Here is a 144,179-nt window from a genome sequence, read left to right on the forward strand (position 1 = left end):
AATACAAGGATGGATAATGCTACAAAGAGTATTTACACCTGCCTGATGAATTCTAGTAAAATGTTTATTTTTAGTTTTCATATTTTGCATGCCTCACTACACATTATGAGTTTTTGATTAATGTGTTAGTTCAGATATTAAAGTTATACAGTTTCATAGATTTTGTTTTGGTTATGCTTAAGGAAACATGCATTATCTTCTACTTTGGTTATAAGCTGAAACCACCACTATTTCTGATGTTAATTGAATAAGAGAAATTAGTTTTCACTATGTGGATAAAAATACTCCTTTTTACAAGATGTCTACAATTTGTGACCAAATGACTAGTAAAACATAATATTATCTCCTGTAAACATTACCAGTGGACTTTCACAGACTATTTTAGTCTGCTGCTACAATGAAGCTTCCATAGGATACACAAACAAAAACAAAATTTAAAAGCTGAAAGAAATCAGAAATATTTGTCCTTTGTCACCTTTTTAGGAAATAAAAAGTGCTGTGACAAACCTGTGTAGGATTTAGACAGCTCTTGTCCAGGAGTATTTAAATTAATACCAGGCACACATTTAGTTTCATTTCTGGACATGTTTTAAACCCAGATTTCTGGAACTGGAAAGATCAACACATTATTCTCTCTGCTGCCTAATTTTTTTTTTTTGTTTCCAGCTCTTCTTGAGCTGTTCAAACACAACTTGAATAGGTTCTTTTCTGTGATAGAAAAACTAGACAGAAGTCAATATTGACTATCTGCTTCATTGTAAAACTCTATTGAAATGTTTTCTCTTTCTCTGACGATTTAAAGAGTATTTTTGCTCTCTCTGCTATCAATGACATATGTGAACATGGCTGAAATGATGCAATATTACTTGCTTATTTGTCAAAAACAATTTATTTGATTCGAGATTATGTCTAATTTGGGCACTTACAATGACTGCGGGGCAGGGATGCTGAACCTTTGGCTTTCTGGCAACCTGTCAGATTCTTTATTTATCTGAATGTCCTCTGGCATGGAGTCCCAGTTACCAGAAACATTATAGTAGGCTGCTATTACAGGATTCCTGGGCTGGAACCCAGAGTACAGGGCGGGCTCAGGTTCCCACTCCAACAACTCCCCATTTCAGTACTAGGAAGAGCCTGGTTTCGGTACATGGCTTTGTCCTACCCTGTACCACCGGGAGGGGTCACAGAGAAAGTAAAATTTGGTTTCCCCTCTTTTCCCTATGCTGGCCAATGATGAGAGTAGCACAACAAACAGTACCCTTGAGGGCTGCTGTGAGTCTCTGAGGCAAGTAATCTGCCTGAAAGCTCAGAATTCAATGAGGTTAAGGAGGAATTCTGTTACAATACAATTTTGTCTTTAGCATTGTCATGTTTTCATTTGTGCTTAACTTTCAGGGACTGCAGAATCATGCTTGGAAGATGGAATAAACAATTAATTGAAAATACTAAAGAAAAACTTTATTTTCTATCATAATTTTCAACCTCAATAAAGTATTTTTTATGGATATTATAAAATTTCCCATCATCAAAGTGTATATGAAGCTTTTTAACTACCTTGAATGGGCAAAATTGCTTTCCCTCTTAGATTACAAGGCTGCCTCCTATTTTATCTGTAAAAATTTCCTTTTCAAGATAAAATTTAATTCATATTTTACTCTTAAATGATTTACTTCTTAAGCAATAGGAACAACTTTATAATTAAATGTTTTGACAGGAAAAATCTCATCTGTTTTCCTGAAGAGACTTAGTGAAGATCAGCCAGCTATATATAAAAAAGATCTTATCATCCCAGTTACAGGAATATGAATGCAAAGAAGATTAGAAATACTAAAATAGTCTTTGGTTAATCAAGACAATGTTTTTATGTAATTTTGAAACATCAATGGGCAAGAGAATTTAATATTTCATTATTACATAGTCACAAAGCTGGGCAGCTTTGATCAGATAGCCATGAACAATACCACATACTCAGATTCCTGAAACAAAAGGAAGTTTAACAGAAGGGAATAAGCGGGGCCATTAGCTGAAGACTGTTGTAATTTTTCATTAACCGTTTTGCCTTATACCCACTGATACTTATGATCTACCTTTTGGTTAAAATAGTAAATAGTTGGGGCAAACTAAGCATCTCTAGATGGCGATAATGCCTTCTGATAGTAACTTGAATTTTAGCTCCAGACATCCTCTGAATCTCTTATCAAAATTCTGATGGCTTGCCTACAAGAGCATTGTGAAATATGCTTGGGTATGAATTTAAAGCACAATTGCTATTTTGTGCTAGCTCTCCATGTAGATATTCTTATTCTAAGCTCAAAGTGCTTTTTTGGAGGATTAGTTTAAATAATCCACTTCCAAAGCAGATTTAGCTAAACCACACAAAGGCACTGGTAGTGAGGAATAAGAACATCCACATGGAGAACTCTTCTTGAATATTTGTTTTGCACTATTTAATTTTGTATATAGACAATCCTGAAGTAAGGAAACCTCCCATTTATCCGTGTTAGGTTTTTCAATCAAAGCTTACTACCATGAACTCTCAGATCCTTGGATCTGGCTGATTTAGACTTATAATTGGTTTGTCCACTGGCATGTTAGAGAAGGTTCTTGCTGATATGACTTGTATTGACATGACCATCATAGTGAGATGGCAGACATAGATTGCCACAGCTTAAGGTGATACAAAAAACCATTACCAACATATCTCCTAAATCAGAGACCCGTGAGCAGGTGCCATAAAACCCTCCATGCCAGGGAAATCCTCAGCTGTGATATTGGAGAAGTTTTCTGCCCTCCTCCTCCCCCATCCATCCTCCTGCAGCAAATGGGCAGGAGAGGGAACAGAGGATCTGGCCTACTGAGTCTCTTTAGAAATAATTTTTTAATCTATAAAACTTTAATTGAAGGTAGATTCACATTGTGCTGCATTATCTGAAAGCTCACAAGGCTCTTTTAAGGCTCTTTTTTTTTTTACGTGGTATATTTCAAGTCTCAGGCCATGTTGGTTGTGCAGCAGAGTACAGTCAGCAACTAAAGGTGGGAGGAAACATTAGTGCAATGAAAAACCTGTCAGTGGACACCTAGTTGGCTTGACATTGGACTGTGATCTTCCTGGGTGCCCCATCAGTGCTGCCAAGGTCGCCTGTGAGGAACTTCGGGAAAGGATTATTCTAGGAAAGGACAGGTGAATGCATATGTTGCAGCTGATTTTTATAATTTAAAAGTGTAAGGAAAGGGGAAAATGGGAATTAAATATATTTAATGTTAAAGTGAAAATGCCTAGAGGGGCATTTTTTAATCTTCTAGCTTCTTTACCAATTTGCTGGTTGTCTACTGTTAAATGTTGCCTTTCTTTCTTATCATTCGAGCATCTGGAGATGCCTCATTGGAGGCTTTCCTGCTGTTGGTGCAAGAGGAGGTGCACTGAGTGAAGGTCTTGCAGCACAACTGTGAGGTTGTGGAACCATCACTACAGCATTGGCCTGCTTTGCTAGAACTATAATGAGTAGGAGCTATGCAAGGCTGAGACATTCTGGAGGTTGACTACACTTGTCTCCCTCTGGTTAAGGTAGTCTTGTGTTTTTGCAGCCTCCTTTAGTGCATTACCATAGATCCTCAAGAGCAAGATAGATATGAGAGGGTAAACTCATTCTACCTAATTTATTACCCACTCAGAACGGATTCAGTAGTTCATCCTTTGGATGGGTTTGTGGTACTGTTTAGGAGAGACTGGGGGAAGGGATAGAGGGAAAAATGAAAAATGTAGTATAGAAAGAAGAACACAGAGAGGTCAGATGGGACAAAGCAAAATGCTAGAAAAAGGACTCAGGGGAGGAAGAAGAGAAGTCCTAATAAAAAGGATAAACCCTACTCTTGCCAAGAATTTATACCCCAGTCTATAACTGTGTTGAGGGAGGAGAGGATCTACCCTTACTATATAGTCCATGCTTCCTTCTAGCCATGCTTCTTTTTATTACTTAAATAAACAAAAATAGATTTAAACTACAGGAGGAATAGTGATTTAATTCTCATGGATAAGTACATTAATGGGGGGAATAAATACTGAGTACTAAAGGGCTCTTGAATCTAGTGATGAAAAAGTATAACAAGAATGCCTGGCTCGATGGTACAGCCAATCAAACTCAAACTGCAAATAAATCAGAGATTTTTTAACAAGGGATGGTGATTAATAGCTGGAACAAACTACCAAAGGAAATGACGAATTCTCCATAAATGAAACTTTGGATGCCTTTCTGGAAGATAAGCTTTAGTCATATACAAGTTGCTAGGTGTAATACTAATTGGGTGAAATTCCATGACCTGTGTAATAAAGGAGGACAGACTACATGATCTAATGGTCCCTTCTGGTCTTAAAAAAATCTATGAATGTGTGTAAAGCTTTGCAAATTTAAATAGCTTTTTAAAATCAAAATATAGATTAGGAGACTCACAAAACAGCACAGTCAATGAGATTTGCAGATTATTAATGCAAAATAATATAGGACTTCATCATCCACGGTTTTGAATTACTTTAGGAAGCAAATTGATAGCCAGGGTATTCAGCAATATGCAATTGGCATGTGTTCTGAATGAAAAGTATTGTCAACTGAATAGACAGTAGAGTCTGCATTACCTGCATTACCTGAAGTTTCAAAGTGGAAGGCTCATTGCAAGCAAATTGCAGTAATCAAACCTGGAAAAGCAAAGTCATTGATAAACTTGAAGTTGTCTTGATGTAAGACCCCAAACCAGAAACGCTCTTAAACCCAAATAATCCTACTGGTTTCACTGCTCATTTGTGAAATATTTGGTATTCCTAACCAGCAATTATTTGAATAATCCAAAACAATGAATATTCTACCCCTATAAAGGATTATACACAGATTCTTAAATCTCATTTCATGTTGCTTACGTTTACCTATATAATGGGAAAAGGCAATGCAGTCTCATGCATAGGAAGGGGGGAAGAGTTAGTGTTGAAGAAACTGGAAAATCTACACAAGAAAGCACATGCTGGTGCTCCTGGCTTTGGAGCCTCAAGCTACAATTCCATGAATATGTTAACTTTTTTCTCTCCCTATTGGTAAGAAATAAAGATGGCTATTTGTAGCTCCCCAATGGAGGAGAATGGACACTATAGGAAATACTTTGTTTGGGACTATGTTTATAGCCCTACTGTCTGGCAAGGTATGATGGGAAATAGAACACCCTCTATAAAAAAAAGCATCTTTGCTAAACTACAAGGAGGAAATGGGAAGGCCATAAATTATCTGGATGGTTTCCGATGAAAGGCATGATCAAGCAAACTTATTTTATTTTCTCTCTATATAAAAAAGTTTTTCCTGCCAGATGACAGAATGATGTCATCATGCTCTCACGATCTCTGGTTGTGAAAGTGAAAACAGTCAGAGGGAGGGGGGGTTGGCGAGTGTAGTGCACACAGGACATAGCCTGCTAGTATTTTATAATATATGCAATAAATGCCTCCAAATATTTTCTGAAATATCCTGTGAAACTGTGTTAACCTGTACTTCCTTATGAGGCAGGCTAAATAAAGTGACCAGCCAAGGTGAGTTATCCATTCATGTGATCCAAGTATTTGTTATTTTGTTGAGTAACCAGCAACAAACTCCATAAAAGGAGAGAATCCATCAAAATATTCACAAATTACTTTTTGTATTACAGAACTTGCTTTCCCATTCACTGCAGATATGACATTCCCCAACTTCAATGGTCTGCCTTGCTATAACTGGAAAAAAGATGGGGCATATGGATTCTCAACTCCCCTGAGAAACAAACATTTTGATTGATCATAAAGTTTGGAGTGGGATAGACAGCCTCCCCTGAAGATTGGTGTTGAATCTGAGGAGGTCAGGTCATTGTGCTGTCCTTGACAAACCCAGTACCTCAAAGAAAGAACAATTCTGTGACTAGATTATAAAAGTTGATCTTCTGTTAAGGAGTTGTAGGGAGGAATAGAGTAAAAAAATAATAGAAAAAAGTCTAACCATTATAGGTGCCTGTATCTTGGCACTGGAAAAGGTTCAGAAAAGAGCAACAAAAATTATTAGGGGTTTGAAATGGGTACCATATGAAGAGAGATTAAAAAGACTAGGACTTTTCAGTTTAGTAAGAGGAGACTAAGGAGAGATATCATAGAAGTCAACAAAATCATGACAGGTATGGAGAAAGTAAATAAGGAAAAGTTATTTACTTGTTACCATAACATAATAACTAGGGGGTTACCAAATGAAATTAATAGGTAATATGTTTAAAACAAACAAAAGGAAGTTTTTCTTTACACGGTGTGCTGTCGACCTGTGGAACTCCTTTCAAGGACTTTAACAGGATTCAAAAAAGAACTAGATAAATTCAGGGAGGTTAGGTTAATCAATACATATTAGTCAGAATGGGTAGGAATGGTCAAAGGCTTGAAATGGATGATAAAAGAGGGATCACTTGATGATTATTTGTTCTGTCTTCCAGCAATGGCCAATGCCAGAGTGTTGTTGGAAGACAGAATACTGGTATAGATTGGTCTGATCCTGTATGGCTATTCTTATGTTCTTATGTAGAGAGGAAAAATAGGAGAACATATTGTAAAAGAGTGGAGGAAGTCTCATAAAACTGTGATACTTGTTTGTCCAAAAAAACAAAACAAATTACCCAGAGCCCTCACTTGAAAGTTAGGGTCCCCTGTGCACATAAAAATACAGTAAAAGCTCTGTTATCTGGCATGTTAGTGAAATGGGGGGAGGTTTATCTAACATTCTGGTTTACTGAGAGTTATACTTTACCAATGTAATACCAATTTTCAAAAAATTAGAATACAATAAAACAAATGAAGTATAAAATAGTCCACAGATACTCACCAATCCAGTAGTAGTACTGTACTGCAGAGTGATTCTTTGAAGCACTGATGTGTATACAGCTAAAGTTTATGGTCCTTTCTCTTCTAAAGGGAGATGAAGTGATCCTTGTAGGTGGTTTGTTGAGTTTTAGTAAAGTGTGGAAAAGATGAAGTGTGTGGAAGCTTGGTTTTGTATGATAGTTTCTAATGTTGAAAGCTCCTCCTTGATTTTCTTGTTTGTTGTATAGAATGCTGATAAGATGATTCCTGAGTTTCTTTGTGAGAGTGTGGTATAATCTCTGGCTGTAGTCTGTGGGATACGTAGACTGAGGTGGGTGTTTCACTCACAGTCCCTTAGGGTATGTCTACACTACCCCCCCTAGTTCGAACTAGGGGGGGTAGTGTAGACATACCCTTAGATATGATGTTCATATGTTTGCACTTGGGAAAGAAAATGATGTCTTGTTTGGATCTATGCAAGTCTCTTTGTGTAGCTGATGGATTTCCATTCCACACGGCTGAATGCAGTGCCTTGCATGTTCAAAAGCTTCAGGGGGGAAGCCGAGTTAGTCTGTAACAGGAAAAAACATAAACAACAACAATAGACTAGTATCACCTTAGGGTATGTCTAGACTACATGGCTCCATTGACGAAGACATATAAATGAGTTTACTAGACATAGGAAAATGAAGCAGCAATTTAAATAATCACTGCTTCATTTACATCAAAGTGGCCGCCACACTGTGCCGATCAGCTGTTTGGCAGCACAGCAGGGCAGGCTGGATGTGCCGCAATCGACAAGGAAAGCCTTTGTCGACCGCTCCGTTATCCCTCGTGAAATGCAGTTTACTGGAGCAGTCTACAAAGGCTTCCCTTGTCGACCGCGGTGCGTCCAGACTGCCCCGCTGTGCCGCCAAACAGCTGATTGGCACAGCGCAGTGGCCATTTTGATGTAAATGAAGCAGCGATTATTTAAATCACCACTTCATTTTCCTATGTCTAGTAAACTCATCTACATGGCTCCGTCAACGGAGCCATGTAGTCTAGACATACCCTTAAAGACTAACAAAACATATAAATGTCACCATGGACGTAGAAGCTCTTTACACCAACATTCCACATGAAGACGGATTATAGGCTATCAGGAACACCATCCCCGATGACAGCACTGCACACCTAGTTACAGAGCTCTGCGACTTTGTCCTTACCCACAACTACTTCCGATTCGAAGAAAATTTGTATTTTCAAGTCAGCAGCACAGCCATGGGCACCCTTACTCTACTTACATTACATCCATAACATCTTCATCATATGAACCCATGGGAAAGAGACTCATGAGGAATTTCAACAACTACCACCGCACCATCAACTTCAGCCTGGATCAGTCCACATGAGAGATCCACTTCCTTTACACTACAGTACAATTAAATAATGGACAAATTTCCACCACTCTATACCAGAAACCTACAGACAGCTACACTTACCTTCATGCCTCTAGTTTCCATCCCAGACACATTTCTCAATCTATTCTATTCAGCCAATCCCAAAAATACAACTGGATTTGCTCCAGTCCCAAAGACAGAGTCGAACCTCTACTGGATCTATATAGAGCATTCATATAACTGAAATATCCACCCAGAGAAGTGAAAAAACAGATTGATAGAGCCAAAAAAGTACCCAAACATGATCTATTTCAAGACAGGCCAAAAAGAGAAAACAACAGAATTCCACCTGTCATCACCTAGAGTGTGCCTAGACTACAGGTTTTTTCAAAAAAACTTCCCCTGCAACTAGACTTCTGCCGCATTCTTTCAAAAGTAAATCAAAAGAATGCAGCAGGTTTTTTTGATAGCAGAAAACCTCGTTTTACAAGGAAGAATGCCTTTTTTTGAAAGTGCTCTTGTAATGCAAACCATGCTTTTTCGAAAGAGAGCATCCAGACTGCGTGGGTGTTCTCTTTTAAAAAAGCGGCTTGCTTTTTCGAAAGTACTGGTTGTAGTCCAGATGCTCTTTTTCGAAAGAGGCTTTTTCGAAAGTATCTTTTGAAAAGCCTCTTTCAAAAGAAGCTTGCAGTCTAGACGTAGCCCTACAGTCCACAATTTAAACTTCTGCAACGCATTATCAACAACCTACAACCAGAAAATGACCCCTCACTCTCAGAGGCCTTGGGGAAACTCACTTACAGACAACCCCCAATCTCAAACAAATTCTTTCCAATTGCCACACAACACACCTTTATCATAATCATCTAGGAACACAACCCTGCAATCATCCCCAGTGCCAACTCTGCCCACACATCTACACGAGTGATTTCATTACTGGACCCAACCACATCAGCCACCAAATCAGAGGCTCATTTAACTGCACACCCACTAATGTGATCTATGCCATCATATGCCAACAACGCCCCACTGCCATATATATTGGCCAAACTGGACAGTCTCTGTGGGAAAGAATTAATGAACACAATCAGATATCTGAAAAGGCAATACACAAAAACCTGTTGGAGAAACTTTAAACTACGTGGAAACTCATTAATGGAGCTTTAAGTCACTGTTTTGTTTCAGTCAAATTCCACAAGCCAAATACACATTGAACGATTGGAAATTAACTTCATTTACAGGTTTAATTCTTACACGAATGGTATGAACAAAGATATCGGCTGGCTTGCACAGTACTTTCCACATTCTATGACTTAACCTACCAACCAAACAATGGAGGTGCTAAAGGTTCCTATCAGCCTCTTGTAACTATTTAGTCTTTAAGGTGCTGCTAGACTATTTGTTGTTTTTTAAATTTTTCCTGTTACAGACTAACTCAGCTACCCCTCTGAAGCTTATCTACTCATTGTCTCTCTTTTTAATTCCTCCCCTTCTGTTTTTTCTCCTTTTCTTTCTCTTTTTTTTCCTTTCCCCCCCTCCCTCCTTCCCTTATTTATTCTTGAATCTGGACTTCTAACATTCCAGTCATCTGAAGAAGTGGGCTGTGCCCATGAAAGCTCATGATACCATCTACATGTTTTGTTAGTATTTAAGGTGCTACTAGTCTATTGTTGTTCTTTAAGTTTTTCCTGTTACTGACTAACTCGGCTACCTCTCTGAAGCTTCTATACATTATGTTATCTTCTGACACTATGTATCACTATAGGCATGGAATGTTGTACACCCAGATCACTAAAAATACATTTATGGATATGTAAGCGGGGGCTGAACTGCTGCTTGCTATCAGCCAGCTAGAAGGAGGGGTGGGTGTGCCCACTACAATTGTTTAGCTCTGCAAGGTAATGAACTGTTAACTGTTGATATGTAAGTACAGCTCAGGAGAGAATCCGAGGTGTGGCTATGTAAATCCCATTCAGCCAGGGCTGATAGAGGGTCAGTGTTGGAACGGAATGTGGAGAATTGTAAATAATTTAGGACTGTTGTGGGGGTCACTAATCATGCTACCCCTAAATGTGGGAACTGTAAAACGTGCCACCAGTGCTTGCAGGAGAGACACCATCATCATGGTAAGAGGTCTCGGAGGAAAAAGCCTCCCCACTTCCAGAGTTGAGTGAGCTGAGCTGGGGGGGAAGGGTTAAAGGGCTGGAGTCAGCCTGCTTCACACCTGCCAGGTGCGAGCTGTAAGTCTGGCCCAATCTGCCCACCTTTCTGCCTTTGTTTTAAGGACAGACCTAAAGCAGACTCCCTGGGGAGACTTTTCTATTGCTAGTCTAGTGGAAGCTGGATTCCTTGGCCAGTCCAGCTAGAGGCTAAAGAGTTGAAATCACTGAGAGCTGAAATCACTGGTTTGGATAAGAGCCAGACTCATTACAGCCAGTGAAGTGGTGGCAACCAGCAGCATGGTGCAGAGTGGTGGCAGGCGAGGAGCGGCGAACAGTGGTGTGGTGCGGTGACCAGCAGCGTGGCGTGGAGTGCTGGCAGGCGAGGAGGGTGACCAGCGGCGGCAGCATGCAAGGAGTGGTGGCAGGCGACCAGTGGAGCGTCCGGTGGTGTAGGACGAGACTGCTGGTGGAGCGTGGCAGAGTGTCGTAAGGTGCCCCCTAACCATTCCCCCACCCCCATTTCTACCCAGGTTGGGAGGTGAAACCTAGAAGGTGAACTTTGGGACTCTGGGTGGCATGGACCAGGGACAGAAACTTTTGGGATGTCGGACTCTTTGGACTTCAGGTGATTCTTGGCTGCAGGGGGGGCTTAGTTCATGTTTGGGTTATGAACTCTGTTTGTGGTGTTTTCCCCAAGTTAATGCCGTATGACTTCTCTCTCTGTTTCATTAAATGTTTCTTTCCTACACTCAGACTCGGTGCTTGCAAGTGGGGAAGAATTGCCTCTCAGAGGCACCCAAGGGTGTGTGAATGTCCCAAATTACTGGGTGGGGGCTCGAGCCTGTTCTGTGTGAGATGGACCCCAAGATATTGAACCCAGCCCTGGTTACTGCCAGACCTACCTGGCAGAAGGGTTACACATATATGAGCAAATTGCTCAGAGCATAGGGATTTTCATGCCACATGAAAATCAAGAAGCTGCACTCATTCTATATTGAATATAATTTAATATTTCTTTGAAGATTCAGAAGGTACTTCAGGATCTTATTCTGCCTCTGGGTCACCATCAGCGTTCCCTCTAAGCTTCACAGCAGCACAGCTTCAAAGGTGATTAATCAGCTCCGCCTAGTCAGTGTGCTCCCTGCATGGAGCCCTGAGCCTCTGACTGGGCGGGGCTGATTGATCACCTGTTAAGATGTGCTGCCATGCAGTTTAGAGCGAACATCAATTCTCATAGTAAATGCAGAAGGTGCAGGAAATTGTGCTGAATCTGTAATGACCCTATGGCGCACCCAGAAAGCTACTTTTTTTAATAAATCCCTGATTTCAGCTTGTTACTTGTTTTATGCCTCTTTTGCATAAAGGTAGAGTGCAGAATATGCAATTTTGTAATGTACTGGGCAGTATACCAATCTCAGTTACTAGACTGATGGTTTGTATTTGAGGAAATGCCAGTTAATTGAGTTTCCTGTTAACTGAGTGCCAGATAACAGAGCTTTTATTGTACATAGGAACAGTTCAGGCCCCAAAGTTTAAATGTGGCATATGTTAAATTCTTTCTTGATCCTTGTAGAAACTGATTGGGCCAAAACTTCCTTGACCTCCTTTAAACATTCCCATTGCTTAGAGGAGAAATGGGAATTTGGATAAGAGAAATATAAAGCATGATTTTAGTAGTGTCTTTGATTAAATTGTAAGTTACTTTTGTAGTTATGGCACCCCAGAGCCAACTTTGCAATTCCCATTGGCCAGAATTGGCAAACTGGCAACTTGTAGCTGCAAGTGGTCGTGCCTGCAGATTGTCAATTTAACAAAGTGTCTGTAGTCTTGCCAGTGGCTAGCTCTGATGAACTGTGTCCAGTCTGCAGGCCTTAAGTTCTCCACCCCTGTCTTAAGAGTCTTAGGCTATGTCTAGACTGCAAAGTTTTTCTGGGATACCAGAGGTATCCAGGAAAACCTCAGCCACATCCAGGGAATGAATCTGCTTTTTTGGAAGTGTCTGAAAAAGCGGGCACATTCTTTCGGCATGCCTGTATTCCTCTCGGATGTTCCGAAAGAGGAAGTTTTTCCAAAATTTGAACCCATGTAGATGGACCAAATTTCAGACAAGCCTCTTCGCCACAAAAAGTTTAAAAATATATGCAAATTGCAGTTTAGACATAGCCTTATGTAACCCACACACCTAGGGTATGTCTACACTACAACGTTAATTCGACCTAACTTAGTTCGAATTAATTAATTCGAACTAAGCTAATTCGAACTAACAGATCTAGACTAAAACACTAGTTCGAATTAGCGTTTTGCTAATTCGAACTAGCATGTCCACATTAAGTGGACCCTGAACCGGGCTTAAGGATGGCCGGAAGCAGTGCCGGCAGAGCATCAGAGGAGGACTTAGAGCGTGGTGATGCTATCTCAGGCTAGCCGAGGGCTGTGCTTAAAGGGTCCCAACCCCCACCCCGGACAGACAGTTCTCAGGGGTGCCCCGCTTGCAAAGCAGTCCTGGCTTGGAGTGCCCGGAGTACCCACACTGGGCGCATCACACCACTCGGCCATCAGACCGGCTGCACTTGCCGCAGGCTGCCATCTGGGGAGAGCGGGCAATCGGGGGGCTGCAGGAGAGGTTCCACCCCAAAAACCCGCAGAGCCAGCCCAGTCCTCCCTCACCTCCTTCCACTTACCCTTCCCTAGCCCCTTTTCTTGATGTACAAAGTAAAGGACAATTGTGTTCAAAAATGGGGGAGACTGGGAAAAGGAGGTGGGAAAGGGGAAGAGAGAGGCTGGGAGAGGGGAGGGCAACTAAAATGATCAGGGGTTGGGAATAGGTCCCATATGAAGAGAGGCTAAAGAGACTGGGATTTTTCAGCTTAGAAAAGAGGAGACGGAGGGGGGACAGGATAGAGGTCTCTAAAAGCAGGAGTTGGGTGGAGAGGGTGCATACAGAAAAGTTCTTCATTAGTTCCCATAAAGAAGGACTAGAGGACACCAAAGGAAAGGAATGGGTAACAGGCTTCAAACTAGTAACAGAAAGTTGTTCTTCACAAAGCAAAGAGTCAACCTGTGGAACTCCTTGCTGCAGGAAGCTGTGAAGGCTACAACTAGAACAGAGTTTAAAAGGAAGTGAGATCAAGTCATGGAGGTTGGGTCCATGGAGTGCTATTAGCCAGGGGGTAGGAGTGGTGTCCTTGCCCAAGGTTTGTGGAAAGTTGCAGAGGGATGGCACGAGACAAATGGTCACTGTCTTTAGTCCATCCCCTCCAGGGTCCCTAGGGTTGGCCGCTGTCGGCAGACAGGCTACTGGGCTAGATGGACCTTTGGTCTGACCCATTACGGCCATTGTAAGCTCAGGGCTCAGGGTCGGGGGTCTCAGTGGACCACCTTGATTTTCATGCACACCTGGGTGGCCAGGCTGGCAGCTCTCCTGCCCTAGACAGCCACTTTCCTGTGCCTAGTGCGGAGATCGTGGACGAGGTCCACGATGTCCGCACTAGCCCAGGTGGGTGCCCGCCTCTTGCAGTCCCGGGCAAGCTCCCAGGAGCCGCCAGCCTGGTCCCGGGAAAATGGGGAGGGCTGGGGGGCATCGGGTGGGTTGGTCGATCCGTGCCAGGTGCAGGGTCTGCTGGCTGGGTGCTGGCAGGCTTGCACCTGGCACGGGCACCGTAGCCAGCCCATGCCGCTTTAAGGGGTCCGGGGCCGGGAGGGGGGCAATAGAGTTTCCCTGGTGTTGGCCAGAGTGGCCACCAGGGAAACCTGGGGAGGGCTAGCCTCCCACTAGTTCGAATTAAGGGGCTACACACCCCTTAATTCGAACCAGTAAGTTCGAACTAGGCTTAATCCTCGTGGAATGAGGATTACCTAGTTCGAATTAAGCGCTCCGTTAGTTCGAATTAAATTCAAACTAACGGAGCGCTAGTGTAGCGCCTATGAAAGTTAGTTTGAATTAACGTCCGTTAGTTCGAACTAACTTTGTAGTGTAGACATACCCCTAGTGTGGGTCACTGTCCCATGCAGTGATACCTAGACCACAGCAACACCTAAGATCAAGAGATCTCTACAGCATGGGCTGGGAGCCAGCTGGCTTTTAGCTCAGATGGTAGAGGCTCCTATACTAAGCTTCAAAGGTCCCAGGTTCAAATTTTCCTAGTGGTGGTTACACTTAGACTCTGTCTGTATGACAGAGTTAGCTCAACAAAAGGTATTTTGAACTAACTCTGTAGGCAACTATATTACAATATTATTTCTGCCAATATACCTCAGCCACTAAGTCAACTTAGTAACTCTACGACCATGATAGGTGTAGTGCTTAGTTGGACTTAGCTAAATCAACACAGTTGCAATGTGTAAACTGTGTAACTCCAGGATGTGTCCCTCAATGCTCCATCATGACTACTTTGATCACCATTTTGAACTTTGCAGCCTGATGACCAGGAACATTCCCTTTCCCCTTTAAAGTGCAGCAAATTTTAAATTGCAGCTGCTGTTTGCTCAGTGTGGAGAGGTCACCCAGTGACTGTCCAGCTGACCATGCCATCTCCATCCTGCAGATATGTTCCTGCCTTCCATACAAAGGAGTTGGTGTAACTCCTGGGTCTGCACATAGATGAAGATGTGTAAGTACAGTTCTGATCCAGCTGTAGAAAGGATGGCATACATGGACAAATTGCTCAGGCCAGAGGGGAAGAGGGACTCACAGTGATTCCACATGAAAATTAAGGAGCTGCATACCATCTTTTTGGTGACTCTCAGTACCAAGGATACCATGGGATTCTTCGGTGGAGCTGGAGACATAGCCCACACTAGTAAACCCTGTGGGCAAAGTGTTAGATGAAAAAGAAGAGGAGGATAACAGGAATCCAATGATGTTGCAAGTCAGGAACTCTGACTCCTGAGTAGCCATTCCCATAAATCCAGCATGGACAATGCAAGGGAAGAAACCTTTGGTAGGTATGCAGTTTGCTTTGATATTGCACGAACACATATGTTCATTTTCTCTTTTTTAATCTTGCTGCAAGGGGTTATGAACTAATCAATGTAGGCAAAGGTGCAATCTACTTTTCCACAGTTAGGGGGCCCTGCAGAACTGTATGTTTATGTGCACCAGGAAGGCCTGAACATTCTCATAGTGCTGTCCAAGAAGCTAGTCTGCAATCCTTTGCCAAAAATGTCTGGTGAGGGCTGCCTCATTTCTGCCACCATGGTAGGATGCTTGCCCACCCCAATCAGCAATTCCTTCAACAGGCATCATTGCAGAACACAAGCTAGAAGCATACAGGCTCAGTCTGTAGCTGGATGTATGCAGGACCTGTTTCCTTTTAGCTTCAATTACCCTCACAAGTAAGATGTCATTCAAAGCCATCACTGCCTGTGGAAAATGGTGCTATCACTCAGATGACTTGTCCTGTCAGCATATACTTTGCATATGCTTTGTGATCTTCCCTTCCCCCTGCTACACTCACAAGCTGGCCAGAGCCTGCCTATGGCACTCCAGCTCCTCCCTATCCCCAACCCTCTTCCAACCTCTTGCACTCCTTTCCCATGTAATCCCAACCCTCTATATCCCTGTTCCTGCACCCATACCCCCACCCAGCTATAGCACCCCCTTCTGTACTCCAATCTTCTGCCCTAATAGTAGGGAGTAAATGATCATGCCATCATCTTTGACCTTCAGATTCAACAGATTTGTGCTTGTCTCCCCCAGCAGCCTATAGAGAACTCCATGTCAGCACTTCCCTGGATTCCTGCCCCATATATCACATAGTGTCTGAGGCAAGTGCAATACCCCTCTCACTCCCCCTGGGATAGAGAACAGATAATCACAGCTTATATAAACTTACCTATGAAGGAAACAGTTAGTGTGTTTATGAAATTGAAGGAACTGTTCTTTCTCCTTCAGAGGTTCATTTCTCTATATTTATATGCTTTCATTAAATATGTCCATTTTAATGGATTTGGAATAAAATCTATTTATGGAAACTTAACTTATCTTTAAGAGTTCACAAGACATGTTGACATTCACAGGTGATAACACTAGGTGACTTTGTACTGTTATAATATCACACACATATCTCTCATTGCAATGTTCATAATGGCATGGGGAAAAAAGCCAGGCATAGCATACTGAAGCAGCATACATTGTTAAAATGGTCTTTCAAAATCTCCCCAAGCCACGAAGCCCCAAATCGCCCCTTAGAATTCTTCTTATAGTCCTGGTATCAGTTAGCTAAAATTCAACAGATAGTCAAACAGATGCCTTTCCCTCTTTGCAAAAACAGATGTTATGAAGTACACAGCAGGTCACTATGACCATTGGGATTTTTTTTTCACTGAAGTCTAACCTCATGAGCAACCAGCACCAGCAGCCTTGCAAGTGACCAAACACACATTAAACTGCAATTAATGGTCCTGCATGCTTGCATCAGAACAATACGCCTGGTGGATTTTATAACACCAAATTAATTCCCAAGTAATCAATAGCAGTCTGACATGTCAAGTTTCCACACAGTGATCACCACTCACTTCACAGTAAGTAAAGCTCTCAGTTTGGGTGAGCTCCACTTATAGTTGCAGGAATGTGACCTTCTGCATTTGCAAGTTTTGCTGCCACTACTTGTCATCTGTTACCTATTTAATAATGTTATCTCACCAATTAATTCTTGTTTTTCAGACCTAGAACCAGTAGTCCTTGTTTCTTAGTTCCAGCACCAGTAGTGCTCTTGTTCAGTAAATGCCAATAAGATTTTGGAATTGTTTCTTCCCATGGGACACAGCAAAGCATTTTTCAGAAAAAGTTGCATTCTGCTTTGTGGCTGTAGAAATACTTCAGAGAGATGCACATTGTATTTGTAATGCTCACCAAATACAGAAGAGAAGCACAAGGATCCATGTTTCTTGCAGAGTTGAGTATATGGGTTTGCAAAGCTTTTGAAGAAAGAGTCAGAAAATGCAATAGGTTGGAATGACAAGGTGGAGAAAACTGCATCATGAGACATTGAACCCATGTCAACCATGTGCCAATTGTTTGCCCCATGAGACACTGCAAAACCTTTCTAAAACTCCCTGTACACATGATGGCAAATCACACAGTAGGAGAGCTATCTACAATGCATTGCTCTCTCATAAACGCAATTGCTGCTAGTGAGGACACACACTATTGACACAAGGAGCATAATGTGTACTTGCAAAATCAACTAAATTCCTACAGAAGCTGCATAACATTGTAACTTAGATCAACTTAATTTTCTAGGGTCAACATGGCCTTAGGTCCATAGAGTTAATAGTCTAGCATTAAAGGTTACATATGCAGTTACACACACATGAGAAAGAACAGAATACCACATAGCAGTTCTAGCAAAAAGGAGCACTAACTTTGTTGTTAATTTTAAGCAGTCAGTTAATGGATTTTCAATGTTGAAATCATGAGATCACTAAAATATTTTGGCATATAGTATTGGGTTTATACTTAAATTATCACTGAAAATGAAAGAAAAATTATTTAAATGGTCAGCAGCTAAAATGATCATTAACACTTTAAATGAAAAACTGACTTTTGATATGCATATCAGATTTCCTTTTCCCCCCTTACTTCTAAACGTATACATTTTTAGTTATAGTCAAAGATTTATCACCCCATAAACATGCATTTCTCTTGAAAATGGAACATGCAGCAAAAACTCCTCTTAAAGTCTAGACTATTTATTCAATCAGGTCTATGAGCAAATTACCATTGCTAATGCTCTCATATTTGTTTTGATGGAATATTACTCTGTCAAGCAATGTATATTCTAACAGGAGACAGAGATAAATGCTAATATGAAAGCACCCATATTTATTGCTTTTGTTTATTAGGCTACTATAATTTTAATGAAAATACTAAGTGCAAGAAAATGTTCTTTTCTTTTGTATTCCAGATGATACATAACAAAGATTATAAATTATGATTTACTGTAAATAATTTAATTACATAAGATGTCATAAAATATTTTACTTTGTGGTTTTCTGGAATTATTTGATTGCTCAGGAATGTTTTCAAAAGTTTGAACAAACAATGCCTGGAGACGTTCAACAGTGACATGATGCAAACATAATTTTAATTGAGATCTTAGCAATTTTACTCCTAAGGTAAATGGGACTTAATGACACCACAGATGTGATGAACCTGGGCTTCCTATATGTAATGTTTTATGCATATAACAGATCCCAGGGCGCTTCAGAAATGTTATACTGTGAATAAACCACCACTGTAAGGTAGCCAATTCTGAGGTACAGGATTACAGCCAACCAGAACACTGAAACTGGGTTTAAATGCAAGGCACATACACGTGTGTGTATACCTTTTCCAGTATTTAATATATGGGCAAGCTGCTGAAGGAAATATGCAAATGATATATTGGAATGTACACAGAGTCAACTTGGCACCTACCTGTGTACATGCAAATACTTGATTTTCATATGCATTTAGACACTTGCATCCATATGTTAGGGTGCATATACATTTGTGTTTTCTAATTTTAAATATCTGGCCTTATCTGTCTTGGAACAAGCCATTTGTCTAAAATCTGATCCAAAGAGAAAGCAATAGAAGATTCATTTGACGGAGGGAGTGTTTTAAACAAAATATGGATCATACAAGCTCCTAAAGTAAAAGGGACAGAGAAAGCCAAAGAACAAAATGTAAACTGATTTTTGGATTAAAGTAGATATTCAGAGGTTTGCCGTGAAGAAGAATTAGTTGATCTTCCCCCTCTAAAAAATAAATCAAATCATGTGTAGGTACCTTTGCTTTTATTCACGTTCATTTAATAGTTATAAATAGCAAAGCTTAATGATCAAGGACAACTTCAACCACTGCATTGCACTGTGCATCAGCTACATTACAAATGTTGTATGAATTCTGGTAATGCAGCTTAACACAGCATGATAGTTTCTTGTGCTTGATGCCAAACCAATTTGATCAGTACAGCTCCCTAGAAATTTGACCTTGTGAAAAAGAATGTAACTTTAACTTTGTAAAAGAAATAAGATGTCACATGGCTGAGCAAATGCTGTGTGTGGTCTAGAAATAATCACTGAAATTAAAGAATTGAGCTATCAAGTGCAAACCATCATGTAATTTAATGTTAATTAGCATTCTACTCCCCCATCGCTTAAAAAGGACTTTTTTTTCTAAACTTGAGAAATATTTCAGAAGCTGTTTCTCATTTTAAAGAAAACAGACTTCTTGAGCTGCAAAAAAGAAAAGATGGGTTAGTAATATATTTTATTGGACCAATTTCTGTTTGTGAGAGAAAAAATATCAGTGTAGATTAAGAACACACAAACATTCCATCTCCCTTATGCTCCCCCAACCCCTTGTCTCCAACTCAGAATACAGTCTTTTGATTTGATGTTGAAGTTGGCAATAGTTTAACTTTTCTTCATTCTTTTCATTCTTGCCTGTCTTAGACCCTCGGGTACAGGGCTGGGAGTAGAAGTGAAAAATGACAAAACTCAGAGGCTGCGTCTAGACTGGTAAGTTTTTCCACAAAAGCAACTGCTTTTGCAGAAAAACTTGCCAGCTATCTACACTGGCCGCTTTGAATTTGTGCAAGAACACTGATGATCTCATGTAAGATTGTCAGTGTTCTTCCACAAATACAATGACTCTCCCATTCGGGAAAAAGCCCTCTTGCGCAAATGCTTTTGCACAAGAAGGCCAATGTAGACATCTGAGAACCGTTTTGCGCAAAAACGCCTCGATGGTGAAAATGGCAATCGGGGCTTTCTTGCGCAAAAGCATGTCTAGATTGGCATGGACGCTTTTCCGCAAAAAGTGCCAATCTAACTTTTCCGTTAAAAACATTTGCAGAAAATCATTCAAGTCTAGACGTAGCCAGAGAGTTTTCATGAAACTTCCAGCTCAAATTTGTGGACACCTAGGTTAGCTTCAGGTAAATGGGCAAGTATTAAGTTCATAGCTAAATCATCCAAAGCTTTTGAGGTCTACTGGGTTCATTATTATTTATTTGTATTGCAGTTGTACCTCAGAGCACCAGTCAAGGTTCAGGGCCATATTGTACTGTGAAGGCACATAAAAACAAACCCTGGCTCAAATGCTTCCCATTTAGGTTATAGAAAAATGCAACAGGTGGATGAGACAAACAAATGGATAAGTGGAAGATTAAGAGTAAAGCAGATATTATACATCAAACTTATATGTCTGCCTGCCAGCTGCCTAGCTTTGGTGGACTGGTAGTAGATATGTAAGCATTTCAAAAGAAGTAAGTTTTAAAGAAGCTGCAGTATTGGCTTTGCAAATCTTTGTCTTCCATTAGAATTAGAGTGATAAATAGTGATGAAGTAAACATCTATCTTTTACAGATGGAAACATGGAATGAAGTAAATAACTGGAACAGAATGTATATTAGAGCATAGTGAATGTCACAAAGCTTTTTGAACAAGGACTTGCTAACAGAATACAAGAACATAAGAATGGCTATAATGGGTCAGACCAAAGGTCCATCTAGCCCAGTATCCTGTCTTCCAACAGTGACCAATGCCAGATAACCCAGACGGAGTAAACAGAACAGGTAATCTTCAAGTGATCCCTCTCCTATCATTCATTTCCAGCATCTGACAAACAGGCTAGAGATACCATTCCTACCCATTTTGGCTAAGAAGTACTGATGGACATAACTTCCATGAATTTATCTAGTTCTTTTTTTAACCCCTTTAAAGTCTTGGTCTTCAGAACATCCTCTGACAAGGAGTTCCACAGATTGACTGTGAGATGCATAAAGAAAAACTTCCTTTTGTTTGTGTTAAACCTGCTATCTATTAATTTCATTTTGTGACCATTAGTTCTTAAATTATGGGAACAAGTAGATAACTTTTTCCACACCAGTCATGATTTTATAGTCCTCTATCATATCCCCCCCTTGGTGTCCTCTTTTCTAAGCTGAAAAGTTCCAGTTTTTTAATCTCTCTTCATATGACACACGTTCCAAACCCCTAATCATTTTTTTACCTTTTTCTGAACCTTTTCCAAAGCCAACATATCTTTTTTTAGATGAAGCAACCACATCTGTGTGCAGTACTCAAGATGTGGGCGTACCATGGATTTATATAGAGGCAATAAGATATTCACTGTTTTATTCTCTATCCCTTTTCAAATGATTCCTAATGTTCTATTCTGTTTGCTTTTTTGACCGCCACTGTCCAGTGACTGGATATATTCAGTGAACTATCCAAAATGACACCAAGATCGCTCTCCTGAGTGGCTATAGCTAAATTAGGCCTTATCATTTTTATGTGTACTTGGGATTATTTTTTCCAATGTGCATTATTTTACATTTATCAACCTTCCTTAAATTTCATTTGCCATTTTGTTGCCCAATCACCTAGTTCTGTGCGATCCTTTTGAAGCTCTTCACAGTCTGCTTTGCTCTTAACTATCTCGAGCAGTCTAGTATCATTTGCAAATTTTGGCACCGCAGAGTTTACCCCTTTCTCCAGATCATTTATAAATAGGTTAAATAAAAATGGTCCCAGAATGGACTCTTAGGGGACAGCAACTCTCCCCATTCTGAAAACTGACCATTTATTCTTACCCTTTGTTTCCTGTCTTTTAACCAGTTATCAATCCATGAGAGGACCTTCCCTATTATCCCATGGCAACTAATTTTACTTAAGAGCCTTTGGTTAAAGGCTCTCTGTAAATCCAAGTACACCATATCCATTGTATCCCCCTTGTCCATGTGCTTGTCGACCCACTCAAAGAACTCGAGTAGATTAGTAAAGCATAATTTCCTTTTTGAGAATCCATGTTGACCTTTTCCTAACAAATTATGTTCATCTATGTGTTTGACAATTCTATTCTTAACTCTAGTTTCAACTGATTTGTCCGGTACTGACATTAGATTTACTGCTCTGTGATTGCCAGGACCACCTCTAGAGCCCTTTCAAAATATTGGCATCGCATTAGCTATTTTCCAGTCATTAGGTACAGAAACTGATTTAAAGGCTATGTTACAAACCACAGTTAATATTCATTCAATTTCACATTTGAGTTCTTTCAGAACTCTTGAGTGAATGCCATCTGGTCCCCGTGACTTGTTACTGTTTATCAATTTGTTCCAAAATCTCCTCTAATGACACCTCAATCTGGGACAATTTCTCAGATTTGTCACCTAATAAGAATGTCTCAGGTTTGGGAATCTCCGTAACATCCTTAGCTGTGAAGCCTGAAGCAAAGAATTCATTTAATTTCTCCTCATTGACCTTATCACCTTTGAATGCTCCTTTAGCATCTCAGTCATCCAGTGGCTCCACTGGTTGTTTAGCTGGCTTTCTGCTTCTGATGCACTTAAAAACATTTTATGTTACTTTTTGAGTTTTTGGCTAGCTGTTCTTCACACTCCTTTTTGTCTTTACTTATTATGGGTTTGTACTTAATTTGACAGATACATCTGTATTTGATTTGTTATGTGCATGCCCCCTTTTTTTTCCTGTTCACATTTGAGATTGAATTGCACAAATGCTCCAAGCCAGAGATTTTTAAACTTTCATATTTAAAAACTACCCCAACTGACATTATTTGTGATGGGACTCTATTTGGCACCACAAGGGAACCAAATCCTTAAATCTCCTCACCTGAACCATGGCATCTGGAGCAGCTAAATGACCCAGACAAGGATTTAACTGCACTCTTCACAGATTGGACCTCACACACTTACATGAAATTACTGCGTGTGACTTAGACAAAAGAAAATTAAATATAAACTCTAGTCTGCACTCAGCCCAGAAATCTTACGGTAGCTTAACTTTTCTGGGAATCTAGACAGCCTCGGACATCGAGACAGAGTATGTGTAGTCCCAAAAGGAGGCCTAACCTTTTCCAGTTCCCTTTTGGGTACTTGTATGCATATGTCTTAATTTCATTGTATTATTCCAATTATACTCTGGTATCATCATAAATAATTCCTCTTCCTTCTTTGTGTTCAAAGCTACCTGTAGGGTAGATAGTTGTAATTCCTCTTGGAATTTTTTTACCAAGCTAGTATAAAACAGTTGTAATAGAAGCTGTTTTCAAAGTATTTTGCTTCAATGACTCTATAAATGCTACTTTTTGTATACCTATTCACAATTTTTGCAGGTTAATTCAGTCCAAACTTATAATTATACTGTATAGTTTTCTTGTCATTTCAAACTTATCTTTTTTGTCTATCTGTTGTTGTAATCTCTTGAACCTTTCTGGAGAGCTATTCTTACAAAAAGTGAAGTTGAATGCATTAGTTTTCCAAGTCCCCAATAGCAGGGTTCCAATAGAGTCCTAGCATTATCGTTTGTACCATTTTAGATGTCATGTGTGACATTTTGGCTAAGTTAATTTGATTATTATAACCTTGTCTGTATCAGAAACTCCTAGCCATGATATTTTATTGTTCTATTTTTGGAAAATAGCAACATTTAACTGTCAAGATGGCTTATTTAACATTTAACTCACTGAGCATGCCCGAGGTGTGTCCATCCCATGATTTCTTGTACTGCACAGGAAGACCACATATGAGTACATTGCAGCTTTTTCTTCTTTTTACGTCCAAAGAAAGGAAGGCTCTATTCACCATGATTGGGATCTCTAGGAGCTATGTAATGGAAATAAGTAACATGAATAAGGATGATAGACTCAGATCTTGAGGGGGAAGCATCTCCACTGGGCCTATACCCAGGTCCCTAACTGGCAAAATGGCTTGCTACCAGGTCAGTGTGGACTCCAGCAAAAATATGCTGATCTAACTCAGTTGGGCGGTACACCTCACACACTCTCCCTCAGTCACTTCCCTATGTACTTCCAGATGCTGTAGAACATTGAATATCAGAGTTTTCATGTTCCTCAATGTGAATGATTGCCTCTAGCTCTGTCAGCCGCATCTCTTTGCCCAGCTCTCAGGATCTCCAGTTCTGGCAGGCTAAAGCTATAATGGCTCTTCATCTGGGCCTCTGCACAACATCCTTCCTCTCTAGTGGCCAGCCTTGAATTAGCTGAGCTGCTCTCTTTTATATCTAGTATGGAGTATGCCCAGCAGGGCCTCCTTAACCCATAGAGTATTGTTAACCCTTGCAGTACTAGTGTGGGGCAAGTGTGCCTCATCACAATGTCCCTGGATCTCCAAGAGGTATTCTGAAACAGTGCTTCTGCTGGCACCATGTGCTTTTTGCTCTTTCACTTACTATGATTCGTGCCTGAAGACATATCTCTCTGAGTTTATTCCACTCCAAATGTAGTTATGTGTAGAACAGAGGTCAGCAGCCTTTGGTATGCAGCCCGTTAGGGTAATCCACAGGCAGGCCATGAGACATTTTCATACATTGATCACCCACAGACACAGCACCATGCAGTACCCAGGGGCTGCAATTCAACATGCTTCGCAGCCTGCCAGTGGATTATCCTGTTGGATTGTGTGCCTAAGTTTGCCGATCCTTGACCTAGAACATGTATATTTTAGAATGAAGACTATATTTTCTCCCTGGCTTGCAATGTAATAAAAATGTGTACATTATATACAAATCTTCATTTTATTATGTATATATTTGAAATGAGTTCTGTTTCCATATTTCAAAAAATCACTGGTTACTAGGGAACTGACTAATTTACAAATCAGAATTTATTATATAGTTTGGGTTTTTTAATGTGAGAAACATTCAGAGTCAAAACTACAATGATTTGAAATTACATTCTACCTATGTCTCCACTTTTGGCACATGCCCCACAGTTGTGAAGGCAGCAATTGGCTGAAGGTGATTTAATGGCATATATTTCAGTATGAATCCCACAAGGGCTCACAGTGTATGAAGCAATAAATGTCTCCTATAACTCTGATAAACAAGACATCTTGCTGAGCACACCGCAAACTGCCCTGAGATTCCTGCCACTTATACTGAAACCATCAGATGAAGCTTTAAAAAGAAAATTATTTCTTGGCTCAGGAAAAGTTGATTTTAGTGAGCCATTCTTATAAAGACATTAAAATTTTGTCATTTCAGTCTGAGAAAAATTGTCAGCAGCAATATATCAAAAACTAAATTCTGGCAAGTGTTTCAGCTACTGTGCTATGTAGATTCATGTGTGGTAGAGGTTTGTAAGTTGAGGTCTAAATTTTGGTTTGCAAACTGGAAGATAATGTCTGACATTTAAACCAGTGAGTTGAATAGTTATCCACACTCTTCTTTCAGTGATGAGAACATAATTAAATAGTAGAGTCAGCATTAATAATGATAGTATTTCAGAATATTTGCATCTAGAAAACAGTTTGCTGCCTTTCATTTCTTAATCTATGAATTATTTCTTGAAATCTGATTCATATGTTCATCATTCAAACTCCCTATTTGCCTTTTCCCTTGTGGAAGAAAAAGACACTGTAACACTCAGACTAATACAAGACTATTTTTGCGCCTCAGGCAGAACAGTTATATAATTTTTAGTCTATTTAGATTATTAAAAAGAGGTCAGTTTTCTTATTACATGTTATCTACACACATATATTTGTTTAAATTGATACAATTGGGAATACAACATGTTTTCTATTTGACCAAGCAGTCAAAAAGATAACCTAGAATCCCTTCCACTAAGGCGATAATATTAAGTTAAATACAAATGTCACGAAAACAAAACTTAGAGGGAAAAAACACTATTAAAATGGTGCTATATTGAACTTAGAGAAATAGAACTATCAGTCCAGCCATCAGTAGAAGTGGGGTGTACATGTTTTATTAGTCTTTAAGATGCTACTACACTGTTGGTTTTTTAAGTTTTTCCTTTTACAGACTAACTCAGCTACCCCTCTGAAGTATCAGAAAGTTGTTCAGATGTGAGGCAATATACCATGTTTATTGTGACTTCAGAATTCATTTACTGTCCCTAGCTACTAAAATTAGCCACCACACATGCACGTACTCATACACAAATTTCTACAGATGGGATATAATTACCTACCTCAGTTGCTCATGATAGTCCACAGACCAGGTGGTCTGGAGCCATACATGCAGCTGGTGCAGGAGCATGTCAAGCGGGGACCCTGGCTGAGAAACCAGCTGCACTGCTGGAAAGGAGATGCTTACCTGGGAGGCTCCAGGCCAGAGCAAGCCTATGACACTCCATACCCTCCCTCCCCCCAAACCTCTTCCATCCTTCTGCATCCTTAACCCATGTGACCCCTACCCTCTGTCCCCTGCTCCTGCACCCATACCCCTCCCGGATACAGCACCTCATCTTGCATCCCAGTCTCCTGCCCCAGGTTACAACCCCCTCCTTCAATCAAACTACCTCCCAGATCCCAAACCCCCTCCTGTATCCCAGTCTCTTACCCCAACTTCCTTGTGTACCCAACCTCCATCACAGACCCCACAGCTACTCCATTAATATCATGGAAGAGTGAGGTCCTTGACCACTTACCAAATTCTTGGAGTGGCCCCCCCATTAAAAAATATAGCCCACTCCTGCTTTAGTTACAATGTATTAACAGAAACAAAATATAGGACTATGTAGCACTTTAAGTCCTGTATTTTGTTTCAGCTACACCAGACTAACACAGCTACATTTCTATCTAAATGTATTAACAGTTTAGGGTTCAGTTACAATATGGGGTCACTTTAGTTACAGTATATGAAAAGGGAATTACTATAACCTATTATTCAACGGCAGTTCTTAAAAGGCTACAAACAAATTAATCCAAATGTCGTTAACACTGTTTAATTTATAAAATCTCATTCATAAAAGTTGGGCCGCAATTCATGAGATCACATAACGTCACGTTGTTAGATATAATTAACTAAAAAGGTGATTTCATTCTGAAGCCCTACATCTTTCCTCATGAATAGCTACAATTTACTTTAAAAAAGCAAACAAACAATCTTGGAAGTAGATGTGTGTGTCTGTGAAGAACCTTAAACATTACCCTGGAAATTAATTTGTGGTTAAACACACACACACACACACCACAAAATCAACCAACAATCAAACAATATGCCATGAATTTCTAGAAAAGCTTTCAAATTTTCTATGGATCCCCGAGAAGATAGGTGTTCTCAGGATTGCCCCACAGACAGAGTATCTGGTGTTTCACTTCAAGGCACCAATATCTTTGCCTTCATTTCTTTCCTTAACCCCAGCTTCCCTCATATTGGAAATTTGCAGCAGAGATATATGGACAGTGGTCTCAATAGAGCTGTGAAGTCTGTAGTTTAAGCCGTGACTTTGTAAGAGTGTAGCAATGTGAGCTTTATGCTCCTTAGGGCTTTGTAAATGTATTAATATTAGGAACCGCTTTTAATAAGTAAGAACCATATTCAAAGTCCTACTGAACACTCCATTAAATTTAATGGTGCTAGTCACAGAATAAGATGAGCCAGATTCGTTCCTCTGGTCCGCTCTGTATAGGAGGTGCAAAGGTTCTGTATAAAAGCCAAACTCAAAAGAGCGAACCATGCTAGTACTGATTCTCACTCATTTTTGGAAGGTGCTTAGATACTGCAATGGTGAATGTGATCGAAGAGCCTGAATAGGGTGGAATAGCAGAGAATTCCTCTGGTAGGAGACATTCTCAGCTGGCATAAAGTAAGAAAAATGGTCTCTTAGGGTATGTCTACACTACAGAGTTAGTTCGAACTAACAGATGTTAGTTCGAACTAACTTTCATAGGCGCTACACTAGCGCTCCGCTAGTTCGAACTTAATTCGAACTAGCGGAGCGCTAAGTTCGAACTAGAAAAACCTCATTTTACGAGGATTAAGCCTAGTTCGAACTAGCTAGTTCAAATTAAGGGGTGTGTAGCCCCTTAATTCAAACTAGTGGGAGGCTAGCCCTCCCCAGGTTTCCCTGGTGGCCACTCTGGCCAACACCAGGGAAACTCTATTGCCCCCCTCCTGGCCCCGGACCCCTTAAAGGGGCACGGGCTGGCTACGGTGCCCGTGCCAGGTGCAAGCCTGCCAGCACCCATCCAGCAGACCCTGCACCTGCCACGGCTCGAGCCAGCCACCCGATGCCCCCCAACTCTCCCCCTCTTCCTGGGACCAGGCTGGCGGCTCCCAGGAGCTTGCCCGGGACCGCAAGAGGTGGGCACCCGCCTGGGCTAGTGCGGACATTGTGGACCTCGTCCACGATCTCCGCACTAGGCACAGGAAAGTGGTCGGTTAGGGCAGGAGAGCTGCCAGCCTGGCCACCCAGGAGCAGGTGTGCATGAAAATCAAGGGGGTCCATTGAGACCCCCGACCCTGAGCCCTGAGCTTACAATGGCCGTCCTGGGTCAGACCAAAGGTCCATCTAGCCCAGTAGCCTGTCTGCCGACAGTGGCTAACCCTAGGGACCCTGGAGGGGATGGACCGAAGACAGTGACCAAGCCATTTGTCTCGTGCCATCCCTCTCCAGCCTTCCACAAACTTTGGGCAGGGACACCACTCCTACCCCCTGGCTAAGACTACTCCATGGACCCAACCTCCATGACTTGATCTCACGTCCCATTAAACTCTGTTCTAGTTGTAGCCTTCACAGCCTCCTGCAGCAAGAAGTTCCACAGGTTGACTCTTTGCTTTGTGAAGAACAACTTTCTGTTACTAGTTTGAAGCCTGCTACCCATTCCTTTCCTTTGGTGTCCTCTAGTCCTTCTATTATGGGAACTAATTAAGAACTTTTCTGTATGCACCCTCTCCACCCAACTCCTGCTTTTAGAGACCTCTATCCTGTCCCCCCTCCGTCTCCTCTTTTCTAAGCTGAAAAATCCCAGTCTCTTTAGCCTCTCTTTATATGGGACCTGTTCCCAACCCCTGATCATTGTAGTTGCCCTCCCCTCTCCCAGCCTCTCTCTTCCCCTCTCCCATCTCCTTTTCCCAGTCTCCCCCAGTTTTGTTCAATAAAGACAGATTCCATTTTTGAACACATTTGTCCTTTATTTTGTACATCAAGAAAAGGGGCTAGGGAAGGGTAAGTGGAAGGAGGTGAGGGATGAATGGGGCACGAGCCCCCGATGGGGAGGACTGAGCTGGCTCTGCGGGCTTCTGGGGGTGGAAGCTCTCCTGCAGCCCCCCAATTGGCCCCTCTCCCCAGATGGCAGCCGCGGCAAGTGCAGCCGGTCTGATGGCCGAGTGGTGTGATGTGCCCAGTGTGGGCACTCCGGGCACTCCAAGCCAGGACTGGTTTGCAAGTGGGGCACCCTGAGAACTGTCTGTCCGGGGTGGGGGTCGGGTCCCTTTAAGTGCAGCCCTTGGCTATCCTGAGACAGCATCTCCACGCTCTAAGTCCTCCTCTGATGCCCTGCCGGCACTGCTTCTGGCCATCCTTAAGCCCGGTTCAGGGTCCACTTAATGTGGACATGCTAGTTCGAATTAGCAAAATGCTAATTCAAACTAGTTTTTAGTTCTAGACGCGTTAGTTCGAATTAGCTTAGTTCGAAATAACTAATTCGAACTAAGTTAGTTCGAATTAACGTTGTAGTGTAGACTTACCTTCACTCTACCTTTTCCTAGTCCATGTGTTGGCAAAAAAAGTTTCAAAAGTAAAACACATAGTTATATTTTGCCTGCCATATCTGCCAATGCTTTTCCTAACTTGCCCCACAGTTTTCAGAAAATTTCTTCTGTGAGCTAAAATGATATATGAGAAACTGCAGGTACAGTCATTCATTCATTGACAAAAGCTGGGGCAGTGGTCAAAATTGAGGTTGTAGTAACAGAAACTTCAATCTCAGACTGTGATGGGCTCAAATCTTCATTGCATAAACCTTTTCTGAACACTTATACCTGTGCAAAGTGGGTCTGAGACCTTATCAATTAGCAACAGTGGCACTTGCACTCATTTTGCACTAGAGAATTTGGGTCTATTGTCTCTACATACTTTCTTGTTTAATCTGACTACTAAAATCATCTGGCCACATGGATTCCAAATGTAAAGGTAAGATCTTAGTGAAATGTTAATAAAATAATTGTACTAAATCAGCATATCAATTACACAAAAATCTAATCCAGTAGAGAAAAATACATGTACTTACCTCAATTTCCAGAAAGGCTTGGGAACAGATACACGACCCACATCCCATTTTGTTCAATTTCGGCTTCTTTTCCTTAGCACATAAACATTTCACTCTCTCACTGTATTATTAATCATTCTCATCTAAAATCATCACAATTAGTTTCACCCCCATTCAAAGCCTCAAAGATGCAAAATATGCTACTTTAGTACATCTAAGTGAAGAGACACACATGAAAGGGAAGTCACTTAAACACATGGCTACAGAGTGGGGACCTAGCTGCTCAGTGTTTTCCATCTCTGTATGAGTCAGACCTGCAGAACCAAAGTGCTTGCATTGCCTCTAGAAGTATTTGAAAAGCATTGTATTTGAAAGGCCAGAGAGAGCTAGAGACACTGTAATACTCTGTGATTTGATTTTTAGGCACACAAATGAAAGATCAGACTCCAGTTGCCATCTGACCCTTAATTGTCATCTGCACAATTCCATCAATGATTCTAAAAAGGAAAATAATTGTTCATCTTTAACCCTGATCATGCAATAATTTGAAACAAAGAAGAGTGAAAGAGCTACAATCTTTATTGTTTGGTATTTCTGGGAAAAAGCACATAAAATTAAGGCTTTGTCTACAATGGCAAGTAACAGCACAGTAAATCAGCTTCCAGTACTGTAACTTCCATGGTGTTCACACTGGCAAGGCTCTTAATGCACACTAAATCCACGATTGTTGTGCTCTAAGTAAACCACCTCAACGAGAGGCATAGAGCTTTCTGTGCAGTGGCTACAATGCTAGGATGCCAGTGTGGATGTCCTGAAGTGCTACATTGCTTTGACTGGCTTCTAGTACCAGTCCCACAACGCCTGTTCTCACCTCTTTGGTTATAAGTTTCAACTCTATTGCTCTGCCCTCAGGTGACCACACCCAAATGTTTGTTGGAGATTTTGAAAGTCCTCTTCCTGTTAACTCAGCAACATGTGGAGTGCTCTCAGTGAATCTTTCCAGGTGAACCTACTGCAGGAACCAGAAGATTCTTTATATGGAGCCATGCTGAGGTGCTGGACCTTATCAGCATTTGGCAAGAAGAGACTGTCCAGTCCCAGCTATATTCCAGCAGTAGAAATTACGATACCTATAGACAGATCTTAAGATGCATGACCAAAAGGAGTGATGATTAAGATGCACTGAGGTGCAGAATCACAGTGAAGGAACTATGAAATGCCTACTCACAAGGCACAGGGTGCAAACCACTACTCTAGTCCTGTGTCCATGACCTATTGATTCTAGAAAGAACTGGATAAAATAGCTGGAGGCGACCCCCATCTTCACTCCAAACATTCTGTGGATATTTCCGGGCCTCAGAGGCCATTCCAGAATGGACTGAACCAGGAGGAGAAATTGTAGACAAGAGTGCTGAGGGGGAGGAGGACCCTGAACCAGAGGATGATTCAGCATCCACAGATGCATGCAGTACAAAATTATTTTCTACCCTGGAAGAAGCTAGCCAGTCATAGCAGTCAGAGATTGGGAAAGCAAAACCATCAGAAGATGCCCCTATAATTGGCTTTGATTTTTGGAAGCACTAAAGCAAGTTATTGGGGGTTGCAAGGTTGTAAAAGCAGGGCTGGATCTGTGTAGTGCTAGTACCAGCACAGAGGAAGTCAGATGCAGAATAGGGTGTTGATGGATTCTCTCAATTCACAGTAATCGGCTTCCCAGATCTCATTGAAAGTGTCATGCAGATTCTGAGCAATCCACCTCTGCAGGTTCCTTGGTAGAGTTGCTGCTACTTTGATTTTTCCATTAAGAGTAGCATTTCCATGTCACTGTGATGTAAGGGACGGGGGACTATTGCTGTAGCCAGGAAAGCAGAAGCCCCTCCCTTCCTTCCCTGCTCACCCTCAGGAACAAAATATCTTCCAGAATTAACACAGACATGAAAAATGTGTGGGCATTATTGATTATAGGCCTCCCCTGAAGAATTGTCTCCCACATATGCCTAGACTACAGGGAGGGCCTGCACCAATGAATTCCCCTGCCTTGGTGATGAACTCACCATTTTGGGGGTTATGTGTCTTATGTATGCTCACGCTGGGACAACCGATGAGTGATTGGTATGTGAACTGCGCTTATGTTTAAAATGGTTCATGTGAGGTGTTGGTGCTCTATCTCAGGTTAACAGTGATCTCTCTTTAAAATGTTAGATTTTGGCTTCACAGATTTTACTTTGGGATCACAGCCTTCCTAGTTATCACAAGGTGAACCGCTGTGCAGGGCAAGGAATTAGCCTCAGAAAAGTAAAGAGGCGTGCTGCCGGTTGCTGCAGAAAGGAAGAACTGAAGGCGTGGAGAGACACTGAGAGGAGGGAATGAAAGGAGAATGCCGTGTGCCACAACAAAGCAATGAAGTGGCTCTTAAACATTATGGAACACAAGCTGACATGCTCCACGCACCACTAGTACTGAAAATGGAGCCACCATACTGTCTCCAGTGGACATCCACTGCATTCCACACCTCCCCCTTCACTGTCCAGCCCTGCAGATTCCCACTGGGACCCACTCAACCCACATGCAGATTAGCTCTGCTGAACTGCAGTGCCCATTGCACAGCACATCAGACATCAGGGCTATGTCTACACTTTGAAGTAGGAATAAGAGCCTCCGGAAAAGGGGGCTTTTTCCAGAGGATCGGGGCCAGTGTAGACGCTCTTTTCCGGCTTTTTTAAAAGCCGGAAAAAAGCGGCGGACATTTTTATTTAAATGCCGCGGGGGATATTTAAATCCCCCGCGGATTTCCCTACTACGATAGGTGAAATTAACATGCCCCTTCCGGAAAAGGGGCCAGTGTACACGAGCCCCAGGGCTGTAGATGATGCCTGGACATATAAACATCTGTAAATGTGCCAGGGTGTCATGGCTAATTCCTCACTCAGGCATGATGAATGCATTAGTGGGGGCCCACAAAAGCAACCCCAAAACCTTATCTTTCCAGGCTTTGGCATAAAACTTTCCCCCAAAATCCTAAAAACCTGGATTTTGGGGATAAAAATCTGCTGCCACCATCAAGTGCTTTTGATCCCACAAACAGGGGTGGACCCCAGGGCACCCCAAACTCTTCTCCCCAAAGAGCTTGAAAAAGAAAAAGAAAGTACCAATTGCAGTCTGTGATAATTGCCCTCTAGTCAAAGTCATGAAGATATCCATAGACAGATTTTCCAGGACACAGAACTGAAGCAATACCAGGTTAATAAAAAAGAGAGAACTTTTATTATCAAAACAATACTCCTGTTGCAAGCATAATGACTACATGGGAAAAGTCACCAGTTAATATACTCATGGGAACTCCCATGGGCTCAGGACTTAGTTACAAAGGGGAGTAAAACCCATTTCTAACAGCAGACATCAGATCCAAAGTTCCACAACACAAAATAATAAAACCTAAGGGTATGTCTACACTACCCCCCTAGTTCGAACTAGGGGGTAATGTATGCATACCGAACTTGCTAATGAAGCCCGGGATTTGAATTTCCCGGGCTTCATTAGCATAAAGCCGGCTCCGCCATTTTTAAAAGCCGGCTTGTTCGAACCCCGTGCCGCGCGGCTACACGCGGCACGGGCTAGATAGTTCGAACTATGTAGCCATTCCGATCTATCTGTACACCTCGATCAAGTTCGGTATGCATACATTACCCCCTAGTTCGAACTAGGGGGGTAGTGTAGACATACCCTAACAGACTTATCTAAAGTTTACCCTACTTACACATTTCGAAGAGTCTTTTTCTTGGAGAGAGACATGTCTTCTGTCTCCCTCAGTATCTATAGAGAAAACTGTCTCAGAGACAAAGGAGAGAAAAACCCCACAATTCCTTTGTCTCAGTTTCAAATCCCTATCTGCATTTCTATTGTCTTACTGCTACCTGGCTAGGTACAGTTAACACCTTAGGGTACGTCTACACTACAGCGCTAATTCAAACTAACTTAGTTCGAATTAGTTAATTCGAACTAAGCTAATTCGAACTAACGCATCTAGAACTAAAAACTAGTTCGAATTAGCGTTTTGCTAATTCGAACTAGCGCGTCCAAACTGATTGGACGCAGGGGCGCATTTAAGGGAGGTTGAAACCGGTTCTGGCAGGGCATCAGGTCAGTAGTTGCTTTGTGTGCCTGCTGTCTGAGGCTATCTGAGGCTCGTGCTTAAAGTGACCCCCCCGGACAGCCGGTTCTCGGCTTTTCCTGCTTGCTTGCCAACCTCGCCGAGGGACAGCAAAGCGTTGGTCTCTGCGCCCGTGTGTGTCGGTGCTTCCCTTCGGGGGGGCCGCCACAGGTGGCAACATGGAGCCACTGCTCGCCCTGCACCTTCTGGTGCACGTTCTGGACTTGCTGCTGCAAGCCTGCCAGCAATGGCTCGAGGCTGCCTGGCACCTCCTGGTGCACGTCAGCCCCCTGCCTCTCCACCTGGCCGCCCTGGGGGCCATGGAGGAGCCGCGGCAGCGCCCCGGCACCGGCGTGCCCCGCCGCATCTGGCGTCTGGACACCAGCAGCGACTGGTGGGACTGAATCATCCTGTAGCGCTGGGAAGACCGACAGTGGACCCAGAACTTCAGGATGAGGAGGGACATCTTCCTGGAGCTCTGCGAGTGGCTCGCCCCTGCTCTGCGCAGAAGGGACACTCGCATGAGGCCCGCCATCCCCCTCCAGAAGCGGGTGGCCATCGCCCTCTGGAAGCTCTCCACGCCGGACAGCTACTGATCCATCGGGAACCAGTTCGGCATGGGGAGATCCACCGTCGGAGCGGTGCTCATGCAGGTATGGCACTCGTCGGCCACTGCGACGGCCGTGTGTGACCACCGGGGACAGTTCACGGACATTAATGTGGGCTGGTCCGGCAAAGCATATGACGTCCCTGGTGTACCGCAACTTCTCTGTGTGCCAGCGGCTGCAGGACGGGACCTTCTTCCCCGACCGCCACATTAGGGTCGGGGACATGGACATGCCCGTGTTCCTGGTGGGGGATGCCACCTACCCACTGCAGCCGTGGCTGATGAATCCCTACACGGGACACCTCAATCCCTCCCGCCAGGCCTTCAATGCCAGGCTGACCAGGGCCCGCATCGTGGTGGAGGAGGCCTTCGGGCGACTGAAAAGCCCACTTTTGATGCCTCCTCACCCGTCTGGACCTGGCCGAGCACAACATCCCTCCCGTGGTGGCAGCATGTTGTGTGCTCCACAATTTATGTGAAAGAAAGGGGGAGGCTTTCCTGCCAGCCTGGATGGCTGAGGCTGACCGCATGGCTGGCCACTATGGTCAACCCCGCACCGTTGCCATCTGGGAAGCCCAGCGGGAGGCCGTCCGGATCCAGGAAGTCCTGCGGGAGAGCTTCCTGGTGGAGGAGGAGGACTGACCTCTGCCTGCATGCCCCACTGGGGCCTTTTTCCACCCTACCCCCTTCTGCTTTCCCCTCCCCACCTACTGTCAAATAAAGACACCCGTTTTTCAAACAAAAACGTCTTTTTATTTAACATAACTGGGGTGGGGGGAGGGAGGAAGGAGGCTGGGAGAGGGGAGGGGGTAACCTGGGACGAGGGAGCTGGAAGGGGAGGGAAGGAAGGAAGGGAAAGGAAAGCTCAGGGGTGGGGGTCCGGCTGCCTCTCCTTTCTCGCAACACTGCGGGTCCGGGGGCGTCGGTGGGGAATGGTTGTGGAGGGTGGGGCAGGAGGGACGGAGGAAGCAGGAGCGGGAGCAGGAGCAGGAGCAGGAGAATCAGGAGGGGGAGCAGGGAGAGCAGGAGGGGGAGCAGGGGGAGCTGGAGCAGGGGGAGCAGGAGGAATTGGGAAGCGGTCGAGCAGGCTCTGGAGGTGGCCTCGCAGGGCACGGCCCTGCTCCTCCAGTGCCTCCAAGCTCCTCTGGCGCAGCCTCAGGTCCTCCTGGACCCAGTGCTCCTGGATGCAGAGCTGTTGCTCCAGGAACCGGAGGTGCCACCTCTGGTACTCCTCCTGGTTCCTCGCTCTCCTGCTGGTCCGGGCGCGGGTGGCTGCTGCAGGCGGGGTGGTGCGCCCTGCAGTCCCAGGTGCTGCAGCTGTGGTGAAACAAGAACAGCGGTCAATTACCCCAGGGGCCCAGGTGTGTGAAACCCAGCTCCCCTCTGCAAGGCCGTGGTGGGCAAGGCCCAAGCGCACGGTCCCGGGGCTCCCTCTCGCCCCAGCCCCCTGTACACATAAGGGGAGCACGATGGTACTCACATGTGGATGCCTCCCCGGCCTCAGATGACACAGGCGGCTCTGTGGGGTGCCTTGGGGGTCCCGGGTCCTGGGCAGGCTGCTGGCAGGCTCCTGGCTCTCAGAGCCCTCCTCCTCCTCCTCCTTCTCCTCCTCCTCCGTCTCTGGGAGCGGTCCCTCTGCCCCGGGGTCTATCACGTCCCGGGGGGCAGGGATGGTATGAGCCCCCAGGAGGCGGTCCAGAGCCTGGAAGTGGGGGCAGGCCTCCGGGTCGGCCCCTGGAAGGCAGGCCCGGGAGTAGGACTGCCGCAGGTCTTTGACCTTGCAGCGCACCTGCTCCCGGCTGCGCTGGTGGCCCCTGACGGCCAGGCTGGCAGCCATGCAGCCGTAGACGGCCGCGTTCCTGTGGCTAGTGCGGAGATCATCGACATTGGAGGCTTCCCCCCAAACCTCGATGAGGTCCACGATCTCCGCACTAGACCACGCAGGCGCCCACCTCTTGCGGCCCCGGGCAGGGTCCTGGGAACCACCAGGCTGGTCCGGGGAAGAGGAGGAGGGCTGGGTGTCATTGGGTGGCTGGCTCATGGGGTGTCAGCTTCTGGGTGTGCTGGCACGGGTGCTGGCAGCCTTGCAACAGGCACAAACTGTGTAGCCAGCCCGTGGCCCTGTAAGGGCTCCGGGGCCGGGAGGGGGGCAGTAGAGTTTCCCTGGTGTTGGCCAGAGTGGCCACCAGGGCAAGCTGGGAAGGGCTAGCCTCCCACTAGTTCGAATTAAGGGTCTACACAGTCCTTAATTCGAACTAGCAAGTTCGAACTAGGCTTAATCCTCGTGGAATGAGGATTACCAAGTTCGAACTAAGCGCTCCGTTAGTTCGAATTAAATTCGAACTAACAGAGTGCTAGTGTAGCGCCTATGAAAGTTAGTTCGAACTTACATCCGTTAGTTCAAACTAACTTTGTAGTGTAGACATACCCTAAGTCCCCAGGCTTCTGCCCATCCCTCATGGTTATGACACAGGGTCTCACCTCCTCGCTTCTTCCCATCTCCCACAAAGTTCTGGTGTGTTATGCTGCATATATGTCCTATGTTTGTTATATTTTATAAATGAAATTCTGGGGTTTGAAAGCAATCTTTATTCCATTTCATGAAAGCAGGCAAGCACACCCACAACAAAGCGAAAGGCACTTTTCTAGTAAGTGAATCGTACTGACCAATCACAAGCATGGCAGTCATTTCACTCCCATGCCTGGCAACAAATATAGGCTTTCAGCATCACATTGATGCCTCAGGGCATCCTGATCCTTATGGCCCCATGCTGTGCTCCTCTAATAACCTTCGTCTCAAGCTGTTCAAAATCAGCTTCCAGGTGCTGAGTGAAGCTTTCACACCCCTCTTCAGAAATATTATGGTGTGTACAGCACATGGCTATGAATGTAAGAATGGTGTCATCGGCCAGGTCCAGCTTTCTGTACAGACATTGCCAACAGACTTTTAAATGGTCAAAAGCACACCCAAGAATTATTCAGCACTTGCTCAGTCTATGGTTGATCTGCTACTTGCTGAGGTAAAGGCTCCCAATGTATGGCTTCATAAGTGATGGAATTAATAGGTAGCAGGTTTAAACCAAACAAAAGGAAGTACTTCTTCACACAACACACAGTCAACCTGTGGAACTCCTTGCCAGGGGATGTTGTGAAGGCCAGGATTTTAACAAGGTTCAAAAAAGAGCTAGATAAATTCATGGAAGACAGATTTCTCAATGGCTATTATTCAGAATGGGTAGAAATGGTTTCCCTAGTCTCTGTTTGTCAGAAGCTGGGAATGGGTGACAGAGGTGGGATGACTTGATGATTACCTCTTCTGTTCATTCTCTCTGAGGGCACCCAACATCGGCCACTCTTGGAAGACAGGGTTAGATGGACCTTTGATCTGACTTAGCATGGCCGTTCTTATGTTCTTAAGTTCCGTTTAGGAGGCTGTTCATTCCTTCACAGAAGATGATTAGAACTATTGTTAAGGTAAGGTATTATACATAACAAGTTTCTGAGTATATTAAACTAGCTGGTATTTTTGTTTGTTTTGTTTAGTAACTTATATTGTTCTGTGTGCTATTACTTACAACCACTTAAATATGACCTTTTATACTGAATAAAATCATTATTGTTTATTAGTAAACACACTGTAAATAATTGTTACCTGGGGGGAGCAGGTAGCTGAGCACATCTCACTTTATATAAGGAAGAGGGCAAACACGAGTTTACCCTGTATAAAACCTTATACAGAGTAACATAGGTCTCATTGGGGTATACACTTAACTGAGTCTTCCCAGAGCTGAGCTAATCTCAGTGTCAGTGTTATACTACAGGGCTGTGATCCCATCTCTGTGTTAATACTGGAGAAGCTGGAGGGCCTAGCAAGACAAAGTGGGCTCCCAGAAAAGTATGAAGGTTTGCTCTGTGGTATTTCAGCACATCAAGTGACAGTCACAAGGGGATATCAGTGACTGAAGACATCACACTTTTTGTGCTAAGAACTATTATAAGCCGCTATATTTTTATTAACGTAGTTTATTAAAAAGCTAATTTCCTGAAGTACCGATCTGTTAAAGTTGTCTTTGCATTAGTCAGTCTTGCATAGTTAAATTCTTTTCTTGTTTTCTAATTAATGACAATTTGATATAAATCATTAAGTCTTGTTTAGTGACTTTAATTGGATCACTTTTTATTGTTCTGTGCCTAATCTGATCTCTCAGAAGAGTTATCTTTAAACCATAAAATTGGGATAATGAGAAGTTCAGAACAGAGTCTAGGGAAAGGGTCAGCTATTCTGGAGGCTAATGATAATCCAGATTTCATAAATCTTCTGCTAATTAGTGCTAATATTTTTCTGGCTAGATAGTATCTTCAATGGGAAGACTTGCCTTTCCTTTCCCCTGCTCCACACAAGGAACATGAAAATACACCAGTTTGAAGGATGATGAAGTATATTCCCCTCTTTCTGCTTAACTTCGCCATGTTGCTTTAATGCTCTTTCCACCACCTACTTGTTGAGCAAGACCTTGAATTTACAATTGTAGTTGGACCTCTTGCTTCTACTCTCTTCCACTGCCCTTCATCATAAATGTTCCTAAATGGCACAAGAGCCACTTGGGATGGTGGGGAAAGGAACCAAAGTAGAATAGTTTAGAAGTGGGTGATTTTTTTTTGGTGACTAGTTTATTTAATATGGGATATCCTGGCCGGGGCGGGGGGGGGGGGGGGGGAGGATAAAGTTGTCACAGCATCCAGGAGAGTGACATATCCATCAATCTATAGCAAAGGTGGGGAACCTCCAGTCTATGGGCCACACGTGGTTTATCAGGGTTAGCCACTGGCAGGCTGCCACTTTGTTTACCTGAACATCCTCAGGCACAACCCGAGTAGCTCCCAGGGGTGGCAGTTTCCTATTCCCAGGCCAACTCACTGCTTCCCACAGCTTCCATTGTCTGGGAAAGGTGAACCAGGGCCACTGGGAGCTGCAGGGCATTGTCTGGCAACAAACTGTCTGGCAGCATGCCATCAGCTAACCCTGACAAACTATATGAGGTGCCAAAGGTTCCCCACACCTGACCCATACATTCATTCTCTCTCTTTGGCCCAGTAATTCAAGTAGTTCATATACAAAGGGACAAAGGAGATAATGAGTGGGCCTCATACCACAAGATCCAATTCTGTGACTGGGACATGTTTCTATTATGTAGGAAACACAGGTCTCTTCCACAGCAGGCAGAGGAAAGAATTATGGCTAAGTTCCATCCCCACCCCCCCCCATCCTAACAGTTGAATAAGGTTTATAAATAAGGCTGTGATTTTACCAAGGAGATCACAGAAGTTACAGACTCTGTAACTTCCATAGACCTCCCCCATATCATCCTGTGGAGGGTTGGATCCCTCTGCTGCTCCCAGCTCCCAGGAGCTTTGGAGAACTCTGCCACCCACCTGTAACACTAAGCCTCTGGTCGTCGTCGTCCCCCCCCCCCAAGCTCTGAGCTGTGGGGATTACCATGGTGTTCCCAGGGGCTGCAGAGGTCCAAGCAGGGCTCTGCAACTGTACAGTCACTACATAGGATGTAAGGCTCCTGAAGCTGAGCTCCCCATTTTGTCAAGCATATTTTTAGTAAAAGTCACCAATACATCATGAAGTTATGAATTTTTCTTTACTGCCCCAGATCTGTCTGTGATATTTACTAAAAATATTAATGACAAAATCTTAGCCCGAGTTATAAGGAAGGCAGCACCAGGACTACCTCTTCTCCCTGGAGCCATTTGGTCAATCTAGCACATAATTTCTCTCCCCCCCTTTTATGTTTAAATGTGCCTAGAATTATTTTTTTTACTATTCTGATTTGCTGAAATATTTCAGAATTTGTAGTGAGAATTCATGTCCCTCTCTCCCCTCCAGTGAATGATAAAAATCAATTATTTCCCCAGCTCTAGAACGGCTACATATTTCATAAGAGGGCAGGGAAAAGGAGTGACCCCTCTTTTCTTCCTTCCCAACCTGGAAAAATTGCAGCAGTTGAGACACTGCACTAATCCCAGCTTTCCTCCTGTGAAAACTGTATAAGCTCTATACTTCCATTCTTCCTATTTTACTCCTCTCCTTGAAAATAGCTGGGCTCTATAGATTTTTAGGCCAGAAGAAAAAAAATCTGATATTCTAGTTTCTCTGACTACCTGGATAACACAATTCATGGAATTTAATGTTGGGCATAGAACCCAGGACTTTCAGTTAAGCTGGAACATAACTTTTAGATGGACAACCAGTCTTCATTAAAAACATTCAGGTGAAAAGGAATCCATCACGTCCCTTGGTAAGTTCAATGGTTAATTAGGCTATGTCTACACTAGCCCCCTAGTTTGAACTAGGGAGGCTAATGAGGGAGACTGAAATTGCAAATGAAGCACGGGATTTAAATATCCCGCACTTCAGTAGTATGTTCCCGGGTGGTCGCCATTTTGGAAATTGACTAGCCCGGAATAACTGCCTGCGTCTACACGTGGCAGTGAAACGGGAGTTCGAAGTAAAGTCCTTAATTTGAATTAGCTGCTAAGCCTCATTCCAGGAGGATTAACAGCTAATTCGAGTTAGGGCTTTACTAACATGCTAATGAAGCATGGGATATTTAAATCCCGTGCTTCATTTGCAATTTTGGTCGCCCTCATTAGCCTCCCTAGTTCGAACTAGGGGGCTGGTGTAGACATACCCACTCTCTCAGTTGAATCTTTCTCCAATCTGATTTTTGTCTAGCTTCACCTACCAAACATTGGATCCTATCATTCTTTTGTCTTTTCCTATGCCATTCAACTCCTTCCCCCTTAAGAGGCAAGGGAGTTCTAACACAAAACAGATTCTTTTGGTCAACGGCTATCTCGAGAAACAATGGACTAAACATCAGCCCATGCCAAACAATACAAAGTGCATGACAGGCAGCTTGCACTACTCCTAACCACACATGTTACATAGTCATGAGTCAGGATCCCATAAATCACGAGTTTATGTTTTTAAAAAGTGTTTTTTATTTGCCTTCCACTTCCTGAGCCTTAGGGTTCTCTTCGGTCACAATTACATGGTTTCTTCTGCATTTATCTGGGTTAGAAACCTATTTTTTATATTAAACCTGAGATTTCAGTATGCACACTTGAGTTCAGAAGCTGGGGCTTTAAGAAAAATACCAATTAGCACAGGACTTTAGAGAATTGACAGCACTGGGTTGTAGAGGTTATTTGGAAATGTGAGGTGATGTGCAGGTATTGCAGTCTCTGGCTGTTGACTGTGTTTGTGCTAGTATTTGGCTACTGAAAAGGCCCACTTGTCCTGGCTGTGTTTTCTTTGTTACTATTTGACATTGTTGAAGCTTCTCTCCTCTACAACCAGTTTTTGCTGAATCGCATGCCCTAAGGCTTTCAATAAACTCAGGTGGTAAAGGCAGTAATAAGTGACATTAACCTTTAACATAGAATGAAACTCACCCTAATAAAATGAAACAAGACACACACAGTTGGTGATGCAGTCTAATTTGCTAGAGTGTACAGTTCTATGGAAGTCCATGCCATGTTCTAATTAATAATAGCATCTCTTTATGTAATGCTACAATAACTTTTATACAATCAACGCATAATAGGTTTCATGGGCCTTAATTTTTTTTTTTACATTACACTTTAGCTTTAATAGTTTGCAAGACAGTGAAATCACCTTACTCTAGAAATAGTGCAGCTGACAATCTGTGTGAAATTTGAACCTGGCTTGATCCAATAGATTTCAGCTGTTCTTTAAATTAGTGTTTGAGAGCTACTGGGAAGCTTTTCAAGATTTGTGTCATATAATAGTTCTAATGACTAGAACAAAAGTTGGTTGAACAAGGATCACTTTGCAAAGGCTGTCAAATCCTCACTAACTTTTAATTATTATGTAAAAAGTTATAACCGTTTGAGGCTGCAAGTTAACTATCTGAGTGCTAAACACTGTGGCTACGTTTACACTGGCGACTTCTTGCACAAGAACTCTTTTGCGGAAGAGTTCTTGTGCAAAAAATCTTCCACAAGAGCACGTCCACACTGCCATGTGCTTTTGCACAAGAGATATGCTTTTGCGCAAGAGCATCCATGGTAGTGTGGACGCTCTCTTGCGGAAGAAAGCTCTGATGGCCATTTTAACCAGAGGGGCTTCTTGCGCAAGAAATTCATGTTGCCTGTCTATACTGGCCTCTTGTGGAAGAGCTCTTGTGAAAGAGGGCTTATTTCTTGTGGGGAGAGGAATCACTCTTCTGGAAGAAGCCCTGTTTTACAACACTATACTGTAAATTTACTTGCGCAAGAACACTCGTGCAATGTAGACAGCAGGCAAGTTTTTGCGCAAGAACAATTGTTCTTGCGCAAAAAGCTGCCAGTGTAGACATAGCCCATCTGTTTAAAGACTGAACTACTTAAGCAATGCTCCACTAAGTTAATAAATGCCATTTTCTCTGTTACATAGCCATTTATGATCAGCATTTTTTCCAATGCAATACTATGGCTATCCAGAGTACAAGGAATAGATTAACTAGGGTTATATTGCTTACTGTCTCCTCTAGATTTTTACATTATTTTGCTTTTTTTGCCTTTGTTGTGGTAGGAGACAGTCAGAACGGATCTCTACAATAATGTTTCGATATTTAAATACTTGAAAAAAATGCCAGCTGATGAGAGTGTGCTTACTAGAGTTTACTCTAGGACAAGTGATGATTTCTACCTCTCTATGTGCAGAAATGCTTCAGTGTAGCAGGAGTAGTTTGGTTGAAAAAAGGAGATATGAGTAACATGAGGAAGGTGTTAGTAATGCTTAGAGATGGCATCCTAGACATACAGACAAGGATATGAATGAAAATCTAGTTGCAGGTGAAAAAGGAATGTGTGAGGAGTAACCCTGTCATGATTTGAGTGGTGAATTCATGAATTAATATTTATTTCTCTCCATCCCATAGTTAGGGAAAAATATGAAATTATGGAGTTCACATACAATACATAGCTAAAAAGATATGCTTTTTGCTTGTGCACAGCAGTAATGAATGAAATTGTCCTGATTGACACTTACTTTGGGTCTTGCTTATCTCCCGGCAGTTTTGGATACAAATGCTGCCTCCCACTGAGTCCATGCTCTCCTGCTGAGAATGAAAGCCCCAGAAAAGCTGTTTTTATGGGATGCTTCCTTATTTTTTAAAAGATAGGTCATGTAAATTCTCATGATTTATTGAGATGTGAAAACTTGGACTCATTGGCAAAGATCTGTGAAGCATCTCATTGGCAAAGACAAACAAAAACAAATGACAACATGCATTGGATTTTGAATATGATGAATACCATTGAACCAGCTCTGTTAAAGCTATAACTTACTAATTAGTTACTTTTTTTGAAAGTGCAGGTAAGGAATGAAAGGAGCTTCCTATTAGTTAGTATGAATTTAGGACAAGAGAAGTGAGTAAAGGCACGAAAAATTTGAGATGTCTATTCTGAGTCACTATCCAGACTGGCTTTGAGATCCATTGAATGCTCAATTATGTCATAATACCAGCCCATTGCCTTTCTCGTCAGTAAGAGCACAGCAGCAATAAATAAAGTGCTGGGAGTAAGCTACTTCTTGCTTTATAGGTATTCTTGTTACTTATATGAATTGTGCACTTGATCCAGAAGAATCACTGGGCATAAGTGCTTGTGTCAAGATTTTGGCATATCATTTGTTAATTAACTGATTGTCTTTATTGGAGTCTATAGCAACAGAATGAAGAAATCATTTTAGGTCTGCTGGCTGAACCAATAATATACTATGTATTTTAAAGAGTTTGTCTGTCTGTGTGTCTGTGTGTGAGCCTGTCTGTCTGTGCATCTCTTTGTCTGTCTATCCATTTGTTCAAGAACTCCTCCTAAATGGTAAGTGCTAGGACCACCACATTCAGTATGCAACTTCCTCTTACTATAACTTAAACCAGGGCTACTCAACTTTGGAAGCCCTGGGGGCCACAATGATATTCACAGCACATGCCAAGGGCTGCTACTTAAGTGTGGTCGCATATATATGCAAATAGTTTCTCTCACACTGATGGGCATGAATACAAAACACATCCTACAATGCCCCTGAGCTCCTGACACCTCCTTTCCGGGAGCTAGAAATGCCAACACTCTGTAGCCATCTGTTGCAGCCAGCCTGTCTGCTTATGTCTTTCATTGATCACCCTGCCTGGGAGATGTCTTGCTGTTGTGGAGCCCAGTGGAGACCATGTTCAAAGGATCCCACCCGCAAGCCGCATGCTAAGCCCTGTGTAAACCCAAGCCGCACCACAGGCTGCAAACAAATGGGCCACGGGCTGAGTTGAGTAGCCCTGACTTAAGCCATGGTAAGGGGTTGGTTGAACCAGGAGTATGGAACTCTTCTCATAAAATCATACAGAAGAGACATACTGACTAGGGAGGTGGAAGGGACTGGCTGGGGGCACATCCCTCCCACGTCCTGGACTGCCCTAGCCCAAACCTGCCACCTCCACGCACCCTTTAGGGAGGGGATGGGGGAACTGAATCTCACTGCCGTCGCTGATTCATATGGGGACTTTGCTGGCATTCCCCTTTGTCAGGGAGCCAGGGAAAAGTACAGTTTGCTGCATTCCTCAGTCTGCCTGGGGAGTGCAGCGAGCAGACAATCCTGGACCTGCCCCAGCCAAGGGACATGCACCCCTCTCCTGGCTATGCCTGCTGGAGCTGAAGACAATTGGTTCACATAAAACCAAATAGAAAAGAGACAGAATCACCAAATCAAGTACAGTCCTCAAATTGACATTATTAAGTGAATGTTGAAGAAGGCTCATGACAGGTTCAAGGAGGACAGGGGCTCAGGATGGATGTGGCTCTGTTCTGGGCCAGTGGGGAGGTGCCTCACCCCCAGCTGTGACAACTCTGGGCTGGAACCATGGAGAGGGTTTCCCACCACCCAGCCATGACAGTTCTGTGCTGAGGGAAGGAGTGCCTCTCCCCAGTCCTACTACATCTGCTCCATGCTAGGACCAGAGGAGTGGGCAAGTTATGTCAGAAGTGTTGTCAGATGGGCTGGTACAACAGCAAGAGATGGAAGGTAGTGCTTGACAAATGCTCAATCGATGTCTGTTGAAAATGACAGAAAACACTATTTAAATACAAAAGAAATGCCTCTCCTGGGTAAATTGTTTCATTGTTTGTTTGTTTTATTTCGAAAAGGTGGCTGATTACCTTTTCATAGCTGCTTGCGGTATTTTTCTATCTAGTCAACAATATGGAAGAGAGGAATTTACTGATAACTGTTTGCTCCATAAAATAATGCATAACATTTACAGTATGGAGTTCATTGTTTGCTTAGACAAAAATGCATTTGTAGGAAGTTTAAAAGGTAACAGGAAGTTTATAAGATTAACAGCAAAGTGAGTACTGTGCTAGAGTAGGACATGCAACTGTCTCTTATCCTCTTTTTCTCCATTTCAACTGTTAAGCAAATATCAGGACTGTTAATAGGATAGAGAAAGGACCAATGTTACATACGTGGAAAAATGGGACATTAACAATATAAATGTGAGGTTCAAAATAAAGCAGACACAAAATGCTCTGGAGTAGTCTCAAAGGTCAGAGATCCAATCAAAATACAACAAAGTATTACATAACTAGTATTATTACAACTGCTGCTTTAGGGCTCAATGTGAAGCAAAGGTCTGCTTTTTCTTAATGGATACAGGGGGCTGCTATTTTCTATATTGTGATAACTTTGTTATAAATAATTTTGTGGCTTTTCCTTCTCAATGTTGGGTCAGGAGTTGTAAGATATGACAGATCTGTTTATGCTGGAATTTCAACAGGACAAACACACCTGATATAACGTTTTATTGTTTCATTGTGAATCTTAAAAGCACATATTTTATATGCAAATGTCAATAAATGTGGGGCGTTAACTATTGATGGGATGTGATTGATTATTGAACCTCATGTTAAAGTAGAAACTGACACAAATGAATCCATTCTTCTGCTATGGCACACACACAGCAGGGAAGGCTATGATATTCATCTGTCTTGTTCCAAAAAGCTCCTAGTGACAAGTACTTCAAAGCTAGAATTAATTTGTATTGTAACATTGCATCTTTTTAGGGAAATACATGTCCTATCTAACAGAGACTTTCTTACACATCTATAGACTTATCTCAGAAGAGGTGCAGGCTCTGAGATTTCTTTGGTTGGTGTCAGCCAATGGTCAGGGCAGGGTGTGTGCTATACCTGTCCCTTATGACTGGCTGAAGTTCTTTTAAATTGTGCTTGGTTCTGTTACAGCAACTGAAGGAGTCAGGTTAAAGCTTAAACAGTTACAGGTTTATTAAAGAAGCTTATAAATCATATGGTTACAATGGCTATTGCTCTATTTCTTAAATGCTAGCAAATATATAGAGAGAGATCTTAAAAATGGTTACAGGAAAAAGGTAAAGATAGAAAATAGAAATAATGGTACCAAGTGACAGCTTAATCTTTAAAGAGCTCTAAGTCTATGTGTACACTTAAGACAAAGGACACATACAGGTACAATTTTTACCCCTTTCTGTGCCTCTCGACTCCAGCATGTCAGGCCAGGGCCAGTCTCTTAATTCCTAGGAAAGACGAATACGAGGTGGGCGTCCCCTCTGGAACCTCGGGAGATCAAACACCTAACCCGACCAGCAGATAGATGGTAGATTGACACTCAGAGTAAATGTGCTGCTGGACCCATCTTTATACCCCTGGGGGCCCGTATCCTCTTTCTTATCTTAAGATGCCAAATTGTACTGGTCCGTTTTGTGGTGCCAGTTCTTACAAGCAAGTTTCAAGTTAATTTACACTTGCAAGAGAGATAACTAAATTGTGAGTACTAGACATTTTTTTACTGGGTGAGAGATTCCTCCCCCTGCGGACGGCTGTGTGTTCGTATCAATATGGGTTAAGTCAAGGGCACTCCTTGGCAGCCTCTTGGTCAGCAATTGGCATATCTCTGTTTACAGCCATTCACGGTCACACAGCCTGGGCCTTCTGCTCTGTGTGCCCTGTATGCTCCAGGCAAGCAAAAATGGATGTTACGGGGGGTTCCTGTCTGGCTACAGTTGGGCAGGACATGACTCAACACAAGCAATGACTCAATTTTTCTCTGAGGAAGGGAAAACAGCCAAAGTGAGGTGCTTAAGGCTATCTGTAAAAATATTCCCATCTTTGTCCTGAAGATGAAGGGTTCTCTCCTACCGAGTCCACACTAAGGCTCTTAGGGTATGTCTACACTACCCTCCTAATTCGAACTAGGAGGGTAATGTAGGCATACCGCACTTGCAAATGAAGCCTGGGATTTGAATTTCCCGGGCTTCATTTGCATAAGCCGGGCGCCGCCATTTTTAAATCCCGGCTAGTTCGAACCCCGTGCCGCGCGGCTACACGCAGCACAGAGTAGCTAGTTCGGATTAGGCTTCTAATCCGAACTAGCTGTACTCCTCATGGAAGCCTAATCCGAACTAGCTACTCCGTGCCGCGTGTAGCCGCGCGGCACGGGGTTCGAACTAGCCGGGATTTAAAAATGGCGGCGCCCGGCTTATGCAAATAAAGCCCGGGAAATTCAAATCCCGGGCTTCATTTGCAAGTGCGGTATGCCTACATTACCCTCCTAGTTCGAATTAGGAGGGTAGTGTAGACATACCCTTAGATTTGACATGTGACAGAAGATATGTAGGAACTTGGTGCCCAGGAACAAGACACCATCCTGGAACTGGCTTTGAACTGTCTCTGAGGAAGTCAACCTCAGAGAGATCAGAGAAAATATTGGAGTTCAAATTTAAAAAACCCCCTATTATTCCTGCAAAACCTCCCATGCTTCAGTCACTCCACAAAATGAGGGTCAGAATGCTGCAGGACTACATATCAAAAGATAAAAATGTACTTGTTGCTATTTAACCAGTTTGCATTTTTTGTCTTTTACTCAGAGACAAAGAGGTATTTAAATGGGAAAAGTGCCTGATGAAAACTTTTTAAGGAGGAATAGCCTGGAGTTAACAGGAAGCTTACAGAAGATAGCAGCCTGTCATGGCTTTTCCTGGATCAAAGTGTGTGTGCACATGAGGGAGGCTTATTTTGTGCTCAGTAGAGTTAGAATTACGTGTGACTGGAATATGTGAAGAGGTTTCCTCTCTAGCAGATCATACCTATTGCATCATCCCAGCATGCAAGATTTCTTTGCTGACATCTGAGCATAGTGGCATGGAGCAGATTTAGTAGTGTAACGTGTCTTTTCATGGCTCTTGGTCAAGGACATAAGAACTCCAAAATTACATTTGGGACAGGTGATAGAAAAATAAATCAGAACCTCATAAAAGGCCAATTTGACTTCAGCCAGTGTTGGTGTAATAATATCACATACATGTGACAAAACAGGGAACAATATGTCATTGTAACCAGATTTTTTTAATAAGGTAAAGTCAACTTGATAAAAGTGGTGTCACTTTCTACCTATTCCTGTCATTCTCACTGCCTGTGGTTTGAGTCCCCTTCTCTAATTCAATTGTTATTTAAATGTTACCTTACAGTGTTTTCCCTAATAATTAGTGTATCTGCCCCTGAAGGATGCTTTTGAAAATCTTAGCCAAAGTTGGTGTCCTCTGCAGTTTTACTCCTTTAACTCAGAAGCCCATGTGTTCATCACAGTTTACAGCAGCACTCCAGCCATAACAGCACACAATAATCTGAATTTCTAGAAGGATGAAAGGTTTTTTTTTATTTTTCAATTTTATTTTCTGGTCTTTAATAGTAAACTTAAAAAGGCAATTTTAGTCACAATGCGGATAAGTAAATCTTTCAGTTTGATATACCAAAATTGTCTTTATTTTATTTTCATGACATTTAACATTTACCCCTATTTAGAGGCACTGACTTCGGGATTTCCCTGGGGGTTTTGGATCCCTGTTCAAACCCAGGGCCTGCACCCAGTCCCACCCTTTCCCAAACCCTCACTCCCACCCTGTGTCTTTCTGTGTCTGCCTCATTCCTGCCCCACCTCTTCCTGCCCCTCTTCCACCACTTCTCCTGACTTCCTGCTCCTCCTCCCTCCCAAGCACCTCCTTCATGCCATTGAATAGCTGACCATGGTTGGTAGGAGGCACTGAGGGAGGAAGAGAGGGGGCATGTCTACACTACAATGCTATTTCAAATTAACTTAATTTGAAATAGTTAATTCAAATTAAGCTAATTCAAAATAATTCATCTATACACAAAAACTATTTCGAAATAGCATTTTGCTATTTCAAAATAGCACGTCCACACCAAGTGGACCCTGAACTGAAGTTAAGGCTGGCCGGAACCAGTGCCGGCAGAGCATCAGGTTAGGACTTAGTGTGTGGGGCTGCTTCCTGAGGCTAACTGAGCTCCGTGCTTAAAAGGACACTATCCCCACCTCGGACAGACGGTTCTCAGGGTTCCCCACTTGCTTGTCTACCTCGATGAGGGACAGCGAAGCAGTCCTGTCTTGGAGTGCCCTGAGTGCCCTCACTCGGGACACCACAGCATTCGGCCACATGGAGCCAGAACTGCCCCTGGGCACGCCAGTGCATCTCATGGGGTCATTGCCATCAGCCTGGCTGCACTTGCTTCAGGCTGCCATCCGGGGGGGGGGGTCCATCGGAGGGCTGTCAGGATCCAGGAGGCCCTGAGGGAGAGCGTCCACCCTGAGAAGCCCTCAGAGCCTCCCTGGTCCCCCCCATTGGGGGCTCATGCCCCATTCCCTCACATCCTTCCACTTACCCCTTCCTAGCCCCCCCTTCCTGACATCAAATAAAAGACACATATGTTCAAAAATAGAAACTGGGTTTATTGAACAAAACTGGGGGGGGGGGGATGAACCTCTGGGGAGACTAGGAAAAGGATATGGGAGAGGGAAGAGAGAGGGTGGAAGAGGGGAGGGGGAAACCTGGGAGGAGGGATTTGGAAGGAGGAAGCAAGGGAAAGAAGGGGGGGGGAAGCTCAGGGCTCAGGGTTGGGGGTCTCGCCGAACCAACTTGATTGTCATGCAAACCTGCTTCTGGGTTCGCATGCGGCCTTTGGTGGCCAGGCTGGTAGCTATCCTGCCATAGACGGCTGCATTCCTCTGTCTAGTGAGGAGTTCATGGATGTTGGGGACATCCCCCCCCCCAACCTGAATAAGGTCCATGATCTCCACCCTGGATTAGGAAGGCATCTGCCTTCTCTGGGCCCTGGCAGGCTCCTGGGAGCTGGCAGACTGCTCCTGGGGAGTGGTGCAGGGCTGGCTGCCAGTGGCTTGCTGGCTTATGTTTTGGGGTCACTGGGTAAGAGGTAGTGACTGCTGGCTCTGGGCTGGCAGGTTTGGAGCTGGCACAGGCACTGTGGCCAGAGTCAACCCCTTTAAGGGTTCCGGGGAATGGGGAGAGGGAGCTGTAAGCAGGAAGCAAGGGGAAGAAGTGGGAGGGGAAGCTCAGCACTCAGGGTTGGGGGTCTCGCTGGACCAATCCGACTTTCATGCAAACCTGCTCCTGGGTTTGCATGTGGCCTTTGGTGGCCAGGCTGGCAGCTATCCTGCCACAGTCAGCCGCATTCCTCCGTCTAGTGTGAAGATCATGGATGTTAGGGGCATCCCCTCCAAACCTGATTAAGGTCCATTATCTCCACCCTGGACTAGGAAGGTGCCCGCTTTCTCCAGCCCCTGTCAGGCTCCTGGGAACTGGCAGACTGCTCCTGGGGAGCAGTGGAGGGATGACTGCCAGTGGCTTCTTGGCTCATGTTTTGGGGCCACTGGGTCAGGGGCCCCGTTGCCCACTGCTGTCTCTGGGCTGGCAGGCTTCAAGCTGGCACAGGCACTGTGGCCAGGGTCTACCCTTTTAATGTCTCTGGGCTGGGAGAGAGGAGAGTAAGCTTTCCTGGTTGTGCCCAGAGTGGTCAACAGGGCTCCCTGGGAAGGGCTAGAGGCCCCCTATTTTGAATTAAGTGTATACACAGCACTTAATTCAAAATAGCTATTTCGAATTTGGCATTACTCCATGTCGAATGAGGTTTACCAAATTTGAAATAAGAGTTCCACTATTTCAAATGTATTTTGAACTAGCGGTTTGCCTGTGTAAATGCTATTAAAGTTAAATCGAAATAACTGCTGTTATTTCTAATTCACTTTGTAGTGTAGACATACCCAGAGAGAGGGAGGGGAAAAAAATTGATCAGAAGGTCTAGCGGCAGGTGGGAGGGCAATCTGCGGGGAATGGGGGGAACTGAAGTGCAGGGCTGCTGGTGGGAGCTGAGCACCCACTATATTTTTCCTGTGAGTGCTCCAGTCCCAGAGGACTCACAGAATCTTCAACTATGCCCCCATTATTTTCTGTCCTGCATTATAAATGAAAACTATCTAATAGAGAAGAGCAAATAAATGTGCTACTACTATTGCCCTAAGCATTAGTTAAAATGAAATGTGCCTGATATTACACCTGGATTATTTCCTTTTTCAAATTGCATGGAAGAAGCTAACCTATGTTAATAGGTGTAACCTGTCAGGGCAAATGGCCATAATCACTCACTAGTTTTCACCCTATTATATCCAGCTCTCTAACATTTGTATTATTTGCCTAGAAAAAAACATTAAATCTTCCCTGATATAGTTTGAAGATGAAATAAAAACTGGGAGTGAGGTATATAATGAAGATGATGAGTCACTGATAGAAAAAGATATGGATTATTTGTAAACAGGATGCAAATAAACAATATGCATTTTAATATGGCTAAATGTAGACACTGAAGAACAAAGAACATAGCTTGTACTTATACAGCCAGGAATTTTATCTTCTAGACTTTGAAAAAGAGTTGTTGGCCATAAGGGATAATCAGCTGAAAATGTGTCTCCAGAGCAACATTATAGCCAAAAGACTATCATGATCCTTAGGCATTTAAACAGGAGAATCTCTAGTAGAAGAGAGAGGTTATTTTATCTCTTTACTTGGCACTAGTGCAACCACTTCTGAAACACTGTGCCCAATTCTGTCCACAATTCAAAAATTATGTTGAAACATTTGAGAGAGTTCAGAGAAGAGCCACAAGAATGATTAAAGGAATAGAAAACATGTTTTATAGACTTAAGAAACTTAATTTTTTGTTTGTAACAAAGGAAATCTTAAAGGGTAACTAGATTGTGAACTAGCTTTACATGGAGAAAATACTTAATTTTCTCTTCAATCTAGCAGAGAGGTAGAATTAGCTTAAATTTTGAAATGACAAGAAACTTCAAAAGGAAAAGAGATTTACTGTATTTTGGGGTTGTCAAATTGCCCCATTTTAATAATGTTGGAATATTTATTTCCAAAGATTTTTTGGAAACGAGAAATTCATTAAAACTGACCCTTTCCCACTACATGATCATTTTCAATGAATCGGCATTTCTGGACAAATTGTTTTTGTCAAAAAAGCTCTGCTAGCAATATCTTAGTGAGGGGAAGTTACGGAGTGTTTTTAAATTTGAGGAAATCTGCCTCTTCTTCAAGAAATCAAATTTTGATTCTGGAATATTTTCTAACTACTCCCCTATCTAGGACCTTCCCTTTTTCAGAATGTAATTAAGAAGGTAGGAAGTATTGAATTTCAGTTTCATTTGGCTATTGTTTACAATCCAGATGAGTACCACACTAGGCTAAATCCTTCTTCTTAAATAACATTTTTTTTGTTTATTGTCAGTTTGTGGTCCTGAACCACTGGAAACCAAGGCAGTTTTTCCTACAGCTGACAATGACAAATTGCATTGGATGCTAGCTGTTATGTCTGGAAGTTCTGTGTAATGTTCAAGTCACTTCTAGAAGACAGGTATCAGTTTGTGCTATGAACAATGGTATATAACTATCCGTGGAATTTAAATATAGCATCTCTCATGATTCTGGTCTCTTTCCTGAGTCCTATAGTAAGCTATTCCATGATATTTTTTTTCTAAAAATGTGAGTGGAATAACTTCCTATACTGGTTATTCAAAACTGTATATCATGTCCTATGGATCATTGTAGTCTCTAGCCTCCTGTCCCTGTGGCCCTATGGTGTGTCCCTATGGTGTTCTTAGCTTCTGTTTGTCAGAAGCTGGGAATGGGTGACAGGGGTAGGATCACTTGTTGATTGTTCTGTTCATTCCTTCTTGGGCCACCTATCATCGGCCACTGTTGGAAGACAAGATACAGGACTAGATGAACAATATGTCTGTTCCTATGTTCTTATATCCTGCAACCCTACAATATGTTGCATAATATGTATTTAAACTGGCTTGCAGGGAACTTCATTACAAAGAGGGATTGTTTGTTTTTTTCTTTGTACATGCCACTGCTTGTTGAATATTCAGAAATACTAAAACTTCATTTAACTTTGGAACACTTTAGAGATTATTCAGAAATTTTCAAAAAACTTTACTTCCATGTAAGCTATTCTGTTATACTTTGAAATCTACTCACTGCATGAAATTCAGTGCTCCCAAAGTAAGGCAGAGAAGAAACATACTTTGTTGCATGCAGTCAAATATCCTGCTGATGATTCATTTTTAAATATTATTTCTAAAACTAGCAAAAAGTTTGGAATAATTAACATAGAAACTAATAAATGCAGGTTAAAGAGGTATGATCACATATAGAATCAGTGCTCACAATTTTAGAAAGATTTTTAATGCAGAAAAGGAACTTGATAACTTGATGCTGCAAAGGCTTTTGGTCAGGTTAATTGATGGGAGTTTTCAATGTTGGATATAGGACAAACTTATTTTTCAGTAGAATATATAACATAAATTAGAACCATATATAACCATTTTGAAGATTAAATTAGGGTTAATAACTATAACTCAAAATCTTTAGTATTATTATGAGATGAACTCTTAGGCTTACCCTCTGCATAAGATTTCAATATAACCACAAGCAGCCATTACCAGATATTGGGGGAGTTGAGGTAGGGGGAAGTGTGTGATTGAATTGTGTTGTTGAAGTTTGTCTAGCACCCCAAGTGCTTTGATAAAGAGAAATCCCTACAGATTAGATTATGTCACTATGTCTTTTCAGGGGAGAAGCCTCTTAATATTCTGCTCAGTCCTGCTTTGAGGCCCTGTCCATATTGAGATTCTGGCCACAGGGAGGGAACAAAGGTTGCTTTCCAATATTGTCCCTGGAGGTGTAAGTGGGAAGGAAGTTGAAGGATCCCTGACTGTCATTCTTATTCAGAGAGTAGTCTGCTGGGAACACAGGAGAGGTGTGGGAAGGAAGGGTAAAACCTGGCACATTAAAGAGGAGAAGTAATTCATCCTTACCTCTCCTTTGTCTTCTCATACCCATATAGCAAAGTGAAATTGTGACTCTCTGGTCTGCTATGGAAGCAATGCCAGTTTAACATTCCAGTCTATTTCTTTCCCTTCATTAAGCTCCAGCCTTCCTTGGAGAGGCAGGAGTTAACCTCAGGAATGGACACTGCTCTCAGCCATAAGTACCTTTGCCCAAGTAAAGACAACCTTAATCAATATTTGGGGTAAATACAGGAGGAGACCCCAATGGGAGTTACACATATGCCTCCCTAAGTACTAGTACAATTTTGCCCATCCCCAATGTCTGAATAAGAAGATTAATATGCTCTAACCCAACTAGGAGTCCATACTTCCTAACCTCCACTACCTCAGTCCAGGTACAAAGTGACTTGCTGCTCTTTTGTTTTGTGGTCTCTTTTTCTGAGGAATGATCTGAGCTCAGGGTGATTGATCTTTCTTCCTGATGAATAAGCTGGCTCAGGTCATTTTGGTGGTGGGTTGATCTCAGCTTCTTGGCTGCATCTCATGTCTTCTTGCGATGACACCTCAGCAGTAGCTCCAGGTGTGTTACTTTCTGAACTTTTGGGTAAACACCTCCGCTGCTGCTCCTAACCATGTTGTTCTCTGCTCCTTCTCTTGCATCACAGTACCTTCAGTAATTTGGATTAATAGATAAGACCAGAAGAGACCATTATGACTTCTAATCAGACCTCTTGCACAACAGAGGGCTACCCCAAATTCATTTCTGTTTGAACTAGAGCAGAGGTTCCCAAACTTTTCTTATTGCACACCCACGTCCAGATCTACCCAAATATCCCACTCTCCTCATTATGGCTGATACTTTTTGTGTCCTTCTTAACACTATCTGTCTTTAGCAATCTGTCCATATTGCACTGTTACATACAGATATAGCTATATTGTGACATAGATAACTGACAAAAATACCCTCAGGATCAGAGCTCAGTTAGACTGGACAGTTGCTTGGCAACTGAATCCATGCTGTATGATGATTGGAATGGAGGCTCCATATGGCAGTGTCTATGTTCTCATCGGTGCCTCCAGATGCAAGTTAACTACTGTATTTTATATAATACATTTCCACTGAGTTTTAAAGGTTCATCTGTGTAGCCTATTATAATAATGCAATAAAAATAATTAACAAATAAATCCGCCATTACACCACTTCTCCCACATAGCCTGTTCCTAGACAAAACTCAAGTTCTCCCATGGACCAGAATAGCAAAGTTTGGGAACTTCTGAACTAGAATATATAGTTAAGAAAGGCACCTAATTTTGATTTAAATATTACCAGTCATGTAGACTACATCACAGTCCTTGGTAGGTTGTCCAATGTTTACTTGCCTTCAGTGCTAAACATTTGCTTCTTATTCCAATCTGAATGTCTATCTTCACCTTCCAGACATAAGATATTATTGTATCTAGGGCTTAGAATCATAGGGGAGGAAGAGACCTCAAAAGGTCATCAAATCCAACCCCCTGCTTAAAGCAGGACCAATCCCAACTAAATCATCCCAGCTAGGGCTTTGTCAAGCCAGGACTTTAAAACTTCTAGGGATGGAGATTCCACCATCTCCCTAGATAACCCTTCTGTCTAGCTGCTAGCTGACTGCCACAGGCCTAGAGGCCTGTAGCCAATTCCAAATTATTGCTTTGGAATGACACCATTTCTTCCCAAACGGAGTCAGATCCCTGGTCATTTCTCTTATCTTTATTCTGGAGTGACATTCTTTGCCTCCAAGGGTGTAGGGATAACATATTAATGTATTGTAAATTATTCCCCCAAGTGGAAGTGACTCCCCATAATTTGTTCCCCACAACTTAAAGTGTTTAGATTTATTATTATTATTATTATTACTTGTTAAGATTGTTAAATGTTTAGATTTATAATTATTGACCCTCTAGAATATAATTTGTTAGGAATATAATATTAGGACTATGTAGCCAGAAATAGCTTCCCTCCCTCCTCTGTGTCCCAGGGCATGCTCAAGCTTGTGCAATGGGGCTGCTTGAAATTGACATTGCAGAGATACATTGTAACAATGCATTGTCAAGCCACTAACTCTGCTCTGGGAGCCAAGCCCTGTAATTGACTAAGGGCATTGTTACATAATTGACGCCTGTTCTCTTCAAAACATTGTAACTTTACTCAGCACTCAGAGAATGTTTTAAGCAATACCACCCAGAAACTTTTGTAACTACAACTCTTATATATGTAAAGTTATTATTATACAAAATACTGTATGGGAAACATTAATTAGGGAATGTATGTAAGAGATAGAGAGCTTGGACGATGAATGAATGGTTCTGAGAGGTGCCAGCCTGAGAATACAGAAACAAAGGGCTGAAGAAGGCGTCAGGTGCCAGTGCAACCAAAAGGTGTCAAGTGGAGAAAACCAAGTACTGGAGGTCCACCCGATTAGATCACTGACGAGCACCTGGCAGCCACCCTGAAGACATCAGCATGATGCAGCACTTTCCATAGACTGGCATAGGAAGAAATTCCTATAAGAACTTGACTAAAAGACTATGGAATCAGAGTCCAAGGTTCTGCTGCCAGCCCACCAGGAGCTTCAGATGCGCATCTGATCAGGCCTTCACTCCCCACTACCATCACTTGTGTACAGAGTACCTGGCCAGTATTCTGTCACAAGCAACTTCCAGGCTGGTAACTATACACAGAACCTGAATGAATGGATGAATGAATGTTTATATGTATAAGGGTTAAGTAGTGATAGGAATAAGTAGTTAAACAACATTGTTTACTTCTGTCTTTTCTTTATTTTTTTTTATTATTATCTTTACAATAAATGTGGCTTTTTGCCTTATACCCCTCATAAGATCTTGCTTGCTTTTATTGGTACAACAAGGGGATCTGGCAGGCAGTAACCATTCTTCCAAAAATTGAGAGGGAGTGATGATGGGCAATTTATGAAGATGATGTCTTACTCATGTTTAGCTAATTGAACTTGTGTGGGAAGCTCTATTCAGCACCACTATATGTTTAAAAATTATACTACACCCTCAACATTTTAATACTTTAACAAAAATAAGTGAACTAAGCTTTATTTCATGTACTGAAAGTATTGAAAAGATGACTTTAAGTCACTTTGCCTATGAAAGGATGCTGTGTATTAATGTTTCACCTTTCAGAGAAGATTTACAGACTTCTTTCAGACACAATAATCTAACTGATCATTGCCAAGGCTTTTATGTCTTTAACGATGATGGTTGCTATAATACAAAAACAAAATCAATTATTTAAAGATTTCAAGCCTGTTCTGAAGCAGCATGAATGTAGGTATTGAGAGAGACTGGAGTTCATTTTGTTTTGTTCATTTTTTAAATTGTAAAGTGAGGCTACAAAAATAGGTACAAAGTAGATCCAGTGGATAACTGTTCAATATTTTTGAGCTAGTGGCTTCTAGTATTATAATGATCAGGAATGCTGATCCATGATTAAACTGAAACTCAATCATCTTTTAGGTACAAAAATATGTACCACCTTCTGCTCTCATCTCTCATGATTTCTATGTAGTCACACTTTCCAAATTGTCAGTAACATGCACCAACTATGTCATGTTTTAAGCTACTTGTTAAAGGATAGGGAAATAATCATTCAGCAATACCTGACTAAGGAAACTCTTCTGGTGGATGTTGTTCAAATTCTCTCAAGTAAGGGCCTGTCTGCACTGGCAAGTTACTGCACTTTATCTTTAACTTTACCTCCTTGAGCGCAGCAAATTGCAGCTCTGTAAAGCACCAGTGTAGACAGTGCTACAACATTGGGAGTCACACTCCCAGTGCTGTAATCTACCTCTCCTTGTGGGGAGCTAGCTCTGGGAGTTTTCCTAGAGCTACGGTAGCACTTTAAATTTTCACATGCAGACAAAGCCTGTTAACACCAGGGATGGTCAATGACTTCCAGTGTGTAACTCTACTGTTTAGTATTAAAAAGCACTAGAAGGCAGTTTAGAAATCTGACGTGCATTTGACTATAAGCATGTAATTAATTAAGTGACTTCAGGAGCTAATTTTTTAATTTTTAAAAATCATGATCAAATTGTCAATGCAAAATGGACCACTCTGCACACAACTTTCAATTTTATTTGAATCTGAAAATGTGCTTGTGCTTGTTTGCTTTCCAAACACAACGTTGTGGTACATTTTTGAAAATGTAGTCCACAGTGTGTCATTTTGAGCAAGCAAGGCACTGTAAGGCCTTTCTGGAAAAGGGATGCTAATGAGACCAGTCGGAATTGCAAATGCCGTGGGGGATTTAAATATCCCCTGCGGCATTTGCATGAACATGGCTGCCGCTTTCAAGTAGGAATAAGGGATCTTCCGGAAAAGGGTTTATTTTCCGCAAGATCCCATCTAGACTGGCGCTTTTCTCCGGCAAAACCCCGAGCCAGAAAAAAGCGGCAGCCATGTTCATGCAAATTTAACCCCCCTGTGGCATTTGCAATTCCGAAGTGTCTCATTAGCATCCCTTTTACGGAAAAGAGTGCCAATGTAGACACAGCCTAAAAGTAACAAAGACCATGAGTAGCACTGACATCTCTTTCTCTCCCTCCTTCTTGCTCTTTCTCTTTTTCCTCTGATATCTACTAACAGTGCTGCTCAAAAAGAGGTACTTCCTCAAAACCTTTCCAACACCCGAGGGTTTCTTTCTGTACCATTGGGACTTTCTGATCTTCGATAGCCTGTGGATCATAATAAAGATAAGAGATCTTGAAATGAAATGAATTAATAAACAAACAAGTTTTAAAGAATTCAGGTCTTTGGTTCTTAGTCTGACAAAAACTGCTTGTTCCTAAATTTCCCCTTCACACAAATATCTCTTTTTTGTTGTTGTTGTTGTGGTTGTTGTTGTTTTTTGTTTTTGGCATTTTCCTTTGCTATAGGCCTCAGATCTAGAGAAATGTAAAGCTTTATGCTGATAAATTACTGCACTCAGTTCCTATAAGAAAACATATCTGTCTTCTGAACTTTATAATACCCCATGAAATCTGCAGAGGCTTTATATTTCTATTCTGCAGTGCCCTAGGGGAGTTGGCTGTTATCAATAACTATTTTTCCCGTTTACTTTTAATATTTCTCAGTTAAAAATACAGACATGTTTGGCACTTCTACTCCAGAGTTTCTAGCTAGCTTGTAAAACTGTCATTTAGTATTGTCTAGAAGTCAATGCCAATGAAGTGTCCAATACTCATAAAACCACATTTCCTATAAAATGACTTGGTAATAGATGGCTTGAGGATTTGTAGCTCTCTTGTGACTGTTGTTTGAGACCCTTCTCTAATAACCACTTTTACATAATCAGATGGACATTATGAAACCTCATTCAGGAAATGGACCGTGTGAATGTTTCTCTATTATTTCCTCCATTGCTCATAGACTATACAACAGTTGGTAGTCATTCTGTGCTGAAATAAATTACCATTCTAACAATAGAAATCTAAGTGGCCTTGGAATAAGTCATTTCAACATATAATGCAGCACAGATCTTTGGGAACACTGAATTTGCCTGTTAAACTGTCTGCTAACTCAGTTGGTCATTGGTTTCATTGGTTTGGGTAAAGAAAAAGGGGACATTTGTCTGGAAAAATAATCTGCTTTTGTATCTGCCTCCAAAAAGAATATATTTAATTAGTAGCCTGATACTTTGAAAAATAATTTAAAACAAGTTATAGAGGATAAAAAAAAATATCTGGTGAAGTTTTTTCAGTATGTTTGGGGAATTAAATATTATGACTTACCTGGCAAGTGTGTTACACAAAATATGACTATGCACTTGTCATTAAAAGATGTTTTGTTTTAATTATACATATTACAAGGTGATTGTAAAAGCAATGAGGATGTTTATGTTGAACTTTTCTAACAATGGTATGTTCATTTTGTCTAATGGATATGATTTTAAGATGATAGTTTTGTAAGAAGCCCGAATTAAATTTATGAAATTTATAGTCTTGTCTAATGTTAAACAGACAAGAGTTAATTTTATGCTTTCTGAGTCCCAATTTGTAATTTTAAGAACACTATCTTGCTATTTTGTTGTTTTGCCTGCACACTTTTAATACATGTAACAAGTTTTGATTTTTAATTGTTTGCTATGTGTGTAATGCTTCTCTTTATAATTAGTTGATTTTAGAGTAGTGATTTTATTTGATATGGTAGGCAGGAAGAGCTTATACTGCCCAGAGTGTTTAATAATGTTAGGTGGGAGCAAGACATGAATTACTGTTCAGGTATTAAAATATACATTCAGCTACCATGAGCATATGTAACCCACACACCTATCCTATGTCTACACTGGAGCGATCTTGCACTGGAGATATGCAAATGAGGAATATCGCCGAGCCTCATTTGCATATCTAATGAGCTGCCATTTTTGCAAAAGAGGCTTCTTCTGGCACAAGAGCCTCCTCCGCAAAATGGCGGCTCATTAGATATGCAAATGAGGCCCGGCGATATTCCACGCTTAGCCTCATTTGCATATCTCCGGCGCAAGATCACACCAGTGTAGACATAGCCCTAGTATGGTTCACTATCCCATATAAGACCAAGAGACCTCCATAGCATGGGCCTAGAAGGCAACTGGCTTTTAGCTTAAAGGCTAAACTCCAGAGATCGCAGGTTCAAATCTGCCTGGTGGTGGTTACAAGTGGGGGCACCTCCTGGATCTCAGCTGGCCTCTTTTTTTGAGGCATAAGGATCTTACACAAAACATTTTTTTGCGCAAAGTGGACCTGTCTACACTGCTTGTTTTTGCTCTAAAACCTCTTATGCAAAAAGGATTGGCAGAGAATATGCAAATGACAGTACAACAAATGCTAATAAGTGCTTCATTAGCATACTCTCTGCTGGCAAAAACCTGCAGTGTAGACATAGCCTGAACTCGGGATGTGCTTCCTCAGCTAGCGGAAATATGTAACCCATACACCTAGGGTACAGCTACACTAATGCGGGGGGAGGCAGTTCAGAAGAGGCATGAAAATAGCACTTTTATTTGCACATACCTTCATCCGTTTTTTTTCCCGGAAGGGGATTTTGCACCATTTGGCTCTGTACCATCTTTCAAAAGCCCCTGTAAACATCATTTTATGAGGAAGAAGTGGGCTTTCAAAGGGGGGGGGGGTTCTGACATTTGGCCCCATGTAGATGGGGCCAAATGGCAGAAGAGCCCCTTCCAGGGGAAAAAGAACAAAAGAAGGTATGCAAATGTGAGCACTTCTGAAAAAAACCCACAGTGTAGCCATACCCCTAGTGTGGTTCACTGTCCCATGCATTGGCACCTAGATCACAGCAACAGATAAGACCAAGAGACCTCTACAGCATGGGCTGAGCAGCACCTGGCTTTTAGCTCAAAGGGTTGAGGCTCCTACATTAAGTTCCTGAGGTCCCAATTTTAAATCCACCTGGTGGTGGTTACACATAAGCGAGGGTTTTCTTTCGGTATTTTCTGCCTAACAAAATATTAAGTTTCAGTACTAAATATTTCCTAAGCTTGCATAGAAGAGCAGCATGAGACCAGAGCCAGATAGTCTATATTAAATTTATGAAAGATTAGTCAGTGAGGTTTGTTCTGATATGAGAGTTCTGTCTTTTATATCCAATTTCAGAACTTTGTCAGTAGCAAGCTTATTAAATTTATGTGTAGATAATTATTTTTAAAGATTATATATATTAATATTGACATGCATTTAAGTGTTGACAATTACATTAAATTAATTTTCCCACATTGCTGTCTATCACGGGGAAAATGCTGATGATTTATGATGTTTGCATTTCATTTATTAAATTTCTTCTGTCTCTTGTTACTTACATTATGTAAAATTATAGTTCTATAAACTTATATAAATTATATCGCTTTAATATGCCAGATATTTAGACCAGTTCTCAGCAAGGTCAAAATTCAGCTCCTACTTTATACTTACCCTACTCTCACCATTATTACTAAAACAATGAAGACTACAAATGGGTGTAGAATCAATGTAGTTTATAGTCACTTATGGTTTGCTTCAAAGGACACTTAAGTCAAGGAGAATCTCTCCATTGACTTCTTCGGCCTTATTTCTTGCTTTTAGGTTTGACCCATTTACTACTTGTGGTACTGATCCAATAAGGCACATGATTTTCCCACAGAAGCAAATAGGACCACTTACTTTCTTACTGTAAAGCATGAAATTAAATGCTTTGATGAATAAGGGTCTTTTAAGGACATTACTCATAGTCAGAGCTATGGACATTCTTTCATCACTGTTAAAGGGGAAATAGTTGTCCTCCTGTCACTTTACCATTCCATTCAATCTCTTGGTGAAATGATACTACTGGGCGTCTTCTATGGTATGTGCCATTGAGACTGAATACCAAGAAGTGTAAGGAGTTGAGAGGGTTTTATGGAGGTATTTTCAGCTATACATTTAAACATGGACAAGAGAAAAGCATCTACTTCTTTTGTCATCATCCATTGTAAATAACCACAAAGAAACTTGTATACTGGGGAAAATGGATTCCAGCGTTAGAAATAAGAGTAACTTCAGAGTGATGAGTAAACTATTGGCTTATATGGCGAATTAACGAGAAACATGCTGTTCTCGAAACATTCATTTTGCAAATAGATACATGTGTCAAAATAGTCTTCTAATGTACACAGAGGTTGGAGGTGAATATTCAATTTAGCTAAATACATTTTCAGATTTTAGACAAGTAATAATGAATCAAATAACAACATGAGTCAAAAGACGCAAATATATTTCATACCTGAAAGGGTGTAACAATGTATAGACAACATCTTCTCTTATTTCACAATATTTTTTCTGATAATTTGTTCTCTTCAAACTTCTGTCAAGTCTTGGTTTACTCTTTCTGTTAATAATAATTAAAAATAAATTACAGTAAATATTATATATGGCAATAAAATGAAGCCTAGTAGGCGGAGAAAAGAAAATTAAGGTATCTTTCAAGGAAGAAGCAAAATATTTATTCCACAGTTTTGTTCAGATATATAATTCTATAAATATCATGCTTTGAAACAAAGGTTAATCACTGAGCATGGTAAATATATAGAACAAAAAATGAATGTCACTGGAAAGTGAATGAAACAAACAGCTTTGAAATTTAGTAAAAACTATATACATAAAAATATAGTAATGGCATAGATATTTTAAACCCATGAACAGTCAATCTGTTTGATGCCAGATTCCAGGAGTTGGTAGAATATGATAGGATAATACTTTAGGTATTCAAAAATCAAGATTCATATCAGAGATCAATTAAAAGTTTGATGATCAGTAAAAAGAGGAGCATTTATTTAACTTGTCATCCCATGTGAGTAGATCTGACAATTAATAATTAGACTTGGAAGGATTAAATCTCTGTTGGGAATTGTAAGTGTTGATTTCACCATACACAATCAATGAGGATTTCAATTGACAACAGAAATTTACAGAGAGGCGAAGTAAGAAAAATACTGGAGAAATAATACTTAAACCAAACGCTAATATTTAATGTGTATATTTTGACATGTTATGACAATTTATGATTTAATAGTTATAAAGTTTCAACTTCTTATTTTAATTTCAACATCTACTGTCATTACATAATTATTGTCTGATGCTGCCTGTAATTTCCCACATCTGTGGACATTTAAATTAATATAAACAAGAACAAAATGTTTAAAACCAAACAACGTTATCTGTCAAAATTATACAAAATTAAAATCTGTCATGCCAATTTATAGCAGTAGTCCAAAACACTACATTAAATATTTGATGTTAGCAATAGTACCATATTTTGGATTATTACTCATATGTTTTTATTAGTTAATTATTTGCAAAGGTAAAATTACTGAACACTTAACCATTATGGAGCAGATCATGGGGTTATAGGTTAGATCCTTAAGTCTGGCAAAAGTATGTTCAATGGAAGATTGGTATTAGGAAAACAAAAGTGATTTTATGGCCCCTGAAACCTGGAACTGGTTGGGATTAATCTTGTCCTTTGTATAATTTAGGACAGTTTTTGGGCTGCCTGAACCTGCTCTGTGTATCGGTGACCTCAAGAAAGCATAATGGAATCCCAGAGTTGAAGAGAACATGGATGGCCCCTGCCATGCATTCTTCTCCTAGAGAGATCCTTTTTGCCAAAGGCATGGAGGAGGTGGCATAAAAACTCAATACAGCTATGCTCCACTGAAAGATTTCTTCAAGAGAGCAAGATTTCTCAGAATCCTGGAGCCTGCTGGCTTTAAATTTTCTTTGCACTGTAGCAGTTCAAAACAGTGAGAGCTGAGTCTAGGATCCAGCCTATTCCAGGTTTAAATAGAGAAGCCTTAACATTGTATAGCCAGGAGGAGATATTTTGCTGCAAATATTCTATAACAACTTGTAGATATTTAAAGCAAATTCCTCACGGATGATTCAATCTTGTTCTTAATGTAAAGTAAACAGAAGATGTGCCAATAACCTTATCTATGTAATATTGTTTCCTTCGTACGAAATTGGATCACACATTTTCCTGCTGTTCTGATACAGGCTTTTTAGGCTTCTCACCTAAAGTCATATAAAGAAAAAAAAGGTGCTAAACAGTTGAAGTATTTGTAAATAGCCCGCATGTGTGAGGAGAGAAAGGAGTGAAGGTTGATTTAAAGCAGTAGCGGGGAACTTTTTTTGGGTGGAGGGCATTGACCCCCCAGAAAAATCAGTTGGGGGCTGCACATAAGTGAGAAGCAAAGTTAGAAACCCCTGATTGAGAAGGAAAAAGACACTCCTCACATTTCCCTTGCACACCAGAGCCTCGGAGGCCCAGGCTAGTAGATTTTGTGTGCTCCTGCCCTGTCAGCAGATGGGGGCTGGAGCACTAGCGTGGACCTCCCAATGTGGGGGATCCCTGAAAGTCAGGGGCTGAATGCGGCCCCTGGGCCTGATGTTCCCTACCCCGATATAAAGAAAGAAAAGTCAGGTGTGAAATTGCTCAGGGGATTGTGATTATTAAAGGTAGTTTTGCCTCAGTTGGATTCATGGGCAGTGTGTAGATGAGGCAATCAAATTTGCATAATAAATGCAGTTCTTACTGTAGCCATCACCACCCATTCTGTCATATATACACATGCAAACTGCTATGTGAAATCTAGTCTTCTCAAAATGAAGTTAAATGGGAGTTTAAACAGGGAGCAAATTCAGGCCCTATATCTATTTTAATTATAGAGTGGCACATTCATGATTATTCTTTCTTGTTATGGTCACAGGTATCAATAAAGGATCCAGTAAGACTAAATGAGTTATCCCTTCATCTTAATTTTTAAATAATGATAATTTGACACATGTCCCCTGTTTATCAGCTGTGAAATGTTTGCAACCCCAAACATGTACAGTGGACATTCTTAACAATGCATACTATTTTGAAATCTTCACCATTTTCAATGGAATTCCCCATGCATCTAATTAAAAAATGCAGCTGAAATGGTAATCTCCTTCAAAGTAGTAGGAATGTTTATGTATAGGCTATAGATTCTGCCTGAGGGCAAACTCATCTCACTTCACACACAGACTCATCATGCGTATTGTTGGCACCACATTTTGAAGTGTAGGTTCATTTCTGAAGGAGTACCATAAACAAAAGAGCTTTTGGAAAAATCTCTTGCCACAGCAGGATATGATAGAAAAGTAACTGATGCTGTAATTTAAAATTTCTAACTGAAGGACACAGCACATGTAAAAGATACAAAAGACCATTATTTTGATATTTAATAGGAGATAGTACATAGACGATGTAAATAAATTGTTAAAGTGAAAGGAACATATTTTGTGGAGCTCTGCTCTTAAACTTTTCATTCAAAGGACAGTGGATGAGACAAAATTTAAAGAGCTAATTAGCAAAGAACATTTTCAGGATTAGGCAACATAGCGCTAGTGTGTTTCATGAAGGGACTGGCAAGATTGTATGTTATATTAAAATATATTTATAAATTTGTATCACGTGATGTAATCTGGGAAGCCTGGAAGGTGAAGGAGAACCTAATAATCAGGAAAAAAAAAAAAAAACTTCAGGCCTTGGCTGGAGGAAAATAGCACATTAAAATGTACACAATTTTTTATTTACCATCCAGACAGCAGACACTCACATATACCTCACTTGTCTTCTGTCTCTAAAATAAGTGTGAAATGAGTTAATTTGGCAGAAGAATGACTGGTATGGTAAGGTTATTAATATACTTCTAAATTTTTAATGCCAAGATTCCAAACTATGCAGTCTTTGATAAAAGCTAGTTAAAAGTTGCTCAATATTTTTCTAAACATAGCTGTCTCTATAATGTTTTTGTGGACTTTTCTAGTAGGATTTGATATACTTTACCTTCTTAGATGTGATTTATTATCTGAATCCTGAATATTTCCTGAGAGAATGTGCACTTGTAATTATTTCAATGGTCAATACAAAAAATGGGAAAATATAATCAACAGCAAATTAGGTCAAGGTCCAAGAAAAATACATTATTTTACATACCGCCAATTCTCTGCCATGTGTAAGCCCCCGCCTCTGAGTTTCAGACCCTAAGGATAGTATCTTTTTTCTAATTCATACTCATCCACTCACTCATTACCTCTTTCATATAGTTATCCATTTAGGCTATCATTCTCTTTTGATCAGTCCCCCATATTCTATCGCTGCACTTATTTATTCAATCATTCACTATATTTTAGTCACAGACTCCAATCCAACCATTCAGTCAATCTCTGACACATACTCCTCTCACTCCTCCAAAATACATAGATATTCATTTATTCCCCTCCCATCAGCATTCATTCTCCACAGGCTTGAGAAGAAATCTGGAAGTTGGTTGAATCTAAGCTTGAAGACTTGATATAGGAAAAATCACTGGAGACGCAGGAGCTTGAGGGAGAAATTAGAGAAGTCATCAGAGGGGAGGGGGCAAAAAAGTTGAAAATCTACTCCAGGTTGGCTGTGGGCGATTATAGGAAGGGCAGTTGTGCGGGCAAATGGGAATTTACTTGTTTGAGAAGGAAAGGGATGAGTGGATGGATGGATGAGAGATGATGGTGATCTCAATAAGGGATGTTCTGGGGAGGCTGTCTTAGAAGGGGAATAAGTAGGCAAAGGGGCAATTGCAGCCACTGTGAAGAGATTAGATGGAAGGGATGGGGAGCCAATAAGGTGGGGATCTCAGAGTGGAAAAAGTGAGAACTATTAAAGAAAAGAGCCTAGGGTGCAGTGCTTGTGCGAGACAATCCAGGGAGAAAATCTAATGTGAAAGAAGACCCTAGAAAGTTGCTAAAGAGCTGGGGGAACAATAGCACAGCAGTACCAACCCTTACTAAGCCCAGAAGCAATAGTAGCATTCTGAAGAGAGCATACCAGAATAACTGTAAGTCCCTCATGTCAGAAAAAGAGAGGTGCTTATTGTTTTGGGGGTATTTTGGTGGTTTTTTAAATTAAGCCAGTTTAAGACACTGGAACATCACCAGAAACTGGGATTGTGTTAGTTAAGTAAGCTATGTGGTCATAAATGTAAAAAAATTTTGTCCGGAGCCCTGTCTCACATTAACTACCTTTTCTTTTAAGGATTTCAATTTAAAGGAATGATAGATATAGAACAGACAACCTCAATAATAGCATATGTATTTAGTTTTAGTTGCCCATCCATGATGTTGGCTCTCTTCTATGTAATGAATCATAGAATCATAGAATACTAGGACTAGAAGGGACTTTGAGAGGTCATCAAGTCCAGTCCCCTGCCCTCATGGCAGGACCAAATACTGTCTAGACCATCCCTGATAGACATTTATCTAACCTACTCTTAAATATCTCCAGAGATGGGGATTCCACAACCTCCCTGGGCAATTTATTCCAGTGTTTAACTACCCTGACAGTTAGAAACTAATGTCCAACCTAAACCTCCCTTGCTGCAGTTTAAGCCCATTGCTTCTTGTTCCATCCTCAGAGGCCATGATGAACAAGTTTTCTCCCTCCTCCTTCTGACACCCTTTTAGAAACCTGAAAACTGCTATCATTTCCCCTCTCAGTCTTCTCTTTTCTAAACTAAGCAAACCTAATTCTTTCAGCCTTCCTTCAAAGGTCATGTTCTCTAGACCTTTAATCATTCTTGTTGCTCTTCTCTGGACCCTCTCCAATTTCTCCACATCTTTCTTGAAATGCGGTGCCCCGAAATGGACACAATACTCCAATTGAGGCCTAACCAGTGCAGAGTAGAGCGGAAGAATGACTCTCGTGTCTTGCTCACAACATACCTGTTAATGCATCCCAGAATCATGTTTGCTTTTTTTGTAACAGCATCACACTGCTGACTCATATTCAGCTTGTGGTCCACTATAACCCCTAGATTCCTTTCTGCTGTACTTCTTCCTAGACAGTTGCTTCCCATTCTGTATGTGTGAAACTGATTATTTCTTCCTAAGTGGAGCACTTTACATTTGTCTTTATTAAATTTCATCCTGTTTACCTCAGACCATTTCTCCAATTTGTCCAGATCATTTTGAATTATGACCCTATCCTCCAGAGCAGTCGCAACCCCTCCCAGCTTGGTATCATCTACAAACTTAATAGGAGTACTTTCTATGCCAATATCTAAATTGTTGATGAAGATATTGAACAGAGCCAGTCCCAAAAAATACCCTTGTGGAATCCTACTTGTTATACCTTTCCATCAGGATTGTGTACCATTAATAAATACTCTCTGAGTACGGTTATCCAGCCAGTTATGCACCCACCTTGTAGTAACCCCATCTAAGTTGTACTTGCCTAGTTTATTGGTAAGAATATCGTGCGAGACCGTATCAAAAGTCTTACTAAAGTCTAGGTATACCACATCCACCGCTTCTCCCTTATCCAGAAGACTAGTTATCCTATCAATGAAAGCTATCAGATTTGTTTGACATGATTTATTCTTTACAAATCCATGCTGGCTGTTCCCTATCACCTTACCACCTTCTAATGGTGAAAGTTATACCACTCTCTTTCTTTGTGCAGACATTTGCTGATCTAGGCTACTTTGTTCTTTTCACTCTTTTTACTGTGCACATAGACTGGTATTATAATTCACATAACACTCTTTGTGTCTGAAGAAAATTCCTATTTTATATCTCTACTTTTGTTAATGTTGTCTATTCACTTTTTGTATTGTGACAATGCAAAAAGCTTCTTTGTACAGTGGGCAAACAAAAAGCAAAAAGAAAATCTTGGCCTTTAAGAGTTTATGGTTTAAGACTAGACAAAACAAATGTGGGTTTAACAAGCAATCAGAAAGAATGGAGGAATTTGAGGGAATCAGTAAGAACACTTATTTAAATAGGTCAGCACAACTACTTTACTACCCAAGCATTTTATATTGGAATTTTTTTGGGGGGAGGTGGGTAGAAAAGGATGTCAAGTAAGAATTTGAATGAGAAGATATTAGATTTATGGACTATTTCTGAGATGATGTATCAGGCATAAGGAGTAGAAATAAGAATGGAGGTAGGCAAAGTACACAAAGTGTAAATGGAGGATGGCAAAATCATATTATAAAGAAACCCAACCTTTCCTGTTAACAAAATTCTCTGTGAGTTGAATTCCTACTTATTTCTCTCTCTTTTTTGAGACTCTTGCCATATTTGTGATATCGTTTTTCACCACTTTAATTGCATTTACTTTGCTGCTGAATATACTGTTGAACATAAATCCTACAAGACTCATGCTGATTCATGTACCCAGTAATGTATTGTTTTCTTAGGCAAGAAACAAAGAGAGACTGGCACCAGCTAAGTGATTATTTGTCAGTCAGCCAAAATGACAATGTATTACCTAGTTTGGGGCATACTAGCAATGGATTTAAGAAAGCTAGATAAATGTGTTTTAATTTACAAGGATTTACCATTTTTTCAACTCTACTGTTCTGATTTACCTCATGATTTACTGGAAAAGTATTTCATGTCTGTCTCCCTTAGCAGTAACTTTTTCTAAAAACACTTACATTTTACACAGTTGTTTGATGAAGCTTATTTTATACTGAATTGTTTTACTTGTACGCTTGCTAAAAATGTTCAGTTATCATTTGTGTGTCCCTGTCAGGCTTAAGTTTTCTCTTTGGGCCTGACCCTGCAAACTACTAAGTGCTTTTGAGAGGTGTTAAGCCTTTCAAGGGGCAGATTCTGCCACACTTACTCACACTGAGCAGTTCTATTCTCTTGCAGCAGCTACATTCCTACGCTTCCTATTCCTACTCCTATTGTTCATAATGTGAACAATAGTTTCAGAATTTAGGCCAAACTCAGGGCCTTTAGCAACTCTGGAATGCACTCAGTACCTGCAGGTCTGGGACCTGCTATCTATATAAGTGGAACCCCAGTCTGGAAATGTCTGAGCACCTCAAGATAATTATGTATTTATCCTCACACCTTCCCTTGGAAGAAAGGCTATTATCTTTTTTTTTAGCTGATGGAGGAACTGACACACAGAATAAGCAATTTGCTATTTAGCTGGAAGTCTCTGGTAGAATAGGGAATTGAATGCAACTTGCCCCTGATTCAGACTAACACACTATCCATTGGACATGCTTTCTACTGAGTGGTCCATGGAGAGGAATGTCAGAGGGGAAGTAGAATGGCCACTTTCAAAGATCTAAAAGAATATAAAAGTATACAAGATAATACAGAAGCCATATCTGTGGATTGCGAGCTAACTCTAATTATTAAAGAGAATTAAATAGTGAAATAGAGGAACATGACTGCAAATTATGAACTACATTTTAACCCCTTTACTTTCCTTGAGTAGTATGTTAGGGCACGTCTAAATTACGGGGAAGATTGATGCTACTGCAGTGGATTTTCCAAGGTTCGATTTAGTGGATCTAGTAAAGACACACTAAACTGAATTCAGAGGGTGCTCCTTTGTCACCAGTGCTCCTGACCCTTGAGAGGTGTCAGCAAAGCTGATGGGACCATTTGCTCCCGTTGACCTCCCACTATGTGGGCAGGGATTTAAGATACTTCAATTCCAACTATGTAATTAACATAGCTAGATTTGCGTAACTTAGGTTGACCTTCCCATCCAATGTAGACTAAGCCTTATTGTGCAACTAATTCCATGGATGTCAAGAGAGTGCAGTCCCAAATAATCTGCTAAATGTCAAATGACTGTCAAAGATAAAGTTTGAAAGTTTCATTATAAGTGCATCAAGAGCAATGCAAGAATGTTATGAGAAATCACTGATAATCAAAACGTAAATTAAGACAGTCTTTATCTATTTAAATTAAATGGGAATAAATATCCTCTTTTCTTGTCTGTATCCATGCTGAATATATCATTTACAATTTCACTATATAAATTCCATTGATTTATTCTTGGGACAACTTTCTTTTTAAAGTGACTCAAATGTTTTGCAGTTAGCATAGTTTTAATTAAGTATTGTTAACAATTCTGGCTCCCTCTAAAATACACAGGAAACTATCAGCTTTCCTTTTCCCAGAAATTGAACATTTAATATTACAGACCTTGTATTTAAATCACTGCACATCAAAAGAAAATGCTGCTTAGAAAAAAGAGTGAGCTGCTAATCAACTGAACAGAAGGTAAGCCTGCAACATTTTGCACTCTTTTCTCTGTAGATAGTTAAAGTCTTTACCCTTTAGAGAAACTGTATGTTTACATTTATGTAATGTACAATGACAAGCATAAAGGACTAGATTGTGTCCCTAGCTTATAGCCACGTAAGATAAAAACTCTCAGAGGGGTAGCCATACTAGTCTGTAACTTTAAAAACAATGAGTCGTCCTGTGGCATCTTCGAAACTAACCAAAATATATAGAATCATGAGCTTTCATGGACAAAACCCACTTCATCAGGTGAATTGGCGTGGAAATAACAGAAATCAAGTCTTTGTCAATACTAAAAGGAAGATCATCACTACCACGATCAATTTTCTAGAATTCAATTTATCAAGTATAGTTAAGACTCACTATATTGAACTCAGAGAGCAGCCCTGCTGATGTCTGGTACTCCTCTGGAAATCCAAGTACATTACTGTATCCCCTTGTCCACATGCTTGTTAAATGCTATTTGGTCCCAGTGACTTGTTACTGTTAAGTTTAACAATTTGTTCCAAACCCTCCTCTAATGACACCTCAACCTGGGACAATTCCTCAGATTTATCACCTAAAAAGAATTGGGAATCTCCCCAATATCCTCAGCCATGAAAACTGAAGCAAAGAATTCATTTAGTTTCTCCCCGATGACTATATCATCCTTGAGTGTTCCTTTAACATCTCGATGGTTCAAGGGCCCCACTGGTTGTTTAGCTGACTTCCTGCTTCTGATGTACTTAAAAAACATTTTGCTATTCCTTTTAGCATTTTTGGCTAGCTATTCTTCAAACTCCTGTGTGGCTTCTCTTATTATATTTTTACACTTAATTTCACAGAGTTTATGCTCCTTTCTATTTTCTTCACTAGGATTTGACTTCCACTTTTTAAATGATGCCTTTTTATCTCTCTCTGCTTCTTTTACTTGGTTCTTAAGCCACTGTGGCACTTACTGTGTTTTTTAATTTGGGATATACATTTAAGTTGGGCCTCTATTATGATGTCTTTGATATGGTGTATGTCCTGCCTTCCCTCTCTAGTCCCTCCACATGTATGGTCCAGCTTTGTTGGCCACTGAATTCTGTGTCCCTCAAAGGGAAGTGGCAAGCTATTCTCTCCTCTCATACTATTAGGTATTCTTCAGTGGCATTCGAAATGTCTCCCAAATACTCCATTTGGGAGGTTGCATTTTACACTACCATCAGCTCTGATTTGTGACTAAATGTAACAATTTAGCAAAAGGAAAGTATTCTCAGATTTAATTAGCACAGACATAACACACCTGATATGCTAGTAGCATCCTTATTTTGCCACCCTTTCTCATGCTGGATAATACCTTAATTTGTGACTAAACCCACTTGTCGTGTAGCAGGTCCTTTTGACCACGGCCTCGCGCATATTGCCCATACTGCCACACAAAATCCCCTCACAAGAAACACAGGCCACTGAGGCAGATCCAGAGACAGAGCTTGAATTCCCTCAGGTGTGCAGCACAGTTCTCAGTAAATGGAACTGGACTTGGCAAGCACCCGGGCCAGGGGCCTTCAAGACCCAGTGCAGTCCCCAGTAAACGGAACTTGAACTTGTCAAGCACCTGGGCCAGGAAGATAAGAGTAGGGAAAAAAGTTAGGTTAACTAGCACTAAAAACAGGACAAGATAGGAATAAGGGAAATGAGCTGTCATAATACACCAGTTAACAAGCACCTGGAACAGGGAAAGAAAAAAACATAGCTAGCTTTCACGTGTGCCAGTCATGTCTGCATCAGACACTGACCACAATGCCTTGAGGCAGTCATATCAAACAGGAAGGAACCCTAATATGGTACTGGATATCAAATCATAGTATCAACTAAAGCTGAACCCTAATATGGCACCGGATTTCAAAATTATAGTATAAAGCACCCTGATCCCTAAGCTTGGGGAGGTTCCGTATCAACAATGAGAAGGCACGTATCGTCCAGCCTGGCTGAGGGGTTGATCACCCAAGGCCGCCTCCCACCCACCAAATCACGAAAGGGTGTATGAATCCGGAGTATTCTACGCATTGTTTTGTGTCTGTGCATCGTAATCGTTTCTGGCCTTGTGAGTATTGCTTTCTATATTGTATTAACCATTTCATATTTAGAGGTTGTTAAGTATATGTAGATTAATGACTAACTCCACCAGCTGTTCAAAGATAACCATAGAAGGATTGGCTACAGGAGGAGTTTTTATTATTGCTGTATTGGTTTTATTTGTTATATTCTTTTTTTGATGCTGGCTGTCTAAGACGAATCAGAGACAGTGATTTAATATAATCAAATTGTAGTTAATAAAGTTTGTAATTGGTTAAGTGCATTTAAGTCTTGGGCTTTTCCTCCTTCTCAGACCCAGTCCCTTGCCACAAAAAAACCACCCCTAGACAATCCTCGAACCTCTGGATCATCACCACTGAATTCAATGGGACTATCTATAGATAAGATACAGCACAACAGGAGCAAGAATTGCCAAATGTGACCCATAAGTTATGTCAAATTTATCCCTTGTATACATGTGTGGAATCTAGTTGATTTTCATTTAAATCTTTAGCTACTCTGCAAGGACAGAAAATCAACATTTCAGCCTCTCTGTCCTTTCTCAAGGTTAGGGGGAACTCTTGATACTCCATTACTATGGGTTCCCACGTGTAATTAAAACTCTCTTTTCAAGAAGATCAAGATTTAAGAGAGAATTATTTGAGTAATTACTTTTCTGATGAGTGCAAGCTGTGCTTTTTCATTGTTAGGAATGAATCGACTTTATAACAGTAGGGCAACCAGGACACCTGATGTGCAAGTAGCACCCAGAATTACATAACAACACATGACATTTTCAGAGACTATATTATGTTCTTTATAATCCTGGCTTTAAGGACTATGAAATAGTGAACTAGAACAGAGGTTCTCAAACAGTCATCTGCAAGCTCCTTTCAGGTTGTCCGTGTTTAGTTCCTTCTAAGGTGCACGCCTAAAATGCAGCCACACATAGGAGAATTAAGAACCACCCACCTAATTAGTGGAGCCACACAGGAAGAGCTCCGTTAATTAGGTGCCTGCATCCTGGAGAAGACACGCATTCAAGGTGAGGTGTTGGCCTTGTAGGGAACAGGACGTAGGCAAGGGGCAGTGTGGTAGGGCAAGGGAAGTAGGAGATGGGGGGCAGTACAGTGAGAAGAGTAGATGCAGGGAATCTGGTATGCATCTTCCAGAAAAAGAGTTGACTTTCCCCAGTTCCAGGTCTATGGCTCCTGGGGAGAGATGGTCTGACTTCCCAGCCTCAGCTCTGTGGCTACTGGAGGGCTGCTGTGACAGGAGAGAGAGGCAGAGATTCTCCCTCCTTCCCAGCCCAGCTCGGTGAGGTAATGGCAGGGGAGACACCCTCCCCTCATTCCCAACCTACCTAGTGGCTGCCAGGGTTGGAGGAAGGAGAGACATCCCCTTCTCCTTCCCAACCCCAACTTCCTTTAAGACAGCTCTCTAAAACTGAACAGAAATAACTTGTCCAGGCCAGTGATTTCCATTACATTTGGGAGGAGGCATGGAAACCATTAAGGGCTGATGTTTGTTATCTGGTATGGTTCTGTCTCTTCAAAGTTTTTCCATTGACTTTTAAGTAGCTCTAGGAGCACTAGGTTGGGTGAAGATTTTGTTGGATAAAGACTTTCTTCGCAAGTTACCCCACTCCATGCTATACATAAGAAAAGTAAGAATGCTAATATTAAAATACAAATTGTGTGCTTTTATTTGTAGAACAAAAAAATCATTATTATGAAGGGGTTTTATAGATATAGCACTTTTATCCACTGCACATTATAGCTGGCTAAGGGAACAAACATCTGAAAAGATCATTAATTGGTGTGACGAAACACTCAGCAATTTTCAAGTGGTGTGTGGAAAAAAAGTTTAAGAATCACTACAGTAGAAAAAATATTTAATTTACTTCATTTTCTAGAGCAAGGTTATTTTTACTCTACTGAAGTTTGAGGAGGAAAATGTCCTTCACACACCCTCTTTGCAGCCATTCAAAATATCCAGATATTGGGCTTACACACTTTGTGGAGCACTGAAGACATGTCCGGAAAATCTACACAAAGAGTAAATGGGTAGGAGGGAGCCATTGAGCCATATCCCTCTGGCTACGTCTAGACTACATCCCTTTTTCGTAAAAGGGACGTAAATTAGACATATCGCAATTGCTAATTTTAAGAGGGATAAGGGATCTTTCGGAAAAGGCTTTATTTTCCACAAGATCAGCATCTAGACTGGTGCTTTTCTCTGGCAGAGCTCCGTGCCGAAAAAAAGCGGCAGCCATTTTTATGCTAATGAAGTGGGGGAGATTTAAATCCCCGCTTCATTAGCAATTGCGATACATCCAATTTACATCCCTTTTACAAAAAAGGGATGTAGTCTAGACGTAGCCTCTGAGTACATGGCTGGGAATGCACAGAGAAGTAAGTTGCATGCAACAAGTTCTCTTTGTGCATGCAACAAGTTACTTTCCCACTTAGCTTTTCTAAGCAAGACAGGAGCCAAGAAAAAATTGTGGTTTTGTGAGTCATAATTCCCACCACAGCTGTTCCTGTAGTAATATACTATACATCCTCTGCTCAGACCTATGCCTGAGGGCACAGTTTAGTAACGTGTTCTGAATAGTAGTAATGAGTTACAAGAAATCAGGTACAATTCCCTCAGGAGCCCCTGAGAAAGTGGCTGTCATGCCATTCTGGAAGAGTTGGTGTGCTCATGTATATCTTGCCCTGGCCAAACAGAGGTGGACAACATCTCTTCCTTCCCACTCTGTCAGGTGTAATGCCAGCAACAGTGTTAGATTCTAATAGTATTTGTGTTCAGGAGTATGATTATGCCTGGCTATATGTTATATTCCTTGCATCCTTTCTCACTCTTTTTGCACATCAGTGCTTGGGCCAGACACAATTGATCCTGTAATGAATCCCATGATTATATTTCTCTGAATCCCCTTTAGTTATTTTCACTTTAACATCACTGCTTTTCCAAATGTATGAGATCCAGACAATGCCTCTTTTGGTCAGGGATAAAATAACACACATTTCTGACACCTACTGTCATCCTACATGTACTACCTGTACCAAAACCAAACAAGTTCAATGCTAATGAATAGCTTGAAGCATTAAAGCTAGAATCCAGCAAAATGTGTTTTAAAGTTCGAATGAGTACATGATAATTCTTCAAAAGCAGCTTTAGAAAATGGCACCCCTCCCACTGTGTTGCAGAATTCATGTTGGTCTCCCCTGCAGATCCTCTCTTTGGCATTCATGAACCATGTATCAGAGAAATTGAATAGCTGGTGGTACTAGACCATGCTAGTAGACTTATGCTCTAGCAGGGATCTGAGTGTCCCAGAGCCCAAAAATACAGTATAACATATCCTGCCTCTGAAACATTTTATTACTCAGGAAAAACATCTAAAAATGACATCATATTCTGGTGTAGCAAAAAAGAAAATAATGTCTTACCGACTCATGAGGGATCTTCAGGCTCCAGTAAAGTGTCTGTCAATAGCCTGTGATAGAAATGTAGCCGTGTTAGTCTGGGGTAGTTGAAGCAAAATGCAGGACAATGTAGCACTTTAAAGACTAACAGTTTCTTGCCATTTTAACCAGAAAGGACACTCTCTCAATGACTTAACCACCTGCATTCTGCTACAAAGACCTTTTACATCTGCACTTGATAGGGAATCCTCTGAACTGTCATTCATGTTAAAATTCGACACTTTCCAACAAGGACTTAACAAACATTTGAACTATCTCACCCATTACCAAGATAGTTTCCCCAATTATCACCTCTAATACCATTAACTCACAAACATCCCACTCTCCCTACCTCTAATATCATCAATTCACAGACGCTTACCTTCCTTCCTCCCCGCCCCCCCTGCATCCCCCTCCTGTTCTGCAATGTGATTTGTCCTTTTCATATTTGTTCATTTTTTTAATTGTATCCTTTGGTATATATGGTTGTGACTACTTTCTTCCATTATTTCATCTGAGGAAGTGGGTCTGGCCCACGAAAGCTCATCATCTAATAAACCATCTTGTTAGTCTTTAAAGTGCTACATTGTCCTGCATTTTGTGTCAATAGCCTGATACTGTTCTGATCGTCACTAATGCCTGATATCTTTATTGGATTTTTCAGCAAGGTTTTGATTATTTTCTTCCACCCTAATAAAGAAACCTTGACTGTTTCTGTGGCTATTGAAGACGATGAAAAGCCATTGTCTCTTCATTCTTCAACTTCAGATGAATCAGGGACATACAGCCTTAACTTAGTTTCCTGCTTTTGAGTGCTTATCTCTACAACTTCATTTCACTGCCTCAGGTTTTAGGAGCAGCTGGAATGGGATAGATTAAGAATTGGGGACCATGTGTAACCTATGAATGGAAAATATTCTCAATGAATGTATTCTTACAGTCGATAAATGTTTCCATGATTAGTTTCAGTGTTCGATTTAAAAAGTATTACAGAAAGCAAGTACGGAAGTGGAGCAATTGCTCAACTTTTCATTAACATCTTTAAAAATCACTGCATTCAGGAGAGATTCCTGAGGACTAAATGAAGAGTGTCAAAATCACTTCCTTGCTTCTTTTCACATTGTCAAAAGACAGAACAGGGAACTAGATCAATGAATTTATCAGCTGGGAGTGTGTGTGGGGGGGAGGGGATGGAAAATTATGGAACCTTTCATGTGAAGTGTGTGATGTGCTGGTAAAAGCAAAAATATTAGAGTCAGATTCAGGATAGCCAGCATAGATTCAGGCAGGAGAGATCATGCCTAACTAACCTGCTGGAGTTCTTTAAAGATATCACTACCATGATAGAAGAGGAAAATTCAGTGGATGGTAGTATATTTAATTTTGCAAAAAGAACTTAATAAATTACTACACAGCTGAGATTAATGTCTAACCTAAAGGTCGTGAAATAGGAGGTAAAATGGAAGACAGGGATACAAACTTTTTTTATTATTTTGGAAACAGAGGGAAGAAGGTTATTGCAGGGATCAGCTTTAAAATTACTTTTCATAAGATATATTTTCAGCAAATTATTTGGATGCTGCCACTGGGAACAAAATCTCCAGATATGTAGGTGAAGGTAAAATTGGAGACTGAACAAAAAAATGAAGAACAATGCAATGAGATTAAAAAGGATTTAGGTATTTTAAGCAATTAAAAGATTATAAGGATGCTTGGTTCTAATCGGACTAAACTATAATAAAGTTTGAAATGGAAAGTGGAGCTATTTATTAGGTTAGGATACAATTATTCATGAACATGAAACATGCTCAAGTTGTTATACTGAAAAATCTAATGACTTTACAGCTTGACCCTCTCTAGTCCCACACTCTCTGGTCCACCAACATCTGTGGTCTGGCATGCTTTTAGTTAGCTGGATGTCCACTTATGTGTGGCCAAGTTTCCCATGATCCCATAAGTTTCTTTACAGCCCCTGGTTCTGGCTCTCAGTGTTCCGTGCTTGTTTTAGCTTTAATTTACTCATAAATGTCTTCTAAGAGCCCAATAAGCAGTGTAAGTGTTGGTAATGCTGCTAGAAAATACTGCCCTCCCATGGTCTGGGAATCTCTCTGGTTTGGCACCAGTCAAGTCTCAAGGGTGCTGAACTAAAGAGATTCAACTTATATATTAAATTCTCTTCTTCTTGTATTATCCAGTTAAAATGACAAGTTGAGGTGGCCACATTTGATGTGGCAAGTTGAGAGCAGCAGTGAACATTAATGAGAGATGAGTTGACGACTAGCACACCTCAAGAAGGATGATGTGGTTTTACTTTTTCTTTAATCAAAGGGCTTTATTCTCCAATGCTCTGGACTAGTTAATTATATATGTACAATGTGAATGTATAATGTTACTATTTAGGTGCATGTCTACACTGTAGTCTAAGGTATTTTTCTGAATAAATAGACATACTTGCATTAGCTTTAACTACTAGCATGGCTAAAAATAGTAGCCTAGGTGCAGCAAGATGAGAATATACTAGGATCCCAAGCACATTTATAGAGCCCAAATTGAAGCCCATACATCTGCATTTTTATATTTAGCTGCACTGGAGCAGGTGATGTTAGCGTGGGTCTTTCTATTCATGTTATAGTCACATGTCAAAATGCTATGTAGACCTACTCTGAGTAGTAGTATTTTATTTAAAATTTGCACTACTGTAACTAAAGTACCTGAATGTAGTCAATCCTTGAAGATTAAATACACTTAGGTAGAAAAAAAACCCAACAGCTGAAAGTTAATAGTTCAATTTAAGAAATCAGCAGCCATGCATAACATTGAGAAAATTGATTCTCATCAATTCTTACATAAATTGGTGGCTCACTGAGATCTATATTTTTCTCATGTTGTTCAGCAGCTTTGTGTGCTAAACAGATGGATGAGTGGGATAGTGCAACTTAAAGATGCTTTTCAGCACAGATCACTTTGGTGGCAATCATTTAAGGTTATCAAATATGAAAAATGTTTTTGCGGTGTATACTGGTCAGAATGTAGAACATTGACCTTGCTTACATAATTGTAAATGACAGATTCAGTGTGCTACATTATAATCATGATACAAAAAAAATAAGTTGTTAGAATTCCTTATGACTGAATAAGCTGTTAGAATTGGAGAGTTTATAAAGACACTTTAGAGTTAGAAAAGTGTCTCTGGACCTTATTGAGCAGACAAATAAAGTATGTGTATGTGGGATCTTCATTTATGTCTGTATCATATGTCTTCAAGAGTGACATCTGAGTTCAGGAAGGCTGGTTTGACAAGTTGTCATGCTTCATTAAAGGTGAAATAAAATATTTTTAAATGAACTCTGTAATATTCCAGATTACTAACAGAACAAATGGGAAGACTTAATAATGAGGGTCTGTCTACACAGCAAAGTTATTTCAAAATAACAGCCGTTATTTTGAAATAACTTTCCTAGGGTCTACACAAGCCAACTGCTATTTCTAAATTAATTCAAAATAGCAGAGGCTTATTTCGAACTTGGTAAACCTCTTTCCACGAGGAATAGCGCCAATTTTGAAATTGCTATTTCGAAATAAGCACTGTGTAGATGCTTATTTCGAAAAAGGGGGCCTCCAGCCCTTCCCAGCGTGCCCTGCTGGTTGCCCTGGCCACAAGGTAACTTCTGATCTGACGCCCTGGCCTTAAATGTGATTCAGAGTCCAATCAGTGTGGATGCGTTATTTCAAAATAGCAAAAAGCTATTTTGAAATACATTTTGTGTGTAGACACATTATTTCAAAATAAGATACTTTGAAATAACTATTTCGAAATTAGATATTTCGAAATAACGCTGTAGTGTAGACATACCCTTACAAACACACCTATTTCAAATGGGAACTGGAAAGCATTTAATGAGTAAAGACCCAGTTTTAGACCCTCATGATATGTTTCCTCTGCAACTATTTGGCAACATGACCATGACCAAATGCATTCCTGTATCCACACCTGTCATGATTATGAGGGTTAGTCAGTAGCCTGGGGATTAAGGGGTTAACTACACCTAGCCAGGTGGAGTGGCCAATAAGAATGTAGGTAGAAATTTCAAACTGGGACAAAGGAATTTGGGTTTTTCCCTCCTTTGTCTGTCTGTGAGTTCCTCTGCAGCTACAGAGAGAGGCAGACAGACATGCCTCTCTCCCCAAGAAACAATTCTTCACTTTCTGTAAGTAGGGTAAAGTTTAAATAAATCCTTCAGGTTGTTTTGTTTTAAGGTTTGGGTATGGGATCTGCTGTCTGTGCACTATTTAGGAAATGTTTTGGCTTTTCTTTGTAACTATGTTCTAGTTTCTCCACGAGCAGGGCTCGACAAACAATACAATCTACTCGCCCGTGACGAGTAGATTTCAGCCGCATGCCCCATTTATTCGCGGCGCGCGCATGCGCATTGCAGCTCTGGCGTATGCACAGTACAGGGCTGGCGAGCAGTTTTTGCCGCCGTTCGTCAAGCCCTGTCCATGAGTATATTTTGTTAGTATTCTGTCTAGTCAAGATGCTTGCAACAGGGATATTGTGGTAATAATAAAAGTTTTCTCTTTTCTTTTTATTAACCTGGCATTGGTTAATGGTGGTATCCTGCTTTTTACTTGCGGGGTGAGAATTTGCCAAATGGTCTCTCCCCTGGTTTTCTTTATTAATTTGGGTGGTGGCAGCAGAAGTTTTATTCCCAAAATCTAGGTTTTAAGATTTTGGGTGGAAGTTTTATACCAAAGCCTGGTAGATAAGGTTTTGGGGTACACTTGCTGGTCCCCACTTCTGTATTTATTGTGCCAGAGTGATGAAGGAGCCATGACAATACTCTATGCAGTATTGTAATAATCTTTAAAAAAAACACCTTACAAGGTATCATTTGAAAATTATAACTCAGTGGTCAATAATAGCTTGGTGAAGTGTAATAATGACTTTGTGTGCGAAGCTATGAAATTCCTCCTGTGTAATCTTAAAGGCACTTATTCAAACTCACATAGACCTAATTAGACAAAACAGATCAAGCATGCCTTAAACAAAGGGATATACAGGTGTCTCAATCTGCAAAAACAGGGTCCTTAGACAGTGAGAGGGAAAAGAAAGGAGACAACATTACAATCGGTTCTAGTTCTACAGGATGGACCTCCCCGGGCCTCCCAGGTCCAGCACCTGGACCAGGGGGCTTTCCATATCAAAGTAAGTCTAGTTCCAGCCTCTCTCTAGGCTCCTCAGCCACCAGGATTCCTCTCCCCAGCCTCCTTGCCCTGCAAGCTATGATAGCCCTACTGGGAGTTGCTGGCAGCCCCACCAGCTTCGCAGCAGCCCTGCCATTCCGCCAGAGATCCTGGCAGCCCCTCTGACCTCACAGCAGCCCTGCCACCACATTGGAGCTCCCAGAAGCTCCACAGGCTATGAGCTCTACTGTTCTGCAAGCTCCAGACTCCCCCATAAGCTTTCCTACTCCACCAGTTTCCCTACTCCGCCTGCTGTGGTCTGGGGTGACCTGTGGGCTTTGCTGCCCCGCTGGCCCCACTAGCCAGTTTTGCTCTGAGCTGCCGGCAATCTGTGCTGCTGTGGCTCTCTTGTCCCACAACATCCATGGTCCTTTTAGACCATGGATGTTGCCAGAACAGAGAGTCCTGGACCACAGAGATACAACCTGTATTTATAAAAGACCAAAAAAGGAAATGTTGGTGAAAGCAGTGGAATGGGAGGGAGGAGCCATCCCCCCTACTTAAACCCTTGTTCTAGTGGAATGGTGGTAAGGTTTCAGCAAAACATTGGCTGGATGACCTCTATGGGAATATCAGAGATTGTAGAAGAAGGTGGGTTAGGCAGAAGCCCCCCCCCCCCAGGTAGCTATTGAATGAATATGGGGTTGACTGCACTGTACACTTTTATTTCCTGGGTAGTCCCAGGCATATAATAATACAGTTACAGCTGATTAAAACCATATCAAGTGTTTCCTGTTATTCTTTTGGCATAGCCAGAAAAATACTTTTTGATATGGGCTTGTGTGTCTCTTGTAAAAGTTATGAAGTTGACCATATGAAACTATGTACTCTGGTGTTGTTTGACAGAGGATCTTGTATTTTATGTTGATTTTCTGTCTTTTAACACACCGCTTTATTTTTCTCACCTCCCCAAAGACTAGGTCTCACATCTGAGACATAAGAACATAAGAACATAAGAACGGCCGTACTGGGTCAGACCAAAGGTCCATCTAGCCCAGTATCCTGTCTACCAACAGTGGCCAGCACCAGGTGCCCCAGAGAGGGTGGACCGAAGACAATGATCAAGCGATTTGTCTCCTGCCATTCCTCTCCAGCCTCTGACAGACAGAGGCTAAGGACACCATTTTATCCCCTGGCTAATAGCCTTTTATGGACCTAACCTCCATGAAATTATCTAGCTTCTCTTTAAACTCTATTATAGTCCTAGCCTTCACAGCCTCCTCTGGCAAGGAGTTCCACAGGTTGACTACACGCTGTGTGAAGAAGAACTTTCTTTTATTAGTTTTAAACCTGCTCCCCATTAATTTCATTTGGTGTCCTCTAGTTCTTCTATTTAGGGAACTAATAAATAACTTTTCTTTATCGTCCCTCTCCACACCACTCATGATTTTATAAACCTCTATCATATCCCCCCTCCGTCTCCTCTTTTCTAAACTGAAAAGTCCCAGTCACTTTAACCTCTCCTCATATGGGACCCGTTCCAAACCCCTAATCATTTTAGTTGCCCTTTTCTGAACCCTTTCCAGGCCAAAATATCTTTTTTGAGGTGAGGAGACCACATCTGTACACAGTATTCAAGATGTGGGCATACCATAGTTTTATACAGGGGGCAGTAAGATATTCTGGGTCTTATTTTCTATCCCTTTCCTAATAATTCCTAGCATCCTATTTGCCTTTTTGACCGCCGCTGCACACTGTGTGGAAGATTTCAGAGAACTGTCCACAATAACTCCAAGATCTCTTTCCTGATTTGTCGTAGCCAAATTAGCCCCATCATACTGTACATATAATTGGGGTTATTTTTTCTGATGTGCATTACTTTACACTTACCCACATTAAATTTCATTTGCCATTTTGTTGCCCAATCACTCAGTTTGGTGAGATCTTCTTGGAGTCCCTCACAGTCTGCTTCTGTCTTGACTATCCTAAACAGTTTTGTATCATCTGCAAACTTTACTACCTCACTGCTTACCCCTTTCTCCAGATCATTTATGAATAAGTTGAAAAGGATTGATCCCAGGACTGGCCCTTGGGGGACACCACTAGTTACCCCTCTCCATTCTGAAAATTTACCATTTATTCCTACCCTTTGTTTCCTGTCTTTTAACCAGTTCTCAATTCAAGAAAGGACCTTCCTTCTTATCCCATGGCCATGTAATTTACACAAGAGCCTTTGGTGAGGGACCTTGTCAAAGGCTTTCTGAAAATCTAAGTATACTATATCTACTGGATTCCACTTGCCCGCATGTTTGTTAACCACTTCAAAGAACTCTAACAGATTAGTAAGACAGGATTTCCCTTTACAGAAACCATGTTGACTTTTGTCCAACAAATTATGTTCTTCTACATGCTTCACAATTTTATTCTGTACTATTGTTTCGACTAATTTGCCCGGTACTGAAGTTAGACTTACCGGTCTGTAATTGCCAGGATCGCCTCTACAGCCCTTTTTAAATATTGGTGTCACGTTGGCTACCTTCCAGTCATTAGGTACGGAAGCCGATTTAAAGGATAGGTTACAAACCACAGATAATAGCTCAGCAATTTCCCATTTTAGTTCTTTTAGAACCCTTGGATGAATGCCATCCAGTCCCGGAGATTTGTTAACATTAAGTTTTTCTATTTGTTCCAAAACCTCCGCTAATGACACTTCAATCCGGGACAGTTCCTCAGATTCATCACCCACAAAGGACGGTGCAGATTCAGGAATCTCCCCAACGTCCTCAGCCGTGAAGACTGAAGCAAAGAAATCATTTAGTTTCTCTGCAATGGCTTTATCGTCCTTGATTGCTCCGTTTATAGCTCGATCATCTAGGAGACCCACAGGTTTTTTAGCAGGCTTCCTGCTTCTAATGTACTTAAAAAACATTTTGTTATTTCTTTTTGAGTTTTTGGCTAGCTGTTCCTCAAAATCTTTTTTTGCTTTTCTTATTACACTTTTACACTTGATTTGACAGTGTTTATGTTCTTTTCTATTTATCTCACTAGGATTGGACTTCCACTTCTTAAAAGATACCTTTTTGTCCCTCACTGCTTCTTTTACATGGTGGTTCAGCCACGATGACTCTTTTTTAGGTCTCTTGCTATGCTTTTTAATTTGGGGTATACATTTAAGTTGGGCCTCTATTATGGTGTCTTTAAAAAGTTTCCATGCAGCTTTCAGGGATTTGGCTCTACTCACTGTGCCTTTTAATTTCTGTTTAACAAACCTCCTCATTTTTGTGTAATTCCCCTTTTTGAAATTAAATGCCAGGGTGCTGGATTGCTGAGGAAACATCAATTTCCACCTTATTTACAGTTTACAGTGTGTATTTTATTGCCTATCCTGTTTATCTCTGCAATTACATTTATGCAATTTTTTGTGATTATATTTTTAAAAAGATATAACCTATACATGTTAAGCTGTAAAACATGTAAAGCTGTATGTAAAGCTGTAAAATAAACACTATTATTTTATTAGGTGAAAGGTCATTGCTTTTCAGAAGAACATCTGAGATGAGAGCCAGACGATTAATTTCTCAGTCTTCAAGAAGAATTCAAAGAGAGTTAGCCATATTATCATTTGTTCACTTTACGCACAAAAGTAGTTCCACTGAAAGAACATAGACTTTGGAGCATTACAACAGAGGCTTTTTATTTTATATGATCCTAATAATTAATGCTTTAAGGAAGAAATTGAATGCATATCACAAATTTCTCTTCAGAATAATATATCATTTATAACGTATATTGCAATAGCATTAAACATCATGGGTGCATCTAGACTGGCTAGATTTTGCACAAAAGCAGCCGCTTTTGCGCAAAAACTTGCCAGCTGTCTACACTGGCCGCTTGAATTTGCGCCAGAGCACTGACTTTGTAATGTAAAAAATCAGTGCTTCTTGCACAAATACTTTCACACTCCCGCTCAGGAAAAAGCTCTCTTGCGCAAGAATACTTGCTCAAGAGGGCCAGTGTAGACAGGGAAGAATTGTTTTGCGCAAAAAAGCCCCAATGGCTAAAATGGCGATCGGGGCTTTCTTGCGCAAAATCGCATCTAGACTGGCCAAGGATGCTTTTGCACAAAAGCACTTTTTGTGCAAAAGCATCCTTGCCAATCCAGATGCTCTTTTGTGGAAATACTTTTAACGGAAAAGCTTTTCCGTTAAAAGTATTTCCACAATATCATGCCAGTCTAGACATAGCCCATGTGTATTCGTTACTATAAACATGATTTTATTATTGCATGTAGCATCTAGGGTTGCCAACCCTCGAAGATTGGCCTAGAGTTTCCAGGAAATAATTATTAATCTTTAATTAAATATTATGTCATGCAATTATACCTCTAGGAATATGTCCATCCAAGACTGGCAATCCTAGTAGCATCATATTATAAGATATAAGGCTTGATCCAATAAAACACTTAGGGTTGTGTTTAACTTTAAGCTTATGAGCAGTCAATTGTACATTTTCACAAAGTAGTGAATTCAATGGGACTATTAATATGCTTGAATATAAGCATGTGCATACAGGCTTTGCTGAATTAGGGCCTAAATAAATATAGAGTCTGCATATAATAGACTTCCACTGAGGAAACAAAAAACTTTTTAGCTCATTTTTCATCTGCTCTGTGGAAGTTTATTTTTTATTTGATTACTGATTGATTTTTAATTAGGAATTCTGATTAAGAGGATACTTACTATAGAAGATTACTGGTATATTACCAACTTGTTTAATGACACCAGTCATTTTTCACTAATTTGTATCTGATATATCCTTTCAGAGCTTCAACATCATGCTAAAGCACAAAAAATGATTTATTTCAGGTCAGCAGTTGTTTTTACTCTACCTATGTAATAAATTGATGGGTAGAAAAGTTATTTTTCTACCTAACTGTAGACAGGCCATTAGTGTGTGATTCTGATTCACTGAGAGCAGATATTGCAGCTTGGCTATTGATCACAATTATAATTGTTTCCCTTTTATAATGAAATTTGGTCAATGTTATAAAATTACTGTTGCTAAAAAAAAGGGTGTATCTTTAAAGAAAATGAGAGAGGGTATGGAAAGACGATCTGACAAACAGCTCTGGCAGCTGTGGAGCTGAAGAAAGCAGTTATATTTAAATTGTATAAATATTTAAACATTAGCATCCCTTTACCATTTCTAAAAAGTCTCCAGAGATTAATAGACTGAAGGCACAAAAAGCACTCAGAGAAATGAAAGCATACTTTATTTTGGGCCAACACTATAGAAACATTATAAGGTAAACATCTTTCACAATATTGGCACTGACAGCAGACAGACAGTCTATTGCTGTTAATGGCTCTAACTTGAAGAGGACAGAATGAAAACCTAATTATATGACACACAGGATTTGTTGACTTTTACTGACTGGTTCCAAATTTAAAGCAGATAAATTTAACCAGTGAGCTGCCATTTTGTTCTGTTTACCTTTAAATCCTTTAACTACATTTGAGTAATCAGTTAAACTAGAAGCACTTGAATTTTACTGTTGATGACACGAAATGGCAATACTTTCCCTTGATGACATCTTTGGGAGTGGAAATATTTCCAATTATAAATGAAATTGGGTAATTTTGCCACCTCACCTGATGCAAGTTAATAAAATAATATGAAACATAGTGTTTTAGCAGATATGAATGAAATTGTGAATTCCCTCATTTTGAATTTTTTAAAAATTCCAGTTTATGGATGCATGTGCTTCAATTTCTGATTTCAGAAGTGCTTTTCTATAACTCCTGTAGATGTTTGGACATCAGTCAAAGGGTATGTCTAGACTACATGACTCTGTTATCAAAGCCATGTAGATTAGTTTACTAGACATACCCAAATGAAGCGGTGATTTAAATAATTGCCACTTCATTTAAATTGAAATGGCTGCCCCGCTGAGCGAATCAGCTGTTTGTCGGCTTAGCACGCTAGTCTGAACACTCCGCGGTAGACATCAAAGGCATTTGTCGACCACCCCGTTATGCCTTGTGGGATGAGGTTTACCGGGGTGGTCAACAAAAGCCTTTGATGTTGACCGTGGAGCATCCAGACTAGTGCGCTGAGCTGACAAACAGCTGATTGGCTCAGCGTGGCAGCCATTTTAATTTAAATGAAGCTGTGATTATTTAAATCACCGCTTCATTTGGGTATGTCTAGTAAACTAATCTACATGGCTCTGGCGACAGAGCCATGTAGTCTAGACATACCCAAAAGTTTCAAGTGTAGTAGCTAGACTAATGAAACTCATAGTTATAAAGAGAATGTCAGACAGATTGCTTAATTTAAAAGCATGGATAACAAACTAAGTGACAAGTAAATCAATTAACAAGTGAAGATCTGGCAGAAAAACAAATACATCAAATGCTGAGCTCCTTAGGGTTCCCATAGTAGTGCAGTTATATTAACACAGTTTATTAAATGATAAAAATGATAATTATTCAGCTTATGTTCTCTACCTTTTTTTTTCAGGGACAATGGGGTTTGTTTTAAATTTATCAGAAAAAAGCTGTGAAGACCTTATTTCATGATGTATCTTTAAATACCTCCTTTCAAGAGCAGAAATGAACAGTTACTTGTTACCAGTAATCTCATTTAACTATCAATATAAATATACATTAGGAACATATAATCAAAGAATTGTGTCCACGGTAAAATAGAATCAAGCACAATAAGTGGCCAGTACTCAAGTAATCAATTTCTACATGGAAATTTACAAATAGTTTTTATAAAAAGCAAATAAACCCATGGATTATGTTAGTATAAAGGTTACATAGTTTATCTCTGTGGGACTGACCCAATGTCCACTGACATTAATTTGCCTGTTAAATGTTTGCTCAAGCTAGGGTTAGCGTTCAGAGCTGCCAGATGGATCGTTTACCAGAGTATCCATAGGCGTGGCCTCTCATAGTTCTCAGTGGCTGCAATTTGCTGTTCCTGGCCAATGGGGATTGTGGGAAGACATGGCCCAGCTTGTGCTAATACCTGCAACTCCTATTGGCTGGGAACAGCAATGCACATCCAATGGGAGCTGCAATCACCTGCACATGTGGAGGCACAAATAAACAGTGGTGGCAGCCTGCGGAGGGCTAATCCTGGCAAATTGGAGCCAGCCATCCCTGATCTACTTATTATATTTTCACACAAGTCCCTTTTTGGCTTTTATCCTCTTTGAAACCCTTTCTTAAAACTCTCTTTTGCTGGAATGCCCACAAATATACCTGATGAGATTTAGGCCACTGATGTGCTAGTACCTTTGTCTATTATGCTGACTAATATTTTCTCATTATTTCCTATGTTCTATCATTTGTTTGTCTGTACTTATCTGTTATTTTTTGTCTTAGATTTAAAGCTGTTTGGGGAAGGTGATTTTGTGTTCTGTATTTGTACAACACATAGCAAAATGGAGTCCTGACAACAGCATCTTAACAATATTATAATACAAATATTGAATACTAAAATGGATCTTAAAAACACAAGGCTAATCAAAGGATTTCATTTTCTATGAGATTATGAATGATATTGCCACATTGGAAGCATTCATTTTATCTCAGTCCTTCCTCTCCTCCACCTCAGCACAGAAGTATACTTGTTATTTGTTAGAAGATAAGTGATTACATACATGCTGCAATGTGGAACAGCTTGCAGAAATGGGGGGCCAAAGATCACAAAGAAAAATATTGTGCTGTGGATTGCAAAAGCAATTTAACGCTGTGGTTAGCTCATTTAACTGAAGGAAAAACAATTCTGTACAAAAAAAAAAAAGGAAAATCATTTAGCATATATCTGCATTTTATATTCTTGTACAATTTAGGATATTTCCACCACTTAATGTGCTGCAGCTTCTGTGAAGGTCTTTTGACCATCTCTGTTGAAATCTGAGAGGAAGCAGTAATAATGATAATAAGCATCTTGAATAAATATAAGTGCAATTGTTGCAATAGTTTTTACAATCTTTATCATTCACATTCACTCTAGAATTTCATTTTTACTCTCATCTATTTTGCACGTGCCCATGAACATTTCAAATGTTTTTTATGTTGCTTTTTTATGCCGTTTATCATATTTTTTGGTGTAGCAGGCAAGCCTGAAAGTCAGAGATGAATTTGGGCAGCTCTGTTTTAATTCTGACAATTCAAACCTTGTGGAATGAAAGGGAGCTACATAATGTAAATCTAGATCCAGATTTCCCGTAAGCCCAGAGGTCCAGGCCCTGATTCTGGGCTGTGTTGTAGTACACTTTGGGTTTCTGCACTATTAAACATGAAATATCATCAAGAAAACAGATCATTTAAAAAAACCTTGTTTTAAGGTGCAATGATAATGTTCTTTATTTCTCTTAAAGGATTAAACCAACAGGGCTCTATAAAAATCACTCTGAACCTCATAGATTTCAAGATATAATTGTATCCTGTCTGTAGATTTTCAGATCCAGTGATGCAATATAACATTTTTATCAATTACCTGGAATAAAAAACATAAAATCATCACTGATAAAGTTCACAGATGACCCAGCATATTAAAGAAGTAATAAATAATGAAGAGGACAGATCACTGTTTCAGACCAGTCAGGATTGTTTGGTAAATTGGGAACAAGCAAATAATATAACTTTTCAGTCAGAGAAACTTAGATGCATACATCTAGGAAGAAAGAATGTACACCACAGGTACAAGTTGGATGACTGTGTCCCAGAAAGCAGTCACAGGCTATATCTATACAGGAGCATTATTTTGAAATAATATCAAGAATGGGAACTTCTTATTTCAACTCCTGTAACCCTCATTTCACAAGTAGTAAGGGACGTTGAAGGAAGAGTTCTCTCCCTTCAACTTCCTGCAGTGTGCTCAGCACCAAAAATTGAGTTAAGCTACTTAGACTTCAGCTACGCAATTAACATAGCTGAAGTTGCATATCTTAATTCGACCTTGTCCTGTAGTGGAGACATACCATACCCACACTGAAAAAGGTTTGGGGTGTATGGCAGATAATAATCTTCCCTTAACACTGTGGCCAAAAGAGCTAATGCAATGCTGTTAGGCATAACAGGTGAATCTTGAGAAGGAGTAGGGAGGTCACTTTGCTTCTGTATTTGACACTTGTACAACCCCTGCTGGAATAATGTGTCCATTTGTGTTCACAGTCTAAGAAAGTTGTTGATAAACTGGAGAGAGTTCAGAGAAAAATCATAGGAATTTTGAAAGCATTAGAGGACATACTTTATAGCAATAGACCCAGAGAATTTAATCTATTTATCTCAACAAACATTAGGTTAAAGGTGACTTTATTACAGTTTAGAAGCATCTGCATGGAAAACAAATAAAGAATAGCGGGCTCTGTAATCTATCAAGGAAAGGTATAAAATGATCCAATGACTGAAAATAAGGCATACATTTTTGACAGTGATGATAGTTAGCCCTTGGAAAAATTTACTAAATTTTATGGTAGCTTCTTCATAGCTGAGAATTTTTAAAATAAAGATTATATGTGTTTCTAAAAGAGGCGCTCTGAGGGCTTTGGGGCAAAATTCAATGCCCAGTTTTATCCTGGAGATCAAACTACATGATGCTAATGGTTCCATCTGGCCTTCATATCTCTGAATATGCCATTAATATTATATTGGATCATCTTAAAAATACCATATTCTATGAAATTCCATATGGCTTTTCCATACAGACATTCTATATGCACCACATGTATATTTTTGTAATAACATTAAATATATATAAAAATAAAGAGGAACTGGAACATAAAATATATCCTGGTGAGTACAATAACAAAAATGTCCTGCAAATAAATTGAGTCTCAGCAGGAAAGGCTTTGAATGTAAGCAGCAGGCTCCTAAAATTGATCAGTTGTCTCGCTGAAAGTTAATGGAGCTCTCTCAATATAGAAACAATATAGTCAATCATACTTTATAGTAGTAATTAACTAGTGACTAAAGTTAGAATATGTTGAAAATATCCCAAGGATGCAGCAGGAAGATCAACAAAGTTGGTAATTTTCCTGCTTCTGTAATGCCAAAGAGAGATGATGTATGTATGTATAGTATTAAGGTATGAAGCAACCAGTCTGGAACCTATACAGTGCTTCTTCAAATTATTTTTAAACTTTATCCTGTTTTAAATATATAACAGTAGTTTTACTAATAGGACCCCAAATATAATTCCAGATCTGATCTAAACAACTTTGTGATGGGGTGTAGTAGACCCTCGCAGGAGGTTCTCCTATAGTCCTATTATACCCTGCCTCAGGAAGAAGCAGAGAAGATGAGTTCTCCAGCCAGCCCTTAGCATGGTAGTTCTTGTCTTTTACCAGGTGCTCTTCTCTGGCTAGAGGCTCACTTGACTGACTGAATAGTAATAGAGATGCAGCTGTGTTAGTCTGGTCTAGCTGAAACAAAAGACAGAACTATGTAGCACTTTAAAGACTAACAAATTGGTTTATTAGGTGATATTAGGTGATGAGCTTTTGTGGGCCAGACCCATTTCCTCAGATCAATTTATGGAAGAAAATTGGCATACATGGTTGTGCCAATTTTCTTCCACAAATTGATCTGAGGAAGTGGGTCTGGCCCACGAAAGCTCATCACATAATAACACCTAATAAACCATCTTGTTAGTCTTTAAAGTGCTACATAGTTCTGTCTTTTGTTTTGACTGACTGAATTTGGCCAGAAAAAGAGAGGATCTTAGAATGGTAACTCAAAGGTAAATGGATCAGGTAGGGAAAGCCCCAAGGAATTCAGCAGCAGTTAGTTAAGACAAAGGGATGGATTTAAAATTCCCAAAGATGGGACTGAAAATTTTGGTGAGAGCCAATTAGCATTTTATTGAACTCCTTACTATCCTGTTTTGACTGAGTGACTTTGGTCAGAGCTCCAAACTACTGAAGACCCACCTAGTAAGGTCGGCAATCTACAAGAGGGTTCCTGGAGAGGAAAAAGATTGCAATACCACACTCAGCCGTTAGGAGGCACTCAAAAGGTGCCCTTAATTACAGCTTGGTATGAGAATTAGGGTCTTCAAGGGGTCATTGGAGAAACTGATAAAACTTTTAGCCCAGCAGCAGTACAGTTCTGCTGAAACTTGGCAACTGATGACTGAAAGGTGGCTAGGCTATCCACTGAACTACAGAAGGTTGTACTGATAGAGGTGATTAAGTGATAACAATAACAATGACTCCAGGAGTTCCTGTCTCAGGCTTTACAAAGGTTTCAGAGGTGTAGCTGAGTTAGTGTGAAACTGGAAAAACTTTAAAAGCAAAACCAAAACAACTAATAGTCTCGTAGCACAGAGAGTAACACAACATGTAGATGGTGTTCCGAACTTTCATGGACACATCCCACTTCTTAAGATGAATGGAGTTATTAAATGTCCAGTTTCTAAATAAACAGAAGGTGCAGGGGAGAGAACAAAAAATAAGAGAAACAAAGAAAAAAAGGGGAAAGAAATAGTCATTTAGAGTGTTATGCTACATGAACCTGCTAGAGAAGGTGCAAATTTTTCTTAAGTACTCATTGTTTGGTTTCTGGTCATTAGGATGTGCAATATAGCGGGCTATCCAGCCAATGTATTTATTCATACCTCTGTTGTAGGAATCAGACTTGTAAATGAAGTTAAGTTCTAAGGCTTCTCTGTGGAGTTGGCCTGAAACAATACAGTAACTTCGAGATCCATTAATGAGCGCCCGGACAAATTGAAGTTTCTGTAGGTTTCTGTAGGTTTCTATGTGTTTCTGAAGGTTTCTGTGTGTTGCCTTTTTGGATATCAGATTTGTGTCCATTAATTCTTTCTCATAGAGTCTGTCCAGTTTGGCCAATGAACATGGCAGAGAGGCATTCTTGGCATTTGATGGCATAGATCACTCCATATGGCTGCATGTAGTGCCTTGTATGTTGAAAAGCTTCAGATGGATAACCGAGTTAGTCTGTAACGGAAAAAAAAACTTTTAAAACCCCCAACAAATAGCCTTGTAGTACCTTAGGGTATGTCTACACTACAAAGTTAATTCGAACTAACGGACGTTAGTTCGAATTAACTTTGATAGGCGCTACACTAGCGCTCTGCTAGTTCGAACTTAATTCGAACTAGTGGAGCGCTTAGTTCGAACTAGGTAAACCTCATTCTACGAGGACTAAGCCTAGTTCAAACTTACTAGTTCGAATTAAGGGGTGTGTAGCCCCTTAATTCGAACTAGTGGGAGGCTATCCTTCCCCAGCTTTCCCTGGTGGCCACTCTGGCCAACACCAGGGAAACTCTATTGCCCCCCTCCTGGCCCCGGACCTCTTAAAGGGGCACGAGCTGGTTATGGTGCCCATGCCAGGTGCAAGCCTGCCAGCACCGAGCTAGCAGACCCTGCACCTGGCACGGCTCGAGCCAGCCACCCGATGCCCCCCAGCCCTCCCCCTCTTCCCGGGACCAGGCTGGCGGCTCCTGAGAGCTTGCCCGGGACCGCAAGAGGCGGGCACCAGCCTGGTCTAGTGCGGACATCATGGACCTCGTCCACGACCTTCGCACTAGGCACAGGAATGTGGCCGTCTAGGGCAGGAGAGCTGCCATCCTGGCCACCCAGGAGCAGGTGTGCATGAAAATCAAGGTGGTCCACTGAGACCCCCGACCCTGAGCCCTGAGCTTACAATGGCCGTCCTGGGTCAGACCAAAGGTCCATCTAGCCCGGTAGCTTGTCTGCCGACAGCGGCCAACTCTAGGGACCCTGGAGGGGATGGACCGAAGACAGTGACCAAGCCATTTGTTTCGTGCCATCCCTCTCTAACCTTCCACAAACTTTGGGCAGGGACACCACTCCTACCCCCTGGCTAATACCACTCCATGGACCCAACCTCCATGAATTGATCTCACTTCTCTTTAAACTCTGTTCTAATTCTAGCCTTCACAGCCTCCTGCAGCAAGGAGTTCCACAGGTTGACTCTTTGCTTTGTGAAGAAGAACTTTCTGTTACTAGTTTGAAGCCTGCTACCCATTCCTTTCCTTTGGTGTCCTCTAGTCCTTCTATTATGGGAACTAATGAAGAACTTTTCTTTTATAGGGCTCTATCCTATCCCCCCTCAGTCTCCTCTTTTCTAAGCTGAAAAGTCCCAGTCTCTTTAGCCTCTCTTCATATGGGACCTCTTCCAAACCTCTGATCATTTTAGTTGCCCGCCCCTCTCCCACTCTCTCTTTTCCCCTCTCCCACCTCCTTTTCCCAGTCTCCCCGAGTTTTGTTCAATAAAGAGAGATTCTATTTTTGAACACACGTTTTCTTTATTTTGTACATCAGGAAGGGGGGCTAAGGAAGGGCAAGTGGAAGGAGGTGAGGGAGGAATGGGGTACGAGCCCCCGATGGGGAGGACTGGGGTGGCTCTGTGTGCTTCTAGGGGTGGAAGCTCTCCTGCAGCCCCCCAATTGCCTCCTCTCCCCAGATGGCAGCCTGTGGCAAGTACAGCCGGGCTGATAGCCGAGTGCTGTTATGTGCCCAGTGTGGGCACTCCGGGCACTCCAAGCCAGGACTGGTTTGCAAGCGGGGCACCCCTGAAAACTGTCTGTCTGGGGTGGGGGTCGGGTCTCTTTAAGCACAGCCCTTGGCTAGCCTGAGGCAGCAGCTCCACGCTCTAAGTCCTCATCTGATGCCCTGTCGGCACTGCTTCCGGCCATCCTTAACCCCGGTTCAGGGTCCACTTAATGTGGACATGCTAGTTCGAATTAGCAAAACGGTAATTCGAACTAGTTTTTTAGTCTGGATCCGTTAGTTCGAATTAGCGCTGTAGTGTAGACATACCCTTAGAGACTAACAAAACATGTAGAAGGTGTCATGAGCTTTCATGGGCACAACCCACTTCTGATGAATAGAGTTATTAAAGATCCAATTTCTAAATAAGGATAGCAGCCAAATAAGTCTATCACAAACTCTACAAGGTAAGGGGTCAGATGTGCCCATCAAGATGAGGCAGGTACTGTGAACAAAAGTGGTATGAAAGATGGGCTTGCTTTTATATAAACCTGATTGTAAGGCTGTCTTCTTTGCACCAGAGAATTCAGTAAAGCCCAGGATACTCTAGAGGCAGAACAATGTATGGTGAGGTCCCAGAATGGGGCATGGAACATTGATAGCTCAGAGACAAATTCTTTGGGTTGTGGGAAATGTGATACATATAAAGGTGTTGCACTGGGGAGAAAACAACTTTAGCTCCGGAAAGCATGGCTCTTACTGCCATGAAGCCAGGATTCACAGACTTGGACTTGACAAGAAAATATCATGAGAACCTAAATTCAGAAGTGAAAAGTCAATCTGGAATTTTAAGCCCCATTTTTGTTGAGAGCAAGTCCCAGAATCTAGTCTCAGCCCTATCAAAAAAGAACTTGAGAAATATATTTTTTTATAGAAACTACATCAGAGCCAAGGGTCTAAAGTGACTGCAGTGGAGAAGAAACCAATGGGGAAGAGGGGTTCCTGACTAGACATGTTAGAGAAAGAGGGAAATTCATTTTCTAACATCTGAAAGCTCAGTGAAATGTAGATAATCAGAACCTTGGATGAGCACCACTACAAACTACAGAATAAGATGAAGGTTCTCTTCTGAAAACTAGATAATAGGATGATGGCTTATAGGTCCCAGATCCAGATAATAGTACAGGCATGTTTCCAAGATCAGAAGAAGCTGAACACACAGAGAAGAATGTGGAAGTTGGCAAGTTAGCTCGAAGAACAGCCCAAGATAGCCAACCTCTTTGGAAAACAATTTATTTAACCCATTGGATAAAATATTAGATATTGGAAAAGAATTCTACAGCCTAGAAGATAGATGAAAAAAATAGTTGCTTGTTTTGTAGAGGGATCCAATACACTTGAGACCTGAAGCTTGCCAAGGAGATGTTATGGTTGTGGCCAGATGGAATATTTAATAAATATGTGCCCTGGGGAAAGATAACCCTGACTAAGAAGGGTAAGTAATGTGACAAGTTCTCCAGGAAAAGAACATAGTTTGGGTTGCTCCTGCTTTGAACAGGGGTTTGAACTAGATGACCTGATATCTCTCTCAACTCTAATTGTATATAATTCTATGAAGACCCTGATCAACCACGGCAGAAACTGCTTATGCTCTCCGGTAAGAAAAGCCTAATGGTACGTCTAGACTACCGCGTTTTGTCGATGGAAGTTTTGTCGACAGATACTGTCGACAAAACTTCCGTCGACAAAGAGCGTCCAGACACATTGAGTTCTGTCGACAAAGCAAGCTGCTTTGTCGACAGAACTCCGTAGTCTGGACGCAATGTTACAGGCAATAACACCTTCTGTCAACAGAGTTCTGTTGACAGAAGGTGTTATGCCTCGTAAAATGAGGTTTACCAGCGTCGACAAAACTGCTGAGTTCTGTCGACATTATGTCGACAGAACTCAGCGGTAGTGTAGACGCTGGTATAGTTTTGTCAACAAAAGTCCACTTTTGTCGACAAAACTAGGTAGTCTAGACACACCCTAAGAGAGAAGACTCTGAAAAAGAAGAACAAAAAGTGGAGAGAGAGGCAGGAAAGTTACCTCAGAACAAATCCTTCACATGGAGGGAAGCATGTGATGAGGTGTCTCTGGCCTTTCAGAGCTCTCTGCTGGTGTTCCTGCAATGATACTACATTCTGCCCCATAAAGGAACAGTGAAAGTGTGTCTGGCAGGCCTGTCTAGTGAGGCCTCCTGCAAGCAGCCAATCAGAGCCCAGCAGACACAGATAAAAGGAGATGCAGGGGCTTAGGGTGCTTTCTTGTAGTCAAAAGAGCTTGACTGGCTGCGTTTATTAGTCCCATGAGGGAGAGGGCCTGAGAACATTAACCCTAAGACAGTGTTTCTCAAAATGATCGGCAAAACTATTTTGAGAAACCTATTAACTGGCCGTGATCGTTTGTTTACTTATTGGTGCTGAGGTCATGGAGCCTCATGGCTCCTATTGGCTCCATTTCGCCATTTGCAGTTGTTGGGATTTTGTGGTTCCCAAACAAATGAGTCAGATGCTGGGCAGAATCAAGGGTCTTCGATACTTCAATTCAATTCAATTCAACAAGACTTTATTCAGTGTGAACAAAAGGAGAGCCCCTGGTACAAAAATCAGCCAGAGCCCCTCGAGCAAGGAGCCCATCCCCTTGCTATTTTATAGCACAGGGCAGTTATATAACAGGTTACATAACAAGTTACACAACACAAACCTCTAAACCAATTAGATTTAGCCTTTCCATATATGGATGAGTTTGTCAAATGCTTGTACTTCTCCTCTCTACATGTTGAGCTCACCCCTCTCCCCTTGGCCTTTTCTAGACTGTTCCTAGGGTGGTGAGCCACAGCATGCTTCTTTATGCATATGTACCTTTTAAATCACATTTTGTTTAAAATGAACACAAGCATACGCTTCACAGTCAAGGGGAGCCACAGGAAGCAGCAGACCGGCCCATACCACTTCCCACAGCTCACCTTGGCTGCAAAAGGTGAACCAGAGCCAATAGGAACCACGAGGCTGTGTGACACAAGTAAGTAAACAAACTGGGGTGGCCAGTTAACAGGTTTCTCAAAATGGTTTTATGGACCACTTTGAGAAACACTTCCCTAAGATGTAAAGTGAAGTAAAGAAGCTAGCTGGGAAGAGATCCCAGCAATATAACAGGCAGCTATGTGTTTATCAGGTGCTTAGGTTGGAACCCAGAGTAGAGGGTGGTCCCAGGTTTCCCCACTAGCAAAGTGACATAAGCCTTCAGCAGGGGACTAAGGGTATGTCTACACTACCCCCTAGTTCAAACTAGGGGGGGTAATGTAGTCATACGGAGTTGCAAATGAAGCCAGGGATTTGAATTTCCCGGGCTTCATTTGCATAAAGCCGGCCGGCGCCATTTTAAAATGCCGGCTAGGTCGGACCCCAGGCTTCATTTGCAACTCCGTATGACTACATTACCCCCCCTAGTTCGAACTAGGGGGGTAGTGTAGACATACCCTAAGTTCTTATAGAAGTCTCATCAAAGGGATGGATTGAAAGGGTGTAGAAAAGCAGCTGAGGACTCTTATAACAGCAGAGAATTTGCTTAATTCTTTGCTATCCTAGTAGGAATTTATTTTGACTGTATGATTTGGTCAGAGGGCTGAGTCACAGAAGATCCACCTAGTGATGTTGACAACCTACAAGGGGAATCAGGAATGGAGGATAAGAGTGCAGTGCCACATCAGCTGCTAGGAGTCACTCATGAGGTAAATACCCCCCATGTAACAAACTTAGTCTCTATTCTATGGCAAAATCCAGTTCTGGTTCCCAGGTCTCTGACTGAGGAACATCAATAAATATAAGCTTTCAGAAATGTCATCTACATCTTTGATATTCAGCTGGTGGTAATTATAAGACATTGAGTTTCTATGTCAGCAGACAATCAAACATCAGGCAACGGGTATGAGTCATACATCACTGAATGTGGGTAGGAGCAAATTTTAAAATGAAGGACAGTGAGAGATAAACCAAATTCAATGACATGCAAAATAACAAGACTTCACAGTCAGGACCTTCAAATGCCACAGATTAGTCCAGCGGGAGGAAATCAGAAATTCATCCCTGTCAGCAGACACTATGAGGTCATGCAAACTTGTATAGGAGACGTCTCGGTGCTGTGAACTGAATGGAAGCCAGGCTGAAATTGATTATATAAATCTTGGCTGTGTGTTTCCAAGTAAACTATGGCTGAGTGACAATTACTTTTCAATAAACTTTGTAATAACAATACTTTTTGGAATTACATTGCAGTTTTCAGGGTCATCTCTTGTCAGGTCTAGTTTCCTGAGGATTAGTAGTTGCATAGTTAATTTTTCTCAATCAAAGTGGTACAGTTTTTTGGAGATATAAAGACCTGAGCTAGTGTTAAGTATTAAAACTAACCTGATCGAGGATATTTAATCAGCTAGAAAGCAGGAAATTTTCTGTCAGACTTTTGATATGCTTTTTCTCTCAATATATAGAAAGTATATGGGACCAATAAAAAGTGCTCTGAAGCCAATGGGAGCCCTTCCACTGAATTCATTGAGCTTTGGATCATGACTTTAGTGCATACAAAAATAAGTGAGAGCACATTTGGTGAAGTGAGAGATGTTTGCAATATGATAGAACACAATGGTACTTTCACTCATTGTGTGTGAAACAGACACAGACCTGATTTAAATTTAAAGAAGAATGTCCAGTAGTATCCATTGCACATGCTTCAGCTTGTGATCTTCCCTGGCACTTGTGGCGCCCTCCCCCAAAAAATGCTGGTAGGCATCTAAGGGGCACCTAGGATCCAACCAACCTAGTCACCCACACTTGAGGTAATGGATTCACACTTTAAAACCAGATGGGACCATTAAGGCTATCTAAACTGACCTTTGGCCCTCACTCACTCACTCACTCCAGTAATTATGCATATAACTTTGGGCTGAGTTTAATGGAGTCCTCAAACTCTGATTTAAGGACTTCAAGTTACAGAGACGTCACCATTTACACTCCTTTAAACCTGTGAAAGATGTGAGTTCCATGCTAAAGATGAAGACAAACTCTCCCCACGTGCACTGCAGGATCTCTTAAATCTGACCTGGGGGGAAATTCCCCTACCCTAATATGGCAGTTATGAGCATTATGTCTACCATATAGATATTTGATAAGGAATTCTTGTAGTAACTCAGGCTATTTTTTTGCGGAAGAAGATATGCAAATTGTGCTCCAATTTTCATATCTTCTTCCGATTCTTTTTGCGGTAGAGGTTTTGCCACTACTTAGCCATGTGTGGATGGGGCCAAATGTCAGAAAAAAACCCTCTTTCACAAGACCCCTTATTTCTCATAAATTGAGGTTTACAGGGTCTTGCAAAAGAGGGATTTTTTCCAACATTTGGTCTACACGGGGCCAAATAGTGACAAAACATCTTCCGCAAAAAGAATTGGAAGAAGATATGCAAATACAAGTTCTATTTGCATATCTTCTGCAAAAAAATAGCAGTGTAGCCATAGCCTCAGAGTCCTCCTCATCTAATGTCCCATATCCCGCCATGAGGATATTTGCTGCTAGAAGTTGCAGATCAGCTACATGTTATTGTTGGCAGTTTCATCATACCATTCCCTCCTATCAAGCTCAGTGTTGAAGCCAGTTAGATTTCTTTTGGTCTCACTGGTCCCTTTGGGAAGCTGTTCCACAATTTCATTCCTCTGATGGTTAGAAATCTTCAACAAATTAAGACTCGAAATTAGGTTAGAGGATGCCGAGTTTATACCTATTTGTTCTGATGCAACATTGGTGTTTAGTTAAACATGCAAGTTCTTTGAGTTTCCCCCTGAGGAAGGTTTCCATTCCTCTGATCATCTGAGTATCCTTTCTTTGTACCTGTTTCACTTCTTCGTGTGCTGTCGTCTTCTTTAATTTGGAGACTAGTGGTGTTCATGGATAAATACACTTGAGTCTAAGATATCATAGTAATGGATACAGTATATGACCTGAATGGGAAAAAAAGTCTTGATTTCAATTGGCTTTTGGATGAGGGCCTAAATTTGTAGATAGATGGGAAGATGCTTACCAGATCCTCCCCATAGTGTACCTGTGCAAAGCAAGACAGAATATCACCCTTTTGATGGTGCATACCACCACAGTAAATACCAAGCATCAATACTCCATGGTATATTAATTAAGTTACAGTGGGAGAGGTCTAGGTTGGATATTAGGAAAAACTATTTCACTAGGAGGGTGGTGAAGCACTGGAATGGGTTACCTAGGGAAGTGGTGGAATCTCCATCCCTAGAGGTTTTTAAGTCTTGGCTTGACAAAGCCCTGGCTAGGTTGATTTAGTTGGGATTGGTCCTGCCTTGGGCAGGGGGCTGGTCTTGATGACCTCCTGAGGTCTCTTCTAGCTCTATGGTTCTATGATTCTAAGTCTCTCAGGGTATGTCTACACTACCCCGCTAGTTCGAACTAGCAGGGGTAATGTAGTCATCCGCAATTGCAAATGAAGCCCAGGATTTGAATTTCCTGGGCTTCCTTTGCATGAAGCCGGCCGGCGCCATTTTTAAATGCCGGCTAGGTCGGACCCCGTGCCGCACGGCTACACGTGGCACGGAGTAGCTAGTTTGGATTAGGCTTCCTAACCTGAACTAGCTGTACTCCTCATTCCACGAGGAGTACAGCTAGTTCGGATTAGAAGCCTAATCCGAACTAGCTACTCCATGCCGCGTGTAGCCGCGCGGCACGGGGTTCGAACGAGTCGGCATTTAAAAATTGCGCCGGCCGGCTTCATGCATATGAAGCCCGGGAAATTCAAATCCCGGGCTTCATTTGCAATTGCGGATGACTACATTACCCCCGCTAGTTCGAACTAGCGGGGTAGTGTAGACATACCCTCAGATTTTGGAAGAAGCAGTAGGCAACATAAGTTATCCTGCAGTACAATAAAATGATTTTTAGAAAGATGAAGAGCGAGATACTAATCTTAGTTATGATACTGATGACTGATCTGCTCCTGAAACTTTATACCCTTAGATACCCTTATCTCAGAAGCTTACCAAAGAATACACACCCTGACAACTACTTGTAATAGATATTCCCCTCAGAAGTACAAGAAGTGACAATATAATGAAGCCAGTAAAAAGTCCTCATCAGCCAGCAAACAGAGTACAAATCAGAAATTTTTGTAAGAATTACTCTGAAACTTCCTCACTTTAAATCTTCAGGTAGACTAAAGGAACAGGTCATGTTAGGAAACAGATAGCTGAGACTGAATATGTCTCATGAATGGAAAAGGAGATGCCTAGAAATACAGGAAGACTTTCTGTGTATATGATGAAACCACAAAATGTAGGATAGAGGCTAAATAATTATGCTTTTGTGTATTATTCTATAGGAAGGGGCAATTTATTTAAATAAATGGGGAAAATATTTAAAAAATGAGGGAAAATGCTCTTTACACATCTATTGGAATCCAGTCCTATAAAAACATAAGAACAGCCATACTGGGTCAGACCAAAGGTCCATTTAGCCCAGTATCCTGTCTGCCAACAATGGCCAATACCAGACGTCTAGAGGGAGGGAACACAACAGGTGATCTTCACGTGATCCCTCTCCTGTCACCCATATACCAGAGGTCATACTGAGATGTGGGGTTTATTTTCATAAGAGGAATGGAAAATTATATTAGTAAGTGCTCGATGAGGTAAACATAATCAGTTCTCATGATGTAGGGTGTGAACTCCTTGCTGAAGAGGTCAGACAAATGGGTGTTTTCTGATTTTATTTTTTCGTATAGTAATTCTATGGGTATTCCTGCAAAGACTTCTGCGATCTGTAATTCAAGCAGGGAGTAGACTCTCTTAGATTTCATGTATCATTCAGGAAAGTAAGTCAGGGCCTCAAATGATATCTCTGGGATATTGCAAGGATGCCTGCCGCTTAGAGAGATAATAGAGAGGCAGTGACTAACTGACTCTCACCTGAAAGAGCAAAGGAGAGGAGGTAGAACAAAATGTTAACCCAGAAAACATCCATGTCCCATCAAGGGCGACAGGAGGGCCATTTGGCCAGACCTCAGGAGACAAAGGGGCCTCAAATGTTGACGTTTTTCTACCGTGTCATTTCCATTTATTATACACATTGCAGTTATAACAGAGACAACAAAAGAAGCTATATATACCTGGAAAAATTGATTTACATCATTGTGGGACCTCAGGCCTTTGCCAATTTTTCAGTCACATCTGAGTTTTCATCTGCACGACTGGCGACAAGAGTAGCTTTTGTGATTAGTGATTCTACACTCTGAAACACCGATTACAGTCTTTGCATAGGTTAGAGGTTTTGAGAGTCGTAATTAATTCTATCACTGTAAAGTGATTTTATTTGGTCTGAGGGTGAGATTAACCTTTAAATTAGATGTTTATCTCTGCACTGGAGCTTTTCATATTCTTTTTTTAATGTGTCTTCATATACAATAACTATATCAGTCTCTGTTGTAAGCTACCTCTTTGTCCAGTTTTAGATTCTCCTATTAAGGTATTTTTTGTGATAATAAACTCTTAATTCTAATTGTTTAATAAAATGTATATCTAATCTGGAAATCACACATGTTCATATACACAGTAACACACCAATTATTAGAGGAATTTAATAATTAGCAGATGAAATTTCAAGACTTTGAAATAAGGCTATAAGGGCCATAGTAAAATAACACCCTCAAACCATTATTATATAATATTCATTGCTAAGTATATACAATTACAATTTTGTATAAACAGTAGCATTTAGCAAATTAATTTGTTGTGTTACTGTGTTTTAAAAGAACCCCCTTATAAAAATGAAGAAAAGATTTGCAAGTGGTGCAAGAAAGAGACAGTGAAAGCTATAGAGTCAAGCATCAAAGAGTTTAAAGCCAATAGCATCATTTCTTATAGAATAGACGCCACAGCCATTAGACTGTGACCATACTAACAGTGACATTTCCAGTTCTGATGATGAAATCTTTGTACCCACATATGACATTTCAATGCTACTGCCTCAAACTGAGGAGGTCATTAATCAAGACACAGAAATGCCAATAGCAATAAATGCAGAATCTGCGCTCAATTTACAGATTGTGAAGACAGAAAATGAGGACCTCAGAGATGCTGAGAAGCAAGAGTAAGAACTTATGACCAGCACAGGACACAGTGTAATAATAGTGGCATCAGAGCCTGATATTGGACTTTTTGATAAGAACAATCTTGCTAAAATGCAGTTATTTCTCAAAGTTTGTTGTTTTCAGGTTCCAAGTGATGTACCAAAAGATGCAGAAAATCATGCTTTTCCCACTAGTTTGCTGACAAAAACTCTTCCAAATTAAGAGATCTACAGAAGAGACTGGCTCTGCTGGAGCATGGAAAAGCAGGCTCTATACTGTGTACCCTGTTTCATTTTAACAGTAATACTTCAAATGCATCAGTACTGTCTGATCCATACAGTTGGGGCATAGTAGAGGTTGGAGGAAGACCAAATACCTGAACATGAAACTTCAGTATCACATAATGATTACTATGTTATGTGGAAATCAGCTAGTAGAGCAGCACTAGCTGACAGTTCAATTGAAAACTTACTGCTGAGTGAAATAAACACAGAAATTGATAACTGGAAAAAAACTTTGTGAGTACATATTGAATGTCATTGTTTTTCTTTCTGAATGGGGATTGGCTTTGTTGGGTTCCAGACAATGTATCACTGACCCTACAAATTGGAAACTTTTTTGGTATAGTTCAGCTTCTTAGCAAGTATTTATCTTCCTGTTTCCCTTCATGGCATGTCGACAATGAGATGATCATCATGAATTGACAGCATTAAAGTAGCTACACAGCATTTCAATTATGTGGGTATGTGTAGACTACATCCTTCTGTCACCAGAGGGATGTAAATTAGACATACTAAAATTACAAATGAAGCGGGAATTTAAATCTCCCGTGTTTCATTTGAATAAAATTGGCTGTCGCATTTTGCCGAGTCAGCAGTTTGTCGGCAAAAAGCAGCTGCAAGACGGGGATTGGGCGACAAAGAAAGCCTTTGTCAGCCAATCCCTTATGCCTCATAAAATGAGGTTTACAGGATTGGCCAACAAAGGCTTTCTTTGTCGCCCAATCCCCATCTTGACAGCTGCTTTTTACAGATAAACTGCTGACTTGTCAAAACGTGGCGGCGGTCATTTTTATTCAAATGAAGTGTGAGAGATTTAAATCCCTACTTCATTTGCAATTTCGGTATGTCTAATTTACGTCCCTCTGGCAACAGAGGGATGTAGTCTAGACATAACCTGTGAGAAAGGCTTTAAGTGAGCTCGACTATCTTACTCTCGCAGAACAGGCTCACACTGAGCTTAAATGTACGTCTATACAGCGCAGCGTAGCTCAAAATAAGCTACACAATTCGAACTACACAAATTGCATAGCTTAATTTGAGATAGTCCATTTCAAAATTTGGCATTGTCTATACAGTGCAAAATTTCAAAATAGATTGCTATTCCACAACTCCCTTAATCCTTGTGGAAATAATGGGCTTGTTGCTAAGACATGGAAAACTCTATTTTGGGATATCAGACACATCCCAAAGTAGCGGCACTGTCTAGATGTACCCCAAGTCAATTCAGAAGAATACATCCAAATCTGAATGCATTTTAATGTCATCCATGTTGTTGAAGCTGCTAAAAATGATCCACGAAACTAATCTTGTAATTGAAGCACACAATGCTACATAAGATCGTGAGAGGGATAACACTGAATGACTTCTTAAAGATATTCAAAAGATTCATGATCAATGGGACTGTGACGGGGCAGAACCACTCTGCACTATGAACCTGCTGATCGTTGCTTGTGTGGCGACCTGGCCGGCGGGATATTGGTGGTGCACCAGCTGTTCAGCGCCGCCGAGCAGGCTTGCCGCGGTAAACAGCCCAGAAGGCGCGGCCACCTGGGAGGAGGGATGAATGGCCAATGGCCGTGAGTTGACATCCCTGACATCAGCATACCAAAGAGGGCTAGAGGTGGAGTCCCGACGCTGACATTGACGTAGGGAAGGAGGTTTAAAGTCAGGGAAGGAACACAGTGGAAGGAGGAGAGGAGAGCCCCGGATGGAGTGCAGCCATGGAATGCGAACCCGAGGAGTGAGAGGGGACAGAGTTGGGGGGACATTACTTCTGCCAGGACACCGGAAGCGGGGAGAGGAAGTGGCCCAGGGCAGGCAAAGGGAGCCCGTGGACTGATGTGTTATGGCAAAAAGCCCTGCCATTTGGACTGGATTACAGGCTAGTCGCATCCTGAGGGTTCTGGGCTGGTGCCCATGTGAGGGGGTGGGCCCGGGCTCACGTTTCCCCTGACCCACACAGAGAATCGTCTAGAGGCTGGGCCATGGGTCATCATGCCGGCCTCAAGGCCAGGTCTGACTACACCAATCACCTCCTGAAACTGGCCAAAAAGGACAGATCTAGACACACAAAGACTCAGGGTGAGGTGGAGGGCAGCACAGAAACCTGGGAGTAAGGGAATGACAAACAGACTAGACTAACGCAGTCACAGGGACACAATCCTTTCTGAGTCCAAATCAGTAGTGCAGGGTATTGACATTTCATCAGAGTTTTCCAGCAATCGCAGGCTAACATCTCAAGCTGATGCAGAAAGGCACTATCAAGTCCATGGTTTTTTTTGTTATTATTGATTCCATCAAATCCGAGTCACTATATTTCAGTCACCATGACAAATTTGTTCCCTTTTTGGATTCCTTTGGAAGTTCAGAGAACTAAGTGTCTGAACAATTTCAATAAAGGTGTAACAATGAAATGTCAAGAAATCTCTTTGACATGATTGTCTTCCTGAAATGAATACATTCCACCAACTTTAAATTGGATTGCAAGCCAAAAGAACTGCTTCAAGAAATATTCAATCTTGGCCTATTTACTGCATTTCCTAATATCACAATTGCATTATGTATTTTTGCTAGTCTCCCTGCATCAGTGGTTTCAGGTGAATGCACATTCAACATGTTAAAACAAGTAAACAACTATCATCATTTTACAATGGGACAAGAGTGTTTGAATGGGCTCACAATGCTTAACATTAACTGTGATATTGCATGCAAATTAGATTTTTCTTCAGCTGAAAATGAGTTTGCATACAACAAAACCAGAAAAGCATCTTTAAAATGAAGAGTTTTGCTTGCAGTGGAAACTCACAATTAAAGTTATATTTTTAATTCACATGCTATTTCTTGGTATAATGACACAGTTGTTAATAAATAAATGTCTCAAGTGTTCTTTTTCATATATTCTTTTGGTTTTAGTATGACCCTGTGGATGAGAAGTTAGATATGTCAGGAGCCTGAGACTCGGGCTAGGCTGGGGCCTCTAAACACCAAGTGGCCCAGGCCTCTGTCATTCTCTGAGTGGGCCAAAAGACAACAGTGAGTACATAAAGATTCTGGGGGTTGCCTGAGAGCAGGAGAGTTTCAGCATCTCAACTGACCTTTTCTAGATGCTCAAATAATAAACAGGTCTGAACTGATACCAATGAAGGAAGGCTGAAAGAATTGGGTTTGTTTAGTTTAGAATAGAGAAGACTGAGGGGGGAGGGGGACATGATAGCCGTTTTCAGGTATCTAAAAGGGTATCATAAGGAGGAGGGAGAAAACTTATTCATCTTGGTCTCTGAGGAGAGAACAAGAAGCTTAAACTGCAGCAAGGGAGGTTTAGGTTGGACATTAGGAAAAAGTTCCTAACTGTCAGGGTAGTTAAACACTGGAATAAATTGCCCAGGGAGGTTGTGGAATCCCCATCTCTGGAGATATTTAAGAGTAGGTTAGATAAATGTCTATCAGGGATGCTCTTGACAGTATTTGGTCCTGCCATGGGGGCAGGGGACTGGACTTGATGACCTCTCGAGGTCGCTTCCAATCCTAGTATCCTATGATTCTATGAACTTTGGAGGCCAATTCTAAATATTCAGAAAAAGTAGTTGCAGTGTGGGGAATATTACAATTGCAGGTTTAAACTGAATTTTAGAACCCCACCTCCACCCCCTCCAGTCTTGTTTAAGAACATCCACTCATTTTTCAGGATGCCAGCCATCACTTCTCAGACAAAAATCCCACATCTTTCTCCCTGCTGAAGGAGTGTTTAGGCTTGTAGAACCTCTGCACCTCACTGTGATTTCCCTGGCAGTTCTGTCCAGAGGCCAGCACTGATCGGTAACATTTCTCTAGGGGCTACAGTCGTTTATAGTAGTTACCAATAAGCCTTCACAAAGAAAAAAGTATGTTTATTTTTCATGCAAAGGAAATAATATAATATAATAAATATTCTTATACACAAAGGCTACGTCTAGACTGGCATGATTTTCCGCAAATACTTTTAATGGAAAAGTTTTTCCGTTAAAAGCATTTGCGGACAAGAGCGTCTAGATTGGCACGTGGTTTTGCGCAAGAAAGCCCCATTTGCCATTTTCGCCATCGGGACTTTTTTGCTCAAAACAGTTTTTAGCTGTCTACACTGGCCCTCTTGCACAAAAATATTTCCGGAAAAGGGCTTTTGCCCGAACAGGAACATCAAAGCATTTGCACAAGAAGCACTGATATTGGACAGTAGAACGTCAGTGCTTTTGAGAAAAATCAAGCGGACAGTGTAGACAGCTGGCAAGATTTTGCGCAAAAGTGATTGCTTTTGCGGAAAAACTTGCCAGTCTAGACGCAGCCAAAGAGAAAAAGATTGCCATAGGTCTCTCATCAGTCTTATGGGGTCCTAGGAAACCAAAGGATTTTTAGTCCTTCTGCAATGGCTGTGCCACCCCCAACCTTCATTTGGAAAGATGGTCTTGTATTCTTGCTTAATCAAAAGAAGGCCCTGTATCTGATTTAACTTAGTATTTATGTACCCAAAAGGCTTTTCTTTGTAAGTTGCTCTCTGAAAACCCATTTTGAACCATTATATTTGAACCATTTCGAAAGCCTCCCCAAGAGTGTTATCTTGCTGGAGGTATTTACAACCTGAGCACTTTGCTGATCACCCTTCACTGTTTCTGGTTCCTGAAGGATCTGAAGTAACCCTCCTCCCCTGGAGTTGTTCAAAATTCCTGCGTACAGTCATAAATAAGCAATTCAAAACATTTAATACAATATGGCCCCCAAAGATATTCAACATCATAAAATATACCTCACAAGGAACTTTTGATTCCAAAAGCATAATTGCAGCTCTAGGTAGCTAAAAGCCAGCAATTCACCACTGGTTCCATTTACCATCCTTAATAAAAAGGAAGAATGGATAATACCTAAATCAAACCTGGATTGTACTTTTAATTCTATAGAATCATCACAACCAATTTTTAATGTCTTAACACTGGCAGGGTTTTTTCTTAATTTCTGACACTTGTCTTTTCTACTCTTTCCTAGCTTATTTCTCTCCAAACTTCTATATTAAATGATTAATCCTTGTAAGAAGTCTATTACAAGGTCAGAAACATGGAGTGGAAGTACTTACTTTTAATGACTTACTCTATATCGTGTTTTAAGGTCCTTGTGTGCAATGCTTACGTAGGCCACTGTGGATTTACACTCTTTATTGGAGATTGGTCAGGCCTTGAATCAGAATATAAAGTAAGAAAGGCAACATGTTGTAAAGAATACTTCTGTATGAAAACTTTATTTTTCTCCAACGTGAATAAAAATTATGCAGGGTGTCACTTAGATTAAACATTTTTAGCCCACGACTTAATCAAGGATATTTTTATTTTCCTTTTCTTCCTCACTTTTCCTTTATACATACATTTAGACAAAAAAAATATTAATTGCCTATAGAAATATTCTTTGTGTATGGGAAATAAGAGTAATTCTATTAGAGGATCCCACTTCTTAAAATCAGTGGAGTGACTTTAAACATGTAAGCATCAATTTACATCCTAATTTGAACAGTCCCTTTATTGGGACCTGCATTGGAAGTGTGGGGCTCAAGTTAGGAAGCTTAGGTACTGTTGAAACATTTAAGCTTAAATCCAACATGTTGATATTTAGGTTCATTAAACTGTAATCAGCAATTTGTTAGTAAGCAATTATACAGATTAGCTTCATAACATCAACTTCAGTCAAAGTTGGAAGTTTTGGTTGTTCACAAATTTTCATAATGATTTTTACAGGACAGTTTTGTTATTGAAAAACAGTAAGGAAAATGCTGTTTAAAAATATATTACATTAAAGCCAGCATTTTCAAACCTCAATGCATAAAACTTAAGCTTGGGTGTCCTTATGCCAGGAAATGAAAAATGGATTATTGTACGGCTGCTCTATCCGATCTGCATTGCCCAAGGCAGTTCATTATGATCAGATTATTGTTGTGGGATCATTTTCTCACACATTCTCTTTATGCCTGAGAGCAGAATGAGGAATTGGACCCAGAAGTAGCTGAAAGTTCTTAGCACCTTTAAAAATTGGGAAACTTTCATTCAAGTGCATGAATGGAAATTAAAAAGGCCTAATATTAGACAGCCAGTTTTGGTTTAGAGATGCATTATATAGACCAACATAATAAGACAAGAACTAATCTTAGCCCAAGCAGCCTAGAATGAAGTAGTAAAAATGAACATAATTGCTAAAGGAAATGCAAAACCAAATGAGTTGGCTAATGTTGACTTAGAAATACCTAACTTGTAGCTAGTGCTTTCCATTACATGAAGGTCAAATCACTTTGCAAAGTAAAGTAAGTATTATTATCCCAATTTCAACTGCATGATTACAATACAGAAAATATATGGTTATGACATGATACTCTTGAATGTCATAATACAGATGTCTTTGGAATTTTTATTAGGATTGGTATTTTCGTTCCTCCTACTTTCAGTTATCCTGTCATCTGGGGTCAAGTCATCATGCACATATCTGCTGTCTTCACCTGTCCAAGGCGGCACTAAGACCCATCATAACTTTCTCACTTTTCCTTGGGGGTGTCTTTCCCTCCACTTCCACCATGCTGTCTTCACCAATCCCTTTTTTTCATTTATCATTTGCACATGTGTTGCACTTCCTGGATTTAAAAGCTGCACCATTGAACTTTGACTTCCATCATAATGTTTGCATTTGACAATTTGTACCTTTGTGTATTGTTTTATTGAATGAAAACGTTTCATCTCAAACAACTATAGGCATGGAACCTACACTCATTGTTTTAGGTGACTTGTGAGGTATATTGACCATAGAACCTAAACTCTGGAGTCATGCACTAATAACCTCTTCTGCCTCTACATTCAACACTCTCCAGAGGTGGTTCTACTTCACCGCAGCTGACGCTGAAATTGTTTACAGATGCCTATCCTATACTACTAGCAGAAGCAAAATGCAGGACAATGTAGCACTTTAAAGACTAACAAGATGGTTTATTAGATGATGAGCTTTCGTGGGCCAGACCCACTTCCTCAGATCAAATAGTGGAAGAAAGTAGTCACAACCATATATACCAAAGGATACAATTAAAAAAATGAACAAATATGAAAAGGACAAATCACATTGCAGAACAGAAAGGGGATGCGGGGGGGTGGGAAGGGGGAAGAAGCTTCTCTACTATCTTTCCCTTTAATTTCTTGTATTTTAATTTGGATTCTTTTAAATCAGTTGCCTCCATGTCTAATGCTCTGCTTTTTTAAAAAAACTGTCCTGTTAGGTATCGCTTTGCAGTCCATATATTGATTCCACTGACATTGATATGATGTTGGTGAGGGAATCCTGCTTTTATTTCCACCATTGATATGTAACGAAATGATCATTCATCCTCACTGGAACTATGCATTGGCTTCTTCTCCTGTTTTTTTTTTTTAATACACATATTTAGAAACACTTTCCCTTTCCTCCCTTCATAATTCATAGACTAAAAGTGCCGGTCATTACCCCTTCCGTTTTTCCCTGAGAGTTCATCTACACTGCATCCTTACCTCAAAATAAGCTATGCAATTTGTGTGACGCAAATTGCATAGCTTATTTCGAGGGTAATTTAGAAATAGCTTATTTTGAAATTTGATGCTATCTATACAGCACCAAATTTTGAAATAAAGTGCTATTCTGACAAGTCCCTTAACCCTTGTGGAACAAATATTTTAAAATAACGGCATGTTTTAAGATGTAGAATTGCTAATTTGGGATATTTCTGGTATCCCAAAATAGCCCTGCTGTCTAGATGTAGCCTGAGTGTGCATTCATATCATTCACAACCAACAGTAATATTTCTAGCACTGGTATGTATTCTAATGCTTAGCATACATGCTCTTCTTTTTGTCTTCATCCCATCCTTGTTGAGATGCATATGCTGATATCACAAACTTAACATATTTTCTATGTTGGACTCTTACAGCTATTTAAAAACTTTAGTCACCATCTTCCTTAGCTTTCCTCTCATGTCCACCCTATCTCCTTATGCCTTCTTCTGTAATATGCATAGAAGAGTATAATATGCATAGAAGAGTATATAATTTAAGCTCAATTCCTTCATTTGCCAGGCACAGAACAGCAATACTCCCCTTACCATCATCTCAGATACTTTCACACCTTTACCAGTCAAGATGGATGCATTTAGGTTTGCTACTTTTATAATATGGGATTTCTTTAGCTGTACAGGTTGCTGCTTTTCATTTGATTCTTTACTCTAACTACTGGATCCCCTCTAGAAGACAACCCAAGATACCAGTCACCAGAAATCCTATTGGCCTGAAGTTGCCAAGTTTGGGTCAGGCAAACTTTTATCATAGGGCTGGGATAACCTCCTAGAATTATCTGTAGTCCCAGACAGAGAAGCATACAGGATAGTCTCAACTTTCCATAGAACTGGAATCCAACATTGCCCTTAGGTAACTTAGTAAAATGAAGAAAACTGCTTGCACAAACATAGTCATCTTACACCAGAATATATACAGTGTATTGGTAGGTATTCCTGACATACATCACAATGAAAGGGCCTTTTGACAGTACAACTAGAAGTATCTTTATTCCTTGTTGCTATAGTCCTGGTGGACCATCAGCAGGTGGAACTAATGTTGCTAGAGTCTAACGCCAGGCTTCGTTTAAGCCATGGATTGGGAAGGGGATGGCATTTGAAATCAGGGTTTTTGTTCTCCTACATAAGCTGACTCCCAGACTGGAGAACTCCACCTGCTCTGAACTGTCTATTTAAAAAAAAACTTTTTATACTTTCCTTTATTACCCCTAGTTTTAGTACAGACACCCTAGCCTAACTCCTCAATACTTACCTTCATTTAGTAATCAAAGCTGCTGGCCTCCTTATGGGTGTTGGGAGCTCATACCTAACCCCATCCCCAGAGTCATAAATATCCTTTTGGTAGATTTGTATTTTCCTTTATATTTAACCACCATAATATCCCTCAAGATTTGCACAGCTGTGCTAAATAAAGACACACCTTGGTATAATGAAGGTGCATGGTTTGTGGACTTTAGATGTATTCCTCCCAGGTCACAAGACTTTGTCCATGGTGACTGGTCTTCACACATGGAAATCAGTAAGCTGGAAAAAAAGTAAAATGTCAGTTGAAATAACTCACATTCAGACAAAAGCTTGTAACCTAGGGGTAATAAATCATAGCAATTGTGAGGGAAATGAGAAAGTAAGTGATAACCAGCTGATCTTAAAGTTTGTGTTGTACATAGATAAGACATGAATTCAGAACCTTGATTCAAACATAGTACAGCTCCCTTCAAGGCAACAGATGCTCTCAAACATTTTCAATATAGTAAATTATATAGGCCCAAATTGAATTTAAGGGCAGAGGTTGGTAGCCACTACCACAGCCTGATTCTTCTATCTTAGAAGTACATGAAGGAGCTTCACAGTGTGGAGACTTGTATGAGTAGCTAAGCCAGAGGTAAGACCCAGAATGTGCTGCCCATTTCTACTGAGCCCCCATTCATACTGTGGAATCATTCTTACTATTTTTTACTCCTTTTTAAAGGAGGTTCTAAGTCCACAACCAAAGAGATGGGCTTCAAATGTCATTGCAATTCTTCCACATGAACACAGAGGCTACGTCTACACTACATGCTTCTTGCGCAAGAAGCCTTTTGCACAAGAGATTTTGTGCAAAAACTTATTGTGCAAGAGCATGGCCATACTGCATGGATGCTCTTGCGTAAGAAAGCTCTGATGGCCATTCATCAGAGCTCCTGTGCTTTTTCCCTCTGGAGTATCCACACTTGCCTTTTTGCGCAAAAGGGAGTTATGCCTCTTAAAAGGAGGTTTACCTATTGTGAAAAAAGCCCTCTGTTCTGCTCTTTTACTCTTGAATTCCTTGCACAGAAGTGCATTTGAGGTGTGGACGCTCCACAGGTTTTTGCACAGAAACAGCTGTTTTGTGCAAAAACCTTGCACTGTAGACATAGCCACAGTGTATGTGGAAGTGGAGAGCTGAGTTTTTAAGGGTATGTCCAGACTACATGCCCCTGTCACCAGAGGCATGTAGATTAGTTTACTAGACATACTCAAATGAAGTGACGATTTAAATAATTGCCACTACATTTAAATTTAAATGGCTGCCTGGCTGTGCCGATCAGCTGTTTGTTGACCCAGCATGGTAGTCTGGACGCTCCGTGGTCGACATGAAAGGCATTTTTTGACCTCCCCAGTATGCCTCGTGGGATGAGGTTTACCAGGGAGGTCGACAAATGCCTTTCATGTCGACCGTGGAGTGTCCAGACTACCGTGCTGAGCCAACAAACAGCTGATCAGCTCAGCATGGCAGCCATTTAAATTTAAATGAAGCGGCGATTATTTAAATCGCCGCTTCATTTCGGTATGTCTAGTAAACTAATCTACATGGCTCTGGCGACAGAGCCATATAGTCTAGACATACCCTAAGATACAGAACTCAGCAGTGTATCTGGCCTCTGGTCCTGAGTATGGAACCATAGCTCATTCCAAACTGTTCTTATCTCCATGGAATGATTTGGGAGTAACTTCTGGGAGAAGAAAACCTTCTGGGAGAAGATGATCCAGACCAATGATATTTTCTGTCATCTAGAAATCAGAGGGGAGAACTCTAACAGTAATTGGCCTAATATTAATACATGTCTGTAAATTTCATCAACTTTAGAGCCCAAATAAGCTATCAGAAATGCAGTAATGTAGATTTGAGTGCACTGGCATGGAGTCAGCCACCTTGCAAGAGACTCCAATAATACTGTAGGGCTACGTCTACACTGGCCCCTTTTCCGAAAGGGGCATGTTAATTTCACAGGTCGTAATAGGGAAATCCGCGGGGGATTTAAATATCCCCCGCGGCATTTAAATAAAAATGTCCATCGCTTTTTTCCGGCTTTTAGAAAAGCCGGAAAAGAGCGTCTACACTGGCCCCGATCCTCTGGAAAAAAAGCCCTTTTCCGGAGGATCTTATTCCTATTTCAAAGAGCCTTCAAAGTAGGAATAAGATCCTCTGGAAAAGGGCTTTTTTTCCAGAGGATCGGGGCCAGTGTAGACGCTCTTTTCCGGCTTTTCTAAAAGCCGGAAAAAAGCGGCGAACATTTTTATTTAAATGCCGTGGGGGATATTTAAATCCCCCACGGATTTCCCTATTACGACCTGTGAAATTAACATGCCCCTTTCGGAAAAGGGGCCAGTGTAGACGAGCCCTTGTTGTATTTCTTTATGGTATTTTTCCAAATGCAAAAGATTTTGACTGGGCATTTGGTCAGTTTGTAATATGTATAGCACAAATGCATTATTCAGTTCAGTGTGTTACTCATAAAAATTACTTGTCAGAGGAATTTACACTCCCTGCTGTGGTATGTCTGACAGGAATATATGCAGTACAGGGGGAGGGTGGATTATTTGTACTCAGATGACCAGGAGGATGACAATTTCCAGCTCCACAATCCTAGAGCTATTTCAGGATTGCACTAAATTAGGCCCTATTGAGTCTGTCTCCCCAGACATATTCAACCAGCTGAGGTTTGTAGGGTTATGGCACTCCAACAGTCATGGCCCCTTTTCAGCACCTATCTATGGTGGGGCAGGAAGGAGATGAAGTAGGAGTTCACTGCACTAGCCCTGTGACATTGGAATCACCCTCATCAATGGAATACTCACCTGGACAGACTTACCAGTTCTCTTGTGCACATCTCCCATGATGCAAAGGATGTGGGGCAGAGCACAGAATTGAGTCTCCCCTTTCTATCTCTAATCAGTAGAAAACACTCCTTTTTCTCCAGAAACAAAGGTAAGATTTTCAGCCTGTATATCAAACTTTAGTATTTTGACATGCATTGAATACCAAAGGCTTTCCACGTGATTGTCTCAAAGAAATCATGATGATTGCCTTTTGTGATATGACTATTTGAGAAGAGTCCCTAGATAATGGGTCACAGGGTAGTTGGTTTCTGTGGATGAACTAGCCTGGTGAGCAGGTGATCCTAATTCAGCCAGTTTAAGGGGGGGAGGCCAGCTACACCTGTGCCTATGAAGGTTTGCTAGCAGGCAACTTGGGAAGGAAAGACTTAGACATACTAAGCAGGGCTCATAGTGGAGGGGAACAATATCCTGTGGTAGGTCCCTGGGGTATGGAGGTTAGGGCTCAAGGATACAAACCTGCAGTTATGGCTCCAGAAGGGAAGCAAAGCTGGAGGAGGCAAGGAAGTTGCCAGGAGCTGGAAAAGCAAGAGACCCCTAAGGGGCTGAATCCTGGGACCAAATAATGATTTAAGACTGCCTTCTGTTTGTTTGTTTGTTTGTTATAGAAGAGTTAACTCCTTGAATAGTACTGGGAGTGGCACTGCATGCTTGGAGTTGTGTTGGGGGAGATAGCAGACCTCCCTGGTGACAATGAAGCTATATTTTAATTAACCCCAGTTCTGCTTTAAATAAAATGCATCTATTAATGATTGCAACAACATTCCAGAAGTGTCCAGGTAGTGTTCTGTATTTGTGTTCATATGTAGTACTCTGATTTTTGTGTGTGATTAAAATAAACAAAAAGACATCTGCTCTATGTCAACTGATTGATAGAGTAAAAAACCAGCCTGCTGAGATCCTTACCAATCTGTGACAAACATGTGCTCTGAATAATTCCCCCAGATAGCAGTAAGCATACTGCTTATTCCTCTGTAGAGACACAGTGAGACAAGTAGTAGATTCACTAGAATAGGAAATAAACTCTCTATTCATGAATAGACAAACATTTGCTTCAGGTAAAGTAAAAAGCCTCTGGGGGAATGTACATGTGTGGGCTGCTGATAAGATGCATCTGTTTAGCTTCATTCCAGTTTCATGCATTTGTATTTATTATTTTACTAGCACATTTGATAACTTATTTGAGCTCCTGAGTTGATGAAATTCTCAAAAATGCTTAAATCCAAGTTTCTTCCTAGGAAATGCCCTTTGAATAAACTCCATGGTATTATGTTTCTATTGAATTTTCTCTTTAGCTGCATGCCTTGAATTCAAGTACAGTTGGAATTCAGGGTTTTTTAGAGCTTAGAAATAATTAAGCTAAAATACAGACTTAATTTATAAGCACCTGGAAAGTTCATAACAGCCACTAAACAGCCTTGGTAAAATGAAGACTTAGTGTTGCAAAGGCCTTTAGTAGAAAACCACAATCCTTCCCTTTTTCCTTACACCAAGTATTTTATCAAAGAGTATGGTACTTGACACTGCGGAGTCCTTCTATCATCTCAGATGAACAGAAGTAGCCTGAGAACAGCATGTAGACTACTCTTCCTCCAGGAACTAAGTAATGGGGTTTGAGACAACTTCAATCTGCCTGTGTAATTTTAGTTGCCTCAGATTCTATTTTAAAGTGCAGGGTTCTTGTGGTACACTATACCTCAGGGGATTGCTCTGAAACACAAATATTAATCATTTGTGGATATAGTTGTGATTTTAAATGTAAAGCATGCTATGTAAGGTATGAAGGGAAATGCTACGATCTATTGGAACCCCTTGTTCTATCTCAATTTCATATGCACTAATAATATACATAATTTAGACTTATATGGTTCTCACTAAAATATGCTGTGAGTTTGGGATTTGCCTAGACAGCAGCTCCACAGAGAAAACAAAAAGGCAGGTAACTAACGTCATGGTGAGTGTTGAACAACTATCAACTTCCGTCAGCAAGGGATATCATGAGATTTTGCTTTAGCTGTTTTGAAAAATCTTGCAGCACCTTGATAGAGATGGGTACAGAAAAAGGGGTTTAAATATTGCAAAAATGTCACTTATCCCAATTGATATAATTAAAATGATAATATCAAGACACTTTAAAATGCATAAAACAGCAGTTTAGATAAATAATAATTAGTGATAATTTAACATAGGAAATCCAAAAAGGTAAACTCTTCTATGAAAGTTCCAGCAACTCACAGGGAGAAGCTTAGCTACATAAAAATAGATATGATGCAGCAGGAACAATCTAGAAATACCTTAATTACAGGAAGCTGGTGGACTCTGGCTAATTACATTAACTAGCAGACCTTGAGAGAGCAAACAGTATATAAGGCTTACAGCTTCAAGGCTTGAGTGAGACACAGAGGCTGTGTCTACACTGGCGGTTCTTGTGCAAAAGCAGGCGCTCTTGCGCAAAAACGTGCTGCCTGTCTACACTGGCTGCGTGTTCTTGCTCAAGTAAACTGACGTTCTAATGTATGAAATCAGGGCTTCTTGTGCAAGAACTCTGACGTTCCCGCTCAGGAATAAGCCCTTTTGCACAACTGTTCTTGTGCAAGAGGCCAGTGTAGACAGGCAACATGAACTTCTTGCACAAGAAAGCCCTATGGTTAAAATGGTCATCAGAGCTTTCTTGCGCAAGAGAGCATCTACACTGGCTTGGATGCTCTTGCGCAAAAGCACATCTCTTGCACAAAAGCACATGCCAGTGTAGACGCTCTCTTCTGGAAGAGTTTTTGCACAAGAACTCTTCCACAGAAGAGTTTTTGCGTGAGAATTCACCAGCGTAGACATAGCCAGAGCGAGCTGTGGAAGCCTCATAGGCAGTGGAAACTAGGGCTTAGTGCTACATAGCGGCAACTGTTCCAACCATCTCTGCAGCCCCAACTGTAACCTGAGAGCATCTCCTTTCTTTTGTGACAGAGGAAGGACATTTATAGATGGTATCAGAGGGCTTTAAAAAAAGTACAAGTATGATTTTTTTTGTTTCTAATCAAATGAATGATTGTTCTTGTCAATAAACCTGCATACCTTCCTCTGAGTGGGATTTACCTGACCCCAGTCTGTGGCTGTCTGATCCCCATACGCTTGGAATAGTAACATTAAATGGTAATGTTTGTGTAATAACATATTATATGCATAAAGGCCTGTCTTCTGCATTGTATTAGATGACAGCCTTTGTAACAGGGCTTGTATACATATGGTTGTGGGGGGTCTGTACATTTCTGCCATTGTAACTGCTCTGTGTGTGTGATGTATTCCATGCAGTCTGTCTTTTGATTTCTTTATTACATGATTTCTAAATGTAATTCTATTTTACTATGCCTCATTGTTTTTTCTTTCTTTATTAAATATATCATAACTGCTTAGTTCTTTTAAATATTACTCTGTTTTTATTTTTTGAAGAATTTCTGCTTGCACGTCCTTCATTGAGCGGATGGTTGTACCGGTGTCCTTTCAGAAGTTAGCAAGATTAGCTTGTTCTGGGGAGCTGTCTGCTGATCAGAGATGAGCCCCCTGGAAACACCCTGGAAACTGCTTTAGGATGGGTCACAACCCTGTTATTCTTTTGTTAAATTAGAAGCACTACTGTGGGCTATTTTAACTGATGTCTGTAATTTAGGGTAGTAATACTATACTGCAATTACTTGCTTGCATATTGTCTATATTAACAAGCCTGAGAATTTAGACTTCATGTTTATTTTATTGCCTTTCAGTGACTACTCTGACTTTTTGCCTATCACTGAATATCCATCTTTTGTTATCAGTGAACTTATTCTAATGTTTATATTTACCAGTGACTGCCTGAAGTACTTGGAAAATCTTCTCAGGTTAAAAAGGCAGGTGTATGTCCACTTTCCATGGAAGAAGTGATAAACCAATTAATAGGCTTGCATTGCTCAAGAAAGGGTCCTGTGCATTGTCATTCTTATCAAATACTATGCAATCAAAACAGAACACTTTGTCAGTTTATTTTGAGTAAACTAGCACTAAAAATTTATTCCGAAGGTAGAAATATGAGAGCTGGGAATTTGGCTGGTTGACTACCAGACACTTCTTCCTCTATTGTCTTGGAACCTGCAAGAGGCACATCAAAATCTCAGGTTCATCTCTGGCATAGGGTTGTTAATTTTGGTTCAATGTATTATCTCTTTACCCTGTCCTGGTATGATGTACCCAGACAACATGAAGATAGTTGAAATCTCCCATTATTGTTCTCTCTCTGTAGTCTTGCTAATCTCCCTGAGCATATCAAAATTGCTGCCTCTGTTCTGGCAAGGTTTTCAATACCATATTCCTACTGCTATACTGTTGTTCAAGCATGAAATTTCTGTCCACAGAGTTTTCATGACACAGTTTCAGTCATTTATGATTTTTACTGTATTTGAGTCCCTGCTGAGATTTTTCCCTCGTCTGTGATCTTCAAAATTTTTGTTGTAGTCATTTGAAGTTGTTTTCTCAACTATGTTTTGAAAATTACTGTGCCTCTCCAGCCTCACCCTAATTAATGTGTCACATTATCCTTTCAGGTGCCCAGGGCCTTCCCTCAGACTTGAAACTTCAAGCAAATATGCATAGGCTGACTCCATTCCATGCCTTGTGAACAAACCTGTATTTAGTGGATCCATAATGAAATTGGACTCGCAATCTCACAACGGCTACGTCTACACTGGCCCCTTTTCCGGAAGGGGCATGTAAATTTCAGCAGTCGTCGTAGGGAAATCCGCGGGGGATTTAAATATCCCCCGCGGCATTTAAATAAAAATGTCCGCCGCTTTTTTCCGGCTTTTAAAAAAGCCGGAAAAGAGCGTCTAGACTGGCCCCGATCCTCCGGAAAAAGTGCCCTTTTCCGGAGGCTCTTATTCTTACTTCAAAAGGGCACTTTTTCCGGAGGATCGGGGCCAGTCTAGACGCTCTTTTCCAGCTTTTTTAAAAGCCGGAAAAAAGCAGCGGACATTTTTATTTAAATGCCGCGGGGGATATTTAAATACCCCGCGGATTTCCCTACGACGACTGCTGAAATTTACATGCCCCTTCCGGAAAAGGGGCCAGTGTAGACGTAGCCCTCAAGTTTACACTGCAAACACTTCAGTCACCCATGTCTTTGCCAATGTTTGTACATCAACTAGCCCCAAGAAGCCCTGGATGAAGCTGAGGAATGTTTCCAAAATTATTCCCATGGAGACCACCCAGGGTTACACTAGTATGGATTTGAGTGAGGAATTAACACTTCACTACTTGGTTAAGCTAAAGAGGATAGAACTGCCACTAAAGATTTATACTAAAGAGGAACCAGCTACCTCTCGCACAAACAAACACACACACCTTCATTCATTCACTCATCACACACATTCATTCCTACCCTCAGGCACTCACACACTTACACAGGAATATAGATAGCAGAAGGAGACAAGGCATGTTGTACCTGGAGGGTCTGTCTGCTGATCATGGCTGGGGAGCTGATCATGGCTGGGGAGCTGATCAGGAAAGAAACTGGCTGCAGAAAGAGGAACTTCTCAGAAAGAGAACTACTGCCCTGTGCTCTCTCCTTTTATTGCCTCTGTACAACCAGGCTACGTCTACACTGGCATGATTTAGCGCAAGAACTCTTTTGCGGAAGAGTTCTTGTGCAAAAACTCTTCCAGAAAAGAGCGTCTACACTGACATTTGCCTTTGCGCAAGAGATGTGCTTTTGCGTAAGAGCATCCATGCCAGTGTAGATGCTCTATCGTGCAAGAAAGCTCTGATGGCCATTTTAACCATAGTGCTTTCTTGTACAAGAAATTCATGTTGCCTGTCTGTACTGGCCTCTTGCGCAAGAACAGTTGCACAAAAGGGCTTATTCCCGAGTGGAATCATCATAGTTCTTGCACAAGAAACTCCGATTTCATACATTAGAACGTCAGTGTTCTTGCGCAAGAACTCGCAGCCAGTGTAGACAGGGAGCAAGATATGGCGCAAAAGCAGTTGCTTTTGCGCAAGATCACGCCAATGTAGACACAGCCCCCCTGCGACTCATCCACATTCTTCACCAGGGAGCATGCCCAAACTTCCCTTGACGCAGCAGAGCAGCAGCGTCTCCTTTGTTTGCTCAGCCTTGATTGTTCTGATGACTCGTCATCTGGCTTCACATGCTCAGCCTTGGAGTTTCTAATCCCAAACACACAATAGTCTCCATTTACACACACACACACAATCACAATCACAGGGGAGAATGCAGTTTAGAGCAAATTATAAGAAAGGTGGCTGAGAGTTACAAAGATTACAAAGTTGTAAGGTTCAACAATCACCAATCTTGCATTGTTTCTAAATTTATAAAGCAAAGTTGCTGAGAGTTTCAAAATTGCAAGGTTCTACAGAATTGCAAGAATTAACAAAGATTACAACAAATTGCAGAGTTTAAAAGGTATTGCAGCTGAAATAATTACAAACCTTCACAGAATCATTTACAAATAATCAGTAATGAAGTGATTTAGGAGATAATTGCCCCTCCTCCCCCAGCAATGCAGTCAGCAGGAGGTTTTTGTCATCTATAAGTCACGTGTTAATAGGACTTTACAGTTCAGTGTATTTCCAGAAATACACATGTAAAATCAAGTAATAGCTCGGGCAGAGGCTTTTATGCAACAAGGAAGGTGATCAGTCAAAGTCATGTCTGGCCAACCTAATTGCTTCATTGACAAGATAACAGGTTCTGTGGATGTGGGGAAAGCAGTGGATGTGATATACATTTACATTAGCCAAGCTTTTGATATGGTCTCCCACAGTATTTTTACAATAAAGTTAAAGTACAGCTTGGATGAATGGATTATAAAATGGATAGAAAGCTGGCTAAATCATTAGGATCAATGGGTAGCAATCAAAGCTCAATGTGTAGCTGGCTGCCAGAATCAAGTGGAGTGCAATAGTATATATGCCATGGGGTCAGTCCTGGAGATAGGTTTGTTCAACTTCTTTATTATATGTATGCAGGGATAGACTGCAACCTCAGTACTGTTGCAGATTACACTAAGTAGGGCTAGAGGATAGGAATATGGTCCAAAGTGACCTAGACAAATTGGATGATGGGGCAAACAGAAATCTGATGAGGTTCAATAAGGGCAGGTAAAAACATACCTGCTATTGGAGCATGGGATTCTTCCATCCTACTACAGATTGTGGATGGACTGGCTAAGCAAAAGTCTTTAGAAAAAGCAACTCAGCTAGTGAACCAACTCTGCTCCAGGAAGGCTCAGCTATGCGGGCCCAGTACTCAAGAAACCAACCACCCCAAAAGACCTAAACCCCAAATATATCCATTTACAGAGAGAAAATTTGTAACTCTGGGGTTTTTTATATCAATGGAAGTGAGATATATACAGTGGTTGCTTCCCTCCAGGTAACAATTATTTAAATTTGGGTTTTTAGTAAACAAAAGTGTTTTTATTAAATATAAAAAGTAGTATTTAAATGATTGCAAGTGAAAACATACAGATCAAAATAAGTTACTGAACCAAAATAAACAAAGCATGCCAGCTAATCCTAATCCACTAAGAAAACTGTTACATGCAAATTCTCACCCTAAACAGTAGTTCTAAATATCTTTCAAATTAAGCAGTCTCTCAGTTTGGGCCTGATCCTTCCCCTTGTTCAGTCTTAAATGTTTTCCAGCAGTCATCTTAGGTGGTATGTGGGGGAGAGGGGTCTCCTGAGAGCTGGAGACTGCCCCTATGATTTGATAACCCCCTTGTACCCTTTTTGTCCAAGGTGGGAATTCTCATTTAAGTGGAAAAGTGAAAGATCCAAAATGGGTTTCTGCATCAGATGACCTAATTACATGTCTTTCTAGGACCAACCACAGTTTGGGATTTCAAGAAAAATAAAATCATTCACAGGTTGTTGTTTTGATCACTAAGCCATTAAGTTTCTGAAGCATCAGTAATGGCCCTCATTAGCACATTTAGAATGATAAACAGATCCATACTTCATATTTCTAACTATACATACAAGAATTATATATGCACAAAAATAAGATATACATATTCAGCAGATTGTATCTTTAAAATTAACATTTTACATGAAACATTTTGTCTAAAGCATCTTCGAGTTCATATCATAAGCCAATTTTAATAAAACAGGGACGGGAGCATGACAGTGGGGTTATATAGTCTAGCTGTGTTTCTTTTCTGAAAGTCGTCTCCTCAGGATTTCCATATTTTTACTTCTCTTGACAGAGTTACATAATGCTTAAGTCCCATATTTCTAACAGATGCAGAAGTCTTGATTCTCCCCTCCCTCCCGCCCCTTGGCTTTTGCCTGGCCTAATAATGTATATCTCTCAGAAATGTAACCTACCATGTCAGAATGGTAGCATTTCACACTCCTTTTGCACAGGCGTATTATTGCTTATGTCCATTTATTTTTTTGGCACCCAAACATACACACAGAGAAGTACAAGCAAAGCTTATTAACTAATTGAAGACGAGTGTAAATGACAAGATTGGGAGCAGTGAAGAATCTGGCCCAGAGATGATACAAAAAGAAACATTCCTAACTTGTTTGATGATTAAGCTGAGGTATGATTAATCCTTATAATATATAGTCTTCAGTGCTTGTTTTACAGTTTAGTTTTAAATGGTTCACAAGATAATATATGCACTGTTTCAGAAACATAAAGTCAGTGCTGGTAAAACCTGCTGTTGACCTGAATTCCAACTGCAAAATAAATTTTTAAAGACATTAAAACAAATCTTCAGTTGCACCATGTTTCCTCCCTCTACATTGTAATTCAAAAATGGCCAACGGGAAATTTACCAAAATTGAAGAACAAGAACAATCATGAAAAGATTCAGTTGCTAATTCCTCACCTTGTCCCTGTAAACTAAGGACTTTAAAGCACAAATCTGTAATTGCCTTCCTTAACTGCAGCAACAAAACCACATTGTTATAACAAACACAAGTGACTGCAGCAGAAATTAGCAGCATGTATTTTTGCTCACTAAAAAGACATGGCATGACTCCACTCTTCTTTAATACCTCAGTGTACTTCTAGTTCAACCAGAAGCAGGTTGGTCATTTCACTATTGCACTTGTTCATATTTGTGAAAACATAATATGAAGAAATGCAGATGTGAAAATAATTTGCCTCTGTGATATTGAAACCTGTAGCTTTAATTGGTACAGTTCCCCAGACAAAGTCAGGGACGTGTATTTAATGAGCAGGCACTACAGTAGCTTATTTTCTACTAGCCAGGGAAATATGCCACTGAATAAAAGGGATTCCTTTTAAGTCCATGAGGCCAGAGTGATTAGTAAACATCCCATTCACATTCTAAAATCAGAGTTAGAATAAAGCTCTGGATATATTCTTTTATTATATTTTACTGTAATCAACAATGTTTGACCTGATCAGTCTCCATAATGTGTATTATTTCCTAATTCTTCCCTTCAGTTATTTCTCCTCCTTATTCTTTGTTCTGGAGTCTCTGGCTTCGATCATCTCATGTAATGTGTGCAGCACAAACAGAAGGCAAATTGTTAATTCACCTACGTAGGCAGAAAAGAAAGATAACCTGAGTAAAATCCATTGCACAAATAGCATCCCACTGCACTCTATCACATGTGGGCTTGTATCTAGCAGCTGCCCACACAAGGAGCATGTGTTGTGAAAGGCAAACCTGGAAATCTGAAAAGGAGCTTGTCAGATGCCCTTTTGGAGTATGAGCCTGTTCCGAAAACAGATGCCACACATAGAGTAGAAGGCACACACCTTTCCTTTACGCTCTTAACCAAACATTGGCAACCCTAAGGCCACTCTGTTTAAAAGATTGTATGCTTTAATCTGAGTTCATAATTCTCAGATGGCTTGTGCCATTAGTTTGAGATTCTGCTTTCAGTGAAATAGGTGAAGATGACATCTGCACTACTATGAGAAGCTGAGCTGAGTAGTGTCCTTTCACGTTGTCAGATTGCACTGATTTTGTGTTTTTGAAAAAGGCAATGGAGAAGAATGGGACAGGAAAAATGTGCATTCCTATTGTCTTCTGAAATGCACAGAGATTCCATTCACAATAATATGATCATCCAGAGCCATAGAGAAAGCAAGTATCTTCAGGAGGATTATAAATCAGTAGTTGATCATGCCTAGTTCCATGTACAAATTTCATTTCCTCAAAAGAAAAATGGAGTTTGCGGTTTAAAAAAACACCCCAACCATACAGGTGTATCTCCAACCCAAATTTATCACCAAAAACCCTATACCTGTATTCCACTGCAATTACATTGCTAAGTCTGTGGTGATGAGATTTGATTCAGCTCTTTATCACTGTTCCAAGAAATCTAAACTAAGCCACCTCTGTTGGATAAATGTAAAACCAATTTCTTTCTCTTCAGCTCTTCCTCTTCACATTTAATGTTCATTAGCTCTTCTTTTCTTCATTATCAAGTTCCTCCCAGACACAGCCTAAAGTATGTTTTAAGTACACCTGCTAATTAAAATCTTTATCACTTTCTTTATTACTTTTCCCTGCTTTTATTTTATTTCCATTTAAAATAATAATTGACCGTATCTTTTCTTCTCAACCTTACAAAAACAAAAGAACTATAATACTCAACTATATTGTTTTCCTTATTTCTTCCTAACTGTAATGCCCTGCCTTAACCCTCTATTATTCATAGGCTAAGACACACTCCTCTTGAAAGATGTGTGTGTGTGTGGGGGGGGGGGAGTATCTCCTCTTGGCACTCAATTTTTAACAGAAGCAAGAAGTGCTAGTCAGTCTTCATCTTTTGGTTGTGTCTTGGCTTCAGCACAACACTGTTATTGCAAGTGTTAAGTTCATCTGAAGTTCACCCTGTCCCTTCCTTTAACTTACTGTTTTGTCTTTATTTTTGGTATCTTTATTTATTCTTTCAAACTGGTTTCTCCTTGAACTGTCCATCTTCCGTTTTTACAAATGAACACTTCAACTTGTCTGGTTTTTTTTCAGTAAGTTACAATTTCTCTCCTTTCTTCTCCATCAAAATTATTTTTGTGTTCCTTCCCTGAGTACAATTGCATCCTTCATTTTCATCTTCCTTTATGTTTCAAAAAATGATGTTTTTAAATTCTGTTTAGATGTTCTTTTCAGGGTCCAAATTGTATTGTGGCTAGTACATTTTAAATTTAATATTAACAAGGGGGGAAAGAATCCAAACTAGGGAAAGAACAGGTTAAAGAATATTTAGATAAATTAGGTATATTCAGGTTGGCAAAACCAGAGGAAAATCACCCTGCCATAACTAAAGCAAACTTGGAACCATTAGCAATTATCTTTGAGGACTCATCAAGGATGAAAGAGGTTCCAGGGGACAGGAAGACAGCAAACATAAATCCTATCTTTAAAACATGGAAGAAAGAATCCATGAAGTTAGAGAGGTCATCCTAACTTCAATACCTGGAAAGATATTGGTAGAAATGATTAAACAATGAGTTTGTAAGCACCTAGGGCAATAAAATTATAAGTGATAGCTAGAATCGAATTGTTGGAAACAAATCATCCTGATTTCCTTCTTTGAGAAGGTTATTTGCCTAGTGGATAGGGGAAACAGTAAATGTGATGTATCTTGATTACAATAAGGCTTTTGATAGTCTACATCAGGACTACTCAACACACCCATTTGTTTGTGGTCCACAGAGTGGTTTGAGTTTACATGGGGCTCAACATGCGGCCCGCGGATGGGATCCTTTGAACATGGCCTCCACTGGGAACACATTCACAGTGGCAGGCATCTCCCAGGCAGGGTAAACATTGAAAGATGCAAGTGGAGGGGCTGGCTGAACAGATGGGTACAGAATGTTATTGTCTCTAGCCCCCAGACAGGAGGTGCAGTGTATGAAAGAAGCTGGGGCAGTGTGTGAAAGAAGCTATTTGTATATATTTGCATATATATTTGCGTACATATACAACCACACTTAAGTGGCAGTCCTCAGTACTTGCTGTGAGTATCATTATGGCCCTGGCCTTCCAAAGTTAAGTAGCCCTGGTCTACATGATGGTTTCATCTTGTCCAAGTTTATGAAAACACTATAACGTGGATTCATAACTGGTTGAAAGGCCATACTCAAAGAATGGTTATCAATTATTTGCTGTCAAACTTGGAAGTTGCATCTAGGACCTTTAAGGGTCTGTCCTAAGTCTGCTACTAGTTAATATTTTCATTAATGATGTTCATGATGGAGTGGATAGTATGCTCATTAAGTTTTCAGATGACACCAAGCTGGGAAAAATGCCAAGCATTTTGGAAGAAAAAATAGAATTCAAAATGACCTTGAAAAAATGGAGAATTGATCTTAAATCAACAAGATGAAATTCAGTTAGGATAAGAACAAATTGCCACAATTGGAAAGGAAAACTCAAATGCATACCTACAAACTTGGGATAACTGGCTAGCTGATAACACTGTGAAAAAAAGATCTGTTCATTACAGTAAACAACAAATAGAACATGAATCAACAACTTTATGAAGCTGTAAAAAAAGTAAATATTCTGGGGTTATGCCTGGGGGGGTTGTGCATCACTAAGCAAGTGTGGAATATGTGTCACAAATATTTTTTTTCTATGAAAAAAATACATTCTGCTGGAGAGGTTCTGCTGTTAGATCTTTCACCCACCTGGGGCTGCTGTTGTGCCAGAACAAAAGCATCTGGCTCATACCTCACTGGCCATAGCAGCAATCAGCAGCAAATAGAGACAGAGTAGACACTGTGTTCCTCACAGGACCCAGGTTGCAGGGTGAGGTGAATATGCATGGGATGTGTTGGGGGACAGAAAGAGTTGTGTACATGGGGCTTTGGGGAAATACATAGACTGGAGTTCAGAAAGGCTAGAGTGGGGACAGATTGAAGTGAGGACTGAATGAGGATTCAGGACACATGGAGCCATGAGATGACTCAGTGGTGGTGCAGGGATGTGGATCAGGGACACTTGAAAAGAGGGGCATATGTGCCTGAAAAATGGGGGTTCAGGGACACCTGAAAAGAGGGGCATATGCACCTGATTGATTGGGAGCAGGTAGAGATCAGCTAGGTCTGCGTGAGTGAAGCTTCCCAACTCCATCACAGTCTCCCCCACCCCCCCAGCACTCACTCCCACAAAAACTGCCCCATACATCTTCCAAGTTCCACTCTGCCCTCAGATCTGATCCACCCTCAGTGGAAGCTTCAGCCCATACCTCATCCACTATGTCTTGGAACGACTCTCAGCTGCAGCTCTGGTCCCAATTCCTCATGTGACAAAAGCCCCATCCTAGCTATGGCCCCTGGTTCCCAGTTCTGACTACAGTCCACTTCTGGCTGTGGCCCAGCTTATGGTGAGTGGAGACAAGGCATAGAGGAGCATCACAGAAAAAAGTTTGTGGACTAGTTTCAGTCTAATTTGCTTTATTTACACATTCAGTAGTTTTGGAATAAGACAATCAAACACATACGAGCAATCTTTTCTTCAAGAAATCTCAACCCAACACTAATGCTTCATTTCTGAGGGTGAATTCTGCCTCAAACATTAATTGGAGTCAAAAGTTTCCACTGATGACACTGCTCCCTCTCCCATAAACTGGTTCTTGAAAATGCAAATTCCAACAGCTCTAAACTCCTTAATAGCGCTAATCCTGTATAATACATTATATCTTCCGAAGAGTCAAACCTGCATGAAATCTAAGAAAAGAATTTAGGAGACTGTGTAGCAGCAGCATCTGGTGACACACGCCTTTGCAGTCTAGCTGTTTCTGTAATAATAAATAAATAAATAATAGAGTTTCCAACTAAGATTGGACCCTTTTTAGTGTGGGTATATTTTTATGGTATCTTAATATATGTGCACAGATGGGAACATACGTGGTATTCTGAAGAACTGGCCATATATCCACTGCAGATACACAGCAACCCTAAAAGGTATTGGACCAGGGCTGGGCAAAATACGGCCCAGTGGCCGGATCTGGCCTACTACGCTACCAGATCTGGCCATGGACCACTCTGCTAGCATTCTCAGATACGCAGCTGCCACAGATTAAAGCATAGTCCGTGTGGTTTTCTGCTCTGCAAGGAGGGGGAGGCTTCGTGTGATCTCCCTGCCCCCAGCTCAACCTTGAGCTCCTATAGTCTAGAAACAACTAGCCAACAGGAATTTACCCCATCCAACAGGAGCTCAAGAGTTGATCTGGGAAATGGAGGCATCACAAGCCTCCTTTCCTTCTTAGAGCTGAGAGCCTCATAGAGGAAACATGCTTGCAATTGAAAGTGATCTGGAGCTGCAGCAGGCAAGAAACCAGCCTGCCTTGTGGGAGCTGCAGAGCTGCTGGCTTAGGCAAGCACCTCACAGTCAGAGTCCGCCTCTTGTACCCCAGCCCCTCCCACATCCCAACTCCTTCCTTAGGTCACCATCCAAACCCTCTGTACCCCTCGCCCCAGGTCAAAACTCCCTCTCAGAACCTGAACCCCCTCTTACACTCCTCCCACAAGGCCAGAATCCTCTCCTGCACGCAAGCACCCTCCCAGACCCCGTAGCCCAATCCCCTGTACCACATCACCACCCAAACCCTCAGCAGTCTTCACCCCCTTTTCCCCTTCTTTCAGGTCACAATTCCCTCCCAGAATTTGCATCTTCTCCTAGAGCTCCTTCCCCAGGCTAGAATCTTCTTCTGCACCCATACTCCCTCCCTGACCCTATACCCTAATCCCCATACCCAGGTCACAACCCCCTCCTTCATCCAAACTCCCTCTCAGATCTTACACCATCTCCTGCACTCAGTCCATTACACCGTGCACTCTTCTGCACCCAACCTCCACCCTAAACCCCGCATCTCCTCCATAGAAAAGTATAATCACTTTCCAAAATCTTGGAGTGCTCCTCACCAAAAATTATTGCCCACCCCTGTATTGGACTTTTTGGGAATGATATGTGCTCAACACTTTGCATTATATCCATGTATAATATAATAATTTATTATATTTGTGCTGGACCACAAATCTCCATTTCCTCCTGTCTCCTTACTTTTTTCTCTTTACCACTAAAAAGAGGGTTTTTAAAAATTGTTATAAAGACATGTATTTCTTTCCTTACTGCATCTCAGATACTAAGCGATCTCCTGCTTGTCTTCCTAATTCCCGTAGTCTGTGCTATATGCTTTGTTTGTTACCAATCTGAAAAAGGTCTTGTTTATAAATATGCAATAATACACTCCCAGTCAGAGATGGTATCTTTGTTTCATCCATTTTTCTTGTTTCTTAAGTATCTGCCTGTAGGTTAGCTACATGTGTAATTTGATCTTTATGTTCTCCACTTTTGTGGTGGTCACTCATCATGGAATGCAAGCTTTTATCTAAGCTCTCTGTAGCTTTTATTTTCTTTTTAAAAGCAGAGTGTTGATTTAGCATAGGCCACCTATGGTTATTTTGAAAGAAAATCTTTTTGTAGAAACCAAATTCAATAGAAAAATTGTTTTTAAAGAAAAAGGGGAAATCATGACCTTACCTAAATGGGATCCCTCCCCTCCAACCCTCTATAACTGAACATTTATCATAGGTAAGAAATGAGATGGGTGATTTGAGGCCACACAATTCAATCTGAGATTCTGAGTAAGGATTCTCACTAATATCTCAAATCTACTGCTACATTCTGCCACTAACACTTTTTTCCACAAGGAATTGAATTGTAATCAGTAATGTATCTCATGGGAGCTACTCATTTTAACTCTGCCATCAATATGTCTGTGTATCCACAGGTCTCTGTAGTGGCATTTAAATAAAGATTTGAATGAAAACCTCTGTGGGGTTTAGAGATCATGGCCCTTTAAATATTTTTCCTTGGGGGGGAGGGGGGGGGGGTGCTGATTGTTCCAGAAAAAGGAAATGCTTTTGGAGGAAGAGGAAAGCAAAAGAGAGAGAGAGGGTAGCCCCAGATGGGAGGCCTGCAGCAAGCAGGCCCTCACCCCCTGAAGAAGCCAAGAGCTTGTCTAAAACCTGAAAGGGACAGAGCACCCTAGGACAGGAGTCAGGAGATGCACTGTGCCAGGGAGAAATCTCCTGAAAGGACAAACCAGAGCTGGACATATTGCTGCCCACAGCTGTATGGGACTGTGAGTCCTGGGGCTTGTGACTTTGCATTGGGAATAAGGAGGGAGGCTGGTTAAATGGGGAGGTTGTTCTCTGTGTGGCTTTGCAGAGTGTGGCAGAATGAGATACCGGAGGGGTTTGTTGGAGAAAGGTCAGTGGTGCCAAAGATGACCAAGAGCATCCAAGAGTCACCACTGGACTGGAACATTGCCCAGATCTGTTAAACTCTGTGTGCAGATACATTGCTTAATGTCTGCTCTTTCAGACTGTGGTACTATTGGACCCGAGGGGCTTTTTGTTGAATGAATATATCCTCCTATATTTCCTCCTATTGTTTTTCTCCTTTTATCTTCTTTTTTATTCCTCTGTAAATAAGTATTTCACTTTCCCATATTCAATAGCTTGTATTTTTGAGTGGGGTTTTTAGAACAGGTTTTTCTAGACTGAAAGGGACTTTTCCCTGCTGCATTCCTGCATGTCTTTTCTTGACTGGAGCTGCTTGCAGAGCAAACTCCATTTTGGCCACATGCGGGCGTGAAAATTACAGATGAATGTACTTTTTTTTTTCCTTTTGGAGGGTCAGTACCAGGGTATTTTACTGGTTTTTTTTTAATTGGGGTCCTTTCCTTTTATTTCCTTATTGTTTTGTGATTTTTAAACTTGTTAATTTGAGATCATATTTATTTCACAACAAGACCTCGGCAGCTATCGTGCTATGATTCACCTGAACAAAATTTTTGTTTTTAATGTGTCTCTCTAGTATCTGATTCTTTAAGAAGTGTTTGTTCTCAGACATGATTTTTATCGTATTCTATATTTATTGAAGTTTAATGAATTTTAGATTTAAATGTCCTCAGCTTACAAGTAAAGGATACTTCTTTCTAGCTTGCCCCCCTGTGGGACCTGAAATTCAAGATGATACTTTCACTTGTGTTTATCAATGCAAGTGCAAAAGATTCTCCTGGAAAAAATCCAGCTTCAGTTACACATATCTTCAAATTATGCCCTCAGGGCATGATCCTGCAAGTTTATTTATGTTGAAATTGAAGGCACGTAGAAGTACAATTGGTTTGTTGCAAAGAAATTATCTCAAACTCTATCTCCTCCTTTTATGTGCACAAATCATTCTCAAGTGGATGCTGATATCTGTGACTGTCTTTGTTGTTCATAAGTATTCACTGAGTAATTTTCAGCATATGTGCTGTTGGCAAACTGACTTTGACTATTTGCTATTCATTACTCGGTATTCACAGCATGTAGTTGCCTAAGATACATGCAGTTTCATATGCCTGATTGGATGATTAAAATTTTTTGAAACACTGGGAAATAAAAAGTACCAAAGGTTTCTGCCTGCAAGTCCTTATTCACATGCAAATGTAAATATTCTCCAAACACCTGGGCGAACAGAAAGCTGGTCATGCAAATGGCAAATAAAAAGGGACATGAGCATGTGCAAACAGTTAAACCACTAGGAATTTGATTTGAACTAATGTCTGCAGTATTTTGCAGTGTTTGCAATATTTAACCTGCTGTATTCAGCACCCTTACAAATCAATCTCCTGCAACTGTTCAACCCCATAATATTCAAAGTTCCTGCACAGATGTAATAGATTAGAAATTGCTCCTTCATTTGAAATTTAGGACAATAATTTCAAAAGTGATCCCTAAATCTGGATGCCTCAATTATGTGAGAAATCCCAGGTGGTCAAAGTGTATAAAATTATATATGTGCAAATGCTTGCCTGATTGGAGCACTTGATTATAAACTCCTTTAAGGTGCAGGGTTCATATTACATATTTGTTCTCTTCAGTACCAGGCACACTATTAGAATGGATAATATACATCCATGAACATTAGGGTAAGTGCGTATTAGGACTTGCATATCTATAAGCATTCATCAGCATTAAAAAATGCAAGTCTTCAAAGAGCAGAGCTTAAAATTTAAAAAGGGTAATGAAGTAAAATGTTTGTGATTCTTTATTCTAATCTAAATGTTCCAAACTTGATTATGACACACGTCCTCTCAGTCCTTAAATGAGTTCTGACAGGCTAAAGCAAACAAGGATTGTTATCTTCTGGTGTTGGTGATGGTTAAGTTCAATGTGTGTTTTTATTTGTTACTAACAGGTAAAGTTCAGATCCCTCCTTTTTTAAACTTGTAAATTCTTCACAGCATCATAGCTTGATAAAACAAGCTCATTCCACTTTGTTCAAACCCTTTAAAAAGACACATTTGGTCTAACATTCTCATGCTTAATCTTAGCTCAAAAGGATTTTTTATTATTTTTATTCTCAAAATTAGAAGGAAGGTAAAAATAGGACCTAGAAAGGAATGGCAATGCAAACTTAATTATTGAATATGGTGGGGGAATAACCATGATGTGTGGAGGTCACTGAGCAATGAAAGATTTGAAAGGCTTAATGTCTTTTCATCTCCCTTCCTTCTATTCCCTTGTTTCATTTTTGTTCAGTCGTCTGTTTTGACTGCATTCAGTAAGAATGTGATCACATTTCTGTTTAATTCAACTATACTTGGGGAATATTTACATAGAAATCAGCACATTTTCCGTCCTTTCAGTGGAATTCCCTAGCTTCACAGAGAGTTGAAGACAAGGTGAAATCAAACAAGTGTAATATTGTCATCCCTTCTCCAAACATATATCCCATCATTGTGATTTAAAGGACTGTATGAGCTTGCTCAATAACTGCTGTGTTTAGTGAGTTTCACAGAGCCGTACCAATCTGTCTGCTGTAGCAGAACTTGGGAGAAGTGATGAGTGTTTTCATTGCTCCGGGTGAATTATACAGTCTCCTCTCCTTTCCTATCCCTTTAGTGGTTTTAGTATTTCAGAAAATACAACTCCTCATTATAGCTCACAGGCTGCCACACAAAAAAACTTCACAATTTACAACTGGCTGCACAACTGAGCTAATACTACTCAGCATCCTATTTGTCTAAATACTGTGGGTGATTTAGAACTATTCTGGCATATGTATACATGTCTCAGCACCCACATATTTACACTGTGCACAATCCAATTCATTTCCACTTTGATGACCAGGCAGTGAGGGTCTAAGATCTTTATGTGTAAACATTTATATTGCATTGCCTTTTACAGAAGGTTGAACTTTAACATATATTTTTTCACAAGAATACCTCAGTATAAATGACTGTGACATTTCTGTGGTCAGATTGGTGATGAGTAAGAATTTAAGGTCAATTTAGGGGAATTACAATGAGCATATATTTTATATTTTCAGTATATGGTTGCTACTTATAAAGATGATTCAAAGCGCCATTTTGGCATGTGAATTAAGAGAAAGCTATAGGGGGAAAGTTGTGGTGCACGAGAATGCCTTACCCAGTGGGTATGAATGAAACTTCAAATAGTTCACTTTGGTTCACACAATCAACCCAAATTTAGATGGAACCAGAACATACACAAGACAAATGACTATGAAAAATGAGAATGATGCACTTTTACAACTGATCAAAACCGTTCAGTTTTAGTGTGGTGCAAAGGCTTTTGAGAGTTCTTAAGTTATCAGAGCCTCTATTTCATTCCTTTAGGCTATGTCTACATTACAAATTTTTTTCAGAAAAACAACCATTTTTCCAAAAAAACTTCACTTAACGTCCACACTGCAATTGTGTTCTTTTGAAAAAAAAAATCAAAAGAACAGGTTTTTTTCTGACATTGGTAAACCTTCTATGAGGAAGAAGCCTTTTTCCAAAAGAGCTCTTTTGGAAAAAGGCATGTGTGGATGGGGAAGAGGGAGTTCTTTCGAAAAAAGAGGAAAAAGCACAGGTGCCCTGGTAGCCACTCCATCCATAGTAATCACAGCTTAAATGAGTGATAGCATCCATTCAGCTATCTTTGGACGCTATCTTTGGAAAAAGCAGATCGCTCTTTCAATGCACTTTTGCAGTGTGGATGCTCTCTTTCGGAAAACGTTTTTTCAGAAGATCTCTTCCGGATAAGATTCTTCCGAAAGAAGCCTGAAGTCTAGATGTAGCCTATGTGTTTTTTAAAAATGCTCAAAACCTATACATTAAAATGTTTACTTTGAAAACAAACTCTAAGAGGCCAGAGTACTCTGCCTTCCCTTTTCTAACAAATCTTTATTCATGCCACACAATTTCATTGGCAAATGAATCTCTTTGGTACTTTGAAAACATTTTGGAAAGCCTTCAGGTGAGAACTGATTGTGAATAGGATAATTAACCTTGACAGTAATTTCTTCATATCTGAGCCAAATAGCAGTTGGAAAGATGTATTCACTTTTCACAGAGTGCTAGGTACTTATGCCCTGGAAAAAATACTATAATGTGCTCAAATAAAGTGTATTTCAAACATTTCAAACAGGCACTCAAAAGTGTTCCAACAGAGATCCATCCATCAAAATCCTAAAGAAGATCATGCTTCACATAGGGGAAGAGGAGGACAGGGGAAAGGGAGGAATTGATCTTTACAGTGTGCTTCAATAATATTGCTAAACCAGTACATTCCCATAGGATTTCTAGTGTACTTTAAAAAACAAACAAACAACGACAAAACCTGAAGTGGCTATTTCCTGAGAAGATGGGATCACACAATAGATGTACACAGGAATTGTCCTTAACTGTGGTTCGTGCCTGTTTTTCCCCCAGCCAATTGTTAGGAAACTGGAAATAATTGGTCAAAATTATGTCAGTCCCAGAGCAGTAGCTGTGTGGTTGAATCAGCTTGTTGTGCTACTTCTAAAAGAGGTTTTTCTCCCCCTTGTCTCCTTTAGAAAAGTGCTTTGAATTTAAAAGCTTTCTCACACCAATACATTCTTTAATGTTTAATTGCGTATAATATATTATATTCTTTGTTGTTTGTACTGTTAGTTTAATGGTTTGTATAGTGAAGGCTTTTAAGGTAAGTGAGGCTAGTGTGAATAACATTGGCATTTTATTAGGGACACCAAATGATTTTAAATTTCACTAGTTCTAAAAATACAAGTTTAAATGCCCTGCTGTAGTACATGTTGCTATAAGGGCAACAGGTATTGCAAAGTTGTAAACCAGGATCTAGTCATGTTCTTCAGTCCTCAGACAGTACAGAATACCAGCAATACCTACGGGTACGTCTAGACTACAGGCTTTTGTCGACAGAAGTTTTGTTGACAGATACTGTCTACAAAGCTTCTGTTGACAAAGAGCGTCTACACTACATTCAGTTCTGTCGACAAAGCAAGCTGCTTTGTCGACATGGTAGTGTAGACGCAAAGGACAGTTTACATGCAATAACACCTTCTGTCGACAGAACTCTGTTGACAGAAGGCGTTATGCCTCATAAAATGAGGTTTACCAGCGTCGACAAAACTGCTGAGTTCTGTCGACGTTATGTAGACGCAGGTATAGTTTTGTCAACCAGACAACCAGAAGGCAACCAGACAACTCTCGAATACCACATTTTACAAACCTCTCCCCTCTGATCCCACCTTGGAATACCAAAAGAAACTACACTGTCTCCTTAAAAGCCTCCCCACAGCTACTCGGGAACAAATCCACACAGAAACACCTTCTGACCCCCGACCAGGATTGTTCTATCTACTTCCCAAGATCCATAAACCTGGGCACCCCCGGACGTCCCATCATCTCTGATATTGGCACGCTCACTACTGGTCTATCCAGCTATGTAGACTCTCTTCTCAAACCCTTCGCAACCAACACCCCCAGCTATCTCCGAGACACTACTTACTTCCTAAGGAAACTACAAAACATCGATTACCTCCCCAATAACACCATCCTTGCCACCATGGATGTAGAAGCTCTATATACCAACATCCCACATGAAGACGGATTACAAGCAATTAGAAACACTATCCCAGAGGACACTACTGCCAACCTGATAGCAGACCTATGTAACTTTGTTCTCACCCACAATTATTTCCAGTTTGAGAACAACTTATACCTCCAGATCAGCGGCACAGCCATGGGTACACACATGGCCCCACAGTATGCTAACATCTTTATGGCTGACCTAGAACAACGTTTCCTCAGCTCCCATCCCCTTTCACCCCTTCTCTACCTACGGTACATCGATGACATCTTTATGATCTGGATGCATGGCCAAGAAACACTGGAGATATTCCACAGAGATTTCAACAGCCTACCATCAACCTCAGCCTGGACCATTCTACACGAGAGATCCACTTCCTGGACACCACAGTACAAATCAACAATGGAAAATTAGACACCACTCTCTACAGAAAACCCACTGACTCATACAGTTACCTACATGCTTCCAGCTCCCATCCAGAACACACCACATGATCCATCGTCTATAGCCAAGCCCTTCGATACAACCGCATCTGCTCTAATCCCACTGACAGAGACCAGAAGCTTCAGGATCTCTACCAAGCATTTATAAACCTCAACTACCCACCCAGAGAAATAAAAAAGCAAATTGAAAGAGCCAGACGAATACCTAGAAACCATCTACTTCAAGACAGACCCAAGAAAACCAACAATAGAACACCACTTGTCATCACCTACAACCCCCAACTTAAACCTGTCCAACACATTATCAATAAACTACAGCCTATACTGGAACAGGATACCATACTCCAAGAGGCTCTGGGAGACAGACCCATAGTCTCCTATAGACAACCACCTAACCTCAAGATTCTTACCAACAACCACAGGACATACCACACTAATACCAACCCTGGTACCTTCCCTTGCAACAAACCCTGTTGCCAGCTTTGTCCACATATTCATTCTGCTGATACCATTATTGGACCTAACCAAGTGAGTTATAAGATCAAGAACACATATTCCTGCGCATCCAGAAATATAATTTATGCTATCATGTGCCGAAAGTGTCCGTCTGCTGTGTACATTGGACAAACATCTCAGACCCTTCGCCAAAGGATTAATGCCCACAAAACAGATATCAGACAAGATCACAAAGAAAAAACAGTTTCTTGCCATTTTAACCAGAAAGGACACTCTCTCAATGACTTAACCACCTGCATTCTGCTACAAAGACCTTTTACATCTGCACTTGAAAGGTGATCCTCTGAACTGTCATTCATGTTAAAATTCGACACTCTCCGAGAAGGAATGAACAAACACTCAAACTATCTTACCCATTACCAAGATAGCTTCCCCAATTATCACCTCTAATACCATTAGCTCACAAACATCCCACTCTCCCCACCTCTAATATCATCAATTCACAGACACTTACCTTCCTTTCTTCCTCCCCTCCACCACCCCCCCGCATCCCCCTCCTGTTCTGAAATGTGATTTGTCCTTTTCATATGTGTTCATTTTTTTTTAATTGTATCCTTTGGTATATATGGTTGTGACTATTTTCTTCCACTATTTGATCTGAGGAAGTGGGTCTGGCCCACGAAAGCTCATCATCTAATAAACAATCTTGTTAGTCTTTAAAGTGCTACATTGTCCTGCATTTTGCTTCAGCTACCCCAGACTAACACGGCTACATTTCTATCACTATTCTAAGGTTTACAAACTTTCACAGTGGCCCACAGCTGCTCTATCTTGACTTATTCACAGAACTCTTCAGTGTAGCACATCCTGCATATTCTTCAAAATGCAGCCAGCCGGTAGCTACTGTCCCACTGCACTTTATTTTCCCTCTGTACCAGGGACAAGTTGTTTCTTTGCTTCCTGCTCCTTTGTCTCCTTTCCTACCAGGGAGTCGAGAGAGTCCTGGAAGTGCAACTGGGGAGCTTATCCTAAGTGGACACTTGATTTAAGGTTGGGCAGGAACCAGTTAGTCTGACAAATGGAGCTGTTGGGCTTTGCTCACTCCTTCTCCAGACTCCTCATGTGAACAGTGTGCTGGCCCAGCAGAACTACTCTTTTCTTTCCTGCCCCTCACTTACCTGAAATCTACAGCTTATTTCTGGCCAGCTTCTCTTATTACCTCAGGCCTCCCTCTGAGTTCTCAGCAAGTGAGAGGAGAATGGAGCCCCAAAGAGACACAAGAGCAAGATCACCTCCTCCAGCCTGTAGACAGCAGCAAAGCAGCATCCGCTGGAAATCCCTGAAATATCATATGATATTAAATGTGGTGGCAGCACTTAAGGTAGGTACAAGGGATCAGGTAGATGGTGAGAGGCTGCTTTAAGTTTGTGTAAGCTGGGAGTCAGTGGACATGAGTCACATGTTGGAGCATTGTGGGCAAAGAACCCACACTGAACCTGTATTTCCCCCTCCATGGTGCAAAAAAAAAAGCACCCATTTTTAGGCTCCTGACTGCTCAGCTTTCACCTCTTTTGGTTGGAGACCCACTTGTCCAGCCTGGAAATACTCCAATCATGAGGGAGCAACAATTTCTTGGCTACACAGTGAATTCCCTAGAAATTCAGACTGCCTAAGCAGGCTTGTTTTATCTTCAGATGCTATAGGTTTGTCTACACTACAGCGTTATTTCGAAATATCTAATTTTGAAATAGTTATTTTGAAATATCTTATTTCAAAATAATGTGTCTACACACAAAATGCATTTCGAAATAGTGCGTCCACAGTGATTAGAAGTTGAATCGCATTTAAGGCGGGCTGGAACTGGTTCTGGCAGGGCATCAGGTCAGGAGTTACCGTGTGTGGCTGCTGCCTGAGGCTATCTGAGGCTTGTACTTAAAGGGACCCCCCTGGACAGCTGGTTCTCAGGTTTCCGCTGCTGCTGGTAATCCTCTTGGGCATGAGTCAGCCTGCAGAGTGCATGGGTGCGGGAGGATGTTCCGGGCAGGGTGGTGCGCCCTGCACTCGCAGCTGGTGCGGCTGTGGACAAACAAGAGAAGTGGTTAGTTATCCCTGGGGACACAGTGGGTGAAGCCCAGCCCCCCTCTGCGAGACGAGGACAACAGGTCTCCGCACCATCAGAGCCAATGTGCTAGCACAGAGGCCATGTTAGGGATGTCCTGCTATCCCCGGGAGTGGGAGCTGGTCTGGAATTGCACCCATGCCCCTGTGCTGTATTTGGTTTGGGTTTGGGGGGGGGGGAGGGAGATGTCCCCTGTCTCTGTGTAGAGGGGGCTTGTGGAGGGAGGGCATCCTGCTGTGTACCACCCCAGGTTTAGGAGCACATCATGCTGCCTTCCATACATACACATGTATGTGTAACAGGCCAAGGCCAAGGCATCCAGCTGGGGCTTTGTGGCAGCTATCTGAGGCAATGTGCCGAGGGGTGGCACGGCACATGCATAGGTTGCTGCGTGATCCATGGTCAGCAAGGCCCACATGCGCAGTCCCTGGTCTCCCTCCCTCCCGGCCCCTCATAACAGGACAGTGATGACACTCACACGTTGCCTCTCTGGCCTTGGACAACACCAGCAACAGGCTCGCTGGGATAGCTTGGGGGTCCCAGCTGCATGTCACGCTCCCTCTGGGCTCCTGCAGCTCCTGGCCCTCTCCTCCTCCGTGCCGTAATCAGGGCCCTCTGCCCCAGGGTCGATGACCACCTGGGGGGCACAGACCATCCTGCCCCCCAGGATGTGGTCCAAGGCATCAAAACAGGAGCACAGGTCTGGGTCTGCCCCTGTTTGGGGGCTGTCCCCCGTGGCCTTGGCATACGCCTGCAGCAGCTCCTTGAATTTCATCGGAATCAGCTCCTGGGTTCTCATGTGGCC

Source organism: Pelodiscus sinensis, chromosome 1, assembly GCF_049634645.1.
Source record: "Pelodiscus sinensis isolate JC-2024 chromosome 1, ASM4963464v1, whole genome shotgun sequence".
Classification (NCBI taxonomy): Eukaryota; Metazoa; Chordata; order Testudines; family Trionychidae; genus Pelodiscus; species Pelodiscus sinensis.